Source organism: Sorex araneus, chromosome 2 (genome assembly GCF_027595985.1).
Source record: "Sorex araneus isolate mSorAra2 chromosome 2, mSorAra2.pri, whole genome shotgun sequence".
In the NCBI taxonomy this organism is placed as follows: Eukaryota; Metazoa; Chordata; class Mammalia; order Eulipotyphla; family Soricidae; genus Sorex; species Sorex araneus.
In genome coordinates, this window is record NC_073303.1 from 228,580,832 (window position 1) to 228,693,535 (window position 112,704).

General features: G+C 53.3%; 5 protein-coding genes across 16 annotated transcripts; 4 read left to right on the top strand and 1 right to left on the bottom strand.

Annotated features, from left to right (window-relative positions):
• The first annotated feature begins 11,837 nt into the window (after positions 1 to 11,837).
• RHEBL1 (RHEB like 1) lies at positions 11,838 to 17,331 on the top strand. Its single transcript, XM_055124591.1, is given in 8 exon segments — positions 11,838 to 11,896; positions 14,265 to 14,332; positions 14,693 to 14,767; positions 15,714 to 15,795; positions 15,883 to 15,921; positions 16,125 to 16,172; positions 16,875 to 16,956; positions 17,242 to 17,331. Coding segments are annotated over 8 exon segments (543 nt in total).
• Positions 17,332 to 23,496: 6,165 nt separating this feature from the next.
• Positions 23,497 to 68,345, top strand: KMT2D (lysine methyltransferase 2D). 11 transcript variants are annotated; one of them, XM_055125453.1, is made up of 55 exons: positions 23,497 to 24,674; positions 28,755 to 28,840; positions 29,083 to 29,209; positions 29,367 to 29,590; positions 29,869 to 29,978; positions 30,150 to 30,312; positions 30,739 to 30,904; positions 31,002 to 31,116; positions 31,211 to 31,368; positions 31,548 to 31,693; positions 31,821 to 33,224; positions 33,312 to 34,393; positions 34,821 to 34,934; positions 35,253 to 35,363; positions 36,024 to 36,128; positions 37,807 to 37,988; positions 38,135 to 38,299; positions 38,386 to 38,495; positions 38,597 to 38,644; positions 39,180 to 39,401; positions 39,554 to 39,673; positions 39,761 to 39,874; positions 40,063 to 40,193; positions 40,272 to 40,419; positions 40,609 to 40,671; positions 41,000 to 41,110; positions 41,280 to 41,426; positions 41,523 to 41,607; positions 41,779 to 42,020; positions 42,143 to 42,216; positions 42,417 to 42,467; positions 42,597 to 44,405; positions 44,493 to 44,675; positions 44,755 to 44,891; positions 45,082 to 46,985; positions 50,944 to 51,067; positions 51,183 to 51,279; positions 51,373 to 51,439; positions 51,561 to 51,793; positions 51,881 to 54,745; positions 54,875 to 55,015; positions 55,141 to 55,308; positions 55,463 to 55,622; positions 56,953 to 57,028; positions 57,116 to 57,291; positions 57,381 to 57,511; positions 58,741 to 58,873; positions 58,954 to 59,081; positions 59,207 to 60,344; positions 62,403 to 62,539; positions 62,629 to 62,759; positions 64,374 to 64,659; positions 65,073 to 65,146; positions 65,225 to 65,333; positions 65,467 to 68,345. In XM_055125453.1, the coding sequence occupies exons 2-55, from the start codon at positions 28,792 to 28,794 to the stop codon at positions 65,557 to 65,559; spliced, it is 16,587 nt and encodes a 5,528-aa protein (XP_054981428.1). In that variant the 5' UTR covers positions 23,497 to 24,674; positions 28,755 to 28,791; the 3' UTR covers positions 65,560 to 68,345. The 11 variants fall into 11 exon arrangements, with proteins under 11 accessions (XP_054981428.1, XP_054981432.1, XP_054981433.1 ...); XM_055125457.1 differs by having other exon boundaries at positions 57,390 to 57,511; XM_055125458.1 differs by having other exon boundaries at positions 51,183 to 51,267.
• A 167-nt stretch (positions 68,346 to 68,512) lies between these two features.
• On the top strand, positions 68,513 to 84,229 carry PRKAG1 (protein kinase AMP-activated non-catalytic subunit gamma 1). Of its 2 annotated transcripts, none has more exons than XM_055125464.1 (12): positions 68,513 to 68,621; positions 74,929 to 74,977; positions 81,152 to 81,261; positions 81,446 to 81,527; positions 81,626 to 81,684; positions 81,795 to 81,840; positions 81,935 to 81,989; positions 82,326 to 82,452; positions 82,765 to 82,930; positions 83,014 to 83,051; positions 83,303 to 83,449; positions 83,544 to 84,229. In XM_055125464.1, the coding sequence occupies exons 1-12, from the start codon at positions 68,613 to 68,615 to the stop codon at positions 83,649 to 83,651; spliced, it is 996 nt and encodes a 331-aa protein (XP_054981439.1). In that variant the 5' UTR covers positions 68,513 to 68,612; the 3' UTR covers positions 83,652 to 84,229. The 2 variants fall into 2 exon arrangements, with proteins under 2 accessions (XP_054981439.1, XP_054981440.1); XM_055125465.1 differs by lacking the exon at positions 68,513 to 68,621 and adding an exon at positions 68,934 to 69,177.
• A 4,070-nt stretch (positions 84,230 to 88,299) lies between these two features.
• Positions 88,300 to 92,358, top strand: DDN (dendrin). Its single transcript, XM_004616919.2, has 2 exons — positions 88,300 to 88,537; positions 88,903 to 92,358. Exons 1-2 carry the CDS (start codon positions 88,329 to 88,331, stop codon positions 90,875 to 90,877), a joined length of 2,184 nt encoding a protein of 727 aa, XP_004616976.2. The 5' UTR covers positions 88,300 to 88,328; the 3' UTR covers positions 90,878 to 92,358.
• An 11,375-nt stretch (positions 92,359 to 103,733) lies between these two features.
• On the bottom strand, positions 103,734 to 108,996 carry WNT1 (Wnt family member 1). The gene is made up of 4 exons (XM_004616720.2): positions 107,405 to 108,996; positions 106,478 to 106,731; positions 105,360 to 105,625; positions 103,734 to 104,519 (listed from the first exon to the last, which is right to left on the bottom strand). The coding sequence occupies exons 1-4, from the start codon at positions 107,506 to 107,508 to the stop codon at positions 104,031 to 104,033; spliced, it is 1,113 nt and encodes a 370-aa protein (XP_004616777.1). The 5' UTR covers positions 107,509 to 108,996; the 3' UTR covers positions 103,734 to 104,030.
• Positions 108,997 to 112,704: the final 3,708 nt, after the last annotated feature.

The following is a 112,704-nucleotide window of genomic DNA, read 5'->3' on the forward strand; positions in this document are numbered from 1 at the left end:
TATATCACATGTTCTCTCGGAGAGCCTAGCAAGCTACCGAGAGTATCCTGCCCACACGTCAGAGCCTGGCAAGCTACCCATGTCATATTCGATATGCCAAAAACAGTAACAATAATGGGCCTCATTCCCTTGACTCTGAAAGAGCCCCCAATACGGCAGCATTGGAAAGGACAGGGACAAATGGAGACGCTACTGGTGCCCGCTCAAGCAAATCATGAGCAATGGGACAACAAGTGAGACAAGTTATATCACATGTGATATATGCTATGTATATCACACATATCATATATGATATATCTGTCTGTCTGTCATCCCATTGCTCATCGATTTGCTCAAGCGGGCACCAGTACATCTTCACTGTGAGACTTGTTGTTACTGTTTTTGGCATATCAAATACGCCACGGGTAGCTTGCCAGGCTCTGCCGTGCGGGTGAGAAACTCTTGGTAGCTTGCCCGGCTCTCTGAGAGGGGTAGAGGAATCGAACCCGGGTCAGCCACGTGCAAGGCAAATGCTCTGCCACTGTGCTATTGCTCCAGCTAATAGATATTATATATACATTATATATTATATAACATATAATATATCATGCATATGCATAAACACAATATACATATATCATATGAGATATTTGGTATGTGTAGCATATATGTATACATGTACACATACACGTACATATATACATATGTGTATATGGGTCATAAAATGGACAATTTAGGGGTTGGAGCGATAGGACAGCAGGTAGGGTGTTTGCCTGGCATGCGGCTGACCCAGGTTCAAATTCAGTATCCCATATGGTCCCCTGAGCACTTCCAGGAGCAATTTCTGAGTGCAGAGCTAGGAGTAACCACTGTGCATCGCCAGGTGTGACCCAAACAAACAAACAAACAAAAAAGATAAAAAATGGACAATTTAGTCATGTTGCTCCTGTGGTGAGATTGGGGTAGTATTCCAGGTCTCCACATGATCTACCTTGCTAAAAGACCCCACAGAGTTTTCTCCTTTAGTCCTAATTTCCTACTCATCGGGCAATATACAGTGTTAAATACAGAACTGAATGCACCTGGGGTGCAGGCAGCCTGGGTGCCAGGTACCTGGGCCCTGGGCTCTGGCTCAAGCACTACAGAATTCTCTGAGGCTTTTCTAGCATGTGGAGGTGTCCTGAGAAAACTCAGTCCCAAAGTTGGCTGGGCGCAGTGCTCAGCCCAGGTTGTCTTCCATGTGAAGTCTGTGACAGGGCCACTGCCTCCTTTGGGCATACCTCGCAGAGGAAAAACCGAATTCATCTCAAGCTAATAATGATAATTATCAGGATAGCTTTGGGGGCCGGAGCGATAGCACAGCGGGTAGGGTGTTTGCCTTGCATGCGGCCGACCTGGGTTCGTATCCCTGGCATCCCATATGGTCCCCCAAGCACTGCCAGGAGTAATTCCTGAGTGCAAAGCCAGGAGTAACCCCTGAGCATCGATGGGTGTGACGCAAAAAAAAAATTATCAGGATAGCTTTGATTTAATGACTATTAATGCTTTTTGAATATTGGAATGTCATGCTCCTTATCTCATTTACTTCTCACCACAGTTGTACAAAATGGTTATTTGATTTAAGAAGACTCTAAGCAGGTCATCAGGAGGGCTAGGGGTGGGGTTCCTAAAGCTTCAGTCAGAAGACATAACTCAAACTACAGGTCCAGGACAGTGGGGGCATTGTGACAACTGACATTAAGCACTAAATACTTAGCAGTGCAATTTGCAGACTGATACCCTAACACTGAATCCTAGATGGCATTGCCACCACCCCTACCCGGGTCAACCCTAGAATTCCTTCCTTCCTTCCTTCCTTCCTTCCTTCCTTCCTTCCTTCCTTCCTTCCTTCCTTCCTTCCTTCCTTCCTTCCTTCCTTCCTTCCTTCCTTCCTTCCTTCCTTCCTTCCTTCCTTCCTTCCTTCCTTCCTTCTTTCCTTCCCTTCTTCCTTCCCACCTTCCTTCCTGTTTGGAGTGATGTGTTTGGACCAAAGCTACTTTTTCACACACCTGGTGGTGCTTAGTGGCTGGTGCTCAGGCACTCCTAGAACAAATTGCTTCTGGTAGTGCTCAAGAGACTATGCAGGCTGGGATCAAACCTGGGCCTCTTGGGCCAGAGCAATAGTACAGCAGATAGGGCCTTTACCTTGCACACAGCCAGCCTGGGTTCAATCCCCAGCATCCCATATGGTCTCCTGAGTAATTCCTGAGTTCAGAGCCAAGAGTGACCCCTGAGCATCTCTGGGTGTGGCCCCCAAACAGAACAAAGAATGAGCTCAGCCCTTTTAGAAACCTTCTTAGTCTAAAGATTTTTTTCCTCTCTCCCCCACCCCCTGCTTTTCCTTTTCCTTTGTGGTTGTTGTTGCATTATTCAGTGGTGGCATACTTGTGGTGCTAGGGTGCAACACTTGGCCATGGGGCTCACACAGGCTTGGTTGCAGTTCACCAGAGACATCACATGGCAGTACAGGGGTCACTAATGGCAGCAGCATGGAGAGTGCAGGGCCTGGGCAGTGCTGGGAACTGAACTCTTGGGCTCAGGCTTGCAGGACAGGCGCCCTACCACTGAGCCGCGTCCCTGGGCCTGTTCGCTATTGTTTTAAAATATACATACATCTTTTTCTATTTTCTTTTTTGTATGACTCATTATTATTTTGTAAGTTTCTGGTTGTGGTTCCTAGATTGAGCAAGTTCCCCTGAGAGGAACTAAAAACTTCCCATTTTCCTGAAATGTTTTGGTGTTTATTTCACTCCATGCTAGAGAAATTAAGAGTAAGTACAGGAGTGAGTGAAGAAGCAGATGTAGGAAGATTGCAGAGAAGCTGTGATTTTGTATACAAGTGAGTTTTTTGTGAAGTGTCTAGACACACAAATGAACATGTGACCATTAGGAGATGCCCCAAGCCTACATGAGCAAAACAAATGCTTTTATTCAGTGTTCTCCCCTGTCCCCACTGAAATCTGCCTGCTTGTCCCCACAAGTCCTCTAATTCTATAAATGTAATTGTTGCCATATCCCTTCACTTTGCCCCCACTAACCAATCAGCTTCTTTTTTGTTCTTTGTTTTGGGGCCACACCCGTTGATGCTCAAGGGGTACTCCTGGCTCAGCGCTCAGAAATTACTCCTTCAGGGAACCATATGGGATGCCCAGGATCTAACCTGTACCAGCCATGAGCAAAGCAAGTGCCCTATCTCCTGTACTACCTCTCTGGTCCCTGAGCGGCTTCTTTTGTTTTTGTTTTTGAACCATACCTGGCAGTGCTCAAGGATTACTCCTGGCTCTGAACCCAGGTGTTTGGGGAAAGCATATCGGGTGCTGAAGATTGAATCTGTGTCAACCTTTGTACTATCTCTGTGGCCCTGCTAACAGCTTCTTAACCTGAAATGCCTTTTTTTTTTTTTTTGCTTTTTGGGTCACATCCGGCAATGCACAGGGGTTACTCCTGGCTCTGCACTCAGGAATCACCCCTGGTGGTGCCCAGGGGACCATATGGGATGCTGGGATTTGAACCCGGGTCGACCACGTGCAAGGCAAATGCCCTACCCGCTGTGCTATCACTCCAGCCCCTGAAATGCCTTTTGGCCAAATCTTCACCACCCTGTCTGTTGCCACTCTAATCCAGACCCTTATCTTTTTCCTCCGGGTGGGACTTGCAGCCCTAAGCATGTCCTTTTCCAAAGAAGTACCAGCAGGTCTTTACAATGCCTAGCTCTCCTAGCTGCCCATGCCCAATTACTGTGCGAAGGAAATAGCGTTTTCCATTGCTATATGTCTTTCCACTATATGATTTAAAAAATGTTTTTCTAATTTTACTGGCTTTTTTTTTTTGGGGGGGGAGAGGTTACTCCTGACTCTGCACTCAGGAATTACTCCTGGAAGTGCTTGGGTGTTTAGGGGACCATATGGGATGCTGGGGATTAAAGCCAGGTCAGCCACATGAAAGGCAAATGCCCTACCTGCTGTACTACCACTCTAGCCCTTTACTGGATTTTCTTACTACCAACTTTAGTTTATGCTTTTGTTTTGTTTTGTTTTTGCTATATTTGGTGTTGCTCTGGGGTTACCCCTGGCTCTGCACTCAGGAATTACTCCTGGCGGTGGTCACGGGACCATATGAGATACGGGAACTATGTGGGTTGCCGGGGATCGAACCTGGGCCAGCGTGTGCACTCCAGTCCTAACTTTACTTTCTTAAGCAAGCATATGTGTGAACTCATTAGTTTTGGTATTACAGGTTTTGTTTTTCCTACCATACATTAAAAATTACATAACAAACAACTTCTTTTTTGGGTCACACTCAGAGATGCTCAATGGTTATTCTGAACAGAGGAATTACTTTTTGGTGATGCTCGTGGGGGATCATATGACATGCTGGGGATTGAACTAGGGTTGGGTAATGCAAGGCTAATGCCTTACCTGCTGTACTATCTTTCCAGCCCACAAACAGCTTTTTTGTTTGTTTGTTTGTTTTTGGCATTTTGTGTCACCCCAGCAATGCTTTGGGGTTACTCCTGATTGCACTCAGGAATTACTCCTTGTGGTGCTTGGGGGAACATATGGAATGTCAGGGATTGAACCTCAGTTTCTGTGTGCAAGGCAAATGCCCTACCAGGGATACTACACTTCCCCAAACAACTTTTCTAAGCCTCATTTATTACCTAGGTCATCCCACATAGCACTGTAGCATTGTTGTCCAGTTGTTCATCGATTTGCTCGAGTGGGCACCAGTAACGTCTCCATTGTGAGACTTATTGTTAATAACTGTTTTGGGCATATCGAATACACCATGGGTAGCTTGCCGGGCTCTCCCGAGAGGGACAGAGGAATCAAACCCGGTTGGTCACATGCAAGGCAAACGCCCTACCTGCTGTGCTATCCCTCCAGCCGGGCATGGTAGCGCGCACCTGTAGTCCCAGGTAATCGGGTGCCTGAGGCTGGAGGATCGCTTGAGTCCAGGAGTTCTGGACTGTAGTGCACTATGCCAATCTGGTGTCCGCACTAAATTGGGCATCAATGTGGTGACCCTCTGGGAGCGGAGGACCACCAGGTTGCTTAAGGAGGAGTGAACCGGCCCAGGTTGGAAACAGAGCAGGTCAAAACTCCCCTGCTGATCATCCTACATACAGGTGTCATATTTTGAAAATTCCACAGTGTGTGTGTACATATATATGTGTGCGTGTGTGTGTGTGTGTGTGTGTGTATATATATATATATATATATATGCACACTTTGCTTGACTGTGTGTGTGTGTGTGTATATATATACACACACACAGTTTGCTTGCTTGCTTTTGGGTGGGCCTCCTTGGTGGTGCCTCAGAGTATCAGACCCCAAAGGCCATGTTCTTTTTGGGGGGGAGCCAATCTCAACTGTGCTTCAGACCTATCCCTGGCTCTGTGTTCAGGGATCACTACTGGTGGAACTCAAAGGGCCATGTGTGTTTGTTGGGGATCAAACTTGGGTCAACTGAATGCAAGGCAAGCACCTTACCCCCTGTACTATCTCTCTGCCCCCCCAAGTTTCCTAAATCTGACACTCAAAACCTTCCTGAGTTTTTCCCATCCTGACAATCAGTCTTCATTTCCATGCAGAGTCCCACACATCAGGTGTCCTGGGTACAGAATCGACTCTATTTTCAGACACTATTTTCATTCTTCCATTAGTGACTGTGTGTGTGTGGGGGGGGGGGGGGATGTAGGTTTGGGACGCACCCAGCAGTGCTCAGGGCTTACTCCAGGCTTTGTGCTCAGGGATCACTGCTGGCGGTGCTTGAGGGACCATATGTAGCACAGAGAAGCAAACTTAGTCAGCCATGTGCAAGGCAAGTGCCCTACCCACTGACTTCCCCCAGCTAGGGAATTCTCAGGCTTTAAGGATACACTCAATTATCAATTACTGTGGGAAACCTCTGATCCTTCACTTAGAATCACCTGCCTGCCCAGCTGCTTTCATCCTTTTTTTTTTTATCTTTTTTTTTTTTAAAGAATGGTTTTCCCTCTGTCCTTCTAGTTAGTTATTCTGTGACATGAAACTTAATATAATTCTTCCTTCTAATCTTTCACTTGCTAATTTCCCTCTCAGCCAGCCTTCAGAGGTGTGTTGCTTGGAGTCCTTGAGGACAGGTGGCACCCTCAAGTGGAGAACCACGGAGAAGGGGGTGAAATGAGTTGTTCGTGAAGGCTGGACAAGATAAACAAGAGGGCCCACAAGAGTGGCAAAGAGAGGGCTAGAGTGATAGCACAGCGGGGAGGGCGGTTGCCTTGCACGCAGCCAACCAGGGTTCGAATCCCAGCATCCTATATGGTCCCCTGAGCACCGCCAAGGGTAATTCCTGAGTGCAGAGCCAGGAGTAACCCCTGTGCATCACCAGGTGTGACACAAAAAGCAAAAAAAAAAAAAAAGAGTGACAAAGAGCCCTGAGTCACATGGAGCACGTACTTTTGGACCTGAGGGAGCACAGAAGGAAAGGGCCACCTCGTAGGGGTTGTGCCCCGGCCCCCCAAGCAGAAAACATCACCACTGTTGGGGGTGGACTATCAGGGAGGGAGAAAAGGAATAAACCTTTCCTCTTTCACCCTCCAGGTTTTGGCAAACATTGCTCACGAGGAAAGCCCAACTGGAAGCCAGAGAGTGTGCCGATCTAAAGGCCGGCCTGCAGGGCAGAGTGAGGCGGGGTGGATCAGAGCCTGGTCTAGAGTGGCCACAGAAACATGGTAAACCAGTAAGAGTCAGAAGTCTAAATTTTGGGTCTTCAGATTAGAAAAGTGATAAGAAAATCTTTCATGTAATTGATTAGCCAAATTAAGACTAAGAAAGATAACATGTCCACAATATCACTGTCATTGTCATCCCATTGCTCATCGATTTGATTTGCTCGATCGGGCACCAGTAATGTCTCCATTGTGAGACTTGTTGTTACTGTTTTTGGCATATCGAATACACCACGGATAGCTTGCCAGGCTCTGCCGTGTGGGCAGGATACTCTCGGTAGCTTGCCAGGCTCTTCAAGAGGGACGGAGGAATCGAATCTGAGTCGGCTGCGTGCAAGGCAAATGCCCTACCTGCTGTGCTATCGCTCCAGCCCACTACATATCTACATATCATTTAAAAAAAAGAAGTGATGCATGCACCTGACCTGGGTTCGATCCCCAGCACCCCATATGGCCCCCCAACCACTGCCAAAAATGATTCCTGAGTGCAAAGCCAGGAGTTACCCCTGAGCATTACTGGGTGTGACCCAAAAATGAAAATAAATGAATAAATAAAAAGTTGACAGAAAGCCCAAGACACAGTATAGGGGTTAAGGCACATTCTGTTCGATTCTTGGAACTGCATGGTCCACCGAGCACCACTGGGACCGACTCAGAGCTGGGACTGACCCCCAACAGGGCACTACCAAAACAGTTGATGCCAAAATTATGGCCATCTGTTTTTCTGATTAAAATATTTTAACTAGGGGTCAGAGAGATGATAGAGTGGTTAGGGTGTTTGCCTTGCATGCGGCTGACCTGGACTCAATCTCTGGCACACATACACAAAAAGATCTAAGACAAAAGATTATCTAGGTATCTTGAGAAAACTTTTGGGGGGAGGATGGGTAGTGCCACACCCAGCAATGCTTAGGGGTTACTTCTGGCTCTCTGGCCTTTTTAAAAAAAAATTTTTTTTATTGAATCACCATGTGGAAAATTACAAAGCTTTCAGGCTTAAGTCTCAGTTATACAATGCTCAAATAACCATCCCTTCACCAGTGCACATATTCCACCACCAAAAAAAACCCCAGTATACCTCCCATCCCCCCACATCCCCCACTCCCACCTGTGTAACTGATAAATTCCACTTTACTTTCTCTTTACTTTGGTTACATTCAATATTTCAACAAAGAACTCACTATTATTGTTTGGAGTTTCCCCACTAGAATCAGACCTGCTGTGAAAAGATGTGAGGTTGCGCAGCCACAATAGCGGCCGTGCGGTTTTGGATTTCTGTATTTTAGTAACTAAGTCCAGGGAAATTTCTGCCAGAAATTGGATTATTGCAAGCTTGTATCTCTCATTAGTGGTCCTTATAATATGGTGGTCGCCACACCCCTCCCCCGCCCCCCACAAGGAAAAGGCGAGAGAGAAAAACTTTTCCCCTCCTGGGCTGGCATGGGGCCGAGGCTTAGTTCACAGTCTAAAGACATTTCTGCAAGAAGCTGCCAGTACCAAAAGTACTTTAGCTGGCCTCTGGAATCATGCTCGTGCAGCTGCGGAGAGGCCGCACACGTGTGGCCGCTGGGGTCACATCTCGGCAGAGAGCTCTCTGGCCTCTTTTGAGGAAAACTTTTTTTTTCTTTTTGGGTCACACCAGCGATGCTTAGGCATTACTCCTGTCTCATGCACTCAGGAATTAGTCCTGGCGGGCTGGGGAACCATATGGGATGCCAAGGATCAAACCTGGGTGTGCCGCATGCAAGGCAAATGCCCTACCCATTGTGCTATCTCTCTGGCCCTCTTTGAGGAAATTTTTTATTATTATTATTATTATTATTATTATTTTTGCTTTTTGGGTCACATCTGGCAATGCACAAGGGTTATTCCTGGCTCTGCACTCAGGAATTACTCCTGGCGGTGCTCAGGGGACCATATGGGATGCTGGGAATCGAACCCGGGTCGGCCACGTGCAAAGCAAACGTCCTACCCGTTGTGCTATCACTCGAGCCCTGGAAAATTTTTTTAAATTAAATTTTGTCAAATCTGGGGAGATGGCTCAAAGGACACGAGCATTTATTTCACATGCTGGAGCCAAGGGCTTGATGCCCAGTACTGCCTGGCCCAGGCTCCTTTAGGAGTAGCTGCTGGGTACCACTGGGTGTGGACCAAAGAGAGAAACCAATGCAAAATTAGGGGATGAACAGATAGACAGGGTTCTGGTCTTTAGTGTACTGTCCCATGCACCACAAGGTCCCTCAGGAACCCAGAGTGTAGCCCTTGGGCACTTCCTAGGTGGCACTGCGGGCCCCCGCAGTACTGCATCCTTGGGTCTTCTATTCAACTATCTGCTGATTGACTGAGAATCACTGGCAGGGGACACTGGATCTCCTAAACATAATTTGGGAGCTCCCCAGTACAAATTAAGTGAGCAAATATCTAATTTCTAATATTGAACATAATGAATTACATACACAGATATAACAGTATGTAACCTAGTCAGCCTCTCACTGGGACATTATGGGAGAGGCCCTGGATTAGAGATCTGTCACTGCAAATAATAATGATCTTGACAATAAGTAAAAACACTAAAAAAAAAAAAAATCCTGGGACCAGAGAGATAGCTCAGTAATTTGAGAGCACGCCTTGTGTGCAGGAGCCCCTGGCTAAATCCCCAGCACCACAGGGTTCCTTGAGTACCTCCAGAAGTAACTTCTATCACTGAATCAAAAGTAACCCCTGAGGAGCTGTAGTGATAGTGCAGTGGATAGGGTGTTTGCCATCCACAGGGTTGGCCAGGGTTTAATCCCTAGCACCCCATTTGGTCCCCTGAGTCCACCACAAGTGATCTGTGAGTGCAGAGCCTAGAGTAAGCCCTGAACACAGCTGAGCCTGATTAAGAAATCCTTCATCATCATCATGATCATCATAATCATCATCACCGTTTTACAGTCTTTATAGCTTTCTGATCTGTTTTTTATTTTTTTTTACCATACTTGTCTGTGTTCAGGGTTTACTCCTGGCTCTGTGCTCAGGGATCACTCCTGGCAGGGCTTAGGGACCACATGAGGTGTTAGGGATGGAACGCAGGTCGGTTCCACACAAGGCAAACTTCCTACCTGTTGTACTATTTCTCTGACCCACTGTTTTGTACTCTCATTTTTGCGGGGGTTTCAATTTTAGTTTTTTTGTTTTGTTTTGTTTTTGGGTCACACCCGGCAATGCACAGGGGTTACTCCTGGCTCACGCACTCAGGAATTACTCCTGGCTGTGCTCAGGGGACCATATGGGATGCTGGGAATAGAACCCGGGTCGGCCGCGTGCAAGGCAAACGCCCTACCCGCTGTGCTATAGCTCCAGCCCCTCAATTTTAGTTTTTGGGTCAAATCTGCTGACCCTGGGCTTTCTCCTGGCTCTCTGCTCGGGATCACTTCTGGTGGTACTCAGGGTTCCATATGTAGTACTGGGGGTTGGATGGGGGTTGACTGCATGTAAGATGCCTTACTCACTGTACTGTCTTTCTCGATTCACTCTTAGAGTCTAAGACTAGTTTTATTTATATTCATATTGAAGTTAAATTTTTTTCGTTTCATTACCAGAGCCTCTTTATAGGTGGAAGAGACACAGTGGTACTAGGCCACTCTCCCCAGGGGACCAGGTGCTGCCAGGAGTGAACCTACACCTCTGGGCTGCTGAAGGCGAAGCACAAGCTCCAGTCTCTGAGGGAGAAAGTCTCATTTTTACTAAGCTGTTGTTCAGACTTTCTGTTACAGCAATAAACTGCATTCTTGATGTTCTAGATAAGAGATTAAATACCAGCTGGAGTGATAGTATTGAGGGTAGGGCACTTGCTTTACATGTGGTTGACACATGTTCTTGGGAAGCCTGGCACCCCGTAGGGTCCCCATCGACCCACCCCGAGCCTCACCAGGAGTGATCCCTGAGTGCAGAGCTAGAAGTAAGCCCTGAGCACTGCCAGGTCTTGTCCCCCCAAAGCCAAAACAAAAAAGATGGAATTTGAGAGAGCTAGGTTAGTGTCGCTTGGATGTCTGACAGGAAAGAATCATAGATGTCCACCATGAAGGACAATCAGAGTGCTCCGGGGTGGTGTGGGTGGTGAGGATGCATTGGGGGCTCTACTGAAGCAGTGGACACGGGGCTCCAGCCTGAACTTCTCACCATACCTAGCAGACAGCGAGTCCACAGTAGACCGAATATAACCACAACGTATAGTTTCTCTCGTCAAGGAATACAACTTAGGGGTAGGATTTGGTGAAGGGGCTGGAGCACATGCTTGGGTCTGATCCCCAGCATCAGATGGTCTACCCAGCTCCCCTCCCACAGATAGCCCCCCCAACCATGTCTGAGCTAGGAGACTCCCTTGAGCAACACCGGGTATAACTCAATAACCAAAAGCCAAAAAAGAAAAAAAAAAAAGGAAGAAAAAAATGAAGTTTATTTCTCTATGTGCATTAAATCTAGGTTGGTTTGCTGAGACTTAAAACATGTACCAAATATCATATTAAATGAGTTCCAGAGCCTCAGGTCTCAGGAAGCCTGACAACTTTTGCTTTTTTGTTTGTTTGTTTGTTTTTTGGGTCACATCCGGCGATGCACTGGGGTTACTCCTGGCTTTGCACTCAAGAACTACCCCTGGCAGTGCTCAGGAGACCATATGGGATGCTGGGAATTGAACCCAGGTCGGCCGCATGCAAGGCAAACGCCCTACCCGCTGTGCTATCGCTCCAGCCCCAACTTTTCCTTTTATTTTATTTTTGCAGTGCAAGGCACTGAACCCAGAGCCTCAGACAGGTAAGGAGAGCACTGTACTGCTGAGTTCATTCCTGGCCTAAGGCTTCTTTTTCTTCTGTGCTTCTGCCACCACGTAAGGAAGCTGCTAACCCTTTAAACAAAGATTGGGAGGCAAGTGCAGAGAGAGTGAAGCCAAACCAAACAGAAAGTCAGCAACAGTCAGCAGGATAAGAGGTAAGAGGTCTTTTTTGTTTTGTTTTTGGGCCAAACCTGACAATGCTCGGGGCTTACTTGTGGTTCTGGACTCAGGAATCACTCCTGGAGGTCCTCAGGAACCCTAAATGGTGCCAGGGATTGAACCCTGGTTAGCTACATGCAAAGCCACCATGTTAGAGAAGAGTACGTTTTAGGCTTCCAGCTGACCACCACCCTGTGAGTGAGTACAGAATAGGCAAGCGAACAGTTGCCAATCCATCCAGAGAATCCTGAAAACAAATACATTGTTACTTTAAGTTGTCATATAGTTTGTTATACAATAATAGTTGATACATTAACATAATTGTTTCTTCAGCAAAGTTGCAGGATGTGGAAGGCCAAGAAGCCCCGAAGCCCTGTGCAATAGAACTCTCTTTTATATATGCATATATATCTATATATATATATTATTTAGTCATGTACATCTATATTACTTATTTATGTATATCTATGTTTTTCAGTTGTGTATATCTGTGCTTCTTAGTTATGTATATCTTATATTGTTTAGTTGTTTCTTTGTTTTGGGTTTTAGACCACAATTGGTGGTTCTGGATAGGAGTTACATCTGGCACAGTGCTCAGGGGTCGCTCCCAATCGTATTTGCAGGGCCATGTTGTGCCAGGGACCAAACCTGGATCTCCCATATAGAGAGCATGCATTGCCTATTGATCTATCTCTCTGATCCCAGCTTTAAAGATATCTTTTTAAAAACACAGTTTTAAATAGTTTTGTATCCTAACTTAAACATTATCAGCATGGGGCCAGAGCTATAGTACAATGAACAGGGCGCAAACCCTGCATGGGGCTGACCCTGGTTGGATCTCTGGCTCCTACATGGTCCCCTGAGCCCCATCATGAGTGATCCCTGATCACAGAGCCAGGAGTAAGTCCTAAGCACTGCTGGGATATGGCACCAAAACAAAACAAAACATTGGCAACAACTTTCTAAATATTTAGAATTAGCCCAGACATTTCTTTTATTGACAGGGTAGTGGTGGGGGCACACATACTGGATGGTTCTCAGTGATCACTCTGAGAGGTGTTCAGGGAATCCTATGTGTTGTCTGGGAGTGATCCTGAATCAGCTGGGAGCAAAGCAAGCGCCCCGTAAGACATCCAGCCCGATAGCCCGAACTTTAATGGCCTGACTCTCAGCCATCATTTTAGACTTTTATCTATTTAATTTTACTTTTTAATTTATTTTTGTTTGTTGAATCACACTCAGCAGTGCTCAGGGCTCTGCTCTCAGGAATTACTCCTGTAAGGTGCTTAGGGAACCTTATGGGATGCCAGAGATTGAACCAAGTTAGCCGTGTGCAAGGCAAACACCCTTCCCGCTGTACTATCATTCTGCCCCCCATATTTCCTTGTTTATATGCTCGTTTCCCCCTCATTAGGTTTTTTTGGGGGGCCACATCCGGCAGTGCTCAGGGTTACTCTGAGTTCTGCACTCAAGAATCACTCCTGAAGGTGCTCAGGGGGATCATATGTGATGCCTAAGATGGAACCAGGTCAGCCGTGAGCAAACGGGCAGCGAGCAAAGCAGAAGGCAGTGCTGTTCAGTCGTTCCGGCCCCCAACACTCGTTAGGTTTTAAATTCCAAAAGCTCAGAGATCTTATTTGTCAAGTTAATCCCTTTATTCCCAAAGCTAGAGAAATGCTAGGAACACACCGTATACACTAAGTATTTGCTGAATGTAAGTAATGTGAAGATTATCAGATCACAGGGACTGGCTTGGCCACAGTCTAATCTAACAATTTCCCCAAGAATAAGAATTGCTTTCCAAGAGAAAGGGAGATGGCTTGAAGGGTTAGTGCGCATGCTTTGCAAGAGGTTTTACTGCATCCCTGACACAGCATGGCCCTCAGCAATGCTATTGGAAAGACACTCCTATAGCAACCCAGCCCCAGGCAACACTCTGGGAGTTGCTCCCAGAGCACAGCAGGGTATAGCTCAAAAACAGAAAAAGAGAATTGCTTTCTGAGATCTGGCTGGAGCAAGATATAGAGATAAACTGGAATTTTGATTCTTTTTCCCCCCTACCCAAAAACCCAGAGATCTTGCAAAAGAGAAGCCTAGAATACTTTGACCAGAAATTACAACCCAGCCATACCGACTAATTTTCATCCGAGATTCTAACCTTCGCATCAGTTTTCAAAAGAGCAAACACCTCTAGGACCCTGTGTTGCTTTCTGTTTCTTTATGAATGAACCGGCTCTAATCTGCGCACGCGCAGAGCCCAATTCTCCCGCTCCACGTGAGACCCACCCTTCCCTCCTGCTGACGGCCCCGCCCATAGCCTGTGTAATGACCAATGACGAGCGGCCTGTGGGGCGGAGCCCGGGGCGGCGCGGACTGTGGTTCCCCGCGCCCGGCGCTCTCGCGCTAGGCTAGGCATGTTGTGATCACGTGGCTGGCTCCGGGCGCGGCGCTTGTTTTGGTTTCTGTCTGGCTTACTCCAGGCAGATTGGGGTGAGCGACTTTCCTCATTTCATGCAGCGTCTGCTACTCTGTACTCTCCGTGAACGCCTCGCTGTTCTGCAGGCCCCTGCGGGGGGCTTCTGCTGTGCCGCTAGTTGGCGACCGGAAGGTTGTTATCCTAGGGTACCGCTTGGGAAAGGGAAAGGCACGCGCGCACCGCAGCTTTATAACCGGAGGAGGTGCGCGACCTTGCAGGAATGCTGGCATCATTAGAACAGGGATATAGAGAGATGACAGAAAGGGTGAAGAGAAGGAAAGGAAAGGTCCGAGTGGAGGTAATGTGTGGAGGGCTGCTGGAAGGGGAAGCACATCCGGGTGCTTGCTACAGAAATGCATCCAGTGGCCAACGTGTAGAGACGAAAGGTGAAAAGAGGATGAGGTTCTGGTAAGGCCACAGTTGAAAAGGGCAGAACAAAAAAAGAAAGAAAGAAAGAAAGAAAAGGGCAGAACATGTGAATTAACATAGATGTAGATAAAACTGCTGTTGTTTCCCACAGGGAAGACATCTTTGACACATCAGTTTGTGGAGGGTAAGTTCCTGGAAGACTATGATCCCACAGTAGTGAGTAAATTTCTCCACTAGGAATCTGATAGAGAAGTGCCAAACCCAGGTCAAAAAACCTGACATTTACTTGGAGCTAGGGGGCTTACTTAATTAGATATTAAATCTAATCTTTAGGGACTGGAGAGATAGTACAGCCAATGGGTAGGGGTAGGGTGCTTAACTTGCACTCAGCTACCCAACTTAGATCCCTGGAATCCCATATGACCCCCCAAGCACTGCCAGGAGTAACTCCCAAGCATTGTAGGGTGTGGCCCCAAAACAAACAAATCTAGTCTCTAATCTTGTTCAATCTGTTGAACTAGAGTGAATTTTGCAAGATACTGGTAGAGACAGATAAGGGGCCAGAAAGCTAGTATAGCAGGTAGGGTTCTTGCTTTGTGCCTGACCAACCCAGGTTGGATCCCTCAAGCCTTCCCAGGAATGACCCCTGAATATAGAGCCAGGAGTAAGCTCCAAGTTCTGCTTGATATGGCCCAAAAGCAAAAATAGAAAAAGAAAAAGAAATAGAGTTGAATTCTAATATTGTCTCTCCAGTTTCCTAGAAAACACATATCATTGTCAAGGTTTAGCATGGGGGTACTTATTGATACTAAAAGCTATCACACAGTCAAGTTTTCTTTTCAGCCTACAGCAAGATAGGAATCTTAGCAAAGATTATTCACCTATATCTGATGAACACACCAGTTTGGGATAGGGTATCAAACTATGGCAGACTAATCTGTGAGATGAATTTTGGTAGTCTTTGTGGTTCATTTGTAAGGTAATATTAAAAGAAGAGCATTTTAACAGTAGTGCACAGAGCTTATTGAAGCTACTCTAAACACCTGTTGAATAGAAGTGACTGGTATAAGATAGATGGAAGCTATCCTTTGCCAACTATGTATATGTATGTATGTATATATATATATATACATATATATAGGTACTGATTTTCTGTTTCTTGTCAGATGAGTACAGCATTCTGCCCCATTCATTCATCATTGGAGTCCATGGTTCTGTGCTTGTATAATCTGTCACCTCTCTTCATAGGTTAAGTATAAAAAGTTGTGGGTGGAGACTTGGAGAATCTGAGGATTTCCCAGAATAAGGTTCCAGCTTCATCTTTTATATATAAAGCTTCCAAGTCATTGAGAGTCTGTACCAAAAGCTACATAAGTGTCCATGGGGGAATAAAGAAATATGGATATGAGAGGATAACAGAAAGTGGAGGGAGGGGTAATGTCCAAGTTAGGGAGGCAGCCAGAATGCAGATCCTATATGATGGGTCTGGTGGGAGCATTATCCAGCCTTGATGTGAAAGAGTTTGGGATCCACGGGGAATGGGAGCCCATCCTGGAGTAACTATTCTTTCCTTATAGGTGGCCAGTGGTGCTAGGGGGGAGCAAAGCAGCTCTCTCACTGGGTATGTATGGAAATCTCTGAAGCTGCTAGCAATAGAAAGGGAGCTAACCTAGGAATCATTCCGTCTGTAATCCTAGTTCTGCCACTGATTTGAATAAGTCATTTCACCTCTTTTTATTTCTAACTTGGCAGGATCACCTTTTTATTGCAAATGTTTTAATTTAATTTTTTATTTTTGCTTTTTGGGTCACACCCAGCGATGCTCAGGGGTTACTCCTGGCTTTGCACCCAGGAATTACCCCTGGCAGTGCTTGGGGGACCATATGGGATGCCGGGGATTGAACCCAGGTCCGCCGCGTGCAAGGCAAACGCCCTACCCACTGTGCTATTGCTCCGGCCCCTTAATTTAATATTTCAAACATTATTTTTCTGTTTTAAGCCTCTGTTCTAGGCTTCTTCTTCCTCTAGCCTCCTCCTAAACCGTAGGGAAGTGGATGATCTGAGAAAATTTAGATTCCAGAGATTTTGAACATTACAATATTGCTATTTTTTTATGTTTGTCTTTTGGACCATACCATCAGTGCTCAAGACTTATTCTTGGTGCTGAACTCAGGGATCACTTCTGTCAGAACTCAGAAAACCATATAGGGTGCTGGCAGTTGAATCTGGGTTGGTTACATACAAGATTAGCACCCTACTCTCTGTACTATTGTTCTGGGCCCAGGATATTACTAATTTTCATCTTCACATCCTTAATTTGCTTCTAGGGAGGTCCGGGCAGTTGAGGGGAAGAAGCTGGCAGAGTCCTGTGGTGCGACATTTATGGAGTCATCTGCTATCGAGAATCAGGTGCTGAGCCTGAAGATTAGGAAGGTGGGTAGTGGGAGTGTTTTTCTGAAGCTGTGCTTATTGGTGGGGATGGGGTGGGATGGCGTAGTCACCTCAGAGTTGGATGGTGTTGGCAGTGAACTTTTCTTGGGGGGGGGGGGCGGGGATGGTGGTATTTGGGCCACATCCAGCAGAGATGTGGGAACAGGCTGCGTCAGGAGTAGAACCAGGGTCACTGATGCAAGGCAAGCAGCTTAACACCTGTAATGTCTCTCCAACTATGAATTATTCTTTTGCTCTTTGCAGCTGACTCAAGGCATCTTCACCAAAGTCATCCAGGAGATTGCCCGGGTGAAGAATTCCTATGGGCACAAGCGCCACTGCTGTTTCTTGTGAGCCCTTGAGTCTGGGGCAGCTTTGATCTTGGCTCTGGTTCTCTCCAGGCTCTAGCAAGGACAGAACCCAAGGACTTCATGAATTTGGTTGTCTGCTGTGTCCTTGGCTCTTTGGCACATGGCACCCTCATGTTCGCACACTTTTTCCAGGCTCCAGTGGCCTGGTCCTCATTGTTTACAAAGAGGCAGAAAGTTCTCATGGACACTGGACCCTACCCTTGTTTTTGCTAAATGCATTGTTATAACTTTCAGGGTTGGGATGAGTCTTGGGCATTGTTTATTCTGGACCTCATCTCCAATGTAGGTTTTAAGTGTTAATTGAGGAGGGGGCTGGGAACTCCTGAAGTGGAGCTGGCTTCCTGGGTTGACAATGTGAATACAATGAGAAATCTTTTTATCATTGGCTTCTTTTCATGTGGGAAGAGTTCAGGCCTAATATTTTCTTTTCTAAGGAATTATATCTATGGCCTTTCTTGGGGGATCAGGGCTAATTCCTTCTACCTCAGTCCTATTTCTTATTCCCCACTCAGAGCTAACACCTGCTATTTGCCTTTCACATTTTTTTCCTTCCTTCCTTCCTTCCTTCCTTCCTTCCTTCCTTCCTTCCTTCCTTCCTTCCTTCCTTCCTTCCTTCCTTCCTTCCTTCCTTCCTTCCTTCCTTCCTTCCTCTTTCTCCCTCCTTCTTCTTTCTTTCTTTCTTTCTTTCTTTCTTTCTTTCTTTCTTTCTTTCTTTCTTTCTTTCTTTCTTTCTTTCTTTCTTTCTTTCTTTTCTTTCTTGTGCTGAAGATTTGAGTCAAGACTCCCACCATGGAGCCAACTCTTTGGTCCCTTTCCCTCCTTCTTTCCCACTCAGCTGTGCTCAGGGTTCACTAGTGGCTCTGAGCTTAGGGATCAGTCCTGAAGGGGTTGACGGACTGGGGTGCTGGGATCGAACCTGGCTTAGCTGCATGCAACTCAAGTGCCTTAGGGCTGGAGCAATAGCACAATGGGTAGGGCGCTGGGTTCGATTCCCAGCATCCCATATGGTCCCCTGAGCACCACCAGGAGTAATTCCTGAGTGCATGAGCCAGGAGTAACCCCTGTGCATCGCCGGGTGTGACCCAAAAAGCAAGCAAGAAAAAAAAAATAAGACAAGTGCCTTAACAGACGTATTACCTCTTGAGCCCTTCTCACCTTTTCTTTCTACTGGCATTTATACTGGTACCAGTATACCATCTATACTGGCGAATGTAGCCATCCAAGTTTGTAGCCTCTTACTTACAAAACATCACCCTCTGGTGGCTAGATTGTGTCTTGGAGGTTTGGCATTTGCCCAATCTGAAGTGTAGGGTTTGTGGAAGAGGACACCACTCATTCCTAATTTGTTAAGAATCGAATGAAGGAGTTCTGGAGAGATAGTGCAGGAGGTAAGATTCATGCTTCCGGTGCAACTGACCTGGGTTTGAATCCCGCCCAGTATTTCTGGTCAAATAAGCACCACCAGGGGTCACTCCTGAGCACAGAGCCAGAAATAGTCCTTGAGTAACATTGAGTATGGCTCAATACCCTCTCCCAGCCAAACCAAAAAAATTCTTTAAAAAAAAAGGCAGCCAAGAGATAATGCAGCAGGTAGGGTTCTTGCCCTGCATGCTACAAATTTGGGTTAGTCCCCTTGCATCCTATATGGTCTCTATACCCCACCAGGAGTGATCCCTAGCGCAGAGCCAGGAATAAGCCCTGAAGCCACAAACATTGCTGTGTGTGGCCCCAAAACCAAACTGAGTGAAAGAGCCTGATGGTTCAAAGCATGCTAGAGTGCATGCTTTGCCTTTTGATCCCTAGTATCTTATCATGCCTCAGTGCTGCACTAAGAGTACCTGAGTATACTCCCAGTGTGACCTCGAAACCAAAATCATTGAGAGGTCCTCAGAGACAGGACATGAAGGAGGGCTCAGACTGTTCATGCAGCAGACCCATCCCAGCACTTCATAGAGTGCTCCAAGCCCCATCAAGAGTGATCCATGGCAGCAGAGCCAGGAATCAGCCTGGAGCACCACTGGGCACCAAAGAAAAACCCAGTGAAGATTGTTGTAAATATTTTGGGTTTCCAAAAGAGTTTAGTAAGATATATTGGCATATGTAGTGTGTGCTAATGGCATATATCAATTCAATGAGTTAATTAAGAAATAATGGTATATATACTATCATAGACTATATGTCAGTTCCCCAACCTTCCAGGTCCCCAGTTCCTTTCTTCTAGGGGTGGATGGGAAGGAGTTGGGCCATACCCAGTGGTGTTCAGGGAACCTTATGTGGTGCCAGGGATTTGAATCAATGTGGGCCACCGCAAGGCCTTAATCACTGTACTATCGTTCTGGCCCCCAGAGCCATTCAGGTAAATGCTCTTTTTTTTATTATTATTATTTTGCTTTTTGGGTCACACCCAGCGATGCTCAGGGGTTACTCCTGGCTTTGTACTCAGGAATTACTCCTGGTGGTGCTTAGGGGACCATATGGGATGCCGGGGATCGAACCCGGGTCGGCCGTGTGCAAGGCAAATGCCCTACTCACTGTGCTATCGCTCCAGCCCCATAAATGCTCTTTTAATTTATTTTATTTTTGCTTTTTGGGTCACACCCGGCGATGCACAGGGGTTATTCCTGGATTTGCCTCAGAAATTACTCCTGGCAGTGTCCGGGGGACCATATGGGATGCTGGAAATCGAACCTGGGTCGGCTGCATGCAAGGCAAACGCCCTACCTGCTGTACTATCCTTCCAGCCCTTCTTTGCATCTTTTTATACATTTGTTTGTTAGTCTGTTAAGCTTTTTACAGATTTGGAGTTGTCCTTTTAAAAAAAAAAAAGCTATCAGGGGCTGGAGCAATAGCACAGCAAGTAGGGCATTTGCCTTGCACGCGGCTGACCTGGGTTCGATTCCCAGCGTCTCCCTTACCTTTTTTTTTCTTCTTTTTTTGCTTTTTGCTTCTCACCTGGCAATACTCAGGGATTATTCCTGTCCAGGCTCTGCATTCAGGAATGACTCCTGGTGGTGCTCTGGGGACCATATGGGATGCCAGGGATTGAATCCTGCTTGGTCACGTGCAAGGCAAATGCCCTCCCCACTGTACTATCGCTTCTGCTCCATTGTTTTTGTTTTTGACCCAACCCCAGCAGTGCTCAGGGCTTACTTCTGTCTCTGTTCTCAGGCATGACTCATAGCCAAGCTTAGGGGACCATATGGGGTGCCCAGGATAGAACCACTGGGTCAGCCATGTGCAAGGCAAGCACTGTACCTGCTATACTGTCCCTCCTAGCTCTTGCCATTTCTTTCTTTTTTTCTTTTTCTTTTTTTTGGCTTTTGGGCCACACCCAGCACTGCACAGGGGTTACTCCTGGCTCTGCACTTAGGAATTACTCCTGGTGGTGCTCAGGGGACCATATGGGATGCTGGGAATCGAACCCTGGTCAGCTGCGTGCAAGGCAAGCACCCTACCAGCTGTGCTATTGCTCCAGCCCCAGCTCTCGCCATCTCTTATGAACTACTGAACTACCTCTCTCTTATGTTAATATGAATATTTCAGCAAGGATGGTTTGATCCTATATGCCTCTACTTTTCCTGCCTCCCACTCCGAAGGCTTAACTGGCCTAATAATTCCCCTGAGATTTAATTCAAGTTACCTGAATAGTATCCTTCATAAGGAGGGCACGGATTACTCTGCTAACTGGGGAAGGGGGAGGAGGCAATTAATGTACTTAGGTAGGGAAGATGAACAAAATAAGGTGTAGTTTGGATGGTGGTTTGAGTAAACATGGCAGTGCTCAGGGCTTACTCTTGACTCTGTTCTCAGTGATCACTCATGGTAGGGTTTGAGGGGCTAATGTGGGATACAAAGGATAGAACCTGGGTCAGCCACATGGAAGGCAATCTCCCTAATCACTGAACTATCTCTCTGGTCCATAGGATCAAGAGTCTTTCTGTGGTTATTACTATCCTCTCCTACATTAAAATTTTGCACATCTGGCCTAGAAATTCAGTAGGTCCATGCCCTCCATCTGCCCTTTCCACGAGGTCTGGAAACTTAGAAGCCTCTGAGGTCTTCTAGAATTCAAGACCTGAGAGCTTAAGTGGCTGGGTTAGGATCATTACTTTATACTGCGTGAACTTGAGTAGTTGCTAAGTCTCTGAGCTTTAGTTTCTCATCTAGGAATGCAACTAAACTTCTTTCACTTAATTAAGTGAGAGAATATATGAAGTGTTTAGGACCACTCCTCATTCAAAGATAATGAATGTGTAAGTAGTTTACTATGGTAGCTACTGTGTAACTAGATGTCTTTCTGGTAGAGGTCTACCTCCCTGCCTTTGAGTACAGAAAATAGGGGGATTTCCATTTTTGTTTTGTTTTGGGCCACAGCCAACAGTGCTCAGGACTTACTTCTGGCTTGAGTTCAGGCTTCTCCTGGTTGAGCTCAGGAGACTATCTGGGGTGCCGGAGTTGGCTGTGTGCAAGCCTTGCCTGCTGTACTAGCTCTCTAGCCTCCATCCTCCCCAATATTTGATTTACTTATTATACTATAGAGGAGATACTTTAGTGAGGGATTGCGGCTGGACATTTTTGCTTGGACAGGCCAGGTGGCAAATGATCCTAGTGTGTGGTTGGCCAGTTCTCTTGTACTATGACTGATCAGAAGAGATGATGGTCTCTTACATTGTCCAATATTGGAGCCATGGGTCACATTTCCACCTTAGTATTAATGTATTAAAATGAAGCAAAATAGGGGCCGGAGCAATGGTACAGTGGGTAGGGTGTTTGCCTTGCATGTAGCTGACCTGGGTTTGATCCCTTGCATCCTATATGGTCCCTGAGTACTGCCAGGAGTAATTTCTGAGTGCAAAGCCAGGTGTGGCTCCAAACCCAAAAATAGACAAATAAATAAAATAAAATGAAGTAAAATAAAAGTTTCCTAGTTTCTCCACCTACATTTTAAAGTGCTCAATAGCTTCAACAAACTAAGCTATATTATACAATGTACATACAGTGTGTGTGCGCTTCTGCCATTGCAGAAGGTTCTGTTGGATAGCACTGGAGACCCTTTCCCACAAGAACAGCCCTGAGTGTTATTTTTCTCCACATTGTTCTTGAAAAAGTTATACATACAAATCCTAGGAGAAACATGACCACCGTTTGAACCAGATTCCAATTAGCTGCAGTTCCTTTCGCCATTTTAGCCATTTTACTTACTTTGGCCCCAATCTTACACACACTTAGGTGTAACAAGGACATGATTCTATGTAATTCATAGCATGAGGAGTAACTAAGACTATTATATAAAACATCCAGCACATAGCTTGTTTCCTTGTGACCACCCATGGGTGCAGCTAAGGCAAAGGCATTCCTATGCCCTCTCCATACATGTCTGTGTGGGGGTGGGGCAGGGTCGAGGCTGGGAGGAGTTTCCCACAAGCAAAGTGAGGATCTCGTGGAGATTAACAGTACCCTGGTCGGGTGGCAGAAAGGCTCCACAACATATTCCCTGTTTACTAAATATGGGGACTCAGGACCTTAAGATGGGAGAAAAAGGCATTTGGGGTCTGAGGGGCGGGGGGGGGCTCAGAAAGGAACTCTATTTATGTTTTGATGGGGAGGTGTGTGTGGCGGGGGACACTGAAAGTCCTCATTCCTCACTAGTGGGTTTGCGAATCACAGGAAAGCCTGGGGTCTCGCTCCAGCGCCCCTTGGGCCCAAGACCCTGGCAAGACCCCATCCACAGCAGCAGCAGGCACCGTGCCTCACTTTCTCCATTTGCGGACTCCAGTTCCCAGGATGCAGAGCAGCGGCCAATCTCCTGGCTCTTCTTCCATCCCCCTCCCGGGAGAGACTGCCCCTCGTCAAGGCACGGGGGCTGCTGGAGTTTCAGGGACTGATAACTCCGAGGGAACAAGACTGGAAAGCGGCTGGAGTCCTAGCGTCACAACTGCGCCGGCCAAAGCGGCAGTTCCAGGGCCGGGGCGGAGGGGAGGGGGGCTTCATTCCCACGTGTCTGCCCCGCGGCCGGCCCGGCGCCGCCGGGGTTAATGAGCGGCGGAGGGATCCCCAGCGTGTGCGTAGAACTGCAAAGTCACAGCCTTTCCTCCGAGCGGGCTGTATCCTTCCGCTGCTCCGCTCCAACACAAAATAGGGCCGCGTCTTCTCTTTTCTCCCTCCTCGAGTGGGGTTTCCCAGGGAAAATGCACCCCCTGGATTTCGCGCCGGAGGCCTCCTGAGTCGCCACGACCGCTGCCGGAATCTCGCGCCAGGAAATAGCCCCTTCGCAGGAACCACCCTGCCGGCCGCCCGGGAGGCGGAGGGGGGAGGCGGAGCGGCGCCGCGCTGCACTACTTTCCTCTCCGGTTGCAAATGGCTGCCTCGTTCCCCACTTTCCGCTCAGTTTCCTGACCCCCGGCGCCGGGAGCCGGGGTCGGGCCATGCACCTCTAGGCCCCCCGCGATCACTACCAGCCGGGGGTCCGGGGGGTGCCGCCGACCGGAGCCCGCCAGGCCGGGGGCGGGGCAGCTCCCGAGGCCGGAGGGGAAGGGAGGCGAGCGCTGGGCCTGGAGCGGCCGGAGGGGAGCGGGCAGAGGGCTTGCACCACCCGCCCCTTCCTCTTCCTCGCCCACCTACCCTCCTCCCTTCCCCGCGGGGAGCAGAAGGTGGGGGGCTCGAGGCCGCGGCGGGCGAGCGCGCGGGGTCGGGGAGCCGGGCGCTGGGTGTGTGTCAGGCTCGGCCCCGCGGCCCCGCCGGCTCCGCGTCGCCGTAGCTCGCGCGGTCCCGGGGCGCCGGCCCGGGCGGGGAGCGGGCTCGGCGCCGCCGCGAGGGTCCCCGGGTCCGGCCGGGCCCGGCGCAGGGCGGCGCGGCGTTCCTTCCGGGCTGCCGGGGAGGCGCCTCGACGTTCCATCTGGAGAGCCTCGACGTTCCGCGCGGTCCCGGCGCGGGCGGCCGGGGCGCCGGCCCGGCCTTAGGACTGCGAGGCGGCCCGGCGGCGCGGATGCGGAGCCCGCCCGCCCGAGATCAAAGCCTCCGGTGCTCCCTTTGTGTCCGCTCGGGACTCGCCGCCTTGGGGCTGCCCATGGAAACCTAGACTGTTGGAACCCGCGGCAGAGAACCCCTTCGGCTTCTTGCGGGTGTTTTTGGGGTGTTGTTTTTTTTTTTTTTTTTTTGGCGGGGGTGGGAAGAGTGGCCACTCCGACCTGGATTTACCGTTCCTGGCCCCCCTAAGCCCCCCCGAGAGGGGGGCGGCTGTGATCGCTCCGGCGGTTGGAGGTCGGGGAGCGGCCCGGGCTCTGGCCATGTTCTCGGATGAGGATTTCTGGATCGCCCTGTGAAGAGGTGAGTGAAGTCCGCCGGCCAGGGCCCAGAAAGGGTTGGACTGGGGGCATAGCCAGATGGACTATCTTGGCCCGAGCTGGCCCTTAGGTTGGAGAAAGGGGTGCCAGAGCCGAGAAGGGTTCCTTTGGCAGGGTCTGTCAGGGGAACCTGAGCCAGTCGCTGGGGCAGAACTGAGGCCTGGTGTCTTGGGGTGTGCCTCTTTAAAAATCGGGGGTCCGGGCAGCTGTGGGACTTTGGGAACCTGGCCAGATAGCCTCCCTGCCTGTTTATTTTTTTGTGTTGGGAGCTCGCCTACACCAGGACCCAGGCACGGGTGCCAGTCCCAGCCCCGGGGGGCTGCTTCCCCCTCCGGGTTCCTCGTGGGCTTTGGGATCAGAACAGCTTGGGAGAGAGCGTAGATGCCACTGCCAGGTCAGACCTACTGCCAGGCTGGACTTGAAGGTTGTTCCTTGCCCATCCCACCAACTGAAGCAGTCTCAGGGAAACCCCGGGAGCCCCGGATCCCTTTCCAGGCCTTATTTCACTGTGCAAAGGGGTGAGTGTGTGGAAACCGACTTGTGTGATGGAGGGGGTGGCTGGGGCAAGAGGGAGGCGGGGCTGGGGACAGCTCCGGCCTTCCTGTTCAACTTCCAGCCGCCCCTGCCTGGCAAAAGTGACCCCTGCCAGGCCTAGTGCTGTCTTAGCCTCTCCTTCTCTTGGGATGGGCATAATCTCTAGGGGATTATAGAAGAGACCGTTGAGATTTGCTCCCTGTGAGTATGGGCTGCAAAAAAAAAAAAAGGCTTTGTCTCCCGCTTTCTCTGGGCCTGGGTGGAGAGGTGGGTACCGGTGAGGCCTCTGCAGCCCTACAGGTCCGTCCCAGACCCTGGGATCCTTTTCTGCCGGGGACTATTACCTGATCCTCTGATCCTGACCTCTCTGGGAGAGCTACTGTTGCCAAAGTCAGTATTTCCAGCCCCTGCGGGAGGAGTTGGGGAGTGGGGTGTGTGAGTGCATGAAGGGTGAAGGGACAGCTTGGGCCTCACCTCTGGGCCTCGGTAGGGACAGACTCTTACAGCTGTCATGCTGCCCAGCAGGGATTTGGCTAGTGTGTTCTGCTCCCTCCCGCCACCCCCTCCGATGTGCACAGACTGGAGCTTCTGAGCCTGGTCTCAGAGAGGAGAAGACAGGGTTTTCCCTTGAAAGATTTCTGGGTTGTAACTCCGAAGTGAGAGGTGACTGGAGTGAGCTGTCACCCATGCCCTGCCCCTGTCTCCCCTGGAGGGCTCCTCCTGCTCTCTGTCCCCAGGGAACTTCTTAGGAGGGAACCCCTTTTTAGAAGCTGTGATTGACCCCAGTTGGACCCAGGGCCAATCCAGAGGGTCCCATGTTCCCATTTGGATTCTTCCTGGAGGACTGACCAGAAATGGGGGTGGGGAGAGGTGTGGTTTGATTCTCCGGCTGGGAACCAGGAAGTCCTGAGCCCTACTGAAGAGCTGTTCACTCAAGGGCCTGCTCCAGTCTCGCACCCCTCCAGACCTCCATTTCCCACTGATTGGGAGAATGGAGCAGAGACTATTGATCTGGGTTGGAGGCCCGGAGGAGAGCAGGTTGGGAAGAATCCCTGCCTTGTTCCTTGCTGTTTGGGGCCTCTTCTTAGACCTGGGCCGAAGCAGAGCCAGCCTAGTTCTGCACTTCTCTAAGGTCTCTGATTCCTCAGAAGCAGCCCGGCCAGGCGTATCCCAGTGTAGATGCAGTGAAAAAGCCCTTGATGAGTACATGTGTGTGGTTCCTGACTGAAGGATGGGCCAGGGAAACTTGTGGTGGTAGATGCCTGTTTAGATCTTTCCAGAGGCCTTACATCTTGGAGGTCAGTGTACAATGGGTATAGAGGTAGGGAAATAGGACTTAGGTTTCTCGGAGGTGCTCTTAGGCTCTTTTTGTTAAAGCTTGGGGGACACTGTTCTTCCTGATCTCTCACCTCTCTGGGGGTCCTTTGGCTGTGCAGATGTTGCTGCTCTGGCTTCTCGGGCAGGAGGAAGGTGGGTTCTGCCCGCGGGCAGCAGTACCAGCTCTCCTTGCTTGAGAGGGCTGCGCTCGGGGGAGGCAGAGGAATTTGTCCCTCTGGCCTTGTATGAGACAGTCCTCCTCCCACCCACAGTATTATCACTGTTGCTTTTTATTTCTTGCTGTTTGTGACTCCTTTAGCCTCAACTTTGAGAGCAGAGCGGGTGGAGGATCTTTGGGAGCATGCTGTGGTAAGAGACAGTAAGATGTCAGCATTTAGGATACTTTGCAGCCTCTGGGTGTGGTCAGACCTGAGTGTCTGAATAGGAAGAGAGGGACCTGGCTGGTGCGCTGACCTCCAAGCCCTGCGTCCCCTCAGTGGCTTTTCAGAGGCCCCTGAGGCTGCAGTACTGCTTTTCAGTGTGCCAGCTGTACTACCACTTTGCTTTCCAGGTGTGATTGTATGGCAGGTTTGAGTGGAGGCCAGCAGGTGATGCCTTCTTTTCCGGGCGGAGACTGATCGTGCGGTGGGGGGGAGAGTCGAATGATCCCTTTTCCTATGATGTGTCACAGGAGACACATGGCTGAGCTCTGGGGAAGGAAAGGCTGTGCAATTTTCACTCACTGGGAAGGGCAGAGGGAATGGTATGGCTCGTGGACCATTGATTTATTGGTCCTGGAACTTTGAGACTTTCCCCTGTCTCATCTGCTCCTGTCATTCAACCCCCAAGTGGCTGATTGGGATATTTGATATTTGGGAAGAGGGGCTTGTTCTTACTAAGTTGGTCTGGCTCCTCAGGTTGAATAAGATGAATGGAAAGGGTGGAGAGAGAAATTCTCAAGGCTTTTTATTTAGAGTTCTGAGTTAGGGATTTCCCCCACTCCCTTCCCTAGGAATACTGTATTTTCTGTGGGTAAGCGCCTGTTCTCGTTCAGAGCTCGTACCTATCCCCTTCTCTTCTGTAGGATCCCATTCCTCTTTCCCACCTTTGTAATCTTTCTTAATTTCCTAAACCTCTGAGGTTTAGGAAAATACACCCAGAGTTGTGAATCTTCGCTTTCATGTAGCTTTACTGTGCTTCATTTGTCTCTGGTAGAGGCAGGCATACCTTAGAAGAGGGGACCGTTATCCCCCACCCCCATTGTATGTGTGGAAACCCTGCTAGCCGGAAGAGGAAGGAAGCTGCTCTGCTGTGTCCTGCTGGCTTAGAACTCCTCCGAGTGGCAGGGTGTTTTCTGAGACTACAACTCCCAGCATGCCTAGCCTGGCTACACATGCTCAGTAACTCTTAAGGCCCACTTCTGTTAACTACTGGGGACATCTGAGGAGGAAGGGCAGTTGGCGTTGCCAAGGGCGACGACCTGCGCCCTCTAGGCTGGGTAAGAGCCAGAGTCAGTCACAGCAGGGGCCTGGGGTGGGCCTGAGCTAGATTTGGATGGGCAAGGGATAGAAATGGGGGTGTTTCCTCTAGTTGTGATTAAGATGTTCTGGTGGAGGCCAGTGGAAGTGGGGGAGATCAGCTATAGCTGGACTTTAGTTCTAGAAATATGTTCTACATCCTGGAAGACCCCAGACTGTATGTTTGGGAGAGGAATTTTAGCTGGGCTCAAGACTGACTAGCTCCTCTGGGTTGGCAGACCTAGGATGAGAGCAGACATGAGATGTGAGGAAAAAGGCCAGAGAATAGGGCCCACCAGAGCCAGGACAGCAGAGGTGTCTTTGCCAAAGGTACAGGAAAGAACAGTATGAGATGTAGATTGGATGTGCTTCTAGTTGGATGTTATTGACCTGGGAACTCTTTTTTTTTTTTTTTAATTTTTTTTGTCCTGAGAACTCTTATATATAGGAAGCTGGAAGTGAGAAGGGGGAAGGTGAGAATCCAGAGTGGGAGAGAGGGTGTCTGCTTACCTAGGGAAGAGTCTGGCAGTGAGAGAGAGGGCAGGAAGAATGACTTGTCGGTATAGGATTTGGTTGGTATGGTTTCGCTCTGAGTTCTGGAGGCTCCAGGTGCTATCGACAGCCTTCTTCCGAGGACTGTGGGAAAGGTGCTTTGGGGGGGGATGTGCTAGAGGAAGGTCTCTCGGTGCTCGCAGGTCTCCCCGAGAGGGCCCTGCCCAGTCGGAGAGAGGGATGGACAGCCCGAAGCCGCCTGGTGAGGATAAAGATTCAGAACCGGCAGGTGAGTAAGAACAGTCCTGGCTTTGCTAGCAGCGTTTTCTTACGAAACAGCCTTAGATTTCTGACCCTGGTGTGAGAACAGGAGCGAAGTCTATTAGCAGACAGCTGATTGAAGGACTTCGACACAAAAATTGAAATGCCGAACCTCTCATCACCAAGGGCTTTAGGGCATGCGTGTGCTGAGCGGACTTGTGGTAAATGGATGGTAGTGGCTGATTTTCACCTGCTTCTCTGTTCATTCAGCTGATGGACCTGCAACCTCTGAGGAGTCAGGCACCGCTGAGCCAGACCTTCCCAACCCACATGTGGGGGAGGTCTCTGTTTCCAGTTCTGGGGGTCTCAGGCTTCAGGAGCCCCCCCAGGTCTGCAGGTAACTAGTTGGATATAAACAGGATGTAAAGTTAAACGAGGGTTTGATTTGTGCCTGAGGATAGTTAAGAGAATTAATGTATGGGATGCATAGTCATGCCAAGTCACGGGGCGTTTCTATGGGCAGTGGCCCGGTCCTGATGCTTGTGTGTCCACAGTGGGGGTCCGGTGCGGCGTTGTGCTCTCTGTAACTGCGGGGAGCCCAGTCTCCATGGGCAGCGGGAGCTTCGGTGCTTTCAGTTGCCATTTGACTGGCCCCAGTGTCCAGTGGCATCTCCTGGGGCGAGCCCCAGACCCAGTGAGGCAGCACTACCCAGTGAAGACCTATCACAGATCGGTTTCCCTGAGGGCCTGACACCTGCCCACCTCGGAAAACCTGGAGGTAAGGAGAGTGGGTGCCTGACTTGGGCAGGGAAGAGGGAGGAGTGTCCCGAGTCAGTAGTGATTGTTGTTTGTTTGTTTGTCTTTGGGCCATACCCAGCGGTGTAAAGGTTTATACTGGCTCTGTGCTCAGGGATCAGTCCTGGTGGGCTTGGGGGACCTTATGGGGAGCTGGGGATTGACCCCGGGTGGCCTTATGCGAGGCAAGCTCTCTCCCCAGTCAAACCCCAATTATTTCATTAACTCTTTTCTGTCTATTTGCTTCTTCCCACCTAAAAGGGTCCTGCTGGGCTCATCATTGGTGTGCTGCCTGGTCGGCAGGTGTATGGGGGCAAGAGGGCTCAGAACTCTGTGGTGTGGACAAGGCCATCTTCTCAGGGATCTCACAGGTGGGGCTCACCAAGGGGACTGCAGAGGGTTGAGGGTGATGGTGGGCAGGGCTGGTGGGGTTCTAAGGTGGCAGGAGGGAAGGCCAGTGGGTGTGACGGGGCAGAGTTAGTACCTGGCTTGTCACTCTGGGGGAATCTGGCTGGCGCTGAGCCTTTGTCTCCACCTTCCAGCGCTGCTCCCACTGCACCAGGCTCGGTGCCTCCATCCCCTGCCGCTCACCCGGATGTCCACGGCTTTACCACTTCCCCTGTGCGACTGCCAGCGGTTCCTTCTTATCCATGAAGACACTGCAGCTCCTCTGCCCAGAGCACAGTGAAGGAGCTGCACATTTGGGTGAGAAGGCCCACCATTGATTTTATTTGGTTTTGTAGACATTTTATTTTGGGGTGGGACGGGAGCCATGTACTGCTGGGGAGTGAACTTGGTGCTCCCATCTGCAAAGCATGTCCTCCAGCCCTTCGAGCCACCTCCTGGCCCAAGAAGTCCGGCCCTTCGAACAGAAGGCATACGTGGGGCTGGGTGTGTCTTGGAGTTTTGTCCTCTGAGCGCCGACGGAAGTCTGACTCTGTGCTGTTGGTCTGCCCCACCAGACGAGGGTGTCCCATGAGTGCAGGTGTTTGCCTGTCCGGGGCTGGCTGACAGCGGTGCCCGCCAGATACAGGGTGGACTCCCAGGGACTCCTCGGTGTAAAGTGCACCACGCTGGGTCTGGCAGGAACTCAGCAGCTAACCTGTGTTCTCTTGTCTCCACCTGCTGTAGAGGAGGCCCGCTGTGCGGTCTGTGAGGGGCCCGGGGAGCTGTGTGACCTGTTCTTCTGTACCAGCTGTGGGCATCACTACCATGGGGCCTGCCTGGACACTGCTTTGACTGCCCGTAAGCGTGCTGGCTGGCAGTGTCCTGAATGTAAAGTGTGCCAAGCCTGCAGGTAAAGTGGGATAGCAGACGGGTTGCCTTCAGCAAAGCACTGGTTCCAGTGGAACACGAGGGCAGTGAGGGCTCATCTGTGGCATGTGCCCCTGCAGGAAACCTGGGAATGACTCTAAGATGTTGGTGTGTGAGACGTGTGACAAAGGGTTCCACACCTTCTGCCTGAAACCACCCATGGAAGAACTGCCTGCTCACTCTTGGAAGTGCAAGGTGAGGCTTCCCTGGTGCCACTGTCCTTGAGTTCGCCTTCGGCCGTCCCACCTTTCCCTGTCTTACTCTCCTGTCTGCCTTCTCCTTCCCTCAGGCCTGCCGGGTGTGCCGAGCCTGTGGGGCAGGCTCAGCAGAGCTGACTCCCAACTCCGAGTGGTTTGAGAACTATTCTCTCTGTCACCGCTGTCACAAAGCCCAAGGTGGCCAGCCTGTCAGTTCCCTTGCCGAGCAGCCTTCCCCTGCCTGTCACAGGTAAGTGGAATAAGTGGCCCAGAGGAGAGTGGGATGGGGACTTGGAGGTACTGGGGTTGATGGGCTCCGCTAGATCAAGCGGAGTTTCCCAGGAGAGCCTGGGGTGGGCAGGACAGTTGGTGGCTTGAGTCTTCCCCCAGTGCTCTCAGGAAGGTGGCTGACCCCTGTACCCTCTGCAGATTCGCACCCCCTGAGCCTGCCGATGCCCCCACTGAGGAGCCCAGTGCTCTATACGTCGCATGCCAAGAGCAGCCGAAGAGTGGGCGTGTGACCTCTATGCAACCCAAGGAACCTGGGCCCCTGCAATGTGAAGCCAAACCACTAGGTGGGTAGGGTTTTGTCGATCCCTGGAGATGGTCTCCATCTATTCTGTGGCACGGGACAGTTTCCGCTTTGCCCCGGATCCTTTTCTTTCTGTGGTGTGGAGCCGAGCCAGTGTCTTGTGTCTGCAGGGAGAGCAGGGGCACAACTGGAACCCCAGTTGGAAACCCCTCTGAATGAGGAGATGCCACTGCTGCCCCCACCGGAAGAGTCACCCCTCTCCCCACCCCCTGAGGAATCGCCCACATCCCCACCGCCTGAGGCATCGCGCTTGTCCCCGCCACCTGAAGAATCACCCCTTTCTCCACCACCTGAGGAGTCGCCCCTGTCTCCCCCACCTGAGTCGTCATCTTTTTCTCCGCTGGAAGAGTCACCCTTCTCTCCACCAGAGGAGTCATCCCCACCTCCCAGACTTGGGACACCCCTGTCTCCACCACCCGAAGCATCGCCCCTCTCCCCACCACTTGAGGAGTCTCCCCTGTCCCCCCCACCAGAGGAGTTGCCCACTTCCCCGCCACCTGAAGCATCCCGCCTGTCTCCACCACCTGAGGAATCCCCCATGTCCCCTCCCCCTGAAGAGTCACCCACGTCTCCACCACCTGAGGCATCGTGTTTGTTCCCACCGTTTGAAGAATCACCCCTGTCCCCTCCACCCGAGGAATCTCCCCTCTCGCCTCCACCTGAGGCCTCACGCTTATCCCCACCTCCTGAGGATTCACCCATGTCCCCACCACCCGAAGACTCACCCATGTCCCCACCACCTGAAGTATCACTCCTGTCCCATGTCCCTGAGGTATCACGCCTGTCCCCACCACCTGAGGAGTCTCCCCTGTCCCCACCGCCAGAGGAGGCTCCCACGTCCCCTCCACCTGAGGCTTCACGGCTGTCCCCACCACCTGAGGACTCACCTGCTTCACCACCACCAGAAGACTTGCTTGTGTCCCTACCGCTGGAGGAGTCACCTCTGTCGCCACTGCCTGAGGAAGCACAAGTCTGTCCCTGTCCCGAGGAGCCACGCCTGTCCCCTGGACCTGAGGAGCCACGCCTGTCCCCTGGACCTGAGGAGCCACGCCTGTCCCCTGTGCCTGAGAAGCCGCGCCAGTCCCCTGCGCTTGAGGAACCTTGCCTCTCGCCTGTACCTGAGGAGCCACACCTGTCCCCTGTACCTGAGGAGCCTCGCCTGTCCCCCCAAACCGAGGAGCTGCAGCTGCCTGCCACACCTAAGGAGCCATGTCTCTCCCCTCGGCCCGAAGAGTTGCACCTGTTCCCCCAGTCAGAGGAGCCACGCCTGTCACCCCAGCCTGAGGAGTCGTGCCTGTCCCCTCAACCTGAGGAACCCCCTGAGGAACCAGGCCTCTGCCCTGCACCTGCAGAATTGCCCTTGTTCCTTCCACCTGGGGAGCCACACTTGTCCCCCTTGCTCGGAGAGCCGGCTCTGTCTGAGCCTGGGGAACCACCCCTCTCGCCTCTGCCAGAGGAGCTGCCGCTGTGCCCGTCTGGAGAGCCAGCCTTGTCTCCTCAGCTCATGCCACCAGGTAAGGAGCTGTTCGTGCCTCTCCTCAGACCGCCACGGCTCTTCCTGCACATCTAAACTGAGAACTTGCCTTTTTCTCTCCCTCCAGATCCTCCTCCCCCTCCGCTCTCCCCGATCACAGCTGCGGCCCCGCCAGCCCTGTCCCCTTTGGGGGAGTTAGAGTACCCCTTTGGTGCCAAAGGGGACAGTGATCCTGAATCGCCATTGGCTGCCCCCATCCTCGAGACTCCCATTAGCCCTCCCCCGGAAGCTAACTGCACTGACCCCGAGCCTGTGCCCCCCATGATCCTTCCCCCGTCCCCCAGCTCCCCCGTGGGACCCGCCTCTCCCATCCTAATGGAGCCCCTTCCCGAGCACTGCCTGCCTCCCCCACACTCCCCTCCCCCGTGCTCGCCTCCTGCTCTGCCGCTGTCCGTTCCCTCCCCACGGAGTCCTGTGAGGAAGGAGACGGAGGTCTCGGATGAGGCGGAGGCATCTGAGATGGAGACTGAGAAGGCCCCGGAACCCGAGTGTCCAGCCTTGGAGCCCACCCCTACTAGTCCCCTCCCCTCCCCCATGGGGACCCTGTCCTGCCCTGCCCCCAGCCCGGCCCCAGCCCTGGCCGACTTCTCTGGACTGGGAGAGGACATGGCTCCAATGGACAGTACGGACACTCCTGGCTCACAACCGGAGACGGGACAGACCTCTGGCAGTTCGGGTGGTGAACTTAAGGGTTCCCCTGTGCTCCTGGACCCTGAGGAGCTGGCCCCTGTGACCCCTATGGAGGTCTATGGCCCAGAATGCAAGCAGGCAGGGCAGGGTTCGCCCTGTGAAGAGCAAGAGGACCACCGAGTGCCAGTGGCCCCTACCCCGCCCACTCTCATCAAATCCGACATTGTCAATGAGATCTCCAATCTGAGCCAGGGGGACGCTAGCGCCAGTTTCCCTGGCTCGGAACCCCTGCTGGGCTCTCCGGACCCTGAGGGGGGTGGCTCCCTGTCCATGGAGCTGGGGGTATCGACAGACGTCAGTCCAGCCCGAGATGAGGGCTCCCTGCGGCTCTGCACCGACTCACTGCCAGAGACTGATGACTCACTGTTGTGTGAGGCCGGGACAGCCATCAGCGGAGGCAAAGCTGAGGGGGACAAAGGAAGAAGGCGCAGCTCCCCAGCGCGCTCCCGCATGAAGCAGGTGAGAGGCTGTGCAGCCGCTGGACGTGCCCAGTGTTGTGTTGCTGTGAGAGGTCTCCTGTGTCCAGGCTTTCTTTACCCGCTGGCTGGACCTGGCCTCTCAGTGAGCCTGTAGTCCATCCTCTGACTTGGTTAAGGAGGGTGCTAGCCCTAGTGGACGAAGTGATTGTCCCAGCTTCTTGGTCATCGGGTAATAGAATTGGGATGGGAAACTCAGGTCTCAGACCAGTAATTTCCCCGTTTCCCATGCTGGAGTAATTGGTGCCAGCATTCCTGCCTGTTGCTCTCTGACATCTTGGCTTTTCCCCCTGCCCGAAAGGACTCCTGGGCTCCCCTCCTGCCATCTCTCCTTTTATCTCCTCTCGCAGCCTGTGGGCCCAGTACAGCCGCCTAGGACTTCCCCTGTCATCATCTGCTTTTCTCATCAGGGCCGCAGTAGCAGTTTCCCAGGAAGACGGCGCCCACGAGGAGGAGCACATGGAGGCCGTGGGAGAGGACGGGCCCGGCTAAAGTCAACAACGTCTTCCATCGAGACTCTGGTAGTAAGGAGAGGATTTCCTCCCCAGACACTTCAGCTGGTCCCTTCAAGTTAAATCCCCCTTTAAATCCTGCCAGTTCCGTGCTTACTAGCCAGGGGTAGGGGTGTCTGGCTCTGTGTGTGTTCCTTCATCCAAAAGTCCCTGTTTCTCCAAAATTTTTTGCCGCTGCTGGAACAGGTCTGGGTGTTCTTCTGTCTCAGTCCTGGCCCCCAGCCTTCAGGCCAGCCCAGAGTTCATGCAGCCTTCCCACTGGCAGAGACAAAAGCAGCTGAAACACGGTTAGAGTGAGCTACTTCACTTCCCACACTCTCTGCCGTTCAGGTTGCTGACATCGATAGTTCTCCCAGCAAGGAGGAAGAAGATGATGACGATGACACCATGCAGAATACTGTGGTTCTCTTCTCCAACACAGACAAGTTTGTCCTAATGCAGGTATTTGGTGTAGTTTCATCCTTGGTGGGAGGACAGAGGGAATGGCGGTGTGGTAGGGGGTTAAATTGGGGATAACACAGGACCTACCTCTAGGGAAATCCAGCTAGAAAAAATGGTGATTGAGAATGATGTTGGTTTTTGGTTTGTCTTGACACCAGATTTCTCCTCTGAGCTTGGCAGGGAACTTAGAACTCGGGCAACAGCAGTGAGAAAGGCAGAGATGGGCATCACCTCAGCAAACCTTAGATTCTGGGAGTGTTCTAGCCAACTGACAGTTGGTCACATCTCTTACTCTCTTACCCTAACCAGTCTTTTTTTTGGAGAGGGATTGGGCCCAGAGTTGGCGGTACGTCAAGGGATCCTGCAGTGCTAGGGGTCAGACTTGGGCCACCTACCTGCATGCCAAAGCAGCCCTTTAAACTATCTGCCTGGCTCTCATATAATCCATCTTTACCCTCCTTATTTTCGTTTTTCCTTAGTTTTACTAACTTCAGGTTGTAATGATTCAAGTGACCTGATCAGAAAAGCCACAGGTTTTCCTGATGTGGCAACTTTGTCCTGGTGCTGGATTCTTCCCTCTCCTCAGATCAGTGTTTCAGGGTCTGCAGGACTGAGTGTGGGCAGAGGCCAGTTGGACATTCCAATCTCTCTTTTTCGCAGGACATGTGTGTGGTCTGTGGCAGTTTTGGTCGTGGGGCCGAGGGCCACCTCCTCGCTTGTTCCCAGTGCTCTCAGTGCTATCACCCTTACTGTGTCAACAGCAAGGTGAGTTCAGGCTCGAAAGGGGATAGATTGGGGGATAGAATTAGGCGGTTGTTTTTTCCCTTTTATAGTGTTTTGGGCTATACTCAGTGGTGTTTGGGCTAATCCTAGCCCACTACTTAGGAACATGTGGAACTGGGGATCAAACCTGGGTTTCTCACATGCAGAATCTGAGCTGCAGCTCTTTGGGCCATTTTCCTGACCCAGGATCAGTTACGGTTTTTATACTGGGCCTCTCTGTCCTGGCCATAATAGTCTTTTCTGTTTTCTTTCATGATTGAGCCCGTATGTAAGGCACGTAAGCTCCTGAGCCCAATCCTTGGTTGATATTTCTTAAAAGTGGCTATTGATTATAGAAATACTTTAGTAGTCTTCAGTAGTGAATCATACTGCTTTGCAGAGGGGACCAGCAATGTGGCTCAGTGGTGGAGCATTACATGTGTGAGACCCTGGGTTAAATTCTTGGTACTGCCAAAAAAAAAACCCCAAAAAGCGTAGAAACTACTTTGAGTAGTTCCAAAGATAAGTACTTTGGAAATTGTGATATTCTGTGGTGACTTTGTAGTATCACTCAGTGCATCCTATAAACCTAGAACCTAGTTTGAGTAGAAACTACTTTGATTAGTTCCAGAGTTAAGTACTTTGGAACTGCAATATTCTTTGGTGACTTTGTAGTATCATTCAGTGCATAATATAAACTGTGAGAACTTTGCTATTAGAAAACATGAGGGCCAGAGTGATAGTACAGTGGGGAGGGCGTTTGCCTCTGCATTCAGTCCCAAGTGTTCCATATGGTCCCTCGAGCACCTCCTGAAAGCAGAGCCAGGAGTAACCCCAGAATATCACGTGATATGAACCAAAAAGGGAGGGAGGGAGGGAGGGAGGGAAGGAAGGAAGGAAGGAAGGAAACATTCAGATTGAAGATGAAGAAAAATGTAAAATCAAAGTCACAGACACATGCCTGCAAAGAGGAAACTTGTTAGTAGTTTTATTAATACTAACTTAGAACTTGTCTGCTATGATATTCTAACTTGTAGCAGAAGCAGATTTTATTTTTGTTTTTTGGTTTGGTTTTTGTGTTTTTTTTTTCTTTTTGGGTCACACCCGGCGGTGCACAGGGGTTACTCCTGGCTCATGAACTCAGGAATTACTCTTGGCGGTGCTCAGGGGACCATACAGGATGCTGGGAATCAAACCCGGGTCGGCCGCGTTCAAGGCAAACGCCCTACCCCCTGTGCTATCGCTCCAGCCCCCAGAAGCAGATTTTAAATGGTCATAAAAATTAGTGGAAAATACAGTCAAATATTGTGCCATAGGTGTTAATTTTTTGGGTTTTGGGTCGCGTCTGCTGGTGCTTGGTGACTTGCAGTGCTGGGGCCAGAGGACCGGGCAGGGGGGTGCTCTGACCCCTCAAGCCATTCCCCAGCCCTGCTCAGTTGCTTTGGGCCTTGACTTGTGCAAAAGCGCCATTTCTCCTGTGGAGGCAGAGGCTGGGTACTGCTGGCTTCTCTGTGCAGCAGAATTCCCTGCAATCCCTCCTGTTGGGAGGTGAGGGTGCATCATAGGAGATCACATGCACGGAAGTCCAGCCCTACCCATCTAAGCCCATTCTCCCCTAAGAAGTGGTGTGGGGCCCCCATCACACCCAGATGGGCTAAGGAGTTGCTATTTTCTGCACCAGATCACCAAGGTGATGCTGCTAAAGGGCTGGCGCTGTGTGGAGTGCATCGTGTGTGAGGTGTGTGGCCAGGCCTCAGACCCCTCGCGCCTACTGCTCTGCGACGACTGTGACATTAGCTACCACACGTACTGCCTAGACCCCCCTCTTCTCACCGTGCCCAAGGGTGGCTGGAAGTGCAAGTGGTAAGGCTCTTGAGTGGGAGGGGCAGGGGTTAAGACATTGGAACGTGATGGCCAATCTGGCGGGAGCTGGGTTGCCTGACTCAGTTTGGGTGTCTCTGGGTGCTTCGGTGGGTTTGGTACTGAGGGTCTCTCTCTGCCCCCACCAGGTGTGTGTCTTGTATGCAGTGTGGGGCTGCCTCCCCGGGCTTTCATTGTGAGTGGCAGAATAGTTACACACACTGTGGGCCCTGTGCCAGCCTGGTGACCTGTCCTATCTGCCATGCCCCGTACGTGGAGGAGGACCTGCTAATCCAGTGCCGCCACTGTGAACGGTGAGACCCCCTCCCTTGGCGTCTCCCTCTCTTCCCTGCTCTCAGCCTCTCACTGTCCAGGTCACCTGCTGTCCCCCTCCCTCCAGGTGGATGCATGCTGGCTGCGAGAGCCTCTTCACGGAGGATGACGTAGAGCAGGCAGCTGACGAGGGCTTTGACTGTGTCTCCTGCCAGCCTTATGTGGTGAAGCCTGCTGGTGAGTTCTGGGGCCCGGGAAGCCAAGGGCGCAGAGTAGGGTGCTGAGCCTTGGGACAGAGCCTCAGCTGCACCACCCTTGGTTTGTCCTTCTCGTCACAGTGCCTGTTGCACCGCCAGAGTTGGTACCTATGAAGGTGAAAGAGCCAGGTGAGTCGCAGAAGCGTGAAATCCCAGAGCCAGAGTGACTCTGGACGCCGACGCCGTCGAGCTCCAGCTCTTGCTCCACTGGATTTTCAGAGGCACAATCTAAGACCCAGGGGTGTTGTGAGGTCTGCCCGGCGTCACCCCGTGGCTAGTGGCAGGTCAATGGTTAGGACCAAGACCTCTACTTTTCCAGGTGGATTTTACTCCACCAGGTCTTGGCATCTCATCTCCAGAGGATGCAACTCTTTTGGCCCAGTGAAGGGCTGGGAGGGGGGCGCTGGGGCCGTCTCCTTTTTTAGGATGTGGGCAGTGCTCCCGGCACCTGGGACACTGCTGTGTTTAGCAAGTAGGGACCCTCTGAGCTCCAGGAAGCTATTAAGGAGCTTTTTGGTATCCCGAGACCCAAGCGGAGTTAGGCTCTCAGCACCCCTGGGTCCTTCATATGTAGTCCTCAGACTGTCCTCACTGGGATTTAAAGAGAAACTAAGTTCTGGTTGCTGGCACGTCCGTCAAGGGCTCACGTGTCCTCTTTGCGCAGAGCCTCAGTACTTCCGCTTCGAGGGGGTGTGGCTGACAGAGACAGGCATGGCCGTGCTTCGGAACCTGACTATGTCGCCCCTGCATAAGCGGCGCCAGCGCCGAGGACGGCCCGGTCTCCCAGGCGAGGTAGGGCTGGAGGGTCCTGAGCCCCCAGATGCCCTCGGCCCCGAGGACAAGAAGGATGGGGACCTGGACACGGATGAGCTGCTCAAAGGCGAAGGTAGGTTGGTAGTCTCAGTAAGGAGGGGCTCAGCCAGTGCCCGGGCGTGGCACCTGGCAGCACTGCCACTGTTGGGTGCGGTGTTAGGGTGCAGGCCTAGAGCTTAAGGACCCACACCTCTGAAAAGGCCCCCTCTCCCGTCTCCATGCCAGGTGGCGTGGAACACATGGAGTGTGAAATCAAACTGGAAGGCCCCGTGAGCCCTGACGTGGAACCTGGCAAGGAGGAGACTGAGGAAAGCAAAAAGCGCAAACGCAAACCCTACCGGCCTGGTGAGGGCCCGGGAAGGGGCAGGTGGGTGTGAAGGGACGCTTTCCCTGCCCCTGCAGCTTCTCAGCTTCAGTTCTGCCTCCTCACAGGCATTGGTGGTTTCATGGTGCGGCAACGGAAATCCCACACACGCGTGAAAAAGGGGCCTGCTGCTCAGGCCGAGGTGTTGAGTGGGGATGGGCAGCCCGACGAGGGTGAGACGGGTGAGGGCACCAGTGGGGCCTGGGAGAAGGTGGGGATGACAGGACATCCGGGCACTGACAGGGAGCCCTAGTGGGTGGGCTCACCAAAAGGGCAAGAGGGAGGTGGGTTTCACGGGTGGGGGGACAGTAGGCAGGGCGTGTCCAGGCCACGCTGGGAGCAGTGTCTGACACCTGCCGTCCTGTCCCAGTGATGTCTACCGACCTACCCGCAGAGAGCTCTGTGGACCAGAGCTTAGCTGATGGGGATGAAAAGAAAAAGCAGCAACGGCGTGGGCGCAAGAAGAGCAAGCTGGAGGACATGTTCCCCGCGTACCTGCAGGTGGGCTCAGGCCGGGGGGCTGGGGCGGCCACCGTCTGTGGAGAGCACGCAGCAGCTTGTGTTCCTCATTCTCCGCAGGAAGCCTTCTTCGGGAAGGAGCTGCTGGACCTGAGCCGAAAGGCCCTTTTTGCAGTTGGGGTGGGTCGGCCAGGCTTTGCACTAGGACCCTCAAAGGCCAAGGGCGATGGAGGCTCAGATAGGAAGGAACTTCCCACCTTACAGAAAGGTTAGTGGTGTAGAAATGAGGCGGTTGGAAGGGACCCAGCTTCCTTGGGACCTGGTAAAGGAGTTTGGTGGGGAATGAGCTGGTCTCTGGGAGTTCCAGAGTAGGCCGGGGGCCTGCCTAGACTGTGGAACTGGGAACCTCTTGCAGATGTGGGATGTATCTGATTCTTGTGGGGATTGTTGCTTACAGAAGATGGTCCTGATGTTGCAGATGAAGAATCCCATGGGCCCGAGGGCAAGGCTGATACACCAGGTGAGGGCTGCTGGTTTGGCCTCTGTCAGTTGGTTCTGCCTTGGAGCATCCTCAGCATTGGTGGCTGAAAGTGATTCCACATCCTCCACCTTCCAGGGGGCCCCATTTTTGTTTGGGGCCACACTTGGCTTTGCTCTGGGCATGTGCCTGACTTTGGGCTCAAGGATCACTCCTGAAGGGGCTTGGGTGCTGGGGTGCTGGGGACTGAACCTGGATCGGCCATGTGCAGGGCAGGTGCTCGCTCTATCGTAATTTTGCTCCGGCCTCTCAGGTGTCCCATTTGGTTCTTCCATTCCGGCCTTGGCTCATGAGCTTCTCTCAAATACAGGACCTGAGGATGGGGGCGTCAAAGCATCCCCAGTGCCCAGTGACCCTGAGAAGCCAGGCACCCCAGGTGAAGGGATGCTTAGCTCTGACTTAGACAGGATTCCCACGGAAGGTGAGACTGGGCCCACACTGCATGGATGAGGGTCTGTGGGAGAAGCTGTTGCCTGTGGGGTGTCTGTCTGTGTGGCTTTCCCAGGGTAGTCCTGGCACCTTCCCTGCCCAGGACCCCCTTGCATGCTCCGTCTGCTCCCATGGCAACAGCCATCCTCATTCCTCCACAGAATTGCCCAAGATGGAATCCAAAGACCTGCAGCAGCTCTTTAAGGACGTTCTGGGTTCTGAGCGAGAGCAGCCCCTGGGCTGTGGGACCCCCGGCCTGGATGGCAGCCGGACACCCCTACAGAGACCCTTTCTTCAAGGTGATCCAGGTGGGAGCGGCTTGAAGACTGGGCTGGCAGGAATGACGGGGCTTGCCCCCAGCACAGGCTGCTCGCTCCCCTTTTCTGACCCCGTGCCTCTTGTAGGTGGGCTCCCTTTGGGCAGCCTCCCCTCCAGCAGCCCAGTAGACTCCTATCCAGGCCTCTGCCAGTCCCCCTTCCTGGATTCAAGGTTGGTGTCCACACTTGGTCTCTCTGGGCAGCCCCCATTTCCTCTTCCCTCGCTGGGGCTTGTGGAGGGAGGTCACCTGCGCTCTCGGGCAGTGCCCCTGTTGGGAGGGTGGTAGCCTGGGGCGGAGCCCAGCATTCCTGCCCCCTGTGACTTTCTGCCCCTGCGCCCCAGGGAGCGCGGGGGCTTCTTTAGCCCGGAACCCGGTGAGCCAGACAGCCCCTGGACAGGCTCAGGGGGTACCACACCCTCCACCCCCACCACCCCCACCACGGAGGGTGAGGGCGACGGACTCTCCTATAACCAGCGGAGTCTTCAGCGCTGGGAGAAGGACGAAGAGTTGGGCCAGCTCTCTACCATCTCACCTGTGCTCTATGCCAACATCAACTTTCCCAATCTCAAGCAAGATTACCCAGGTATCGGGGCCAAGGGCAGCGGTGGTGGTCGGGAGTGGGGGTTACTTGGTCATGGTGGGTGTTGGGTCACCTCTTCAGTCTCTTGCCACAATTCCTCAATCGCTCAATCTCTCAATCTCCAGACTGGTCCAGCCGCTGTAAACAGATCATGAAGCTCTGGAGAAAGGTTCCAGCTGCTGACAAAGCCCCCTACCTGGTGAGAATGGGGGCGCCTTGCGCAGTACGGGACAGAGAGGAAGGCTTGTGGGAAGCTCCCCTCTGGGCTTGCCATTGCCCACTCCTAAGGCAGCATGGGCCAGAAGGAATCCACCTTGGAGTGGGAGGGTGACATTGTGAGGAGGGGACTGGCATGGCACCCAGCTCTAGGCTTAAGGTTGTGTCTTGTGTGTTCTCCAGCAAAAGGCCAAAGATAACCGGGCAGCCCATCGCATCAACAAGGTGCAAAAGGTGAGCGGGGACCAGGCTGGGCCATTCCGTCCGAGTCCGGTAGCTGGAGGCCTCACGGAGGGGTGGGGGTAGCAGGGCCTAGGGCCTGGCCACAGCAGCCTGACGGCTCTGTGCTGGTCTCCCCTGTAGCAGGCCGAGAGCCAGATCAACAAGCAGACCAAGGTGGGCGACATGGCCCGTAAGCCGGACCGACCGGCCCTACAGCTCCGCATTCCCCCCCAGCCAGGGGCACTGGGCAGCCCGCCGCCTGCCGCCGCCCCCGCCATTTTCATTGGCAGCCCCACGCCCCCCGCCGGCTTGTCTACCTCTTCGGATGGGTTCCTGAAGCCACCGGTGGGCGCCGTGCCCGGCCCCGACTCGCCCGGTGAGCTCTTCCTCAAGCTCCCAGCCCAGGTGCCCGCCCAAGTGCCTTCGCAGGACCCCTTCGGACTGGCCCCCGCCTACACTCTGGAGCCCCGCTTCCCTCCAGCGCCACCCACCTACCCTCCCTACCCTAGTCCAACTGGGACCCCCTCCCAGCCCCCAGCGCTGGGCACGTCATCTCGCTCTGGGCCTGGTCAGCCAGGGGAATTCCACACTACTCCACCCGGCACCCCCCGCCAGCAGCCCTCCACGCCGGACCCTTTTCTCAAGCCCCGCTGCCCTTCATTGGACAACCTGGCTGTGCCCGAGAGCCCAGGGGGCGGAGGGGGCAAGGCTTCTGAGCCCCTGCTGTCGCCTCCACCTTTTGGGGAGTCTCGGAAGGCTCTGGAGGTGAAGAAGGAAGAGCTTGGGGCATCCTCTCCTAGCTATGGCCCCCCAAACCTTGGCTTTGCTGACTCGCCCTCCTCAGGCCCCCACCTGGGCAACCTGGAGTTAAAGGCACCTGATGTCTTCAAAGCCCCCTTGACCCCTCGGGCATCTCAGGTAGAGCCCCAGAGCCCAGGCTTGGGCTTGAGGCCCCAGGAGCCCCCGCCCGCCCAGGCCCTGGCTCCTTCTCCCCCCGGCCACTCAGACATCTTCCGCTCGGGCCCCTATTCTGACCCCTATGCCCAGCCCCCACTGACCCCTCGGCCCCAGCCCCCGCCCCCTGAGAACTGCTGTTCCTTGCCGCCTCGCTCGCTGCCTTCCGATCCTTTCTCCCGAGTGCCCGCCAGTCCCCAGTCCCAGTCCAGCTCCCAGTCCCCGTTGACCCCCCGTCCCTTGTCTGCTGAGGCTTTCTGCCCATCCCCTGTGACCCCTCGCTTTCAGTCCCCCGACCCTTATTCCCGCCCACCCTCCCGCCCTCAGTCCCGTGACCCGTTTGCCCCATTGCATAAGCCACCCCGCCCCCAGCCGCCTGAAGCTGCCTTTAAGGCCGGGCCTCTTGCCCACACCCCTCTGGGGGCCGGGGGCTTCCCTGCAGCCCTGCCCTCTGGGCCAGCGGGGGAGCTTCACGCCAAGGTCCCCAGTGGACAGCCCCCCAATTTCTCCCGGTCCCCTGGGACTGGTGCATTTGTGGGCACTCCCTCTCCCATGCGTTTCACTTTCCCTCAGGCGGTAGGGGACCCCTCCTTAAAGCCCCCTGTCTCTCAGCCCGGCCTTCCTCCACCCCATGGGATCAACAGCCATTTTGGGCCCGGCCCTACCTTGGGCAAGCCTCAAAGCACAAACTACGCAGTAGCCACAGGGAACTTCCACCCATCGGGGAGCCCCCTGGGCCCCAGCCCTGGATCCACGGGAGAGGGCTATGGTCTATCCCCACTACGGCCCCCCTCAGTCCTCCCATCTGCGCCCGATGGCTCCCTCCCCTACCTGTCACATGGAGCCACGCAGCGGGTGGGCATCGCCTCTCCAGCTGAAAAACGAGAAGACCCGGGGGCTGGAATGAGCAGCTCTTTGGTTGCCCCTGAACTTGCTGGCACCCAGGACCCAGGCCTGTCCAGCCTTAGCCAGACAGAATTGGAAAAGCAGCGACAGGTCAGTCGCCCCCTCACCCTTCCCTGCCCCGGTGCCAGCCTTCCAGCAGGGGCGGGATGGACTCACCCTCTTCTGTTTTCTGAGCAGCGCCAGCGGCTCCGGGAGCTGCTGATTCGGCAGCAGATTCAGCGCAACACCCTGCGGCAGGAGAAGGAAACAGCTGCAGCAGCTGCAGGAGCAGTGGGGCCCCCTAGCAGCTGGGGCACTGAACCCAGCAGCCCTGCCTTTGAGCAGCTGGGTCGAGGCCAGACCCCCTTCCCTGGGACCCAGGTAGATAGTGAGGAGGGGGCGGGGGCGGGGAAGTCTAGGTTCCCGTGGGCCGTGCAGTCTCATCTGCCTCTCTCCCTAGGACAAGAACAGTGTCGCGGGCTTGCCCCCAAGCAAACTGGGTGGCTCCATGCTGGGGCCTGGGACTTTTCCCACTGATGAGCGGCTCTCCCGACCACCCCCACCAGCCACCCCTTCCGCCATGGACGTGAATAACCGGTGAGGCTCCAGGGGTTCCTGGGGCAAACCCATGTTCTGCCACTGCTGTGGCTGCCTCGGTTTGCCTCTGTCTCCTTTCCAGCATCCTCTTGGCCGCTTTTCTTTCCCCCACATGGAAACTGCTATTAGCTTTGCGCAGCCTACTGTCCCATCCTCTGATTCTGTTTCTTTGGTGACTGTTTCCTTCCAGGCAACTTGTGGGAGGCTCCCAGGCCTTCTACCAGCGAGCGCCCTACCCTGGGCCCCTGCCCTTACAGCAGCAGCAGCAGCTGTGGCAGCAGCAGCAGCAGGCCCAGCAGCAGGCTACGGCAGCTACCTCCATGCGCCTCGCCATGTCTACTCGCTTCCCATCGGCTCCTGCATCTGAACTTGGCCGCCAGGCTCTTGGTTCCCCCTTGGCGGGAATCCCCACTCGTTTGCCTGGCCCTGGAGAGCCAGTGCCCGGCCCAGCTGGTCCTGCCCAGTTCATTGAGTTGCGACACAATGTACAGAAAGGACTGGGACCTGGGGGTGCTCCGTTTCCTGGTCAGGGCCCCCCTCAGAGAGCCCGTTTTTATCCCGTAAGTGAGGATTCCCACCGACTGGCTCCTGAAGGGCTTCGTGGCCTGGCTGTGTCAGGCCTTCCACCACAGAAACCTGCAGCCCCGCCAGCCCCTGAACTTAACAGCCTCCATCCAGCGCCTCACACCAAGGGTCCCGCCCTGCCCGCTGGCTTGGAGCTGGCTGGCCGGCCCCCATCGAGTACCGAGCTCGGCCGCCCGCCTCCTCTGGCCCTGGAAGCTGGGAAGTTACCCTGTGAGGAGCCCGAGCTAGATGATGACTTTGATGCCCACAAGGCCCTGGAGGATGATGAGGAGCTTGCCCACCTGGGCCTGGGCGTGGATGTGGCCAAGGGAGACGATGAGCTGGGCACCCTGGAAAACTTGGAGACGAATGACCCCCACTTAGATGACCTACTCAATGGCGATGAGTTTGACCTGTTGGCCTACACTGACCCAGAGCTGGACACGGGGGACAAGAAGGACACCTTCAATGAGCACCTGAGGCTGGTGGAGTCGGCCAATGAAAAGGCTGAGCGGGAGGCCCTCCTGCGGGGTGTAGAGCCGGGGCCCTTGGGTCCTGAGGAGCGCCCACCCCAAACTGCCGATGCCTCTGAGCCCCGTCTGGCATCAGTGCTCCCCGAGGTGAAACCCAAGGTGGAGGAGAGTGGGCGTCACCCTTCCCCTTGCCAGTTTACCGTTAATACCCCTAAAGCTGAGCCAGCGCCTGCTACCACCTCTCTAGGCCTGGGACTGAAACCAGGACAGAGTGTGTTAGGTGGTCGGGACGCTCGCGTGGGCCCCGGGCCCTTCCCCAGCAGCGGGCAAACAGCTGAGAAGGGCCCCTTTGGTGCCACAGGAGGACCACCAGGTCATCTGCTGACCCCCAGCCCACTGAGCGGCCCAGGAGGATCCCTGCTGGAAAAGTTTGAGCTAGAGAGTGGGGCTCTGTCCTTGCCCGGTGGACATACAGCTTCTGGGGATGAACTGGACAAGATGGAGAGCTCACTTGTGGCCAGTGAGTTACCCCTGCTCATTGAGGACTTGCTGGAGCACGAGAAGAAAGAGCTGCAGAAGAAGCAGCAACTCTCTGCACAGCTCCATCCTGCCCAGCAGCAGCAGCAGCAACAGCAGCAGCAGCAGCAGCAACAGCAACAGCAACAACAACAACACTCCCTGCTGGCCACACCTGGTCCTTCCCAGACCATGGCTCTGCCACATGAGGGCTCCTCTCCCAGTTTGGCTGGGCCCCAGCAGCAGCTTGCCCTGGGGCTTGGAGGCTCCCGACAGCCAGGCTTGGCCCAGCCTCTGCTGCCCACCCAGCCGCCGGCTCATGCCCTTCCACAGCGGCTGGCCCCATCCATGCCTATGGTTTCCAACCAAGGGCATATGTTAAGTGGGCAGCACGGAGGGCAGGCAGGCTTGGTGCCCCAGCAGAGCTCCCAGCCAGTGTTGGCACAGAAGCCCATGGGTGCTATGCCACCTTCTATGTGCATGAAACCTCAGCAGCTGGCAATGCAGCAGCAGCTGGCCAACAGCTTCTTCCCAGATACAGGTAACTGCGGGGTGGGGGGGCCCTAATTGCTTGTGGTCTCAGTGGATACTCTGTAAGGCAGTGAGTCTGCAGGCCTGATGATCCCTACTTAGGGAAGGTGGGACATAAAGAAATTTGGCTCAGTACCATTCTTAAAGTATAGGCAAACACACTTTTTAAATGAGAGGAATAATTCTGGTATAAATAACAGGGATTCAGCTGTTTGAGTGCATAAGGGAAGCAAATGCATGGAAGTCAGGGAAACACAGATTTTTGCTAAGTCTTTGTAGCTGTAGGGAGATTGAACTTGAGGACTTGAAGAAAAGTGAATAGACCAGTTCAGGCAGGTGCAGTGACTCAGGAGACTAGTAGCAAGAAAGCCTATGGGGTGTTTGCAGAGGCAGAAATGGTTGGCTGGAGTAGACTGGGTCAGGTAATGAGTGGACACCACCAGAGTATTGGGGACAAGGATGGCTTTGTGATAGTGCAGTCAAATACAGCTGTTAACTATGATTGCATTGTTACTGTAACACTGAGAATTACAATTTACCAAGTAGTATCCTGAGCACTTTACATCTATTGTCTAATTTAATCACAACAAGCTCAGTTTAAAAAGTACTACTATGCTCTTTGGTGGTGGGAGCGAAAACAGGCATGGAGGAAACTGAAGGAAGTAACTTTCCTAAGATAACACCAAAGAGCTGGAGTTTGAACACTGGTCCTTTGAGCCTTTTCACTCTTTCATAGGTTCAGAATATCTGGAGAAGGATTTTGGTCAATCCTTTAAATGGTGGCAAGGACGAGGGACTGTAGCAATAGAACAGCGGGTAGGGCATTTGCCTTGCACGAGGCCAACCTGGGTTCAATTCCCTGTATCCCATTTGGTCCCCCAAGCACTGCCAGGAGTGATTCCTAAGTGCAGAGCAAGGGGTGACCCCTGAGCATCTCTGGGTGTGACCTGTCAAAAAAAAAATTAAAAACTAGGAAAAAAAAATTGGCAAGGGGACCAGAGATATAGTTCGGGGCCATTAAGGTGCTTGCCTTATGTGCAGTAGCCCCTGTTCACTCCCTGGTACTGCATGTGGTACCTGGAGCACTGCCCAAGGTACCTCTGAGCCCCTGAACGCTGCTGGCTGTGGATGGGGATGTGTTCTAAAACAAAACAAAAAGTCAGAGAGCTCAGGGGCCGGAGTGATAGCACAGCGGGTAGGGCGTTTGCCTTGCACGCAGCTGACCCGGGTTCAATCCCCGGCATCCCATATGGTCCCCTGAGCACTGCCAGGAGTAATTCCTGAGTACAAAGCCAGGAGTAACCCCTGAGCTTTGGTGTGACCCAAAAAGCAAAAAAAAAGTCAGAGAGCTCAGTGGTCTGAGTGTAGGCTTTACATGCTAGAGGCCCATGTTCAATCCCAACCACTATATGGTCCCTGGAGCACTGCTCCAGGAGTAGTTTGCAAGCACTGCTACATGTGACCCCCAAACCAGAAATAACTACATCAATACATAAAACGTGGAGAGTCAGGCCAGAGAAATCCTGCTTAGCAGGATGGAGTGGAAGTTAACTGGCATGCAGGATGCAAGGAGAGTCACTGAGCACTGCAAGGCGTGGCCCCTAACAAGGAAGTTGGGGCCAGAGGAATAGCACCAGGGGCTTAGACTCCTACAGACACAGCTCAGATCGCCCAGTGTGCCACATCTGCCAAGTGTGGTCCTGGCAACTCTGCTCTCTGTGATGTCTGGTGCTTCCAGTGATTTCCAGCCTCACCGCCACCCGGTGTGTGTGAGCAACTAAGGGTAAAATCCCTGGTAAGTAACAACCAGGCAGCGACGGGCTTGTGTGCTGATGCCACAGTGATCCCTTTTGGGCACAACAACCAGAACTGTATGCTTCAGCTAAGAGAAGCCTGGTGGGCATGCGGCAGGCACCGTAACTAAAGGAGTGGGGTCTCTGAGTGCACCATTGAGTGAGCACTGAAGACTTGTGTAGCCCCAGCTAGGGGTGTGGCTCCCTGCTAGGTCTCATGCGTCACAGATGTGAGACCCTGGGTTTGATTCCTGACAACCAAAAAACCCAAAAATCCCCAAAACTACAGACAGGTGTATATGCAAATCCCAACCATCAAAGCAATAGTAAAGCGAAGGGGTAGGGGTAGAGAGGGAAATTTTATTTTGCTTTTTCCCCCCCACTTGATTTAAACACCATGGTTTTACAAAGTTATTCATGAAGATTTGCCTCAGGCATTCAGTATTCTGACACCTATCCCACCACCACTGTCACCTTGCCACCACCATCGTGTCCATTTTCCCATCTGCCCCGTAGCAGGGCAACTGTGATTTATTTTATATTGCTTGTTACCCCTAAATGATTAGCTTTTAAAAGTGATCAAAAATGTATCTGTAGGGGCTGGAGCAATAGCACAGCGGGTAGGACATTTGCCTTGCACACGGCTGACCCGGATTCGATTCCCAGCATCCCATATGGTCCCCTGAGCACTGCCAGGGGTAATTCCTGAGTACAAAGCCAGGAGTAACCCCTGTGCATCGCCAGACATGACCCAAAAAGAAAAAAAAAAATGTCTAGAAGAAAATTTGAAAATTGTATCTCACCATGGGGACATTAATCCCTTGCTTGGGGGTTTACTAAACTGTGGTTGCAAGTTAACCTCTTTTAAGGTTTTTGTTAGTCTAGATTGGTTTCTATTACATCCCATCCACTACTGAGATGTCAGTGTTGTAGACATTGGAGACCTCCTGAGGCTGTGAGGCGTGTGCTCAAAAAAATCTAGAATTCTTAAGTGGGCAGTAGGCAGTAGTTAAATTTTGAACTGGGTGGCAGCTTTGGGGTGTGGGAGCAGTTGCCCAGGCTTTTGTTTGGGCGGGAGCTGTTTCCTCCACATCCAGGAGCACTCAGTGGTCTCAGGTGGGAATGGGCGTCCGAGGCATTTTTGTAACTAGGTGATCTCTTTCGAGATTGATTTGAGTCTCTGGAACAAGGCCAGTAGATGAGCGTACATAGACTGCAGTGGTGGGGTGTGGGTGTGGCTGCTGGGTGTTCTGGAAGTACAGAGAGGTGGTGGGTAGGTCACCTAGCCCAGCCCGGAGAAGCCCTGGCGTTTTCACCACAAGTACCCAGATACCTGAAGGGTTTTGGCAGATTTGGTTCTCTGGAAGGCGCAATCTTGAGGTGATGGAATTCAGTGGAAATTTTTCTTAATTTAGGAGAATTAGTTAGCTTTTCTGAACAGTGGAGAAGTGTTCAGTTTTTAGGATTTTGGGAGGATTTAAGGTCATGGTGGTTGCTTCTTTCTCTCTACCTGGCATCTTGGGTAGGTTAGGAGAGCGGGCTTTGGCATCTAGTAGAGCCTACGTTTGGGTTCTTGCGCTGTACCAGTTACCTGAAACACATTTCAAGAGTGCTTCCTTAGCCCTAAAGTAGTACTGATGGTCTTGCCTCACTTGATCCCCTCATTGCTCTGTGAGGAAAGCAGAGTAAGAGTCACCATCTCCACTGAATAGAGGAGTAAACTGAGGCACAAGTGAAATGACATTGACTTATGGGCTTAACAACTTAGCGAGCAACGTTTTCTGTCACGGTGCAAGATAAAACAAGGCCACATGTCCTACTATTAAGAGTGGAGGTGCGGGCTGGAGCGATAGCACAATGGGTAGGGCATTTACCTTGCACGCAGCCGACCTGGGTTCGATTCCCAGCATCCCATATGGTCCCCTGAGCACCACCAGGAGTGATTCCTGAGTGCAGAGCCAGGAGTAACCCCTGTGCATCACCAGGTGTGACCCAAAAAGAAAAAAAAATCCAGTGGAGGTACTCCTTGGGCCACCTCGTTCCTAGCCCAATAGATTTCCTCCTGCTCCATGTCCTCTCTTGAGCCGGTAGAGGTCAAGGTATTGGATGGAATAAAAGATGTGGGATGGACTACTGGCCCAGTGCCCACCCCTCACTTAACTCTTGCTTGTTCAGACCTGGACAAATTTGCTGCAGAAGATATCATTGATCCCATTGCAAAGGCCAAAATGGTAGCTTTGAAAGGCATCAAGAAGGTGATGGCTCAGGGCAGCATTGGCGTGGCACCTGGCATGAACAGGTAAGACTGGGGTGGTAGAGGCTTGGGCCTTTGCTTTTCCCAGTCCCTTCTCCTTTTTCCCTGTCCCTTCAGCTTTCCCCATTACCATTATTCTCTTTGCTTTGGTGGAATCCAGGCAGCAAGTGTCCCTACTCGCCCAAAGATTGTCAGGGGGGCCAGGTAGTGACCTGCAGAACCATGTGGCAGCTGGGAGTGGCCAGGTAAGCAGTCAGGTAGGAGAAAGAACTTGGTCCCTGTGCTTTTGGGCTACCCTTCTTATGCCCTGGTATGGAGCAGTGAACCTCTAACGGTCTCTCTCATCACAGGATCGGAGTTCCAGTGACCCCTCTCAGCCTCGTCCCAATCCACCCACTTTTGCCCAGGGAGTGATCAGTGAGTATGGGGCTGGGGAGGGCGTATGTAAAGGAATAACCTCGAATGTGTGGATGAAGAGGGGCTGGATCATGGTTCTGCAGCTCTAACATGACCCCCCTCCCCCCATTGCCTTTTCCAGATGAGGCTGATCAGCGGCAGTACGAGGAGTGGCTGTTCCATACCCAGCAGCTCCTACAGATGCAGCTGAAGGTGCTGGAGGAGCAGATCGGAGTGCACCGCAAGTCCCGGAAGGCACTGTGTGCCAAGCAGCGGACTGCCAAAAAGGCTGGCCGGGAGTTCCCAGAGGCTGATGCTGAGAAACTCAAGCTGGTTACAGAGCAGCAAAGCAAGATCCAGAAACAGCTGGATCAGGTGGGGAAAGTAAACTTCAGCCTGGGCAGAGGAGGGATGGCATGGGTGGGGAGGCACCCAGCTGACTTCCCTACTCCTCCGTGTTAGGTCCGGAAGCAGCAGAAGGAGCACACTAATCTCATGGCGGAGTATCGGAATAAGCAGCAGCAGCAGCAGCAGCAGCAGCAGCAACAGCAACAGCAGCAGCAGCAGCAGCAGCAGCAGCACTCAGCCGTGCTGGCCCTTAGTCCTTCTCAGAGTCCCCGGGTACTCACCAAGCTCCCTGGTCAGCTGCTTCCTGGCCATGGGCTGCAGCCACCTCAGGGGCCCCCTGGTGGGCAAGCTGGAGGGCTTCGCCTGCCGCCAGGAGGCATGGCTCTGCCCGGACAGACTGGTGGTCCTTTCCTCAACACAGCCCTGGCACAGCAGCAGCAGCAACACTCTGGTGGGACTGGGGCCCTGGCTGGCCCCTCCGGGGGCTTCTTCCCTGGCAACCTTGCTCTCCGAGGCCTTGGACCCGATTCCAGGCTTTTACAGGAGAGGCAGCTACAGCTGCAGCAGCAGCGTATGCAGATGGCCCAGAAATTGCAGCAGCAGCAGCAGCAGCAGCAGCAGCAGCAGCAACACCTCCTAGGACAGGTGGCGATCCAGCAGCAACAGCAGCAGGGCCCGGGTGTACAGGTGAACCAGGCTCTGGGTCCTAAGCCCCAGGGCCTTCTTCCTCCCAGCAGCCATCAAGGCCTTCTGGTCCAGCAGCTGTCCCCCCAGCCACACCAGGGGTCCCAGGGCATGCTGGGCCCTGCTCAGGTAGCGGTGTTGCAGCAGCAGCAGCAGCACCCTGGAGCTCTGGGCTCCCAGGGCCCTCACAGACAGGTGCTTCTAACCCAGTCCCGGGTGCTGAGTTCCCCCCAGCTGGCGCAGCAGGGCCAGGGCCTTATGGGACACCGACTGGTCACAGCTCAGCAGCAGCAGCAACACCAACAGCAGGGCTCCATGGCAGGACTTGCCCATCTGCAGCAGGGGCTCATGCCACACAGTGCACCACCAAAACTGAGTGCCCAGCCAATGGGCTCCTTGCAGCAGCAGCAGTTGCAACAGCAGCAGCTGCAACAACAGCTGCAGCAGCAGCAGCTCCAGCAGCAGCAGCTCCAGCAGCAACAGCAGCTGCTCCAGCAGCAGCAGCAGCTCCAGCAGCAGCAGCTCCAACAACACCAACAACATCAACAGCAGCAGCAACAACAGCTGCAGCAGCAGCTGCAGCAACAGCAGCAGCTGCAGCAACAGCAACAACAGCTACACCTGCAACAGCAGCAGCAGCAGCTGCAGCAGCAGCAGCAGCTGCAGCAACAGCAACAACAATTTCAGCAACAGCAGCAGCTGGGCCTCTTGAGCCAGAGTCGGACATTGCTGTCTCCGCAGCAGCCGCAGCCGCAGCCACAGGTGGCTCTGGGGCCTGCCATACCAGCCAAGTCTCTTCAACACTTCTCAAGCCCAGGATCCCTGGGCCCGGCCCTCCTCCTGGCGGGCAAGGAGCAAAGCATGGTAGAGACGGCCCTTCCTCCTGAGGCCACAGAGGGGCCCTCCACTCATCAGGGAGGGCCTTTGGCAATGGGGGCTCTTCCTGAGTCTGTGGCCACTGAGCCAGGGGAGGTAAAATCCTCACTCTCTGGGGACCCCCAGCTCCTGCTCGTCCAGCCCCAGGCCCAGCCTCAGCCCAACTCTGTACAGCTGCAACCACCTCTGAGGCTCCCGGGCCCGCAGCAGCAGCAGCAGCAGGTTAACTTGCTCCACTCGGCAGGTGTGGGAAGTCACGGGCCACCGGGCAGTGGATCATCTGAGGTTGCGTCTGTGCCCCACCTGTTGGCCCAGTCCTCTGTTTGCATCGGGGAACAGCCTGGGCCTATGACCCAGAACCTTCTGGGTTCCCCACAGCCCATCGGACTAGAGCGGCCTGTGCAAAATAATGCAGGGCCACCGCCTGCCAAACCGGGACCTGTCCCACAGAGCCTGCCGGGGGCTGGAGTTACACCCCCCACAGTGGGTCAGCTCCGAGCACAGCTCCAGGGTGTCCTGGCCAAAAACCCGCAGCTGCGGCACCTGAGTCAGCAGCAGCAGCAACAGCTCCAGGTCCTCCTCATGCAGCGGCAGCTGCAGCAGGGGCAGCCCATCCGCCAGACCCCACCCTACCAGGAGCCTGGGGCTCAGTCCTCTCCCCTCCAGGGCCTCTTGGGCCGTCAGCCCCAGCTTGGGGGCTTCCCTGGAACCCAGACGGGTCCCCTACAAGAGCTCGGGGCAGGGCTTCGACCCCAGGGCCCTCCCCGGCTCCCCACCCCACAAGGAGCCTTATCGACAGGCCCAGTCCTCGGGACTGGCCACCCTCCACCTCCACCTTCCAGCCCCCAAGAGCCAAAGAGATCTTCCTCACAGTTACCTTCCCCCAGTTCCCAGCTCACCCCCACCCAACCAGGGACCCCTAAGCCCCAGGGACCACCCTTGGAGCTACCTCCTGGGAGGGTCTCGCCTGCTGCTACCCAGCTTGCAGATACCTTCTTTGGCAAGGGGTTGGGACCTTGGGATCCTCCAGACAACCTCACGGAAGCCCAGAAGCCGGAGCAGAGCAGTCTGGTACCCGGGCACCTGGAGCAGGTGAATGGACAGGTGGTACCTGAGTCACCCCATCTCAGCATCAAGCAGGAGCCTCGGGAAGAACCATGTGTCCTGGGAGCCCAGGCGGTGAAGAGAGAGGCCAACGGGGAGCCAGTGGGGGCAGCAGGCACCAGCAACCACCTCCTGCTGGCAGGCTCCCGCTCGGAAGCTGGCCATCTGCTCTTGCAGAAACTTCTCCGGGCAAAGAACGTACAACTCAGCACTGGGCGGGGCCCTGAGGGGCTGCGAGCTGAAATCAACGGTCACATTGACAGCAAACTGGCAGGGCTGGAACAGAAACTACAGGGTACCCCCAACAATAAGGAGGTGAGTACTGTAACTCCAGCACAGAAGAGAGAATGGGCCTGGAGGCCAGGGGCAGAGTGAGCAGGTCTGGTCAAACAGAAGAGGTGAGGGCTCAGGACAGCAGCCTTGACTAGGGTTTATCCGGCTTAGGACACAGCAGCCAGGAAGCCTTTGACACTGAAGCCCAAGCGGGTGCAGAAGGCGAGCGACAGGTTGGTGAGCTCCCGAAAGAAGCTGCGGAAGGAGGACGGGGTCAGGGCCAACGAGGCCTTGCTGAAACAGCTGAAACAGGTGACCCCCGGGAGCCAGTCCCCTGGTCCCAACCCAGGATAGCGGGGGCACCCTGCTCCCCAGCCGTGCAGTGGCAGAGATGTACGTGCTACAGGCTTCCAACCTTGTCATCTTGCCCCTCCTAGGAGCTGTCCCTGCTGCCTCTAACGGAGCCGACCATCACGGCCAATTTTAGCCTCTTTGCTCCCTTTGGCAGTGGCTGTCCAGTCAATGGGCAGTGCCAGCTGAGGGGGGCCTTTGGAAGTGGTGTGCTGCCCGCTGGCCCCGACTACTATTCCCAGCTGCTTACCAAGGTAGAGAAGTGGCGGTGCCTTTGGGGGTGAGGGGGTGCTGGGGAGGGCAGCTGGGAGTGGGAGACTTGAAGAAATTGCTGGTATAGTGTAGGGCCAGGGGTCATGGCTGTCTCCCCGTGCCACCTTGCACACAACACCCCACCCCCGCCCCCAGAATAACCTGAGTAACCCGCCGACACCACCTTCGTCGCTGCCTCCCACCCCGCCCCCATCGGTGCAGCAGAAGATGGTCAATGGTGTCACTGCATCAGAAGACCTCGGGGAGCAGCCCAAGGATGCCGCCTCTGCCCGGGACTCTGAAGGGACACTGAGGGGTAAGCCGCAGACATAGAGGGCTTCTCGTGTTAGGTCCAGGCTAGTGAGTGCCCCTCCACACAGCTGAGGGTGGGAGTGAGCTGCGTGTTGCCCATTGTTCGGGCCACAGATGACCAGAGGCAGGAAGGCTTTCCTCAGGACGGGTTGGTTGGACTGTCAGTTTCCGTGATGGAGCACCTTCCTCAAGGGAGTGAGAACCTGCTCTCTCCCTGTCAACAGCACCAAACAGAGGAGCCAGGGCTGAACTAGGTGTGATCCCAGCCCTCCCTTAGCCCAGAAGCCCACCAGGAGTGGTTCCTGAGTGCAGAGCCAGGAGTAAGCCCCGAGCACCGCTCAGTGTGGCCCCCAAACAAAACCAAACCAGATGAAAAAACCCAGAACTGATCAGTTGGTTGAAGGCGAGGATGGACTTTTGGAGTCTAGAACTAGGCAGTGGGGGAGGTGGTTTGCAAGGAGAGTGTTGTTGAAGCATTTGTTCCTAGGGCGCAGGCCAGCATCAGTGGGTCAGAGCTGTAGTCTCATCTGGATTTGTTCTGTTTCTGCACTCATCTGGCAGATTACTGTAGCTAAGTAATGGCGTTGACTTTTGTGAGCCTGTTTCCTCATTGTAAAGCAGGTTATAATACCTAAGGAAATTTATGGAAGATTATAAGTGGGGAACTGGAGTGGTAATACAGCAGGTAGGCATTTACCTTGCTGGCAGCTGACTCAGGTTTCGATCCCCGGCATCTCCACATGATGCCCTGAGCTGCAGGAGTGGTACCTGAGGGCAGAGCCAGGAGTAAGTCCTGAGCACAGCTAGGTGTAGACCCCCACTCCCACCCCGCTCCCCTGAAGAAGATTATAAAAGGGGCCAGGGAAGTAGTTTTCAGGCTGAGTGCCTGCACTGCATGTAGGAGGCTAATATCTCTGTACCATGTACGTTCCCCCAAGGATGGAGTAGAGCGTAGCCCAAATAGGGTGCGACCCAAATAGGGGAGAGAAAAATCTGATTGAAGAGTAATGAAAATTCAGGGTTTGGAGCCAGAGAGATAGTATAGTGGACAGGGCACTTGCCTTGCATGCAGCCAACCCAGGTGCAATCCTTGGCATTATATGTGGTCCCCTAAGCACTGCCAGGAATAGTCCCTGAATAACACTGGGTATAGCCCACCCCTACCCCCAAGATTTACACATGGGAAAGTATTAATAAATATTGTTTATTTGCCCTAAGCAACCATATGGGGTGAGTGATTGAGCCGGCAGTGACCGGGCTAGCTGTGTTGAGCTATGGGGAGAAATCTGCTCTGTGCCCTCAACCCACCTTCCTCCTCCCTGCCTTCCCCTCAGATGCGTCAGAAGTGAAGAGTCTGGACCTGCTGGCTGCCTTGCCGACACCTCCTCACAATCAGACCGAGGATGTCAGGTGGGAAGGGGTGGGGAGCAGCCTCTGGATTGGGAAGTGGGGTCTGCAAGGTGCCGTGGCCGATCGGTGTCTGCTTGTGGCCCACAGGATGGAGAGTGATGAGGACAGTGACTCTCCCGACAGCATCGTGCCAGCCTCATCCCCTGAGAGCATCCTGGGGGAGGAGACCCCTCGTTTCCCCCATTTGGGCTCTGGCCGGTGGGAGCAGGATGATCGGGCTCTCTCCCCCGTCATCCCCATCATTCCTCGGGCCAGCATCCCGGGTGAGTGGGGCTCTGGGAAGGAGCCCGCCTGCCGCCGTGGGCTTGGCAGAGGCCAGGGAGAGGCAGCTGCAGCTCATACTCCTTATTAGTCTTCCCAGATACCAAACCTTACGGGGTCCTGGACCTGGACGCCCCTGGAAAGCTGCCTACCACAGCTTGGGAAAAGGGCAAAGGAAGTGAGGTGTCGGTCATGCTGACAGTCTCTGCCGCTGCTGCCAAGGTATGTCCAGGGGTGCCTTGGAGGCCAAGGGGACATTGGTGTGTGGGCAGTCAGTCCCTGGAGAGATCACATCACTCGCAGCTAGGGAGTCATGAGGCTGGAGAGCGTAGCCCTGGGTATACTTACATACCCTTGCTTTGCAAACTGCAGCTGCTCTTAGTTCCATCCTGGCACTGCAGGATGTGGCCAGAAAGGCCCACCCCCCTCAAAAAAAAAGGCTGAAATTCTGGCAGGGGTAAATGAAATGCATTCCCTCCCCCCCCAGGGCCTCATAGTCCAGTGAGAAAGATACAGGTCAGCAAGTAGAAAGGCAAATGCCATAAAGGCGACAAGACAGCACGACCCAGTGCCATTTGGTGAAACTGAAGGATATTTGATAGCCATTTGTGTATGTGCCTAATGTTAAACCCAAGGCTGCTTTCTACAAGTACTGTACCACTGAGTTTTGTTTTCTTTCCTTTTTTCCTCTCTGGTAGTGTGAGGGATCAAACCTAGGGCCTCACACACGCAAGACAAGTACTTACTGTTGCGCTATATTCCTGGCCTGAAGGGAAACATTTTTTTTCCTGCTTTATAATATTAGCAGGGTTTTGTAGTCAAAGACAATTGGGAATGCTAGTTTAAAAAACACAGTAGGAGGGGCTGGAGTGACAGCATAGCGGGTAGGGCGTTTGCCTTGCACACGGCCGACCTGGGTTCAAATCCCAGCATCCCATATGGTCCCCCGGGCACCGCCAGGGGTAGTTCCTGAGTGCAGAGCCAGGAGTAACCCCTGTGCATCGCCGGTGTAACCCCCAAAAAAAACACAGTAGGGCTGGGAGGTAGCTCGAAGGACTGAGGCACATGTTTTGCATGCCAGAGCCCTGGGTTTAGCCCCTTGCACCAGTCTGAGCAGGAGTGGTGGGAAACCCCTGAGTACTGTGCTGAGAATAACCACCAGATCCCTGAGCACTGTCAGATTTGCCTTCTCCCCACCAAAAAAGAACAACAAAAAACCAGCACAACAGATCTCTTACCTTGGGTCCTCTGCTTTGCTAATGCCCCACAGAAGTCTCTGAGTTGTGGGTATGGTATGTGTGAGTTAATACGGGTTCCTTTTTTGGTGGGCTTCTGCGAGGCCCTCCACAGGAGTCTGGGGGAGGCCGCTGTGAGAGGAGCTGGATGGCAGAGGGCAGGCGAGTTGTGTGTTGAGTGTCCCTAAAGCGGCCCGTCTCTTCCTGCCCCAGCAGAACCTGAATGGTGTGATGGTGGCAGTGGCAGAGCTGCTGAGCGTGAAGATCCCCAACTCCTATGAGGTGCTGTTCCCAGAGAGCCCTGCGCGGGCAGGCATCGAGCCTAAGAAAGTGGACGCAGAGGGCCCTGGTGAGTGTGGCAGGAAAACTCCTCGGGACCTGAGGGCAGCGCTGCTGCAGGAGCGGGCTCTGACCCCTTCCTTCTGGCAGGAGGGAAGGAAAAGGGCCTGGGAGGCAAGAACTCAGAGGCTGGCCCTGACTGGCTGAAGCAGTTTGATGCAGTGTTGCCTGGCTATACCCTCAAGAGCCAGCTTGACATCCTAAGCCTCCTGAAGCAGGTGAGTCTTGGGGCTGATCAGGGAGGCAGGGGGCTTCGGGGAGAATGGGTCTGAGTGGAAGCAGAGGGAGGTTGGGAGCGAGGTATGGACACTAACGGTGCGGTGCGTGTGCTGGCCATCCCTAGGAAAGTCCCGCCCCCGAGCCGGCCACCCAGCACAGCTACACCTACAACGTCTCGAATCTGGACGTTCGACAGCTTTCTGCCCCTCCTCCGGAAGAGCCCTCCCCACCCCCGTCCCCTTTGGTACCTTCTCCTGCCAGCCCCCCTGCTGAACCCCTCGTTGAACTCCCAGCTGAACCCTCGGCTGAGCCGTCAGTCCCCTCTCCTCTGCCTCTGGCCTCATCTCCTGAGTCAGCCCGGCCCAAGCCCCGAGCCCGGCCCCCTGAAGAGGGTGAAGATTCGCGCCCCCCTCGCCTCAAAAAGTGGAAGGGGGTACGCTGGAAGCGACTGCGGCTGCTCCTGACTATCCAGAAGGGAGGGCGGCAGGAGGACGAGCGGGAGGTGGCCGAGTTCATGGAACAGCTCGGCACAGCCCTGCGCCCCGACAAGGTGCCTAGAGACATGCGACGCTGCTGCTTCTGCCACGAGGAGGGCGACGGGGCCACTGACGGGCCTGCTCGCCTGCTGAACCTGGACCTGGACCTCTGGGTGCACCTCAACTGTGCCCTGTGGTCCACAGAGGTCTATGAGACCCAGGGTGGGGCCCTGATGAACGTGGAGGTCGCCCTGCACCGAGGACTGCTGACCAAGTGCTCCCTGTGCCAGCGCACGGGGGCCACCAGCAGCTGCAATCGAATGCGTTGCCCCAATGTCTACCATTTTGCCTGCGCCATTCGCGCCAAGTGCATGTTCTTTAAGGACAAGACCATGCTCTGTCCGATGCATAAGATCAAGGGACCCTGTGAACAGGAGCTGAGCTCCTTCGCTGTCTTCCGACGGGTCTACATCGAGCGGGATGAGGTGAAGCAGATTGCCAGCATCATCCAGCGGGGAGAACGGCTGCACATGTTTCGAGTGGGGGGCCTGGTGTTCCACGCCATCGGACAGCTGCTCCCCCACCAGATGGCCGACTTCCACAGTGCCACCGCCCTGTATCCCGTGGGCTATGAGGCCACACGCATCTACTGGAGCCTCCGCACCAACAACCGCCGCTGCTGCTACCGCTGCTCGATCGGTGAGAACAACGGGCGACCAGAGTTTGTCATCAGAGTCACTGAGCAGGGCCTGGAGGACCTGATCTTCACGGACGCCTCTCCTCAGGGTGAGCACTGGGTCCGCAAAGTGGAAGCTGGGGTTGGGCACATTTCTCGTGGACTCAGTCTCCAAGGCTGAGAAGAGATCAGCAAGGTGCTTTGCATGACCTTCCTCCCTGAACACGGCCTGGCGTAAGCCTCTGGATGCCCAGTCTGTCACCGACTTCTAGCCAGTGAAATCTTTAAAATCTCTTGAGTGGAGAGATTTTGCTCCCTAATTTTAAATACTTTAACTCCTTTTCTTTTCTTTTTTTGGGCCACAGCTGGTGGTGCTCAGGCTTACTCCTGGCTCTGTACTCTGGGATCACTCCTGGTGGGCTTGGGGGACCGTATGTAGTGCTGGAAATGTGCAAGGCAAGCACCCTCCCCACTGTACTATTTATTACTTGGGCCCCTTTTTTTAGCTCCTTTTCAACATTCAGTAGAACTAAAGGAGTTCTGAGACATATCATTAGCTCATTCCTTTTTTTGTTTTTTGCTTTTTGGGTCACACCCAGTGATGCACAGGGGTTGATGCACAGGGGTTACTCCTGGCTCTGCACTCAGGAATTACTCCTGGTGGTGCTCAGGGGCCCATATGGGATGCTGGGCATCGAACCCGGGTCGGGTGTGTGCAAGGCATCTACAGTACCAGCTCATCAAATCTTAAGATCCTTAAGTTGTTTTGCTTGTTTTTCTCTGGAAAAAAATGCTTTTATCTTAGTTTTATGTTAATAACAAAACTAATAGAGCAGTTCATATACACTCAGTTTATACATCAAGAAACTGAGTCTTGGGACTGGAGAGATGCCATGCACGCGCCGACCCTGTCCTCTTGACCCCTTATGCCATATGTGGTCCCCCAAGCACTGCCAGGGGTCACTCCTATGAGCAGAGCTAGGAGTAAGTGGCTCCTGAGATCATTTGGTATGGCCCAGTTATCCCCCTCCCCACCTTATAAAGAACCTGAGTCATAGGTCAAAAGTTTTGGTTTGATTTTCTAGCCAGTACTAGATTTTAAAGAGTCTGCCTCCCTCCAGACTCTGGCTGTTCTGACTCCTTTTTTTTTTTTTCTTTTTGGGTCACACCTGGCGATGCTCAGGGGTTACTCCTGGCTCTGCACTCAGGAATTACCCCTGGCGGTGCTCAGGGAACCATATGGGATGCTGGGATTAGAACCCGGGTCGGCCGCGTGCAAGGCAAACGCCCTACCCGCTGTGCTCTCTCTCCAGCCCCTGTTCTGACTCCTTAAGGCTTGAGCTGGTTCTCCGCGTTTCTGTGTCACTAGACATTGTAATGCTCCAGGGCTAGAACCGCCTACCTTGTTTGCTGAGGGTGAATGTAACGGAGGGTCAGGAGAGCCCTGAAGAAGCACTTGCCTTTCTGAAAGTGCGATGTATAGCTCCAGAGAGCAGCTGTAGTTGTGGATGAAGTTGGGCCAGAAGGCAGCAAGAATGAGGCTGGAGCAACAGTACAGCCGGTACGGGGCCGGAGTGATAGCACAGCGGGCAGGGCGTTTGCCTTGCACACGGCCGACCTGGGTTCAGTTCCCAGCATCCCATATGATCCACCGAGCACCGCCAGGAGTGATTCCTGAGTGCAGAGCCAGGAGTACCCCTGAGCATTGCTGGGTATGACCCAAGCGGGCACCAGTAACGTCTCCCTTGTGAGACCTGTTACTGTTTTTGGCATATTGAATACGCCACGGGTAGCTTGCCAGGCTCTCCAAGAGGGACGGAGGAATCGAACCAAGGTCAGCCATGTGCAAGGCAAATGCCCTACCCACTGTGCTATCGCTCCAGCCTCGTATCTGCCGTACCATTTCTCCAACCTCATTCTTGCTGCCTTTTGACCCAAAAATGCAAAAAAAAAAAAAAAAAAATTATAGCGGGTAGGGCCTCGCCTTACACAAGGCCTGCTGGAGTTCACACCCTGGCACCTCACGTGACCGGTCTCCTAAGCCTACCACGAGTAAGCCTTGAGTACTTCTGGGTGTGCTCCCTCCACACCTGCCACCCTAAAAAAAAAAAAAAAAGGCAGTGAGCAGAAGTCATCTGTGAGAGCTGCTTTCTCTCCTTACCCGGTAGCTGTGTGGAATCGCATCATTGAGCCCGTGGCTGCCATGAGAAAAGAGGCTGACATGTTGCGACTCTTCCCGGAGTACCTGAAGGGCGAGGAGCTCTTTGGACTGACGGTGCACGCCGTGCTTCGCATAGCTGAATCAGTAAGGAAGGGACTCGGGCCAGGCGGGGCTGGGAGCTGCGGGCCTGCCCGGAGTGCTGGGTGTGAGGTGAGCATGATGTGTGCCCGCAGCTGCCTGGAGTGGAGAGCTGTCAGAACTATTTATTCCGCTATGGACGCCATCCCTTGATGGAGCTGCCACTCATGATCAACCCCACTGGCTGTGCCCGATCAGAGCCTAAAATCCTCACACACTACAAACGGTGAGCTTACAGAGCCTGGGCACGGAACGTGGGGAATCGGGGTTGGTAGGGCCTCTCTGGCCGATTGGTTGGGTGGTAGATCAGCGTTCCCTTGGAGAGGCTGAGGGTTCATTCTAGGACTCCGGGTAGAGGGTGCAGGTGTCTGTTGGGTCTTTCTTTCTCCTTCTGAGCTCAGCCAGGTCAGGTGTACTGGGTTGACCTAGGATCGAGAGCAGATTTCTCATGGGTACCCTGGGAATGGCTGCTGGGGAGGTTCTGGGCAGACGCTGGTGACACCTGATGAGATGTGGCCGGCTCTCTGCTCCGCTGCTTCCAGGGCGGCCCCTGAGTTCCCCCAGCCTCAGACACCCCAGGAGTGCTAGAGATGCCTTCCCTTTCCCCAAGCTGAGTTGGTCAAAGATAATTAGGAATATAATAGAAAAGTCATAAAACCTTACATTTGTATAGCACTTTATACTTTTTTTTTCAAAGCGTTTTCACATCCATTATCTCATTTGATCCTCACAACAACCTTATGAGGTAGGTAGGGCAGGTGGTATGACCCCATTTTACAGCTGAGAAAACTGACACCCAGAAAGGTTAAGTGACTAGCTCAAGGTCACAGCTGGGACCAGCACCTTACTTCTTGATTTGTGGGTCACTGTTCTTTCTGGGCACCACAGAAGCTGATCTTGGTCCCTGGGGAGAGGGAGGCCGACTCTGGCAGCAGGGGTTTCCTGAAGGTCTTCGGGTGCTCCTTGGGCTATTGTAGAGTGTTGGGCTCTGCCCAAGTCAGCCCTGGTCCTTGATGCTCTACGGCAGTGGTTATCAAATGATGTGTATTCCAGAAATCCTGGGACATGTAAAGGGAATGGCCAGAACGTGGCCCTCCCTGTGTATAATTCCTCCTTTCCCAAATTCAATTCGGTCATAAGAGCTCTGTTTTCATCTAGTTTATGTATTGGAGTTCCAGTAACATCTTGTTAAAGAAAATTTCTGCTTGAAAATGAAGAGATGGGAACGTTTGAAAACCACTGCTCTGGACTTGGGCGGGAGTTGGGCTGGTGCCTTCGGGTGGTGAAAGGCCTCCTGGGCAGTGCCGTTCCCCTGCACTGAGCCGGCTGCACACAGCCCCGCTGTTGGGAGAGAGGAGAGGGCGACTATCTTCTGACTGAGAATTCAGAGCCAGTCCAGTGTGGTAGACACAGCCCCCGTTCTCAGGGCTTCTGGAGTGTGCAGAAGGTGGGGCTTGGACCACTGAGCAGACCATGTGCTTGAATTCCAGGCCTGGGCCACCGGGGGAGACCTCCCATGGGAGCATGGCCTTGGATTATGGTCTGGCAGGAGAGTGGTAGGAGGCGGGAGACAGGAGAGCAGGCTCAGTGTAGAGGGATTGTGCAGACCCCACACCCCTCACTCCCCACCCCTTTCCTGGGCTCTCTCTGCCACCCAGGGTGTTGGAAGGGTCCTGTAGCTAGTTGCCACCTCACCAAAGCCGAGACCTAGATGCTTCCACTCCTTCCCTGAGACAGCACACACTCCCGCGAGGCCTGGCACCCACCCCCGGGCAGGGGCACAGGGGTTGTGCTTGCTCTTCGGGAGAACTGTCTTGTCATGGACTCTGTCACCTCCCAGGCCTCATACCCTGAACAGCACCAGCATGTCCAAGGCCTATCAGAGCACCTTCACAGGCGAGACCAACACCCCGTACAGCAAGCAGTTTGTGCACTCCAAGTCATCTCAGTACCGGCGACTGCGCACCGAGTGGAAGAACAATGTTTACCTGGCTCGGTCCCGCATCCAGGGCCTGGGGCTCTATGCAGCCAAGGACTTAGAAAAGCACACAATGGTCATTGAGTACATCGGCACCATCATTCGCAATGAGGTAGCCAACCGGAGGGAGAAAATCTATGAGGAGCAGGTATGTGCTGGCAGAGGGGCTTCAGTGTGTGCGGTCGGCCGAGGGGTAGCAGACAGGATCAGGGACAGGGGCGCAGGCAGAACTCCATGGTGAGGGCTGGAGAGACAGTCCTGTGCGTAGCACACTGGCCTTGCACACAGCCAGCCTGGACTCTGTCTCCGTCACCATGTGTGGTCCCCTGAGCACTGTCAGAAGCAATCCACGAGTGCAGAGCCAAGAGTAAGCCCTGAGCACTACCGGATATGGCCCCCAAACCAGAAAGCTAAGGGAAAAAGGGGTGGAGGGGAGAGGTAGGAGAAGAAGAACTGGAAATGTAGACAGACCTGTAGCCAGGCAGGTGCCCAGCAGTGCTCTCGCCTCTGCTGTTTTCACTGACACTCCTGCCCATTCTTCTTCACCCTCTTTCTTTTTAGAATCGAGGCATCTACATGTTCCGAATAAACAATGAGCATGTGATTGATGCTACGTTGACCGGAGGTCCTGCCAGGTGAGAGAGGAATGAGGAAGAAGGTAGTCAGGGGTCCCAGCTCGGCTGCTGGCATCCCTGACTCTGTCCTGATACTAGGTACATTAACCATTCCTGTGCGCCTAACTGTGTGGCGGAAGTTGTGACATTTGACAAGGAAGATAAAATCATCATCATCTCCAGTCGGCGAATCCCCAAAGGAGAGGAGGTAAGAGTGGAGACCCCCACCCACACCCCCACACCCGCCAGGTGTAAGAGCAGTTCCGTTCCCCAGGCCACCGCCCCCTGGAGCAGCCCTTCCTCCCGGAGCTGGCATTGACCCTGACCTCTTCTCTTTCCAGCTGACCTATGACTATCAGTTTGATTTTGAGGACGATCAGCACAAGATCCCCTGCCACTGTGGAGCCTGGAATTGTCGGAAATGGATGAACTAAGAAGCTTTTGAGGCTACCAGGCAGGGGCGTCCCCCCACCCCCACCTCTTCCCTGAAAGGGATGAAGGGGAAGAGAGGTAGCAGCCAGAGCCGGGACCCAGTGCGGGGGCTGCCGGCCGACCGGAGCCCCTGGAGCAGGAGGCCCGGGCAAAGGTCCCTCGGCCAAGCCCGCCCTGGGCACCAGGGATAACCCTCTTCCCCGCCACCGGCCCCCAGGCTGGCATCTCTGCCCCCAGATCCAGAAGGGGCCAGATAGAAGCAGCCATTGGGCATCTCAGGTTTGAGGGGGATATGGGCCGGGAACTACCCAGAAGCGTCTGGGAGGCAGCAGGGACGGGGGGAGGGTGTGTGGCTGGGCCTCACAGCCCCGCTGCTCCACCGACCTCTCCGGCCCAACTCGAGGCTGCAAAGAGACTTGACTAAGCTTGACAATCCCAAAGGCCGGGCTCACACCTGGCCCTGCCTGCCGGGTCCTGCCCCCACCCTCGCCCCCACCCCACCCCCGATCTGTCTCTGTCTCCCTCTTCTCCTCTGTGTTTCCGTCTCTCTATGGGTTGTGTTTCCTTGTTTTCCACTCTGACAAATGCAACATGAACGGGAAAGAGGCATCCAGCTGTCCAGGAGGGCAAGCTAGGCGAGCCGGGCAAGGAGACCCCGCACCCACACCTACCTCATTTAAGTGTTGGATTTTTTGCTGTTTTGAAATGTGAGACCCTCTCCAAGCCCCCTACTGCCCCCAACCCTCTCACCCACCTCACTGCCCTCTTCTGAGTGGGTGGAAGGGGGGTAGAAGGAGGAAGAAAAAAACAACAACAAAAATCCATCTTTGTTTTTAATTCTGGGCATGGGATGGTGGTTGAGGCTGATGATGAAGACTGGGATAACTGGCCCCTAGTTGTTCTAGGACTTCCTTCTCCATCTGGACATGGGGGCAGGAGGGGTGTGCTAAACCTAGGACCAGGCTATCTTCCTCCTGTTTTCCCTACCCCATCCCGAGCCTGTTTGCCCTCCAGCCCCTAGATGGGGTGGGTGGTGGCAGGGCAAGGGCTGTCCCTGAGTGGCTGCCATACCCAGTGAGGCGGAGTGTGGCCCGGAGCTCCCACTTTCCCTCAGTCACCAAACTGCTGCTGGTCTGGTGGGAAGGGGTGGTGATGTGGGGGTGGGGAGCTTAGTGTCAGCGCGGGGAGGGTGGGGGGTATTTATCTATTTATACATGGGATTGTACATAGTCTTGTGGGGCATGGGGGAGCCGGCAGGAGGTGAGAACCCTCCCCTCTCCCCCAGCCCCCGGGGAGAGCAAATGTAAAACTACTAATTTTTGTGCTTTATATATTCTATATAAATATATCTATTTTCTTTTTACAAAACCAGTTTATAAATGGTAGGGGGGCTTGGGGCGGATACATGGAGCTCCCCTTGTGGGGGGGCCCCCTCCATTACCCAACCTACCGCCCTTTCCTCACCCCCTCCTCCCCACCCCCTGGCTGTGACTGCTGTAAAGTGGGGGTACAGAGGCGGGCAATCCCCACCCCCTGTTGTATAGTTGGACTCTGTTATAACGCACAAAAGTGAGCTGGCCCAGGGGGAGCCAGAGGGCGCCGGGGTCCTGCCTCCCTTCCCCCCCCTTTCTGCCCAAGCTTGTGCTGCAGTCAACCTCTTCCTGCGGATAGGGGTAGGGGGGTGGGGAGGCCCCGCCCCTCTGTGGCAGGGACCCTGGGGATGAAGGTAAAGCTTATATGCAGTTCTCGCCTAGGGGCTGTGGGCAAGGGGCATTTTGTAATTAATATTTTCAAGAATCAAATGTCGGGAGTGTAGGGGTGGGCTTGGTGGCAGTGGATGGGCAGACCTGCTGGAGGGGAAGTGTGGTCGCTGTTGTGATTTTAGGTTTATTTTTGTTTTTGAATTTGGGGGTTGCGGATTGATGGGGGTAGGGAGATTTTTTTTTTTTTTAAGCTGCTTCCTCAACTGTTTCAAGCTACAAATGTTTTAAGAGCATAACATCCCCCACCCCCACCCCACGGGAGCCGCTGTAATTAGATCAGACAGTGAGGAGACTGGGCTGCTGCCCCGGAAGCTATTGTATGTTCCTTTTCCAAGAGCAAAGGGCCTAGGCTACAGGGATAGGCAGTTGGCTCATTTGAGTCAGGATCTGGTCCGGGCTCCGGCCCTGGGATTGGAAAAGGGGGATGGGGCAGACTTTGTAAGCATATGCTAGGTATCCCATAGGCCTGTAGAACTTAGTGAAGAAACCTTATACAGTTTTTAATTTTTATATAAACTAACTCAGATCCAAGCTACAAGGTTGGAATTTTGGTTGTTGGTTGGTTTTGTTTTTGTTTTGTTTTGTTTTTCAAGTATCCCGCCTGTATAATTGCATCAGAACACCCCCCCACCCCCGTGTTTGTCTTTTGGGTTGGTTTACACTTGCACATACTCAGTTTTCAGTTTCCCCCCTTTACAGTCTTCTCCCCCCTTCACCTCCAGGACCCTGCCCCCTTTTTAAAAAATAAATCGCTGACAAGTGTGAATCCCGTGAAGACTTTATTTTGTGTTGTGTGTATCCTGTACAGCAAGGTTGGTCCTTCGTAACAACGGATGAAATGATGACCTTTTTTAAAGCGCCCTCTCCCTCCGCCCCAGCGCCCCTGTCCTTGGCATGTTTTGTATCAGCGATCATTCTGAATTGTACATAACTTATGTTGCAAGAGGCAAAGGGCAAGTTTTGGATTTTGCTTCTTCCAAGTTTGTTTTTAAACGACAAATAAAAAAAGAACATTTTAAATACAAGCGGCTCCGTCCCGTCACGCTCGCCGTCCGCCGGCTCCGAGAGCTCCGGCGGGACCCGGAGAAGGCGGTGACCCCGAGCGGGCCACGCCGGAAGGGGAAGCGCCCGCGCCCGCCCTCCGCTGGCGTCAGCCCTGACGTAGCGGAAGTGGCGCCGCGGCGCCGGACGTGGGGCGGGGCCTGCCGCCCGCCCCGCCCCGCGCTTGCCCCGCCCCGCGCCTGCCCCGCCGGCGAGCCCGGAGCGCCCACGAAGCCCGCCGGGCCCTCGCCATGGAGACGGTGAGGAGCGGGAGGGCGGCGGGGGGCGCTGTGGAGCCCGGGACCCCCGCTAGGGCCAGGGAGAGGAGGCCGGGGCCCGTCTGCCCCGCGGCTGCTGGGCCGGGGCGTCCCCTCGCGCTGGGCCGCGCGCGCCGGCCGTCCCGCGGGGAGCGGCTTCCCGCGCCCGCCCCGGGGCACGCGCACACCTCGCGCTCCGGGTGCCCGCGCTCCGGGTGCGAGCCTGCTGCCCGGCGGGCGGGGCCGGGGGCCGGGGCCGGGCGCGCCGTGCGCGGGGTAGGAGCCTGGCGGCAGCCGGGCCCCGCGGGCAGGCGCGTCGGGCTTGCGCCGGTGCTGCCGGCGCCGCAGGGGCCCTTCCCCGCGCCCCCCGGGCTCCCGCCGTCGCGGGGCCGCGCACAGGCTCGCCTCTCTCGGGCGCTGGCTGCCCAGGGCGCCTCCTGCCGCCTTGCCGGCCGCAGGCGAGACGTGGCAGCGAGAAAACGGCCCGCTGATAAGGTGGTTGGCGCTTCGTCACCCGGGCGAGGGAGTCATTGCTTACAGTAAGAGACGAGAAGGAAAGGTCAGATTCTCTAAAGTCTTAGATGCCACTGGTTTTCACTGGCTTGTGAATGTTTATAGTTGCAAAGCATTTTATATTGATTTTTAAAACCCAGGCTTATGTACTGAGTTAGGTTCTTGGGATAAAATTTGTTTTCAGGAGCTGGAACGATAGTACAGCAGATAGGGCGTTTGCCGTGTAGGAAACTGACTGGGGTTCAATCTTCGGCACCCCTTGTGGTCCCAGAGCCTGGCATAAGTAAGTGATCCCTGAGCACAGAACCAGAAATCAGCCCAAGTACCGCCAGGTGTGGTCCAAAACCTAAAAAGAAAAATTGTTTTTAAAAGAATTCGCCGCTCCCCCTCACACACTAAAGAGGCAAACAACATCAACTAGAAAACAATGTAGGACAGAATATAACATATAGGACAATTAGGGATCCAATTAAGTTTCAAGAGAATTTTAAAAAGTGTAAAGGAAATGTTCTTTGAAAATGCTTAGCATAATGAGTGGGATCAGAGTAAGGCAGAGAAGACCACTTTTCTTTCAAGGTAGCACTATCCTCCATCCCATTGTTCATCGATTTGCTCTAGCAGGCACAGTAACGTCTCCATCAATGTCTCCATCGTGAGACTTGTTACTGTTTTTGACATGTTGAATACGCCATGGGTAGCTTGCTATAGCAAGCTTTAAAGGTAGACTGGAGTAAATAGTATAAGATACAAAGAACCTAGGCAGTTTAGGAAAGGGAGAAATTACATGAACCACTGCAGTTTAGAGAGTAGTGTGAGCAGGGGCATAGAAATGTATGCATGCAGGGGCCGGAGTGATAGTAAGAGGGTAGGGCGTTTGCCTTGCACACAGCCAACCTGGGTTCGATCCCTGGCATCCCGTATGGTCCCCCAAGCCCCGCTGGGAGTAACCCCTGAGCATTGCCACGTGTGATCCCCCCAAGCAGAGATAAATTAGGAGTTAATTAGGGAGCTTGATGTTGATGGAACTTCGGTTTCAGTCACAGTGGGACAAAAGACAGGAGCAGTGAGTAGAGGACAGTTACTGAATATCTCACTGGAGTGTGTGTGTTTGTTTTGGGACCACACCCAGTGGTGCTCAGGGCACACTCCTGGCTCCACTCAGGGATCACTTCTGATGAACCAAATGGGGTTCAAACCTGGGTTGGCTGTATTCAATGCAAGTGCATACCTGCTGTACTATCTCTCTGGGAAGATTTGGAACCCAGGAAAAATTTATGAGCGAGGCAGCCAGTTTCCGCTCTGTAAATGAACAAACTTTTAGAAAATATTGAGTTCCAGGGCTGGTGCAATAGCACAATGGATAGGGCGTTTGCCTGCATGTGGCCGACCCAGGTTCGATTCCCAGCACCCATATGGTCCCCCAAGCACCGCCAGGAGTAATTCCTGAGTGCATGAGCCAGGAATAACCCCTGTGCATCGCTGGGTGTGACCCAAAAAGAAAAAAAAAAAAATGAGTTCCTGGCTTCTGGAGATCAAACCCAAACCCAAATTGTGTGGAGAAAGAATTTGATGACTGCATTAAAGATGAATCAGAAGAGGAAACAGATTTAGGGCAGAGATAATTATTTGAGAATGTTGCCGAAGAGATAAAAGCCCAAGTTGAAGATATGAAAGGGGAAGAAGAGAGATGGATTTTAGTCTTCTTTTTGTTTTTAACTAGTGTTTGGGGACTGGAGAGATATTTCAGGATCTAAGGCACTTTTATTGCACACAGTTTACCAAGTTTGATTCCCTGTACCTTCATGTGGTCCCTGGAGCACCACCAAGAGTGATCCCTGAGCACAGAGGATTAAACCCTGAGCATTGCCAGGTGTGGCTCTAAAACAAAACAACTTACTATTTTGATCTGGAAGATAAAGGTTCAATATCATGGTCTCCCTAGCATCAATGGGTGCAGCCCTTGAAACCCCCCCTGAATACTGCTGGGTGACTCCAGTAATCCCTAGTATTGCAGGGCCTGAACAACGTTTTTTTCTGGGTTCTTGCACTGAATGAACCACTGGCCTAGTTTGCAAAAAACCAACAGTGTTGCCCCAGGTCTCCTGGTTAACTTAGGAGACCTCCCCACATTTTTTGAAAAAAATAACCCAGTGAGGCATTCTTAATGGTAGATAGTAAAGACAGTTCAAAGAAGATGTGGTAGTATAGTTTATTTTTGGAGGAATCAACAGTGGAAGACAGCAGTGCAAAAAACAAAGATGGAGGGCTGGAATGATAGTACAGCGGGTAGAGCGCTTGCCTCGCACAAGGCACCAGGAGTAATTCCTGAGTGCAGAACCAGGAGTAACACCTGAGCATCAATTGTCCTGTGTTGCCCAAAAAACAAGACAAAGATGGGTATGAGTAATAGTATCTAAGGGAGATGCTGTTTTATTTTTAAACGCTTCAGGAGCTGACATTTGTAGTTCTGAGCATGGGAATAGAAATATGGATTAGGAATCTGAAAGAAATTGTCTGTGTCAATTTAGCTTGTGTGATCTAAAACTATTTTGTGTTTGTGAGCCAGACAAGTGGCTCATTGGTAGATGAGGCTCATTGGCCCTGCGTGTATGAGGACCTGGTATGATTCCCAGCTCATATACATACACACACAACACACATTATACATATAGATACATATAAATTGTATTTATATTATACAGTGGTACTTTACAAGTCTCCTGTGTTACTGAGGAGTAGAGAGAAATGAGTGTAACCTAATCTTGTGTGAAGAAAAGGGCAAAGAAACCTCATATTTTCACTCTTTAAAAAAACAAACTTTTTTTGTTTTGGGCACCACACTGCCATTGCTCAGAAGCTGCTCCTGGCTCTGCTCAAGGGACTCTGTGGTGTCCCGGTGACTGAGCCCTAGTCTTTCACATGCAGAGGTTGATCACTAACCTGTTGAGCTGTCTCTCCAGCATGAAAAGCAGCATTTCCCCCCTTCCTCCCTCCCTTTCTCCTCCTTCCCTCCTTCCCTCCCTCCCTTTCTGCTTCAACAAATTATTTTATAGTAGGTATCTTTCTCTAGATGTGCTTCTCTTTTCTCTATATGTCTTAGCCTCCTTTCTCTTCCTAAGTGTGCATCATTATTACCAATTTGATAAAAAAGCAAAAGAGTTGAGGATTAGTTGTTAAACTGCAGTGCCAGGGCTATAAGTATAAGAAATGGAAAGAGGCTTCTAGGAATTTGTAATCATTTTGTATTTATAATGAACAGAATAACCATTGCATAACAAAGTTTTATCAAAAGATGAATACAGGGGCTGGAGTGATAGCACAGCGGGTAGGGTATTTGCCTTGCACGCGGCCAACCCGGGTTCGAATCCCAGCATCCCATATGGTCCCCTGAGCACCGCCAGGGGTAATTCCTGAGTGCAGAGCCAGGAGTAACCCCTGTGCATCGCCAGGTGTGACCCAAAAAGCAAAAAAAAAAAAAAAGATGAATACAGGGGCTGGAGCAATAGCACAGCGGGTAGGGCGTTTGCCTTGCACATGGCTGACCTGGGTTCGATTCCCAGCATCCCATATGGTCCCCTGAGCAGCGCCAGGAGTAACTCCTGAGTGCAGAGCCAGGAGTAACCCCTGTGCATCGCCAGGTGTGACCCAAAAAATCAAAAAAAAAAAAAGATGAATACAAAAAAAATGATGAATACAAAAATTTTACTGAAGTAACCATCTCTCTATCTTTATATAGGTTAATGTGTGTATCTGCTACTTAGGAATGGTGAGGTTATGGTACAGTGCCAAGCTGAGCTGATCGTTTTATGCAGCCCAGAAAGAAATAAGGAAGATTAGCTCCTTCCCCTGTCCCCATCCTGGTCATTAGGTGAGGGAAGTTCAGGCTGTCCTACTTGTATAGCAGTCAACCTCCAGAACTGGCAAGGCCATTCATTTCTTTTTTTTTTTTTTTTAATTTATTCTTTATTGAATCACCATGTGGAAAGTTACAAAGCTTCCACGTTTAAGTCTCAGTCATACAATGCTCGAACACCCATCCCTTCACCAGTGCACATATCCCACCACCAAGAATCACAGTATACCCCCCCCCCGGCCATTCATTTCTTATTACCACAAAAGCTAAGAAGGTGAAGTACGACTTTCAGTTAGTTTGGGGATAGTTTACCCAGAGCAAATGGACCCGCACTGTTGATTCTGTGGATGAAAATTATCATGATCCCTTGTAGGTTCCTGGATAACAGTGATATTTCCTAATGTCTCACCCAAGGGAGCACAAAGATGGTTTTGAAGGTGTCTCTGTGTATTAAACACTGTAATTGATCATCTTGTCATGGAAAAAGCAACTTAAAAATCAATATCCTCGGGGCTGGAACGATAGCATGGCGGGTAGGGCGTTTGCCTTGCATGCGGCCGACCCGGGTTCGAATCCCAGCATCCCATATGGTCCCCTGAGCACCGCCAGGGGTGATTCCTGAGTGCATGAGCCAGGAGTGACCCCTGTGTATCGCCGGGTGTGACCCCCCCAAAAAAAAAGCAAAAAAAAAATCAATATCCTCTAGTCTATCATGACCTTTGACTCACAAGGGTGCTGAGAGGACCCATGTTCCCAGTTTTAGAATATTTGTGCCCTGCCTCCCGGCCTCAGTCATACAAACTTAGACTCTTGACAGTAGTTGCTGGGATCCCCCCAGTGTGGCTCTCGCAGTGATCAGGAGTATGTCTGATTTCAATGTGCCCAGCTGCTTAGTGAGAGTTTGGAGAAAAGCAATGTTATTTCTCTGATTTACATGTGTAGTATTTTTTATTTGGTTTGTTCTGGGGCAATATCTCGCAGTGCCTCTAACTTTGCACTTAGGGATCACTCTTGGCAGTACTCTGGAATGTTTGCTTAGGGATCCCAGGGCAGTACTCCAGGTGGTACCATACGGCATGTTGGAGATTAAACTGCAGACAGGACAAGCTACCCACTGTATTCTCTCCAGCCCCATACTTTCATGTTTTCATAAAGATCTATGAGAATATCGTGAGGCCAACCCTAAGCTCAGAGTTTTCTTTTTTTTGAAGAAGGGGGGTGCACACCTGGTGATGCTCAGGGGTTATTCCTGGCTCTGTACTCAGGAATTACTCCCAGTGGTGCTCCAGGAACCATATGGCATGCTGGGGATCAAATTTGGGTTGGGCGAATGCTAGGCAAGCTCCTTACCTGATGTGTTATCTTCTCTAGCCTCTAATCTTAGATTTTCTGTTTGCAGCTTTTTTTTAGACCTAATGTTTCATTAGGCAGTGAGTATGAAAGGACATGAGCTCTGGAACCACACAGATCTGGGTTCAACTTCCTGTTTTTCCCCCTTACCAGCCATTTGACCTTGGGCAGATTAATATTATCTTCTTAGTATTTCTTAAGCCTCGGTTTTCTATATATGAAGATAAGACTAGTAATAGTATTTATGTCAGGTTGTTATAAAGATTAAATGATAATATTTTGAAAGAGTCATACACTGCTTTTTATTTTGGGGTAGGGGCCCACCCAGCAATACTCAGGAGTTACTCCTGGCTTTGCAGTCAATAATCACTCCTGGCAGTGCTGGGGGCGAGGGGACCATATGGGATGCCAAGGATCGAACCCGGGTTAGCCACAAGCAAGGCAAAACACCCTCCCTGCTGTACTATCACTCAGGCCAGAGCCCCATGTGCTTTAAAGGAGAGTCTTAGTTCACCAGCCCTCTCCCTACTACTACCTGACTGAAATAAATGGTGCCTAGGATAGGCTGACTCCTTATTTTCCTTGTCTCTTCAGGTCACTTCTCCAGATAGCTCCCCAGCTCTGGAAAATGAACATCCTCAAGGTAAGTTCACTAAAGAAAGGCAATGGGAGACAGAAGAGGTGGTACAGAGGGGAAAATGCTTGCCTTGCATCCCTCTAACGCCAGTTTGAATCCCCGGTACTATATCTGGCTCCTCGAGGAAACTGGGTTTGCTTCAACAAAGTTCTTGAATTTTCTCCGAATCCCTTTTAGGAAAACCAAGCTGGGCCTAATAATATGCCAAAGGGTACACAAATCAGTATCACCCAGGAAAAATCATGTGCAGAATGGCAGTAATTAATATCTTCAGTTATCAGTCTACTGAAGAGAAACTTTTGTGCTATAGGAAAAACCTTCCATATGCAATTTTGGGCTGACTGACCATATTGTTTTGTGTTTGTTTATTTAGTGTTTTGTTTTTCTTTTTGTTTTTTTGGGTCACACCCCAGGAGCTTTTCCTGACTGCACTGAGGAATTAAGGCCTGGCTGTGCTCAGGGAATCATGTGGGATGCCAGGGATGGAACTCAGGTCAGCAAGGCAAACTCTCTACCCACTATACTATCTCTCTGGCCCTGGACTGATCATGGTTTTAAAATGGCTGGTATTTTTTTTCTTTTATGTCTTAATTTATTATTATAAAAAAAGACATGAAAATTATTTACATAATGAAAGATTTCAGAACTTCGGTGATTGGAAAGCTTCATGGAGTGCCATTTCAATAGTATTGGAGGCTGGAGATACAGTATAGTGGGTAGAGTGCTTGCATTGCATATGGCCGATCCAGGTTTACTCCTTGCTACCTCATATGGTCCCTTCAGCTCCATCAGGAATGATTCCTGAGTGCAGAATCAGGAATAAGCTCTAAGGTGTGGCCCTCACCCCTCTCCTGCCAAAAAAAAATAGTGATTTTTATTTCAGCCTACATACTTTCCAAGAATGTCTCCATCTCTAAGAAATAATCCTTGTGTGGCCAGAGAGTATTGTGGGTAAAGTATAAGGCATTTGCCTTGCATGGAGCCCACTCAGGTTCCATCCTTGGGGTCCCAGATGGTCCCCCACGCCCACTGGGAGTGATTCCTGAGCACAGAGTAAGCTCTGAGCACAGCTGGACATGCTCTAAAAAAATTATTTTTAAATAATCTAAGTCATCTACAGCCATTTTGGTGCCTCCATATTCTGACAGAGAACTTTTTTTTTATTATTAGTGAATCACTGTGAGGTACAGTTACAAGCTTATGAACTTTCGTGTTTACATTTCAGTCATACAGTGATCATTTATCCATCCCTCCACCAGTGCCCATTCTCCTCCACCAATGTTCCCAGTATCCCTCCCACCACCCCTACCCCATCCCCCCACCACACCACCCTGCCTCTGTGGCAGGGCATTCCGTTTTGTTCTCTCTCCTTTTGGGTGTTGTAGTTTGCAATAGAGGTATTGAGTGGCCATTATGTTCGGTCTGTAGTCTACTTCCAGCACACATCTTTCAACTCGAATGGGTCCTTCCAAGATCCTCTACTTGGTGTTCACTTCTCTGTCTCAGCTGCCTTTTCCCCCTGCATATGAGGCCAGTTTCCAAGCTGTGGGGCAGACCTCCTTCTGGTCCTTATCTCTACTGCTCTTGGGTGTTAGTCTCCCATTCTGTTACTGTATATTCCACAGATGAGTGCAGTCTTTCTTTGTGTCTCTCTCTTTCTGACTCATTTCACTTAACATGATACTTTCCTACTTTCCATGTTGATCCACTTATATGCAAATTTCATGACTTCATCTTTTCTAACAACTGCATAGTATTCCATTGTGTAGATGTACCAAAGTTTCTTTAACCAGTCATCTGTTTGGGGGCACTTCATTTTTTTCCAGATTTTGGCTATAGTAAACAGTGCTGTAATGAACATATAAATGTCATTTCTACTATACCTTTTTGCCTCTCTGGGATATATTCCCAGGAGTGGTATTGCTGGGTAAAATGGGAGTTCAGTTCTAATTTTTTTTTTCTTTTTGGGTCACACCCAGCGATGCTCAGGGCTTACTCCTGGCTTTGCACTCAGGAATTACTCCTGGCAGTGCTTGGGGGACCATATGGGATGCCGGGCATCGAACCCCGGTCGGCCAAGTGCAAGGCAAACGCCCTACCCGCTGTGCTATCAGTCCAGCCCCAATTTTTAATTTTTTGAGAAGCGTCCATTTTGTTTTCCAAAGGGCTGAATCAGTCGGCATTCCCACCAGCAGTGAAGGAGAGTCCCTTTCTCCCCACATCCACACCAACACTGGTTGCTTTTGCTCTTTTGGATGTGGGCTGACAGAAGAACTTTTGTCTCCAACTGCTTGGATCTTACTGGTTGGATCTTTCCACCCTCTCCTTAGAACCAGATCCAATGGAGCAATCACTGTTGCTTGCGATATTTTTCCTGAGATTTTTCAGACTTGGGTCAGCTGCATGGAAGGCAAGCACCTTATAACAAAAGCATATGCCTCCTTTGGTTATAGTTTCAGCTGTACTCCTTTCAACTAGTGCTCGGTCAGAGAGCAGAAGAAAGTTTCTAAATGCCTGTCCTGCCGTGACTCTACTGCTGCATTTCAGACACTGCACTCACGCCTCCCAACGGAGATACCTGCAGTCTGTACCTACGGACCCATGAATGTGGGACCTAATACTTCCTGGTACCCCAAAACAGTGGCACTAGGATTTGTCATCTGTAACGTCTCTAAATCCACTGAGTATACATGAATTACGGTGGGCTGGGGGATGGCTTGACCAAGGGAGAAGCTGTGGATTTCCTCCCCAGTGCTGTCCATCCGCACATGCCAAGTACAGTCTCCACAGCAGTTTTTGTGTGCTTGTTTGGGGGCCACACCCATCAGTGGTCAGTAGTTCTACTTGCTGGTTCTACTTGCTGTACTATCTCTCCAGTCCTGTGTTTTGTTGCTCAGGATTTACTCCTGGCTCTGCACCCAGGAGTCATTCTGCCTGTGCTCAAGGCACCATATGGTGTGGGGTGGTGGTGGGGATTGAACCCAGGTCAGCTGCATGCAAGGCAAATACTCTATCCTCTGTACAATCTCACTGGCCCAAAAGTCTGTGAGTTGTGCTTTTTTTTTTTTAAAGGTAGTCCTAGACTTTACCCAGTCTGTTCTGGTCTATTATCTTTCCCTCAGAGAAAAAGAATTTTCAGTAGGAAACAAGCAGTGAAGTAAATGTGTTTAGAAGAAGAGAGGAGAGGGGAGAGGAAGAGATGAGAGGAAAGACATGTTTAAGAGAGAGCACGGGGGGCTGGAGAGATAGCACAGCGGGTAGGGCGTTTGCCTTGCACGCGGCCGACCCGGGTTCAAATCCCAGCATCCCATATGGTCCCCTGAGCACAGCCAGGGGTAATTCCTGAGTGCAGAGCCAGGAGTAACCCCTGTGCATCGCCAGGTGTGACCCAAAAAGCAAAAAAAAAAAAGAGAGAGAGAGCACGGGCGTCTCCAGAGGTGGACAGAGCCCCAGTACACATCCTAGCATTCCAGTATGAAAGTCTCAAGGGGGTGGAAATTCGGGCAGCACATGGGTGTGACATACACACTGGCTATGAAGCTTGAGAAACAAGGGTGGGCTTCTAGCTTAAGATAGATTAAATACATGCATCAGCTTTAATTTCTTCACAGAAAACCAATGAAACTGTCATAAAATAATTTGATTTTCAGTTTTGGTTTGGGGAGCACACCCATCTGGGCTCACAGGTCAGCTTAGCTTCTGTTCTATCTCTCTGGCTCATAAAGGAGTATTTTTGATTAAGCATAAATTCATAAGAATAGGGAATATATTGGGGCTAGAGCAATAGCACAGCAGGTAGGGCATTTGCCTTGCACGAGGCTGTTCCAGGTTCAATTCCCAGCATCCCATATGGTCCCCTGAGCACCATCAGGGGTAATTCCTGAGTGCAGAGCCAGGAGTAACCCCTGTGCATTGCCGGGTGTGACAAAAAAAAAAAAAAGGAATAGGGAATATAGAAGAGGGAATAATGAGTTTTTTAAAGTTAGAAAGTAGATGGAAAAGTGCAGAGTATAATTATATAAATATAATTATACTGAACTATAAAGTAAAAGTAGGAAGAACCAAGAATCATTAAGTCGGGTGTGTGTGTGTGTAGGTAGGTAGATAAATGCCTCTTGTAGAAACAAACTACTGCGTGTGTGTGTGTGTGTGTGTGTGTGTGTGTGTGTGTGTGTGTGTGTACACACACTTACATAGGTAGATAAATGCCTCTTGTAGAAACAAACTACTGCCTGGGAGGCAAATGTGGGTTAGGGGGCATTGCTGAAGGGGAGTGAACACCGGTAAAGAGATCCATGTTGAAACATTGTATGCCTAGGGCCCAGTCATGAATAACTTTGTGACTGCATAGTTACTAAATAAATTTTAAAAGGAAAGAAGGAGAAGCCAAACCCCTAAGAAGTTAACTCCACTGAATATAACTGGGCAACTCTACTTCTACTTTAGCATCCACTAGAGAGAAGCTAAGGTAGGAGGTTTCTGCACTTAAAGCAGGGGCCTGAAGTAGACTGAACTTGGATGCTGAGACCCATTGCTTTACCCCTATTCAGTTTCCGGAATGTTCACAGAAGAGACTTCACCCTCCAACCCAGAAACTAAATTCTCTCAGAATCCCCTAAATTTTAAGAAATTTATAATTTATAAATTATTTTAAAATCCCTAAATTATGTTTTGAGTATTTCTCATTTAAATAACTCACAGTCAACAAAGTTTATTTACATGCTTAGATGTTCCACTAGCTTTAAAGGTTTTGGTTGTTTTGGGCTTCGGGGGAGGACCTCCAGCAATGCTGGGGGCTACCAAGGCTGTGCCCAGTAGTGCAGGGCTTGAACTTCATGCCCTTTGCAAAGCATGCTTTTCAGCCCTTTCAGCTGTCACCCTATCCCCTAAGAACCTTAAATTATGATTTAAAGGGTCAGAGAAGTAGTATAGTGGGTGAGATACTTATCCTTCACTTGACAGACCCCGGCACCTCAAGCCCTGCCAGGAAGGACTAATTCCTGAGAATAGAGCCAGAGTAACCCCTGTGCACCACTGAGTGTGGCCCCCCACCGAAAGGAAAAAATAAAAAAAATTTAAGCAGAGGAATAGTAAACTATACACAGCCAGGGTCATCCCTTAAGAGACTTGTTTTGTCTGGGACAAGTTGATTCCAACTTCCTTTGATCTGAAATGGTCCATCTTGAACCATAACATTCTCATCTTAAGATCTTTGAAGAAGACCCAGAGAGATAGTACAGCGGGTAGGGTGCTTACCTTGCATGCAGCAGATTTGGATTTGATCCCTGGCACCCCAATGGTCCCCATGAGCCCATCAGGGTTAAGCTGTGAGCACCACCAAATGTGTCCCCAAAACAAAAATTAATGTCTAAAACTTAAAAAAAGGGGGGCTGGAGCGATAGTGCTCCAGCGGGTAGGGCGTTTGCTATGCATGCGGCTGACCCAGGTTCGATTTCCAGCATCCCATATGGTCCCTTGAGCACCGCCAGGAGTAATTCCTGAGTGCAGAGCCAGGAGTAACCCCTGTGCATCGCCAGGTGTGACCCAAAAAGCCAAAAAAAAAAAAAAAAGATAGAAGAATTTCTCCAAAAAAAAACAAAAAAATAGAATGAGAATGTAAGATACTTCAGTTCAGAGTGGAACCAAAACTTTTTGATTGTAATTGATTAATGAATGGCATAGGTTTTCTATTTCGCTCAGCCCTCTTTTGCTTTTGGAGCTAATATAACTCTATCTGGATATATAGATTGGATGAGATGGTTCTTAGGGGGGGTTATCCTGGTTTTGTGGGAACAATGGGAACAAAACAGCTTACATAGTGGTTCTGTAACAAATCATGCCGTAAATTTTTGTTTTCTTTTTGGGTCATACCCGGCAATGCTCCGGGGTTACTCCTGGTTCTGCACTCAGGAATTACTCCTGGCAGTGCTCAGGGGACCATATGGGATGCTGGGAATCAAACCCGGGTTGACCGCAAGCAAGGCAAACGCCCTACCCACTCTCCTGTCGTTCAAGCCCGATATTTTTGAAGGCTGCCTTATGCATGTAGAGCATGTATTTTACCAATGGTGCATATCCCCCTCCTCCCACTTTAATATTTGAGCAACTAATACTGTCTTGTGCCTCTTTTGATGGTGAGTTATTGTATAGAAGGACACTAACTATCCCATCATTATGCAGAGACTCCAGAATCCAACAATACTGTGTATACTTCCTTCATGAAGTCTCATCGCTGCTATGACCTGATTCCCACAAGCTCCAAATTGGTTGTATTTGATACTTCCCTGCAGGTAGGTGAAACCTTTTTCTTGGAAACTCAGGTTCAATACCTCTTGTGTCATCCCAAACATTAATATCCTTTTATTTCCATGGGGTTAAGTTCATGTTTTTCCCAACACACCCAACCCCTGTTCTTTTAACGTCCTGCACCTTATGAATATCCTTTTGTGATTTTAACTCTTTTTTTGGCAACAGGTGAAGAAAGCATTCTTTGCTTTGGTCACTAATGGTGTCCGAGCTGCCCCTTTATGGGATAGTAAGAAGCAAAGTTTCGTGGGTAAGTGAAATTTCCTGCAACACAGTATTACTGGCCTCTTATACTGGACAGGGAAAGAAGCTTTGAACAGTGCTTAGGGCTCTTGTCTTGGCCCCTAGGCATGTTGACCATCACAGATTTCATCAATATTCTGCACCGCTACTATAAATCAGCTTTGGTAAGGAACCTTACTCAGTGACAAAACTCCTTTATTTATTTCTCCAAACAAACCACAGGGGTTATTAAACAGGGAAATCCAGTCTCAAATTATATTGATTCTGCTTTCAGGTTCAGATCTATGAGCTGGAAGAACATAAGATAGAAACCTGGAGAGGTATGTAGAGAAAAAGATAAAGGGGGAGTGGTCCTTGGGAAATAGTTTTCCACTGTGGCATTATGTGAACACCCCCCTCCTCCATTTTCTTCAGAAGTGTACCTACAGGACTCCTTTAAGCCACTTGTCTGCATTTCTCCTAATGCCAGGTAAGTTCCTGTTGCATTCATTTGCTTAGAAGAGAAGAGTCTGGCCATAGTATAGCTGAAGTCTTAGATAGCCAATGATGTACAGGGACGGGGAGAAAGAAATCATCCCTCCCAAACATGCACACATTCTTTAGCTCTTCCCTGAGCACCCTCCTCCCCAACTACTAGTTTCCGTGTCTATAAACAGATTCTAAAGAGCTTATTGTTATATATATATGTATATATCCATATATACATATATATAAAAATATAAAAAAAAAATAAATAAATAAAGAGCTTATTGAACATTTTCAGTCCTGGCTCTACAGAACTTAATTCTCCCCCATCTCCGTCCAGCTTATTTGATGCTGTCTCTTCACTGATTCAAAACAAGATCCACAGACTGCCAGTTATTGACCCGGAATCAGGCAATACCCTGTACATCCTTACTCACAAGCGCATCCTCAAGTTTCTCAAGTTGTTTGTAAGTGTTTCCTCAGCCAAATTTTCTCTTATAATCTGGGTTAGAGGGGTATCCCAGGGTGGTGGGTGGGGATGGGTGGTAGGGATGTGACTTAGTGACAAAGTGCACACTTTACAAGCCAGAGAAAAGAAAGGAAAGGAAACTCAAGAGACAGAGCGGTAGTACTGGGGTTAAGGTGCTTGCACGCAGCTGACCCCACTCCCATCCCTCAGCACTGTCAGGAGTAAAACGTGACCCCTGACCACCACAAGATATAGCTCAAAATCAAAAAAAGAAAAGAAAAAAAAATCAAGTTGATGGTTCCTCCCTTAGATCACAGAGTTTCCCAAGCCAGAATTCATGTCTAAGTCTCTGGAAGAGCTCCAAATTGGCACCTATGCCAACATTGCGATGGTCCGCACTAGCACCCCTGTGTATGTGGCTCTGGGCATCTTTGTGCAGCACCGTGTCTCGGCCCTGCCGGTGGTGGATGAAAAAGGTGAGAGGTCAGCCCTGAGGGTGGGCTCCAGGGGGAGAGCAGGGGGACTCCAGGCACCTACTGACCCGCTTCTGTCCCCCTAGGCCGTGTGGTGGATATCTACTCCAAATTTGATGTCATCGTGAGTGATGTGGGGGTGGGAGTGGCTGGGAGGTGGGGAAAGGAACGGGGTGTGAAATGGGAAAGAGACCAGAGTCTCTTCTAGAAGCTTCCAAGTTTTAAAATCTGTTTTGAGAAGAAATTGAATGAGCCGGGTTGTGTGCCTTAGGGACAGGGTTGACAACTACAGCATCCCTCTGGTGAGGTTGGTGGGTATTAGGGTTCGGCATCCTTGCTTCCCTGCAAGAAAGAAAGCACCTTCTTTCTCCCCAGAATCTGGCCGCGGAAAAAACCTACAACAACTTAGATGTGTCCGTGACGAAAGCCCTGCAGCATCGATCACATTACTTTGAGGGCGTCCTTAAGTGCTACCTGCATGAGACTCTGGAGACCATCATCAACAGGCTGGTGGAAGCAGAGGTAGAGGGGCCGCGGCTCTCAGAGTAGGGGCTAGGGGATTGACCTCACTGAGACCAACACTAAAATTTCTCTCTCCCTTGCTGCCCTGTGCCAGGTTCACCGACTGGTAGTGGTGGATGAGAATGATGTGGTCAAGGGAATCGTGTCCCTGTCTGACATCCTGCAGGCCCTGGTGCTCACAGGAGGAGAGAAGAAGCCCTGAGCTGTGCAGGGCCAGCACCAAGGGATTTCCCCCCTCACTGCACATCCAAAGCTCTGGAGCCACGAAGGAACCTAGAGGGAATTGACTGTATTGCTTGGGAGCCCCCCGGTTCTACATGGGAGCTGGGGAAATGCCAGGGAGGAAGGAAAGAGGATATTCAGTAGTCTTTATCCTCACACTTGAGAAAATTTTAGATCCTACCCCATCCTAGCCCCCATGCTCATAGACATAGCCCCTTTCTGGATAAAAGATGGGCTCTGTGCCTCTCAGGCAAACTGATCTCTGAGAGATCCCCAGACCTCACCAGCCATTGCCTCTGTCTCTGTCCCCAACTTCATCCAAAGATGACAGTACAACTAAGTCTTCATAATTGTTTTTCCATTCTGTTTCATGCTGTATGGAGAAGGTTGAGTCCCCTTTGCGACGTTTCTTCCATATTGGAGTGGGGAGGAGGGCCTGTGGTTTCTGCACTGTAGGCAGATGTGTGATGGGGATTGGGGGTGATGTGGAGGAGGGCAGAATGATTAGCTGAGGCTATTGCTTTTCATGACAAACTTAATTAAAATGACAGGAACCTCTTCGTGGTATTGCACTGTTTGATTTGATTTTTGTAGCTGATAGACACTACTGCTCCAGCCTTCCTGCTTCACACAGCTTCGTCAGCTGGCCACAACAGTGAAGCAATAGTGATAAGACACATAGTTCTACACACACTCATATACGATGTGCCAAGTATCAATCTCATTCTTTTTTTCTTTTATTTTTTTTTTGAACCACATCTGGTGGTCCTCAGGGGTTACTCCTGGCTCTTCACTCAGAAATCATTCCTGGTGGTACAGAGGGGAACCACATGTGCTAGAGAACAAAGTTAGTCCCTCTGCATGTAGGGCAAGCACCATATGCTCTGTTTTATTGGATTTTTTTGGAGGGGAGGGAACAGGGGGCTGCTGAGGATATTGCTGGCTCTGTAGCTCAGGGATCACTCCTGGCAGGACTCGGGGGACCATGTGGGATGCTGGATATTGAACCCAGGTTGGCTGAGTGCAAGGCAGAGGCAAAGCACTCTGGCCCTGTGCCATATGCTCTGTACAATGTATCCAACCATAGATTTCTTTTTCAAGGAGACACAGAGAAGCTAAACAACTTAAGGTCACACAGCTTATAAAAAAGTAGAATTAAGATTTGAATTGAGGGGGCTGGAGCGATAGCACAGCGGGTAGGGCGTTTGCCTTGCACGCGGCCGACCCGGGTTCGAATCCCAGCATCCCATATGTCCCCTGAGCACCGCCAGGAGTAATTCCTGAGTGTAGAACCAGGAGTAACCCCTGTGCATCGCCGGGTGTGACCCAAAAAGCAAAAACAAACAAACAAAGATTTGAATTGAAACAGGCTGACTCCAGAGCTCATGTTCTTTATATTTCAGCCTTTCAATCCTCCACTGTTAGTTGTTTTGGTTTTTTGTTCTTTTGTTTCTGGTCATACCTGGCAGTGCTTAGGACTTACTCCTGGCTCTGTGCTCAGCGGTCCAGCCTGGCAGGTACTGTAATGGGTGCCAGGAATTGATCTGGGTCAGCTGTTTGCAAAGCGTGTGCTCTACCCACTGTACTATCGCTCTAACCCGTTTTTTCTCTTTTCTCTACAATTTTTTGTTTTGGTATTGTTGCTATGACTGAGGACCAAATACCTCTAGTTGAGTGCTCATTGGGGGTCACACTTCTGACTGCGAACGTTCTCACATCTATAGTTGTGTCTCCACCAGGTGTCAGTTGAGGTGTTTGCATATGAGTGGTGTGCCAGAGATTGTATATTTTGTTGCAGTGCCAGGAGTCCCAAGCAGTAGGATCACCAGGATGGCACTTGGCACATACTAGTGGCACTGGATCATATTGATTAGTGGATCAAGTTGGTGGACTCCCACTTTCTTAGCCACTGAGCCATCCCCTGGACTAGCCCTGCAATTCTTTTGTCTCACTTTCTTAGCATAGGTCGTATTTGGGATCCAAGGAAAATCCCATGACTGTTAATTATCCAGAGACCAGAAAGACTGAGGATATACTTAGAAAAACCTGTTCTCACCATCAGCTTCTCTTAGGGGACTTTAGGGTTTGCTGAATTGACACTATCCCTGGATTTCCAAACCTCTTGCCTTTCTTCCAGGTAATAATAAGCTGAAGAGTGAGGGGTGAGGTACAGCAGGACTGGTTACCTAATCAGATCTTTTTTAAATTTTAGTTTTGATTTTGGAGCCATACTTAACAGTGCTCAGGGTTTACTACTGCCTCTGTACTCAGGAACCATTCCCGGTGGGATTCGAGAACCATAGTGGGTGCCAGAGATCAAACTGGGCCTGCCACGTGCAAGTCAAGCATATACCTGCTATACTATCTTTCAAGCACCTGATCAGACTTTTTCCTGTGCTGAAATCATGTTGACTAAAACTGGTACCAAACACCATCAGGGTGGCTAGACGGGTCTGGCTGGGCCAGTTCTGGAACGCGTGCGCACGCACACACACACACACTGCCTCAGCTTTGCTGCTATCACACATACACACACACACCCTGCCTCAGCTTTGCTGCTAACACACACACACACACACACACACACACACACACACACACACCCTGCCTCAGTTTTGCTGCTATGACCAAACTCAGTATAGCTAGACAGGTCTGGGCCAGTTCTAAGACACGCACGCACACATACACACACCTTGCCTCAGCTTTGCTGCTATGGCCAGTTCTAAGACACACACACACATTCTATGGCCAGTTTTAAGACACACACACAAGCCATATTGGCTTGTGCAAACCAGGCTTCCTGCTGGAACCCAAGAGAGGTATATCAAGGCACTGCAAGCTCTGCTTTCGGGGCTGCGTCATGGCTTTGGAGAAGGCCCGTCTCCACATTCGCCTCTGCGCAGCTCTTCTGGCATGTGCCCAGACATTAGAGAGGGAGGCTTCTAAGTTTCAGAGGCAGATTATGTTTGTGTGTGGTGGGGGAGCATGGAAGAAAGGACAGATGTCTCCTTATGTCACATTCCATTACAGAGGAGGGTTTGTTTAGGGAGGAGGCAGGGAGCGCTTAAAAGTGTTGGGACTCTGCTGGACCTTGGAAGGAAGGAAGCCGCACAGGTCGACCGTCAGTGCAGCGGGTAGGTATGAAAGGGGTCTGGTGGGGGGCCTTATGGGGTGTCTGGGTCTATGTTAGGGTCCACATTAGTCAGGAGGAGGCCTGTTTTGTTTCTCTGGTTCTCAGTAAGCCGCCCTGCCCACAACAGCCCTCCTGACGTGCGTCCCCATGTGCGCTTCCGTTCCCCTCAGCACAGGGACAGTGGAAGCCTCCTAGCCTGCAAGTCTCCCCGTTACTCTGAGGAGACGCCAAGCATCCTTTTCAGGAACTGTTGCTGCTGTGCTCTCCCCTCACCCCCCAACAACCTCTCCGCACCCCTCCCCACACAGAGCCGCTGCCATGGTTGCCAGGCATGGTTGCTAAGTCTCTGCATGGAAGGGTTGGCGTGGGCTGTGCCGCCACTAACATTACCATGGTGAATCAGGGGACACCTGGTATAGCTGGGGGGTGGGGTGGAGAGGATCCTGTGGATTAAACAACTCCAAGACAGAATGAAATGAAAGGTGAGCCTCTTGACACCGCTTCCGGAGGGGCTGCGTGAGGTCTGGTGGTGGGGAGAGAGAGCACTGGGAAATAGGGACAATGGCTTTTCCTTTCGGTTGCTAGGGGACTAGTTCGCCAAGGGAGCGCTGTTACTACTCCCTTGCCTCTGCAAGGTGCAGGTGCACGAGTGCCCTCCATCTTTCAGGAGGCTGAGCAAAGCTGAGTGGGTCCAGGACACATGACCCCAGATTCCTGATTTCTGGGTTGGTGGAGAGGCTACTGAAGGGAAAAGGTTCCATGGATGCCCAAGGAGACATATGAAATGATGGGGCAGCTCCTTAGGCAGAAGGTGTGGGGGTCACCCTTTCTGAGCCTGCAGGGTGAGGGGCGGGCAGCTCACCCCCAGAATTGCACACAAGCTGCCAGAAAGCTATCGTCTCCTCCCTCCACCGCATGGAAGCTGGTTACTCATCTTCTCTCTGCACCCGAGCTGCCACTGCTGCTAAAAATAGGCCCCCAGCCGTGGGCCAGCCCCCCCCCCCCGCACCCCAGCCCCATGGAAACCGGTAGAGTGGCAGGCAGAGACCTTGAGTTCCATTCCCATCACCTTTCTCTGTTGGGGAAACAAGTCCGAGACAGGAAATCAGGGGCAGAATCTCGGGTAGGTCAGGCATCACAGCGAGCTGAGCTGGAGAGTGAAGAGTTAAGCCAGCAGGAAGGTTGAAGAAATGGGGGCAGGGGCGGGGGCACTGTCAGCCTGGCAAGAGTAAGAAGTCCCCTGCCCACTCAGTTAGGTCTTACTAGTCTTAGGGGACCAGCAGTGGGGAAGAGCGCCCAAACCTGGACCCCAGGGGGCGGCCGTGCACATGGGGGAGGCAGCAGCGCGGAGCCCGTCCGCTGTGTCACATGCGCGCGCACACACAGACAGGCACACACGTGTGCCCGGGTATATATAGTCCTCAGTCGCTGGGCCCGCTGCTCTGCAGTGGGCGCCGGCTCCCTGGGCTGGGAGGGGGCTCGGGGCGGGTGGGAGGGTGGGGGGCCGGGGTGGGGTGGGGCAGGATGCTGGATGGTCAGCTCTTCTCCGAGGGGCCCGACAGCCCCCGGGAGCTGCAGGATGAGGAGTCTGGCAGCTGCCTCTGGGTGCAGAAATCCAAGCTGCTGGTGATCGAAGTGAAGACTATTTCCTGTCATTATAGTCGCCGCGGCGCTCCTCGACAGCCCATGGACTTCCCGGCCAGGCACTGGGCCCGGGGGCCCCTGCGCAGCACGTGAGTGAAGGAAGGGTGAGGGAGGGGGGCTGGCCCTCTCTACAGGCACCAGCCAGACTGAGTGCTGGTTCCCCTTCTGCGCCTCCCCTGCCCCCATCCCCAGGACTGAGACCTGACAGCGGGCGGGTGCCGGGGAGGAGGGGAGGAGTGCACCAGCAGGGCGGAGGTGAGATGGGGCAGACGCTGTTGAAGTGTGCATGGGGACGAGGCGAGTCCGGCTTCGAGTTCAGCCCCAACGTAGAGGCACGTGCACACGCACCCGCACTCTCACACGCCCCTCCACGCGCCCGTCCCGAGTGCTCTCCAGTGCTCCCCGCGCCCTTCCCTTACAAACTGCTCACCTGGGTTCCTGCTCATTGTCCCAGGTGTGGGCCGCGCCTGGGATCCCCTGAGCCGCCGCCTCGCCGGCCCTGGGCCTCCAGGGTGCTGCAGGAGGCGACCAACTGGCGGGCGGGGCCCCCGGCCGAGGCTCGAGCGCGGGAGCAGGAGAAAAGGAAAGCGGCATCGCAGGAGCGGGAGGCCAAGGAGACTGAGAGAAAGCGGCGCAAGGCTGGTGGGGCCCGAAGGAGCCCCCCCAGTCGGCCCCGCCCGGAACCCCAGGGCGCGCCTCGGGGGCCCCAGCCCGCAGGGCTCCCCGCTCCCTCCCGGCGGGAGCGCCTGGGACCCATGGGACGCCCGCCCCGTCCAGCCACGCAGCTGCCGAGCGACCCGGGGACGGCGTGGGCGGGGCCCTGGGGAGGTCGGCGGCCAGGACCCCCCAGCTACGAGGCCCACTTGCTGCTGAGGGGCGCGGCCGCGACGGCCCCGCGACACCGCTGGGACCGGCCGCCCCCCTACGTGGCTCCTCCTTCTTACGAAGGCCCGCACCGGACCTTAGGGACCAAACGCGGCCCCGAGCCGTCGCGAGCGCCCGTCTCGTCAGCCCCAGCTCCGACTCCGACTCGGGCCGGGACAGAGGGAGGGTGCACAAAGAAGAGGCTGGATCCTCGGATCTACCGCGACGTTCTCGGCGCCTGGGGTCTCCGACAGGGGCAGGGTCTCTTGGGGGGTGCCCCGGGCTACGGACCAGTCAAGACAAAGTTGGACTCGGGCAAGCGAGATTCGGAGAAGAGTCCGGGGCTGGGCGCCACCGGCCTGAGCAGCGGCAGCGATGGTCACCACCCGGCTCACCACCCGGCGCAGGCTGCGGCCAGTACTGCCGCGGAGACAGCGCCCGCGGGGTCTGCGACGGCGACTCCCAGCCGCCCGCGCCCTGCCCCCAGGGCCAGGCCCCAGCTCAGAGGCTCGGGGGAAGGCAAAGAAGGTGGAGAGCAGAGCTGGCCACCCAAAGGCTGGATTCCCTCCACTAAGAAACCGCCGCCCCGACAGAGCCAGACCCTCCCCAGACCCTGGGCTCCAGGAGGTACGGGATGGAGAGAGTCCCTGGGTCATAAAGAGGGGGCCGGCCCCGAGACTCTGGAGGGTTGGAAGGCCACCCGCCGCGCCCACACCCTCCCCCGCCGTTCCCGGGGTCCCGCCGGCGGAGACGGCGTCTTTGTGATCGACGCTACGTGCGTGGTGATCCGGTCCCAGTACGTGCCCACCCCTCGATCCCAGCAGGTGCGGCTCTTACCCGCCGCGGGGCCGCGCGTGGAGGGAGATGCCCCCAGCGATGAGGGTGGTCCCCCGACCCAGCCCACGCCCAAGCAGGAGGGGCGCGAGTGGGCCGAGCCCTTGCCTTCCCCTTGCCCAAAGCCGCTGCAGAGCAGCACCCTGGCACCGCGGCCGGGTGGGGAGCGTGAGTTCGACGCTGCGGGCGGGACGCCGGGGGACCCCTCGGAGGAGGAGCGCGTCTCGCGCATCCCGGGGCTCCCGGCCGGCGAAGCAAGCCTGCGGGGAGCCCCCGCGCCGCCGGGCAGCCCGGGGCACTCGGCCCTAGGCCCGGCGGCTCTGGGGAAGGTGGGGAAGGCCGAGGGCGCGGGGGAGGGGGCGGCGGTCCCGCGCCGCGCCGGCCGTGGCTGGCCGCGGAGCCCGGGACCCTACGCCGGCGCCCTGCGGGAGGCCGTGTCCCGCATCCGCCGCCACACCGCCCCGGACTCGGACTCGGACGAAGCGGCGGAGCTGAGCGCGCACAGCGGCTCGTCTGACGGGAGCGACACGGAGGCCGCGGGCGCCCCCTGGCGGCAGGAGCGGCCCCTGCCCGAGCCTGGGCACCGCCCGCCGCCCAGGGAAGGGGGCAAGGCTGAGGAGCTGGGCGACGACCTGCGGGGCGTCCTAGGTGCCATCGGCCGAGCCGAGGACGGCCTCGGCGGGGCGAGGAACGCGAAGGGGACACCGCAGGGAAAGAGGGAGTGGCAGTGAAGGGCCCTAGGCTTATGTTCCCCGGGACGCTTCGTCCATGGATCCACTGCTCCCCTCCTCTCAGATCTCCTTGAACCCCTTACCCAGACCGGCCCCCTACTGAAACCAAGCCTCCCACGTGAAAGGAAAGTGGGTGGATCCGACACGGGGACGTGTTCTCTGTAGGAGGGGTGAGAGGGGGCAGTAGACTTCAGTGCCTGCCCACACCCACATGGGCCAGGCCTTGGGCGAGGGCCCGGGCACTAGAGGTGTGGGACCCAGCGCAGCCAGGAGCAGCGGGACCACAAGGAGGACACACTCACAGGTGGCACCCCCAGAGCAGGAGAAAGGGGTGGAGCGGCTTCACAGGGGCGGTTCCCAGGTGCCAGAAGAGGAAGTGGTCCAGACGCAATTAGCTCAGTTAGAAGAGAGCTCACTTTGTAGCTGCCACAGGCCTCAGCTCAAATCCCAGCTCTGTCACGTTTATAGGCAATCCCCTCGCCAGCAGCTCACAGGTGAAACCAGGTAGTTATGGGCTCTGTCCTTGACCCTTCAGAGTGCTTGGGAGAGGCTTCCAGTTCATCCTTCCTTCTACAAGGAAGAAAGAGAGTTAGGAACAACTGGACAGGCCAAGGGCTCGGAGATGCTTCATCCACTCGCACTCATTCCCAATTCAAGACTGTCCAGGTTTTGCAGAAGAACTGGCCTAAGTGTGCAAGGGCTCCTAGACCAGCCAGGTTTAGGTGAGGGCCGGCCAAGACAGGGTAGGACCGTGGCCTTGTCACTGTCCTGGGCCTGTGGTGGTCCAAGCTGGGGAGGGAAGGCTGCCAATGAATCAGCTTGGGACCCTTTAGGCCTCCCCCGCCCCCTCCCCCGTGTTCCTTAGTGATGCTTTGAACCATTACCACGATTTCCCATCCAGTGGTATTATCCCACTGAAGGAACCCTGGTGGGTTTGTTTGGGGTTTTTTTTCTATTTTTTTGCATCTCTTCCAGAAACTTGCTAGGGAGTGACGAAAGAGGCTGGTCCCCTAAAGCCTGCAGGCGTGGGTGTGATACTCGCTGTAGCCACTACGGGGCGCGCGCAGGTCGCGGATTTCCCGGGTAGCTAGTCCCGAGCGCCTCCTGCGCGCAGGCCCCCCGTCCTGCGGCCTCCAGACAAGGCGCGCGAGGCCGGGAGCGGGCCCCTGGCCTCCCGGGGCTGGGAGCGCGCCAAGCCCCTCTCTGTTGTACTCATCTCAGACCACCCGCTCGGGGCCCAGGAACTTAAGTCTTTTTTCCTCTGCTATCGTGGACACCTCCCTGTCTGCCATTTACTAGCCATGTGAACTGGGCCAAACCACTTCACCTCCCTGAGCCTCAGTTTCCTCATCTGTCAAATGGGGGTTTATAAACACCTACCTCGCAGGGTTGTTGTGAGGATTTAATGCGATAATGTATGTAAAGCGCCGCGCATCGTGCCTCGCACCCGGCGGGCGCTCAATAAACCTAAGCTTCCCTTGGCCCGGCCTCGGCATCACCTTTGTTCCACGGCCGTGGCGCCGCGTTCCCGGCCCAGGGCTCCTCCGCGCCTTCCCGTCGTCCGTGTGTTTGGGGGTGGCGCGGGGGGCGGAGGGGACGCCCTTTCTTTGATGGAAACTCCCGGCCCACCCCCGTCTCCCCAGGCCGGATTCTCCTTCCTTGCCCCCCACCCCACCCGGCTGGCGCCCTCCCGACCCCCATTCCGGGCAGGGGCTGAGTCAGCCCGGGTAAATTTAGCCGCCGGCCGGCTGCGCCGCGGAGTCCCCGCCCGGCCCCGCGCCCCGCTCGGCCCCCGCCCCGGCCCGCGCCGCCCACCCGGCCCGGCCCCGCTCGCCAACCGCGTACGCTCTGGGGCCTCAATTATCCCCCACGTCACTCCGCAGCCACCCGGGAGACCGCGCCGGGCCGGGAGGGGTCGGGCGGCCGCGCGCAGAGCCGCCCGGGAGGCCCCTGCGGACCCGCCTGGAACCCACGCGGCCAGGTTTCAAGTTCGGCCTTGCGGGTGCGGGGAAAGGAAGTGGAGGTCACCTTGTCAGACACCGGAGTCTGTCTGCCCGCCACCTACCAGTCTAACTACTCCCGTTCGGTCCACCGAGCATTTCCTGCGCACCTGAGACGGAGTCAGCCTCTGGCCCGGCTCCCGGAAGGAGCAGAGGCCGCCTGACAACGGAATGAGGACGAGCAGGGGTGGGGGTAGGGGCTTGGGCCGGGCTAGGGGGCGGGGGGGGGGGGGCGCCAGGGCTCTTCCTAGCAGCGCTAGGGAGGTGAGGAGGTGCCAGGGATGCAACCACGGACCATGACTCTGCATTCCCTCCCTTGGAGCATCTCCCGAGCACCTCCCCCTCCCTCTTTGAGCAATGAGTCAAAGGAGATGTTCCCATCCAGGAAAGGCTCCCTGGAGGAGGAGGCCTGAGAGAGTCTAGAGAAAGGGTTCCAAGCAGAGGGACCAGCGAACACAGTCATGGATGTGGGAGAATTATCAGGTGGTTTGGCTTGACTGGAGTTGAGGGTGCATTCAAGGCAGTATGCAGGTGCCTAAAAGGAGGGGAAGGGTAGTGTCTGCCAGAGAGGCAGACTGGAGGTGGCACCGGATGGAAGGGAAGCCGGGCATTGGTGGCAGGGAATGTGCTCTGGATGAAGAGACGGGTATTAGAACATTGCAAGACTGAAACTCAGGGAGCTGGAGAGATAGCACAGTGGGTAGGGTGTTTGCCTTGCACGCGGCCGACCCGGGTTCGATTCCCAGCATCCCATATGGTCCCCTGAGCACCGCCAGGGGCAATTCCTGAGTGCAGAGCCAGGAGTAACCCCTGTGCATCGCCGGGTGTGACCCCCCCCAAAAAAAAGACTGAAACTCAATCGTGAACACCTTTGTAACTGTCTCACAGTGATTCAGTTTTTTAAAAAAGACAGCTGTGGAAGAGGAGGAGATGTGCTGAAAGTAGACTATAGACTGAACATAGTGGCCACTTAATATGTGCATTGCAAACCAAAACACCAAAAAGAAGAGAGAGAGAGAGGGGCTGGAGCAGTAGCACAGCAGGTAGAGCGTTTTCCTCGCACTCGGCTGACCAGGGTTCAATTCCCAGCATCCCATATGGTCCCCCAAGCACCACCAGGGGTAATTCCTGAGTGCAGAGCCAGGAGTAACCCCTGTGCATCACCAGGTGTGACCCAAAAAGCAAGAGAGAGAGAGAGAGAGAGAGAGAGAGAGAGAGAGAGAGAGAGAGAGAGAAGGGAATGCACCTGCCACAAAGGGGGGGAGGGGTACGGGGGCAGGCAGGGATACTGGGAACATTGGTGGTGGAGAATGGGCACTGGTGGAGGGATGGGTACTCGATCATTGTGTGACTGAAACGTAATCACAGAAGTTCCTAAGTCTGTAACTGTACCTCACGGTGGTACATTTAAATAAATAAATACAGGTGAGGAAACAGGCAGGTTGGGTGAGCCTGGTCCAGTTGAGGAATGAGTGCCTTAGATTTCTGGGCCTGAGATAATGATGAACTGAAAATAAGGGACGATTAAGGAAGGCCAAGGTCATGGGGAGACTATCTGGTCTGGTAAAAGAGTGAGCTGCATGGCAGAGAAGGTGCTGGCACTAGGGAGGGGCTTGGCCACGCTGCCTAAACCTCTTTGAGGATGATCACACGGAAAGCCAGTTTTATTTTAGGGCCTCATATCCACTTGTGCTCATGACTTAGTTGTGGCTCTGTGCTTGCTGATTACCTCTGGTAGTGCCTGTGGGATCATAGTCAGTACTGAGGATTGAACCCTGTCAGCCATGTGCAAGGCAAGCGATCCCTCCAGCCCAGGAGGCCAGTTGTCACTGCTGGAAGTAATGCTGCCACTGTTGGAGCACTGGGGGCCTGAAGTGCAAAGCTCGGGTGTGGGTTATAGTCATGCTTGATCCCCCAGGAACTTTATGGGGTGGGAGTGTTTGAGTATGTGAAGCTCTTAGAACAATGCCTGGTACTTACGTAACTGACATCTATAAGCTCCCGTTTTTATTTCTCTTTAGGACTATTTATTTATTTATTTATTTTTGCTTGCTGGGGTTTCACACCCAGCAATGCTCAGGGCTTACTCTGGCTCTGCACTCAGGAATCACTCCTGGTGGTGCTCAGGAGACCATATGGAATGTCGGGATCGAACCCAGGTCAGCCGCATGCAAGGTGCACACCCCTCCCTTGGCTGTACTATGGGCTATTTTAGTAGTATCAGGGGTACGGGGACAAGAGGATGAGGAGGAGAAGCAGGTACTAGAGGAGGAGCAAGGCCTGAAACCATGGTGATGGAGGGGACCCCAGGAGACAGCCCCAATGAGCATGTGGCTGGTTAGGGCATCAATGCAGCATTTCCCACACCCCACCCAGACTTTCTCCATCTTTGTCTGAGGATGGAGTCCACAGTAGTTATTAAAGATCTGGGGAGTAAAAGAAACAGGGAAGCAGGAAGAGCCCTTGGTGAGCCCTATCTGATTGGTCCTGCAGACCCTGTGGGTGGAGGCTGGAGGCTCCCTGCTGTGAAAATGGCTTCTAAATCTGGCTTTGTATGCCAGCCAGGCCTTGGCCACCCCCCCACACACTTGGTTCCACCTCCCATGTCAGGGGGAGGGCCAGCAAATGTGCAGAGGCATGGTCAGGCCGGGACAGCAGTCCTCAGGTTAGTATAAGACCCTCTGCCCCCAGCCTGATTCTGATTCTTCCCAGCAGCCAGTCCCTTAGCCCTATTGGGGTACAATTTACACAAATTACACAAATCTTTAGAGCAGCTAAGCCTCCTCCCTCTCAGACTCTTAGGACAGTCTTGGAACTTTCTAGTCAGTCACAAATGGGTAAAGGGAACAAAGAGCCAGGCCATAACTCTGGGATTTTAGGGGAACTGATATCAGAACTCTGTGTGTGTGTGTGTGTGTGTGTGTGTGTGTGTGTGTGTGTGTGTGTGTGTGCATGCACACATGGATTGCAGGATGAGAGCTCAGGAGAGGCAGAGGAACATGAGCTCCAGTGGAATCTGCAAACTGTGTCTGTGGGGAGTCAGTTTTCACTCAGTCACCTGCTCATTCACTCGCCTGTGAAATACAGGCGTCAGATCCCAGACACTCAAGAAACCTAGACGCAGCAACTCTCTTTGAGAACTCCGTCTAGATGCTTATGAGATTGGGTCAGGGTTGCGGGAGAGTCACAGAGGAACCCTTCAAAGGTGTGGAGAGACGACATCCTTTTAAAATGTATGGAGCCAAAGACTGTGTCGCACAGCTCAGGCAGCACACGTGTTAGTGGGGCTCCCCTGTGGGCCCAGGGGAGCATGATATCAGGCTCTCACTGCTGGGGGTGGTAATTTTCCCCGGGGTCAGTGAAACACGTCACCTCAGAGGTGCTTCCCGTAGGCTCAGCCTGGATGTTGGCCCCTCTTCTGAGTGTCCTGGCCTGGGGTGGCTCCTTCCCTCAAAGTACTATACTCAGTCTTTTGTGAATCCTCCTTCCATTCATGCATCCAGTCACCCTTTTGTGCACCCATCCACATATCCACATATCCTCCAATTTGCTCCACTTCCTCATGTCTCCATCCATCCACCAACCCTTAGCTGTCTCTCCACCTAGCTATTCGTTCACTTATCCATCCACTCATTCTTTACTTAGTGAGGTATATAGATGATGGGCCTTGCTCAGAGCCATGAAGCATGCCAACAGGAGTAGAATGGAGCACAGATCCCACATCCTCAGGAAGCTATAAGCCTAAGAAGGATGAATCATAGACAGTTAACCACCCATGAGACACACAACATTGGTGTTAATGATAGTTGCACAAGAAGGGGCTGGAGCAATAGTACAGCAGGTAGGGCGTTTGCCTTGCATGCGGCTGACCTGGGTTCGATTCCCAGCATCCCATATGGTCCTCTGAGCACCTCCAGGGGTGATTCCTGAGTGCAGAGTCAGGAGTAACCCCTGTGCATTGCCAGGTGTGACCCAAAAAGAAAAAAAAAAAGAACGTTGCACAAGAAGCACTTCAGGATGACTAAGAGGCAAAACCACTTTGCTAAAAGAAATTAGAAGATCCTTTCTAAAGGAAGGGGCATTTGGAATGGGCTTCAATGGGGAGAACTGAAAGATAGTATAGTGGGTAGGCTGTACAGTGGGTACAGTTAACCCATGTTAAATCCCCAGTGTCCCATATGATCCCCTGAGCCCTCCAGGAGTAATTCCTGAGTGCAGAGCCGGGAGTAACCCCTGAGCATCACTGGGTGTAGCCCAAAAGCCAAAGGAGAAGAAGGAGAAGGAGAAGAAGAAGGAGAAGGAGGAGGAAGAGGAGGAGGAGGAGGAGGAGGAGGAGGAGGAGGAGGAGAAGAAGAAGAAGAAATGGGCTCCAACAGGTGTTGGGCAAAGCTGGAAAGGTGAGAAAGCACCTTTGCTGGGAAACAGGCAGAAGGAGAATAGAAGTGCAAAAGGACAGGGTCCTAGGACACTGTGTGAGAGCTAAATCATGAAGAATCTCTAGAAAGCAAAGATAAACTTAAAAATCTTTAGTGAGTTAGATAAGGGAGAGATTAGGGCAGAGAGTTTTTGATCTGTGACTGTCCCAGTGCCCCCTCAGCACACATAGAATCCCCGGCAGCTTTATTATGACCTTTGTCAGTTATGTCACCTTGTGGTCCTTAGAGCAGCCATTGTTTGAAGGTAATTCCTTTGTTTTGTTCTGTATCTCCAACCAGCATGGCCTGGAGTGGGTTATAAGAAAATACTGGTAGAAAGAAGAAACAAGGGATAAAACTGCTCCAGCAACAGCAAGATGGCAATTGGCAACTCAACAGTAGACAGGAGGAGGGTGGCCACTGCCCCTTGGATCTCCTACTAGGTGGTGGGACTCTACTTTCTTTGTGCTTTCCCAAGAGGCACCACCAGGTGGCGCCATCCCAACTGTAGCTTTGAGTCCTCTCAAGATCCTTAACCTTTGCAGCTGCTGAAGGGCCCATCCAAGAAAAGTCCCTGTCTCCACCTGTCCTTTCTGCAAGTCCTGAGACAGAATTAGTGCAGCTGTGGGAGAGAAGAGATGAAAGACCCTGATCCCGTGCAAGCATACGATTCACCTATCCATTTGTACTGTCGAGTGTACCTACTATGTGCAAGGTGCAGTGTTAATTAAGCTCTTGGAAAAACAAGTGACCAAGACCAGTACCTACCCTGCAGGAGCTCACAACGAGGTCTTGTCCAAATTGTCCTTTTAACTGTTTCTCGCTCTCATTCCCTTTAATGCCTTTTATATCCACCCAAGATCAATGCTCTTGCCCCAGGAAGTCCTTCCCACATGAAGTCTACTCTTTGGCAAAACTGTTTGCCCCTTCAAGCCCAAGCTTCTCCCTAAGATTGCCCCATGGTTGTGTTAGCGTCTCCTGGATGCTTTGGCCTCTGTGGGATGGGTCCTCTCGCTGTCTGATAAGCCCTAATAAGCCCTTTCTTGCCCTCTCTCACAACTTCCCCATGACACAGCCACTCTGCCACCCCTGGGACCTTTTGAAACCCGCCCTGTTACAGTTAGGGCTGCCCCATGCCGGAGAGAGCTGGAGACTTCATGAGTACAGGGTGTCTCCACTGATGGGTGCTGCAAGAGCCTGGTGCCACGGCCCAGAGGTGGGTTGCTGGAGAAGCCAGAAAAACCAAGACCCGGAAAATACTCTCGCCTGCACCCTGAGGACTCTGCCAAGGCAGGCAGCCGTCCTGAGCCTTCTTTCCTTCTTTCCTCCTTTGGGCAGCAGGACTCTTCCTGGCAGCTCCCTGGTGCTGGGGCTTCGAGTGAAGCACTGTGGGACACTATCCACTTTCCCAACATGCTCAGAGGCCCAACTGAGTCGGAGGCTCTGGGAGAGGAGAGGAGGGAGGGTTGGTGGTGAGAGTGGGAGCCAGGCCCATCAAGGTCCCAAGAGTGAATGCAGCATTGTTGGCCGGGCCAGAGTCACAGATAATTACCTCAATTAGTGACAATGGGAGAGTAATAAATACAGGCTTAGTGTCTCCTACCCCACCAGGGCTCCGAAGATTAATCCAGGCTGACGGGCGGGCCCTGAAAGGCGTGATGGACAATTCATTAAACTGCCCAAATGCCGCACAACCTGGGCGTGAAGGCTGAGTTAGCCCCCTGGGGGCTGCGCCTTTGTCCTGATTGTGTGTCTCCGCCACAGCAGAGCCAACCAGCCCCCAGAGAGCGGGGAGGTGAGTGGGGCTCCCCCAGCCGGGCCAGGCGGCGGGGGGATTAGGCCTCGGTCCGGCCCTGGTTGCCCTGGCACAGCGGCCCGGCCGGGCTGGAATGTCCGTGGGGGGGAGCGGGCCGAGCGGAGGGGCGGGGCCGACAAGGTGGGGTAAGGGGGGCACACAAAACCGGGGGCAGGAGGAGTTAATTAGACGCCAGCCAAGGAGGGCGAGGGGCCACAATAGGGCCGAGGGGCCGCCAGGGACGGCCCCTTCACTTCCGAGGATTAATGGGGAGGGGGGGAGGGAGGGGCTCAGGCTGGGGAGGACGGCTGACGCTTCTCAGGGTGGCACTGCCCCCTCTTGCCCAGCTTGGCACCTCCTCGGCAAGTGACGGGAGACGGCCGTGCCCGCCCGTGCAGGTGTCCCCTCGCTGCCTGCAAGAGGGACTTTCCCCGGGGAGGCCGCGCGGTGCTGAACGCGGGCGGGTTCAGGGACCCAGTTCTCAGGCCGGGCACCGCCCGCGCAGAGGGAGAACGGATCCCGCACGGCGCGGGCCCAGGAGGTGGCCCCGCCGCCCGGAGAAACGCCGACCCGGCTGGGGCGCGCGCATGCGCCTGGCGGCCAGGTGCGGGGATGAGTGAATGAATGAATGAATGAACCGCGGTTTTGCTGAGAGTAAACGGTGGGGGCGGGGGTGCTGCCGCTGGCTTTTCCTCCAGGTCTTCTGACCCTGGCGCCGCGCGGAGGGGCCCCTCTGGGCAGAGAGAGGAGCGCAGTCCCGGAGCAATGAAGCGCCGGTTCCTTCCTTTTGAAAAGGGCGAGAAAAAAAAAAAGCGGTAGCCTGTTGGAAGCCCCACTTCCTCCTGGGCCCCGGGGACAGGGCAGCCCTGGCTCCTCCCGAGGAGCCACCCCACGCTCTGCCCTCCCAGGGCACGACAGGAGCGAGTTGGCCGCAGTTCCCCGGCGTATTTATAACCTGCCGCTAGCTCACCAGCCGCTGCTTTTAGCCCAGACGGGGGAGGGGGCAGGGGGGTGGTCTGTCTCATGCTGGGCGCCCCGCTGGGTGTGGAAAGAGTGAGTAAGGGTGAGTGGTGGGCAGCTCTGTATGGATATTCCTGCTCATGCCACAGCCAAACAGCTTATTTTCTCCTCGTTTTGTTATTTTTCTCCCTCTAGCCTGGAGAGAAGGACTGAGCCACCCTGGGGGCGGGGGGCACCTAGACCCTGGGGTATTTGCAGCCCCACTGACAGGGTTTTTCCAGGGTGCCCTGTGGGGGGGGCAGGCTCACTGACCCCCAGGGGTGTGAGCTCTGCAGCTCAGTCCTCTCAGCTTTTCCGTTCCCCTGGGATATTTTAGGAAGAGTAACTCCCGAAAGGACTGAGGCCAACCATGTGTCTGGGTCTCCGCCAGCCTCAGACCCCCTGGCTCTGAGGCACCTGGCACCTGAAGATTCCAGGTGGGCGGGAGGACAGCTTGGGTGGAGAGAGCCAGGCAGGCACCTAGGAAATCTGCCGTGCTCGCCGGGGTGCCCCTCCTCTGTCTCTGTGAGGGTGGCATGGATAATCAGAGAAACAAAAGAATTCATTCCCCTGTAGTGCTTTGCAGGGTCTTTTTTTCCATACCCTGCTGACTCCTGGCTCTGCACTCAGGGATCTCTCCTGGTGGGACTTCGGAGACCTTGCGTGGTGCTTGGGTGTCAACCCCAATCAACTGGGTCGAGGCAAGTAGCCTGCCCCTTGTGCAAGGGCTGAGGCTCTGCTTTGCAGATCTTACTGCTTTCTTCCTGTCGTGGTGATCAGTGCATGTCGTGACCAGGCACCTTCTACACTTCTGTACATTCCTTTAGAAATTCCAAGCCCAAGAAGTGGGGTCAGGGGTGTCACTCAGTGGTAGAGTGCCTGTCTTGCATGTGGGAAGCCCTGGGTTCAATCTCCAGAACTAAAAGATAAAAACAAACCATGGGAGGGGCTGGAGTGATAGCACAGCGGGTAGGGCGTTTGTCTTGCCTTGCATGCGGCCTACCCGGGTTCAATTCCCAGCATCCCGTATGGTCCCCTGAGCATGGCCAGGGGTCATTCCTGAGTGCAGAGCCAGGAATGACCCCTGAACATCTCTGGGTGTGACCCAAAAAGAAACATGGGAGTGAAGGGCCTCTGTACAGGAGACACAAATATGGACATCTGTCCTTCAGCCCTGGACTTATGCTGAATGTGTCCCCTTCCCTGAACCGAAACTGCGTAGGACCCACTGCTGATCATACCTGTCCCCATTGCTGACCACATCTACGTGATTTGATTCCCTGGCCAGACCATAATCTCCTTTCAGAAGACTCCATGGTTCAGATGTCACCATGTCCCCAGCATTTGGTGCCAGACACAGAAGAGGTATCAGGAAAGATTCAAGTGACTTGAGCTTGGCTTGGAGCGATAGTACAGTGGGAAGGACATTTGCCTTGCATGCAGCTGACCTAGATTTGATCCTGGCACCTCATATATCCCCAAGCACAGCCAGGAGTAATTTCTGAGTGCAGAGCCAGGAGTAACCCCTGAGCATCTCCAGGTGTGACCCCCCAAAAATAAATTAAATTAATTAAAAAAAATAACTTGAGCTTGGGGTAGGCCTTTGCATGTATAAGGCCCAGGGTTCAAGTCCTTTCGCTCACAACAAAACAACCCACACTCTTGGGACCAGAGAGATAGTACAGTGAGAACGTGCTGTGCCTGACCTTGGTTCAATCCCCAGCACCCCACAGGGTTCCACAAGCTTCTTAAGGTGTGATCCCTGAGGGCAAACCAGAGGAAGGCCTGAGCATTGCTGGAAATGGCCACAAACTAAACACCAAAACCTGCGCACTTTGTCCCATACAAGATGGCATGGGAACCTTCTCGGCTTCCTGAAGGAGAGGATCATGTTGCCAACCTCCCTGCTTAATAGACAGAGCACTTGAGGCTGAGAGCAAGAGACAGGTTCACCTCTTTCACCTTGTCAGCTTCCAGGCCCCAAAGTGATACTGAATCTAGCTTCTGGAGGTGGGAGTTGTGAGAGTGGGTGGGGTCAGCTGGCAAACTTTCCTCTCCCCATCCTGCTGCTTCTGAGATTCTGTTCTGACATCGGTCCACAGGGGCCCATGGCCCTTCCTGCCTCTGTCAGCCCACTAACTTCTGCTTTAATTTACATCTGGGTCAGCTGAGCCCATATCTGAATTCTAGCCCTTTTTTTGTTTGGGGGCCACACCTGGCCATGCTCAGAGCTTATTCCTGGCTCTGCGCTGAAGGATCACTCCCATGAATTCTAGCCCTTCTTACTCCTTTCTTACCGCCACCATCATCCCTGAGATTTTAGATCCAGGACTAGAATTCACCACCTGTTTCCTCAGTCCAAAATGCAGAGCTGGGCACAACGTATCTCTGCCTTGTGGGGAAAAGGTAGGGCCCAGGCCCTAATTACAGCTGGAAGCAGACTGGGTTCAGGGACCAACAGCTGCAGGTGGGGGGTGTGGTAAGGGACAGCATGAGGGGCGGGGGCTGCTGGGCTGCTGGGGTTTCTCTTTCTCCTTTGATCTCCATTCAGAATGGGGACATGGCTGTCACTCAGTGGAATGTAGCTATTTTCACAACCACTTCTAGATAGAAGAGGTAGGCTCAGACTTTGTTCATCCCATTCCACAAGGGAAGAAACCACATCAGCTAGGCATTTGCCCAAGAATACACAACTAGCTTTTGGCTTCTGGCTCCTGACCAAGTGGTTCTGGAGACTGGATCACCTGTGTGCTCAATTAAGAGTCAGATTCTTAGGGTCCTCCTGCAGGGCCAGGAAACCAACACCCAACATTTTGCTGAAGAGAACTAAGCAAAAGAAACAATGAGAGAGAGAGAGAGAGAGAGAGAGAGAGAGAGAGAGAGAGAGAAGAGAGAAGAGAGAGAAAGAGGGAGAGGGAGAGAGAGGGAGAGAAATTGAGAGAGAGAGAGAGAAGCAACAAGGGTTTGTTCTGAATTCAAGCCACTCAGTCATTGATAAAAATAGAGACTTTATTCTGCAGAGGAAGATACTACATTGGTGGGGGCGAGGAGTCACTAATAGCAACTAAGTGGGAAATGCCAATTCCGGTATGCAAAGGCACCTTTGAGAAATTGGTGGGGATCAGGGAAGAGGAGGCCATGGGATCAGAAAGGGCTAGAGATCAACAGGCTGGAGAATGAAGAGGAACTGCATTAGGGTGGAAGTGGTCTCTGCAAACCAGGCTGGAACCCAGCACAATAAATAGTTCTATTTACAACAACCAAACTCGTGGCTTTGTATCCACGTTTCAGTGCAAATTATTTACACACTGATGAAGAGGCAGGACAGGAAGGGGTAGGAGGTGGCTGAAGGCGACATGGGTTCACAGCTGTTCAATGGCCTCACTACAGAGGCTGGGGGAATCAGGGATTTCTGCTGGGCCCCCCTCCCACGTCCTCCTCGGTTTCCACATCACCACAGCTGCCCTTTCACCGCCAACCTCCCACTTGAACTGTAAGCCGGGAGGAGAAAGGCCTTGACGGCCCTTCGGGGGGCTCAGGGCGTGCAGCATTCACGGGACACGGGAAGGAGCTCTCGAGAACCAGGACAAAACAGAGGCTCAAGGGGAAGGAAAGGACAGCGGAGGCAGAGCAGGGGCTGGAATGACCCCAGGGACGAGTCCTTCAGTCACCTGGGCACCCGCTGGGGGCGGGGCAGTGCAACGGGGGTCTCCCCCGAGAGGGAGGGAGGTAGGTCCGGGCTGCTCCTCCCAGAGGGAAAGAGGGCTCTGCCGCCCGCCCGGGGAAAGTGGTTTGAGGAGTCCCAGGTAGGAGGAGGTGGGGGAAACCGGTCGAATACGTGTGACAAGCAGCGAGGAGCGTGGCTGGTGGGTGGGCGCGGATGGTAATCTCGGTGCCAGCGACTCTGTTCGGGGCGTGCTCCCGGGAGCGAGTCGGCGTCCGCCTCACAGACACTCGTGCAGCACGCGCGTGTGCGTGCAGTTGCGGCAGCTGACGTGGCAGCACCAGTGGAAGGTGCAGTTGCAGCGCTCGGTGACGCGTTGCGTGCGCGTGCGGTGGCCCCGGCCGCAGCAGAGCAGCTCGCAGCCGTCCAACGCGGGCGACGAGCTGTTGCAGGCGCGCCCTGCCGTGCCCGCGGTACCCAGGCGTCCGCTGTAGGTGCAGAAATTGGGCGATTTTTCGAAGTAGACGAGGTCGTGGGGGGAGGGAGGCTTGTGGGCCGGGTCCTCGGGCTCCAGGCGCAGCAGCTCGGCCCTCGAGGCGCGGTTGCTGCCGCGGTTGCCATAGAGGACGCGAGAAGCGCCGTCGAAGCGGTCGCGCAGCACGTCGCCCACGGCTCGCAGCGTGGGCAATCGCATCCAGCACGTTCGAACTGTACAGGAGCCGGACATTCCGTGGCATTTGCACTCCTGGCGCATCTCGGAGAACACCGTCTGGGGGGGGCGGGGTGTCGGGAGGAAAAAAGGGTGTCTCAGGGCTCCCTCAGACCCAGGATGCTGCCGCAGGGGGCTCCGAAAAGACCCCATCCAGCGGAGCCTGAGGGAGAAGTGCCCTGCAGGGTTCCAGAGCCCAGGCCTAGCTCTGCTCACACGGCCAGAGAGAGACTGTCTGGGTCTTTCCATCTTATTCTAGATTTTAGGCAATAGAGGGGCTGTGGGTAATACTTTTAATGAATTGCACATTTGTTTTCCTTCTCCTAGTCTGATGCCTCGGAGTCGCTTCCCCGAAGATACTGGGGACCTTATGGGTTGGAGAGTGGAATCCGGAAACGCAGGCAAAGCTTGAGCTCTAGGGCCCGATAGTACAGCGGGCAATAGTAGTTGCTTTGCTTTGCATGCAGCTGACCCGGATTGGATTGGATCCCACCTCATTTTGCCGCCTGACACCCCTCTCCCCGACTGCCCCCCACCCCACAGCTGGCCAGGAGAGATCCCTGAACACTGAGTCAGGAGTTAGCCCTGAGTATATCTGGGTATGGGAAAAAAATAAAAATAAAATTCAGCTTCTGAGTTATCTGACAGCCCAGGGTTGCAAAGCTTTAACCTCTGGCTCTACCTGCATTCAATCTGGGCACACCTTTGCCCTCTGCCACTCTCTCCCATTTCCTGCCTTTCACAATCACACCCCCACCCCGGGTGTCTTCTCCTGTTTGCCCACCAGGAAGACTTTACCACACCCACCGTCATTTCCCGAGGCTACCCCTCTTCCCCATGCGCCCACGACACCCCCCACCCGCCTTTGGGTGGCGGTGCAGAGCCCCAGACACCGCTCACCGTGCGGCCAGCCTCGTTGTTGTGCAGGTTCATGAGGAAGCGCAGGTCCCGTCCCTTCTCCCCGGAGTCCACAAACTCGCGGCCAAAGAGGCGGCCGAAGTCGATGTTGTCGCTGCAGCCACCCCAGTGCCAGTCGGGGCCACCAGGTCCGCGCCGCCTGTAGTCGCACGTGCAGGATTCGATGGAACCTTCGGAGCAGGAGCGAGCCACGGAATGGGTAACGCCGGCAGAGGTGATGGCAAAGATAAAGGCTGTCTCCCGGCAGCCTGGGGAGAAAGAAAGGGGGCATCAGCTAGAGGGAGTGGCAGGAGGGCAGGGTGCCTGCACTCTCAGTGGAGGGACCTGTGAGTTCCACATCCTAAGGCAGCCGAGACTGGGTCAGGGGCTAAGTGGGCAGGGGTCTGGGGCTCCCTGAAAGCTGGAGTATGACAACCAAGTATGGAGACTCAGGGCATTCCGGCTCCATAGTGGAGCTGGGGCGACTCAAGATAAAACATTCAAAAGGAGCTGAAGAACTTTGCCAAGTCCTATCTGCAACCCAAACTTTTTTTTTGGGGGGGGGGTGATGTTGGGGCCACACCCTGCAGTGCTCAGGGATTATTACTGGCTCTGCACTCAGGAATTACTCCTGGTGGTGCTCAGGGACCATACAGGGTGTGGAGGATCCAACCCAGGTTGGCAGCGTGCAAGGCAAACGCCGTCCCTCCTGCACTTTCTCTAACCCCTGAAGCCCGGAACTCTGAGTCCGTGTCAGCTTTGCTGGACTGAGGTAAACTCCCCCCCCACCCCCAGCAGCACAATGATTCCCCAGCAGTTCTGAGAGGCGCTGGGGACAGGGCGGCCAGCCCACGCTGCGGTTCAGAGCTGCCTTTCTCTGGACAGCGCTCAGCAAAGTCCAACTTTGGCTTGAGGGGCCACCTTGAAAGCGATTGATCCACAGGGACCGAAAGCTGCCCAAAGCTGGCCCAAAGCTGCCGCTGAGTGGGGGAGTGCTCTGGCGGGTTGTTCCTGAGATCCTGCAGGCGCCTGGGACACCACTGCCTGCGCTCCCCAGCCCCTGCCCTGGGGGTGACCCTAAGTTCCCCCAGTCCCGGAAGCATCGCCCTACTGGTACCCACCTCGGTTGACGATTTTGCCAAAGAGGTGGGGCCCTGCCACCGTGGGACAGTTCCAGCGGCGGTTCCGGAACTGCCATTTGCACTCTCGCACGGCACTCTGCAGCCCTCCGCTCACGCTGTGCAGGATCCCCGGGTTCTGGCGGATCAGCCGCCGCTGCTTGCGGCTCAGCAGCTGCAGACTCGGCTCCAGCACCAGCTGCAGGCTCTTGGAGTCGGTGAGCAGGTTCGTGGAAGAGGCAACGTTGACGATGCCCCTGGTGAGAGGCAGGGCAGGGCTCAGGCTTGGAGGGGTCCTACACCCTCACCAAAAGGGTCTGTGCCCACCATGTGCCTCTTCTGGGCACTATGTGCCAGGGAGCAACTGGAGATGGGAGGCCGCAGCTCCCTGGCTCACTGGTCTGTCTGGGACATCTAGACTTTTGTCTGACGGTATGGGGTAGTCTGAAGTGCTGCATGGGCGCCCGGACGGGGGAGGGCTGGAGGCGGAAAGGAGAGATCTACCTTGGTTCCCAGAGCCTGCTTCCCGGCAGCCCTGGAGAGAAAATCCTGGCCTGCAGTTCATGCCCACCCCAGGCGTGAAATCTTACCCGTTCCACCCTCTTCTCGCCTCCTTTCCCACCACAGCCAGGCCCTTCACTTCCTCCGACAGGCAACCTGTGGCTGGCTACTACCCTGGCCAGGCTCTGAGTTCAAGGAAGAAGGGATGGAGTGGGCTGCCTGCTCGGAGTACTGTGGATCCTGCAGGGACCCCACTCCAGCCACGCTGGATTCTCAGGAGCAGCCCTGCTCCCAGAGCGACCCTTGGAGCCCAGGAGGAAAGTAGAAACTGGAGGGAGCCTGTCTGACCAGCCCCAGAGCATGAGGGCTGGATGGGACCGTGGCTCTGCGTGCTCGGACCAGTGGCGACCCCGGCACTTGCTCACTTACCACCATCGGCCACTGCTGTTGGCGGCCAGGGCTGTGGGCAGAGCGGCCAGCACCAGCACCAGCGCAGCAGAAACCCAGCGGGGCAGCAGCGCCCAGCGCCCCATGGCCCGCTCTGCTGCAGTTGGGTGGTTTTGGCGGCGACCCGCGACGGTGGGACGGGACTCAGCGGCAGCGGCAGTGGCGAGAGGTCTCAGGCCAGTTCTAACAGCGCTGGGGGCGGGCGGCAGGCAGCATGGCTCTAGATCCTAGCTGGTGGGCTGAGGCAGCCGGCGGCCAGCACCGCCTCTTAGTTTCGGCGCTGGCTGGAGTGACGGTGGGACGCTGCCCTGCCGGGTCGCACTGGGGCACCAGGACGCACCGGTCAGGGGCGCAGACAATGGACAGCGAGCGGGGCCGCGGCTCCCGCCCGTCTGAGCGGAGAGCTGACGGGCTGGCCGTCGGGGTTCACCCCCGCCCCCTACCCGGTGGCTCCCGCCTCCGTGCCTGCACCGGCCGCCGACCCCTCCCCTCGGGACGCCTCCCACGCGCGCCCGCTGCACTCCTCTTCCCGTCCGCAGTCCGTCGGGGGCCGGCGTCCGCTAGGGGGCGCGGCGACAACATACCGGGGCGATTCCGTCGCGCGCCCAGCCGCTTTGCTGCCCAGCGTGGGTTTGTCCCCTCGACGTAGCCCGGACCGGTGGTCGACAGTCCGTCTCCTCCAGGTTCTGAGCAGAAGTAGGAAAACTGTGCTTCTGGGCCGATTCCCCGTCCCAGCAGCCCCCTATCATAGCTGCGTACAGAAGGAATAGGGAAAAGGCGTGTATTGTGGTGAGAGTGGTTGGAGGGTGAACTGGCCAAACAGAGCCTGGAGAGAAACTGAGGCAGCGGCTGTGCTTGTGGGCCGGAAGAACACAGAAGTGGTTCCGTGTGTTTGTAGTGGGTGGTACATGGAACAAAGCAAGTGTGAAAATGTGGGGGAGTGTTTGCTCTCAGGGTATGTTCTGAGGAGGGATGGTAGGAACTTTTCCAAAGATGCTTGGAATTCAACTTGCCAGAAGGGATGAAGAGTCATCTTGTCACAGCCGCCACCTGGGACAGTGCATCATCCCCTGAGTGTCTGGACTGAGGTGACAGCTGCTGATCAGAAGAGACCGAGGAGGTTGACTGAGGGCCAGAGTGTCTGGTTCTGTGTGTGGAGGTGGATGGATGACTATGCAAGAGATTAAATATGCATATATGTGTCATTCTTGCCCTGTGTACCTTGTGACATTCTATGCTGTGTCATGCTGTGACATGTGTCAACCAGTGTATGTCACTGGGTAAGGGAGATGAGTCTACAACCAAAGTGGTACTAACTTCTCTCCTGGGACAGTATCTGTGGACCTTTCAGAATTGCCCAGTGTTTGACATTCCTTCCTAGAATAGTACAGCTTCTCCTACAGTACAGCTTCTAACAAAACTGGCATAGTATAGCAGGGAGGGTGCTTACCTTGCATGAGACTGACCTAGGTTTGATCCCCCGCATCCCATATGTTCCCTCAGTTCAGAGCTGGAAGTAACCCCTGAGCATCGCGAGGTGTGACCAAAAAAAGCAAAACAAACTAAAATCTGGACTGTCCAACCCCCTAGTTGTTTCTTTTCATAACAAAAAGGTTGGGAAGCACCAACATTTTCATGTAGTGGGTGCCAAGGACAACCTGAAGGAGTTTGTGCCCAGAAGCTGAGGTTCTTGCTGTCCAGGGCACAGAGCAATATAGTAGGTAGGGCGTTGTCTTGCATGCAGGTTCGGTCTCCACCATCCCATATGATTCCCCAAGCACCACCAGGAGTAATTCCTGAGTGCAGAGCCAGAAGTAAGCCCTGAGTATTGCTGGGTGTGACCCAAAAAGAAAAAAGAGTGTCCAGGGCTGGTTGATGGACAGTGGGGAAAATACTTGCCTTGAATGCAGCTGACCCAGGTTTGACCACACTAGGATCCCTGAGCACTGCCAGAAGTGATTCCTGAGCAGAGTTAGGAATAAACGCTGAGCACTGCTGGGTGTGGCCCAAAAACCAAAAAAGGAAAAATTAAAAGGGTTGGAGATATAGTACAGCATGTCAGCACTTGCCCTGCATGCTTGCCTTGCATATGGTACCCAAGCACCACCAGGGTAATTTCTGAGCAACCCCTGAGCACTACCAGGTTTTCTAAACTGAAACACTTGTCAGCAGGCCTCTCTGGTGGCTCCTGGTGTTAAGTGTATCCATGATAAGACCAGGCATTCCTTTTTTTTTGGGGGGGGGCCTCACACCTGGCGATGCCCAGCATTACTCCTTACTCCTGGCTCTGCACTTAGGAAGTACTCCTGGAAGTGCTTGGGGAACTATATGGGATACCGGGGATTGAACCTGGGTCAGCTGCATGCATGGCAAACATCCTATCTGCTGTACTGTGGCTCTGGCCCCAGGATCAGGCATTCTTACTGAAAACTGCTGTGAAAGTGTTGAAAAGGCACAAACATAGAATCAGAAAACAAAAAAAGGAGCAGCAGAAGAAGATGATGTTGATTTTTTGTTTGTTTGTTTTTGTTTTGGGATCACAGCGGTGATGCTTAAGGGTTACTTCAGTCTCTCTACTTAGGAATTACTCCTGGCAGTGCAAATAGGACCATATGGGATGCTGGGGATTGAACCAGTCAACCTCATGCAAAGAAAGCACCCTACCAGCTGTATTATCTTTCTGGCCCCATGAGGTTTTATGAATAAACAAAACCAAAATAGTATCAAGAGGGCCACAGGCTGGAGTGTGTGCCTCTGAACTAGGCTCGGAAAGGAAGGGCAGCAGAGCGTGTGGCTGGTGGTGTTCCTGGGACAGGGCCCTGTGCTTCCAGGTATCTGCTTTGGGTTTTTCTTCTGCCAAGTTTCTGTCCTCAGGATGCTGGGTCACCTACGGCTCCGACTTCTGTCCCATCTGCTGTACATACTTCTGTTCCCCTCCCAGGCACTCCCCACAAAGTACCGGGTCTCTGCTGTTCTTGAAACAGGGAATCAGAGGCACCAGCAAGTGATCACCATGTCCCATCACTATACACACAGATCCCTGGGAGAGAATCTCTTCCTTCTCATCCAATTCATGGGAGGAAAATGAATTGAGATGGTTTCCAAGGTCTGTACTTCTAATAAATGCATTGATGGCAGAACTAGGTTAAAACTTAAAACTCCTTTCTTCTTTTTTTGCTTGTTTTGGAGGTCACATCTGGCCGTGCTCAGGGTCTGTTTCTGACTCTGTGCCCAGAAGTAAGCCCTGTGGTGCTTGACAAACCACATGTGGTGCAGGGGATCCAAATCAGGTGGGTTGGTCGCATGCAAGCAAATGCTTGAAGCCCTCTACTGTCTGTGTGGCCCTAGCACTTACATTTTCTCTTCTTTTTTATTTTTTTGGTTTGTTGGATCACACCTGGTGAGGCACAGGGGTTACTCCTGGCTCTGCACTCAGGAATTATTCCTGGCAGTGCTCGGGGAACCATATGAGATGCTGGGAATCGAACCCGGGTTGGCGACGTGCAAGGCAACAAGGCAAACAAACGCCCTACCTGCTGTGCTATCGTTCCAGTCCCACATTTTTTTTTTTTTTTTTTTGCTTTTTGGGTCACACCTGGCGATGCACAGGGGTTACTCCTGGCTCTGTACTCAGGAACCACCCCTGCACTCAGGAACCACCCCTGGCCGTGCTCAGGGGACCATATGGGATGCTGGGATTTGAACCCGGGTCGGCCGCGTGCAAGGCAAACGCCCTACCCGCTGTGCTATCTCTCCAGCCCCCAGTCCCACATTTTCAATGAAATACATGATACCAAATAAATCCCGGTATAGGTTACTTTTTTTAATCTTTAGTTTTTGATTTTTGGACCAACACAGTGATTCTCAGAGGTTACTCCTGTGCTATCTTTCGGACCCCAAGTTGGGGTATTTCTTGAAAAAAAAAAAAGTCCTTCCTAGGGGCTGGATTGATAGTACAGTGAATTGGGCCCTTTCCTTGCATGTGACCAACCAGGTAATATGCCCAGCACCCATATGGTCCCCTGAGCCCACTCAGAGATCTCTGAGCACAGAGTCAGGAGTAAATCCTGAGCACCACGTGGTGTGGTCAAGTCACTCCCCTCCACCAAAAAGGAGAGAAAGAAATGTTCTTCCTAGGCCCTTTACTCAATCTAAAGTACCTGACTGCTCCAATAATTTGAAGGAAAGGGGTGTGTGTGTGTGTGTGTGTGTGTGTGTGTGTGTGTGTGTGTGTGTGTGTGTGTGTAGCACGTTAGTTTTTATTGAAATTTATTTAGAAGTGTGTGTGTCCATGACAGAACATGGGCTTCTCCAGAGTGGAAAAAGCAAGCAAAAAAACACAGAACAAGCAAGCGAGATATGTGTTAAAGGAGAACACGGGCTTGAAGAGTATTGAACCATCACTTTCCAGGGTTTCGATAGTGACTAGTCTCTGCAGAGGGGCACATGCGTGGACAGCAACTGCCATGAGCAGTCAGTCCTTTGTCCCTTGGGAGTTTCCCCCCGACATACAATTTTTTTGTGGGTCACATCCAGCTGTTCAAGGGCTTACTCCTTGTTCTGAACTCAGGAATCACACCTGGCAGTGCTGGGGGGGACCATGTGAGAAACCAGGGATTGAACCGGGTCAACCGCATGCAAGACAAGGGCCCCACCCCTCCCACACAGCTTTGGCCAGTGAATTGACTTTGTCTGTGGAGGTGGGAGGCGGACTTGAAGCTCTGGAACCGTAGACAGTGCAGTGGCTAGGGCACTTGCTTTGCATGGGCTGATCTGGGTTTGATCTTGATCCCACATGTGGTCCCCCTGAGCACCACCAGGAATGATGTCTCAGCACAGAGCCAGTAGAAACCCTGAGCACCACAAGGTGTTGCCCCCACCAAAGAAAGGAAACCCTAACTGTAGCCTGAGGTCACTGGTGATAAGCAAAATGGGAAGAGAGGAAAGAATAGGCAGTATTCTTTATTCCACCGTTTCACACTCCAGGGGTAGTACTTAAAAAGTGAGGATCTGGGGCTGGCGCAATAGCACATCAGTAGGGGTAGGGCGTTTGCCTTGCATGCGGCCGACCCAGGTTCGATTCCCAGCATCCTATATGGTCCCCTGAGCACCACCAGGAGTAATTTCTGAGTGCAGAGCCAGGAGTAATCCCTGTGCATCGCCAGGTGTGACCCCAAAAAAGAAAAAAAAAGTGAGGATCTGGGGGCTGGAGCAATAGCACAGTGAGTAGGGAGTTTGCCTTGCACGCGGTCAACCCGGGTTCGATTCCCAGCATCCCATAC

Coding starts and splice junctions, on each gene's coding strand:
- DDN (XM_004616919.2), top strand. CDS start 88,329: ATGCTGGATGGTCAGCTCTTCTCCGAGGGGCCCGACAGCCCCCGGGAG. Junction 88,538..88,902: donor CGGGGGCCCCTGCGCAGCAC/GTGAGTGAAGGA, acceptor TCATTGTCCCAG/GTGTGGGCCGCGCCTGGGAT.
- KMT2D (XM_055125453.1), top strand. CDS start 28,792: ATGGACAGCCCGAAGCCGCCTGGTGAGGATAAAGATTCAGAACCGGCA. Junction 55,623..56,952: donor CTCTGAAGGGACACTGAGGG/GTAAGCCGCAGA, acceptor CCTTCCCCTCAG/ATGCGTCAGAAGTGAAGAGT. Junction 65,334..65,466: donor GAATCCCCAAAGGAGAGGAG/GTAAGAGTGGAG, acceptor TTCTCTTTCCAG/CTGACCTATGACTATCAGTT.
- PRKAG1 (XM_055125464.1), top strand. Junction 81,990..82,325: donor TGCATTTCTCCTAATGCCAG/GTAAGTTCCTGT, acceptor ATCTCCGTCCAG/CTTATTTGATGCTGTCTCTT. Junction 83,052..83,302: donor ACTCCAAATTTGATGTCATC/GTGAGTGATGTG, acceptor CTTTCTCCCCAG/AATCTGGCCGCGGAAAAAAC.
- WNT1 (XM_004616720.2), bottom strand. CDS start 107,508: ATGGGGCGCTGGGCGCTGCTGCCCCGCTGGGTTTCTGCTGCGCTGGTG. Junction 105,626..106,477: donor TGGCAAAATCGTCAACCGAG/GTGGGTACCAGT, acceptor CTTTCTCCCCAG/GCTGCCGGGAGACAGCCTTT. Junction 104,520..105,359: donor ACAACGAGGCTGGCCGCACG/GTGAGCGGTGTC, acceptor CGCCCCCCCCAG/ACGGTGTTCTCCGAGATGCG.